Here is a 144,179-nt window from a genome sequence, read left to right as displayed (position 1 = left end):
TCTCGATAAGATGCCAAATGGTGTGGATGCCAAGAACTTGGGTTTTAGATGGGAAGCCAGAATAAAGGGCTTGGGAATATATCCCAGCCAATAGACCTCTGGCCTAGTACAATAACCGCCACTGATTTAGACAAAACCAGGATCATGGGCCATCCTAGCCATGAAGTCATTCAGGCCCATTGTTAGTGTGCAGCACCCTTGGGGAGCTACTAGGCCCCCAAAATACTCCACTGCTGACATCTGCCCTAGCCCTTCCACTTTACCTCCCCATCCCCGGTGCTCTGATCAGTATCGGGAAGGTGGGTCTGGGAGTGATTAATTAAATTTTCCACAATGCTGCTGATTTAGCATCATTCTGGGGCACTGTGGGAAATTCAGATGGTGGCTCCCAACTGGTTGGCACTGATCAGAGCACTGCTGCTGCCCACCACTACATGTAAGCCTTCCAGGGCTTACCCACATAGGAGGGGACACACTAGAGGCCACCTTGCTGAATGCCCCCTCAAACCTGGAGACAGCCTTGATGCATTGCTTGCTCTGCATACCTTTCACTTCCATGCTCCATGCTCCTTATCAGTGGTGTGGTAGAGCCAGGGATGCAGCACCAGCATGTCTTGATTAGCAGGGATGCTGATGCCATTTGCCACTGCCCCCATCTGAATTCCCTCTTCCCTCTGAGTTTAGCTGCAATCACCATAGTAGCTGGGGGTCAGGGAATGGAATTTCCCACCAATAATATATTGTTCCCTGTTGTCATGCAAAATATTTGGGAGGTGGCTTGGTCCTGAATGGGCAATGAAGACCCATTCGCTTTACAAAAGGCCTCCTCCTGGTGGAGATAAAACCTGTTTGTTGATATGGATCAACAGAACTGCCTGCGTTTTTGGACTCTCCCTGGGGGTGTGGCTACAGGGAGTGTCATGATGAGTGCCCGCAGTTCAACATTTACCACTACACCACTGATCCTCATGCATGTACAGGTGTGCTGCACATATATGTAGAAATAGCAGAAAGAGACATGAAAGAAGGATGGAGGGTTTGAAGGTGCCCTTGAAACAAGGGCTTAGCAAAATGCTGCTTGGTAAAATACATATTAGACATAGCATACTTAAGGCTCAGTCATCTTCCTGAACCACAGAGAATTATCAGGATTTGGAATGTGATTTTTATGAGTCCACTGAAACCCTGTTAATGTTCCCTAGTCCATATATAACTACAGATTTCAAGCAGATTTATAGCCAAGTACTCCCCTGATGATGCCTGAAGATACTCCAGGCATGCTATAAATGAAACAACAGGCCCAGAAGTCTTATACTTCCACCTAACTGCCTGTATTGGCAATATATGTCATGCAAATATTCTGCAGAATATGCTCAGGTAGTAAAACGTTAATGTAAAGTTGTAGAAAACTGTAAACTTATAACTGCAATAAACTCATGAAATAGCCTCTGGCAAAGGTCATTTATGCATCTGGATTTAATATTAATGTAATACATTATCTTTTTTATTTTGTTTTGTTTTTAGCTGGCACATTTGGGTGTTTCATAATCTTCCCATAGAGTTTATGAGCTCTTAAGTAACTGTCCTGATTGCTTTCCAGTGCACATGCATATACTGATTCTTGGGATAGTTTATGAGATCTACATTGGTAGGCGGGTTTCTCAGTATATCCTCCAAATAAAATTCTTAAAGGCAGAGAAGCTGAGCTACTGCACATAGTGATACTGGAGATAATATACAGCCTACTTGACTAGTTAGCTACTGATAGCTTTATCCTCCAGGGATTTGTCTAATCCCCTCTTAAAGCTGTCCTAGTTGGTGGCCATCACTACAACTTCTGGTATCATGAGGGTGGTTATTGGTTTAAGACAATAGACATATTTCATGCATAACATCTTCTAGTTCCAGGTGTACTTTTGACTTCCTAAGGTGAACCTCCTTCAGACTAGAGAAAGGAGACATCACTTCCCAAGAGAAACTGCACTGTCATCTCTGAAATGCATGATGTGAAATAGGGATGTGCAGTTAACTTTTTATTTTGTTTCATTCTCCATTTATTTCAGTTTCCATTTGTTACTGCCTCATCCATTTCATTTCTCTTCTGTTGCTGTTTCATTTGTTTGCTCTTTTGTTTGGTTTCTCATCTATTTTGTTGTTGTTGTTTTGTTTCTACATAGATTACAGTGGATACTCAGCCTGACTTCTGATGCCCATAACATTTCCATCCAAATGGTATAAGATTTTTAAGTATTGTACTACTCCCATAAAGTGTCACATCTGCCATGTTTCAGACAAACCAGACTAAAAGTTCCCATTTAAAAGTAATTAAAAAACAGGTGACAGTCTCTAAGTTTCCCATTGCTTCATGCTCAGATGGGACAGTTTTCCTGTCTTGTCACTTTCAGAGCACTCCCAGAGGAACCACCCATCCTGTCACGATTCCCTCAGCCTCCTCTTTCCTTAAGCACTCACAAACACACAAAAGGAGAGGCTTCAGACTCACACCTTTAATTCATTATTCACAGGTTCATTACAGATGCAAATCCTCGAAGACTCTGTGGCTACAAAGGAATGCCTCCAGGAGATTCAAATGGGATCACCAAAAGTTGTCTGCAGTTTGAAAGGGCAGCTATCTGGCTAGGCTAACTTAGGGAGGGAGGTACCGCCCCTCGTGTGATGCTTCCATGCGTAGCCTCTCATGCATCACTAACTGGGTCAACTGTCTGAGCTCCGCCCCGACACTTCCTTCTTAGCTCTGTGCCACTGCCTCGCGTCCCTTAGGTCCCAGTCCTCAAGCCCCCCCCCTCCTGCTCACTGCTTCTCACAGAGAAGGGTGAGGGGGAAGCTTCATGCCTGGCCATCTGCGAGTTGGTAACCTGAGAAGCATGCCTACCCATATCTGATCTGGCTTGTGAAAAAGCCTCCCCCAGTTCTGGCGGCTCCTCCTCTGAATCTGAGCCGCTAATTATCTCCCCGTGCCCAGAGTCAATCCTGACACATCCCCTATGAAGGATGCTGAAGGATTTTGTTCAGTCTGCATTTTTAATTTTAAGTGAACCAACTTGATTCACACTTCCTGTATTCAGTTATCCTCTTGTTTTCCATAAAAGTAAAGCCCCAAACTGATTTGGAGCATATGTTCCTAATGTTCTTAATCTGTTCTTCTTATTCTTATTATTTGGTTGAACTGATTTGTGATTTCAGTCGAGGGTTTACCTTTCCCAATTCCTTGCAGACAGAACTAGCAATGCATCTGAAATATATAGTTGAAACGAGATGGGCACTGTATAGCCTGCACATGCTGAAAAGTCATATAGGAATAATGAATAAGCACCTTCTGCTCAGCAGGCAGGCAAATTCATCATGATTTTGAAAATTGTCCTAGAAATGTCAGCTGCACAGTATGTACCCAGTCTTGCGCTATCCAACAGAGCCAAAGTTAAATGTTTTTAAATGTCTGATTGATTTCAGTGGGAGAGCTAAGGATACACCTGAATATTTACACACACACACACAGAACATGGGATATTTTTCCCCCGTTTCCCTGTCTCACACCTCCAGATAGTAACACTGGCCATAACATTTTATGCTTCTCTAGAAGAGCATGGGTCATTCCTGATGCTGGAACAGAATTCTGGATTCCCTGAGCTGGAGTACATAATACAATCTCTCCCTTGATACATTAATCATGAGAGATGACACCCTCTGAAACATTTGGCTTAGCAGGCACAGAGCCAACAAACACTGAACAGTGATCCTGCCACTGATAAACAGTAAAATTGATCACGCATACCTGGACTTAGGCCTAGTGTGTCACTGAGGTGGTGAAGCTGTGTCTGGCAGGGCTGTACCACTTCAGACTGCAGATGAGGCTCAGGTGATTGCATTTTTAAATTATTAGTTATTTAAAAGTTTTATACCCCACCCTTCTGTCTTAAAAAAAAGATGCAAAATTTGGATAAAAACCCATAAAAGCATGCAAATACAGAACATAATTAGTAACTCCAAGCCAAGAAAAAAAGAGAAAACCATATTACTAAGCAGAAAAATAATAATAGAAAGAAACGAACCATAGCAGAATACAATATTTTTATTTTTATTTATTAGATTTATTAGCCGCCCATCTGGCCAGCTACCCAGCCACTCTAGGTGGCGTACAATACTAATAACAAATTTACATAATCAACTGAACAAAACAACATAACAAAACAACACTGCTCTAAAAAACCCTAACCCACCCCAAATGCCCTCCTGAACAGCCAGGTTTTTAAAACCCAGCAGAAGCTCATCAAAAAGCTTGGCAGAGGTCACTAGGGAGAAAATTCCACAGAGTGGGGGCCACCACAGAAAAGGCCCTCTCCCTAATCCTCACCAGCCTAGCTGTCCTGGCTGATGGGTCAGACAGAAGTTCTACCGAGGCTGATGTGTTTGAGTGGCATCCCTGGTGTTGCTGGAGGCGTGCCTTAAGATGGAGTGGGCTGGAACCATATAGGGTTTTAAAGGTCAATGCCAACACCTTGAATTGGGCCTGAAAAACAACTGGTAAGTGGTAACCAGTGCAACTCCTTCAGCACTGGAGTGATGTGGTCTTACCGATGGCTGCCTTTAGTGAGGTGGGCCGCCGTGTTCTGCACCAGCTACAAGAATTTATTTAGCTCCCATCACTGTCAAAAGATCTCTGGAACAGGTATGTTTTTAACCCATTATCTGAAGAATGTAAGAACATAGGAAGCTGCCTGTTACTCAGATCATTGGTCCATCTTGTCCAGTATTGTCATCACTGACTGGCAGTGGCTATTCAGGGTTTCAGGTAGGAGTTTTTTGTGGCCTACCTGGAGATGCTGAGGATTGAGCCTGAGACCTTCTGCAAGCAAAGCATGTGCTCTACCACTGAGCTACAGCCCCTCCCCTGAAGGAGGCAAGGTAACAAATATCTCTCTCCAGAGAGGGAGTTGTATAGTTTGGGGCCACCACTGAAAAGGCCCTATCCTTTCTGGCCATCAACCTAGCATCAGAAGAGGTGGAACATACAGCAGAACTTCAGGTGATTAAATCAGTGTGGCAAGAACACTCACATGAACCTGCCTTATTGTGAGTGCCGTGCCAAGTACAATTCCTGCCACATTGACAATGATCATGTCATAGAAGCATAGAGTTGGATGAGACCTTCTGGTCCAGCTCCTTGCTCAAAGCAGGATGTCCAAGGCAGGATGCAACCACAGCATCCCTGAGACATGGGCGTCCAGCCTCTGCTGAAATACTTCTAGCGAAGGATAGCCCACCATTCCCTGAGGCAGTGTGTTCCACTGTTGAACAGCTCTTACAGATAGTACATTTCTCTGACTCTTTAGTCAACATCTGTTTCCCTGGAATTTTCACCCACTAGTTCTAGTCTAGCACTCTCAGGGGAAGGGTTTGGCTAAAGCTAAAGCTAAGCAAAAACGTCCCACTTTTCACATCCCCATTCAGAGGCAGTGAAAGGGGAGCATTTGGCTGTCTTTGAGGGGTGAGTGAGAAGGTGAATTTGGAGAAAAGAGGAACTCACCAGCTCTCCTCCTGGCTCCTCAGACAGGCAGTCATTCGCGCAGCATGAGAACCCACAGGGGCTGATCACCCATGGTGAGTTGTCGTGTTGTGTGAACCTGGCACTGTTTCTGCAGGGTGGTTTATTTCTCACAAACAACAAGCCACCCTGAGAACCTGTGGCTTGTTTCAGGGTTGTTGACACCCATGTGAATTGTTGTGTTGTCCAAACCCAGCAGGCTGACTTTGGTGTGGGTCATGGGAATGGCTACAAAGCCAGCCAAACACTGAGGTAGGGACCATGGTTGCAGATGCTGATGTCATTATTTCCCCCCTTAAAATATATATCATCTTTTCCTACAACAAAATCTATCTATCTATCTATCTATCTATCTATCTATCTATCTATCATCATTCATTCATTCATTTATTTATTACAATTCTATAGTACCCCATAGCCAAAGCTCTCTGTTCACAAAAAGTAAAACCGCAAAGTGCAGCATAAAACAATATAAAATACGAAAGCTAAAAACCACAATGTAACAGAACAACCAGAATAAAACCTGGCAGCAATGCAGAAATTCAAAATACAGATTTAAACACCAGAGCTAAAAGATTAGGAAGCTGAAATAATGGGAGAATAAAAAGGCCTTCACCTGACGCTGGAAGGAGTACAATGTAGGTGCCAGGCGACCCTCTCCAGGGAGCTCATTCCACAGCTGGGGTGCCACCCAGATGCTTATTAATAAATGGTACTGATTCCCAAGTAAACATGTTTAAAGTCAGGGCATCAGAAGCAAACTCTTGTTTTATTCCTGTAGTCATGATAGCGCTATGATTTAAGTGAGTTTAAAATGCAGGATTGCACATTCTCAGTGTGTGTGTGGAGGTGTGTGTGTGATTTTTGTTGTTGATTTGCTCTGACATATCAGGAATATAGAAGCAGTTGTAATACATAATATGGTGGGGGGAGACATTTTAGTTTAGAGCTTCACAACTAAAGCTGTTTCAAACCCTGTCTAAACAGGGGCTCCAAAAAGACCATTCGGTCCAGCGTCTAAAATGGCTTAGCTGCATCGCTGACTTCCATAGCTCTCCCACTACTCCAAAAATCTCATTCTGTCTTCATGTATAGTGTCCACATTCTGGTGAATATACCTGTGAATCATCATTTGGGTCAAAGCCTCCAGGTTTGAGGGCAAGATGGACCTAACAAAACAGGAAATGTGTTTCAACCCTAAACAGTATGGCAGTGCAACAACCAGGATGTATTAACTGGTTATGATAAAGACTATATACAAGAATATCTGATAGTATAATTTTATCTGTGCAGGCTAAAAACATATATTAAAACAACAGAGGAAGGTACAATATTATTGTGTTGTAATGTACTACAATACCAGAAGTAACCAAACGCATTTCGACACAAAGTCTTGATTAGTATATAAAAGGTATATCAGAAAGTAAGAAAGCTTATATATAGACATATTTTACTGCATTGTCTTCTGCTGTTTGTATTTGCAAGGATTTGCACTTTCAACAATAGCAGTTTGGATCCTGATTAACATCTTTATCAGATGTGCAATACAGTAAGGCTTGGTATATTACAAACTCTACTCACTAGAATACAGGGTAACAGACCTGGATATATTGAATGTAGAACAGTTAGTGGTAAGTGGTTAGAAATTTGGAGATACATATTTTTCTTTTGTTAAAAACAACAACAAAAAACCTTGGAGAAAAAAAAATCTTTTAAAACTAGGGCACTTTTGTGCTGTATACTATTTCTTACAGAGCACTGTTGATATTGATACACCAAAATTGGATACCTGGTCTGCATATTAAGAATTGTATAGGCAGCATCTGGATTCAGTCCGGTAAGGTAGATTTTTATGCATTAGTGAGAAAAATATGAATTTGTAAATATTATATATTAATGGATTCCTTTAGAAAAACAAAGATCTAATTTTTGTTTTGATTTAAGCCACTGAGGAAGGCTACATAGCCCAAAACACGTTTGGCTTTGTTTTGAGATCAATGACTATTTTCTTCTGTTCACCAATTCCATGAGCATCCAGCAAGGAGTGATATGAATTACTAACCATTCTCATCTTATGGACTAAATGTTGATTTTTTTTCATTCCTATGTATCCTGTGCTGGGCTTTATGAGAACGTGCTACATTGTATTGTACAGACTTTGATTTTTGTGTTGTGTTTTTTAATTAATTGGGGATTGTACCCATAGTTTAAATAACTTATGTGCTCGATATTTTATTATATTACATTGAAGTTGTGGAAATACTGGTGTACCTTTAACTTTTTTGGTTGTTGTATATTGTGTGTCAAAGTACAGTCCCTTTTCTTGGTTTGGTTTTGTAATTGCGAAGAACATGGAATTGTAAAATGTGTCTGTATCTACAAGCTTTCTTACTTTCTGATATACTGTTTACATTGTTGTTGTTCAGTCGTTCAGTCGTGTCCGACTCTTCGTGACCCCATGGACCATAGCACGCCAGGCCTTCCTGTCCTGCGCTCTCTCCCGGAGCGTGCTCAAGTTCATATTCATTGCATCCGTGATGCTATCTAGCCATCTCATCCTCTGCCGTCCCCTTCTCCTTTTGCCTTCAGTCTTTCCCAGCGTCAGGGTCTTTTCCAGGGAGTTTTCTCTTCGCATTAGGTGGCCATAATATTGGAGCTTCAGCTTCATTATCTGTCCTTAGCCTTGTGATACGTTCCATGGGGTTTTCTTGGCAAGAATACTGGAGTGGGTTGCCATTTCCTTCTCCAGTGGACCACATTTTGTCAGAACTCTCTGCCATGACCTGTCCGTCTTGGGTGGCCCTGCATGGCATAGCTTATGGCTTCACTGAGTTACGCAAGCCCCTTCGCCACAACAAGGCAGTGATCCATGAAGGGGACTGTTTACATACTAGACTGTTTTTCATGTACCTCTGATGAAGACAGTGAGGGCAAAGATGAAGATGCCCTCAGTGGGCTCTGTCCTATGGAGATCGTCCTCCTTAAGGTTTGGGGTGGTGGTGTTACCTTAATAACATAGCAGAATGGTGTACTTCCCTTCCTTCCTTCCTTCCTTCCTTCCTTCCTTCCTTCCTTCCTTCCTTCCAACTGTATGAAGCAAGAAAGCTCCTGAGAAGCAGCTTGCTGTTGGCAGCCATTTTGTTTTTTCTGCAGCAGCAGCAGCAACATTTATTAATCAACCAACCATAGTACAAAAAATAGATCAGAAAGAGCTATGTTCAGAGTGCAAGTACAGCTTACTTTGCCAGTATTAGAGATCTGGTGTTAATAGCAATGTTCAAAAACTTAGCAACTGTTAATGTTACCTTGGCATTAGAGACATCCAAACACAAATGCAAGCAGAAATTCATCAAATCGTCCAGGAAATAACACTAAAAGAGGATACAGCAAATGTTCCCTAGCTCCTTTATAGAAACTACAATCAAGCAACACATGGGAAATAGTCTCGATCTCACCAGAGTTGCAGGGGCATAATCTTAGTTTGTTTGGATTCCTAAGAACCAACCTTCCAGTACTGCATGAGGTAAAACATTAAGAGCTTTTCTACATGAGGTATTTATTGTGTGCTCATCATTTCCTACTCACAGTTGTTTATGGGTTCTATAGACAATGTTGTGACCCTCCAATTTTGTTTCTGTTTTTAAAGAGCACTTTTAATGAGGTTTTTTTTAGAGCATGGGAAATGTGGTATTTCTGAAAGCAAAAGAAAATGCTTTTTCCACTTGTGTATCTGTGCTATTCTGTTATATTACAGTGCCGCCTAGAGGCTATGTAGTGGAAAAGTAGGAAAGGAAACACTCTTTGTCTAGTGCTTCAGTTTCTGTGATGAAACTGAAAGTAGATACAAAGGACTGACAACCTTGTGTAGAAAAGCCCTAAACCTTGCCTGGATAAAGGCTCTGCTATATGTTGGGACCACTAAAACCTTTAAATATGGAGCACATTCACTCCAGCAAGGGATCCACAGCCCATATGCCAAAGCTGAACAGACATGCTGGGATGCAGGTATCACACTCTGTCTACATCATGGATCCATTGCTTAATTAGTATTTTGTCACTGGCCATATCCAACATTCGTAACTGAACAGGAGAGGATCCCAGGGAGAGGATTTTCTGAAAGAGAAAGACTTTTCTCAAGAGGAAATGAATGAATCCATAAGAATAAAATAAACAAAAGAGCCAGCAGAATCACTAGAGTGGTGGTACAGAACTTCTTTCAGGCCAAATTCCATTTTGGACGGAGAAGTGCTTGGGCAGGGACATTCCAGATTCCACTGACATGCTGTCTGTGAGGCCTGGGAGACCTTATATATCCACTGAATACATTTCACTGAATACACATGCATTTAGTGGTTAGTATTTAACTATTGTTTTAAACTACTATTTTATGTTTTCAAAAAGCATAATTTTAATATGGTGTTTTAATTTTTTTATTCTTTTTATTCTTATGGAGTGGTATACAAATATTGTAAATAAATACTATATTGCTTTGATTCTACTGCATTAATTTCCAGAAGCGTCATTCCTGATTTACACCAGTGAAAAACAATAAGCATCAGGCCCAGGAATCTCTGTAGTCTCAAGAAGATAAGAAAAGCTGCTAAAGAAGAGAAACGAGGCACATATGATGAATTCAGGAGAGGAATGTCACATATTGTATATAGCACCTGCATAGAAGTTCAGGAATGTGACTTGGGGAAATTATGATTTCCTCCCACGCCTGAACAAGTTTACAGAGTGGTTTCAAAGATCGGAACAATACATTTCAGCTTTGTAATTTTTGGCTTTGATCTCCACTTTAGAGGATGTAACTTCTCTTTTCTTGCCACCTGCATAAAGCAACTTCCAAGGCTATAATTGCAACCAAAAGGAGAACAGAAAGGGGGATCACAAAACATCATGACATGTGAGCATTAGGGAATATTTCATCAGGTCTACTATCACCATACAGAACCATCAGGCAGCTACTGGGTCCCCTGAACCCCATCTGGGCCCACTGTGCTGACACCTGCATGTCCTTGATCCCCCCCCCCCCCCGCCGAGAATTGAATGATGGCAGCCACCATTTGGCTTTTCCTACAATGCACCAGATGCTGCTTTGGTCCTCAAAATGTGTAGCAATGGAGGTCTTGAATGTGGAGGCAGGACCGGGCTGCTTGGAGAATCTGGCTTGGTGAGAGTACACCGCATGTTTCTGGGTGGCAGGGGAAGTCTTGAAAGTGGAGGCAGGACCGGGCTGCTTGGAGAATCTGGCTTGGTGGGAGTACACCGTACATTTCTGGGTGCCAGGGGAAGTCTTGAACGTGGAGGCAGGACCGGGCTGCTTGGAGAATCTGGCTTGGTGGGAGTACACCGTACGTTTCTGGGTGCCAGGGGAAGTCTTGAACGTGGAGGCAGGACCGGGCTGCTTGGAGAATCTGGCTTGGTGGGAGTACACCGTACGTTTCTGGGTGGCAGGGGAAGTCTTGAACGTGGAGGCAGGACCGGGCTGCTTGGAGAATCTGGCTTGGTGAGAGTACACCGCATGTTTCTGGGTGGCAGGGGAAGTCTTGAACGTGGAGGCAGGACCGGGCTGCTTGGAGAATCTGGCTTGGTGAGAGTACACCGTACGTTTCTGGATCTATACTGTAGCACGGGCGCAAAGAACCTCAAACTCAGAGGCCAAACCTGGCCAGCATGGGGGTCCCAATTCACCCCTACAGGCTTCCCTAGATGATTCCACCCACCTTTCCCTGATCACTGATTATTTAGTGCAGGGCTGACAAACCTCTTTCCACCTGTGGGCGGAATTTCATTTTGAAGATGCTCGCGGGGGGGGGGGGCACATTCCAGTGGTGAGCGGGGCTGAAAGCAAAAGGAGTGGGGTCAAAATACAAAAAGAGAGAGAATATATTAGCATAAAGCTCTTATTGCAAGGAACTAATCCTTAGGAGATATATTTCAACCTTTTAAAATGGAGAAAAAAACATGCAAAAGCTAGGAAACCACCAAAGAATCGGTGTTTGGGGAAAAGGTTGTCACCCTTGGAGGCCAGACGGGGACCCCAGATTGTGACCGCCAGTCCTGATGTTCTGCATTTAGTGAGTTAGTGGTTTCCTGGCTTTTCTGCAGTCCACAACTCCCCCCCCCCAATTCTAAAGGGTTGAAATGCCTCCCTTAAGGCTTAGTTCCCGGCAGTAAGAGCTTCAAGCTAAAATATGCTGGTGTTCTCCACGTTTTGGCCCTGCCCCTTTTGTCTTTTGCCCCACCCCCTTTTTCCTTCAAACCCAGATCTCCCAAACCCCAGTCCAACACTCTAACTGCTATACCACGCTCGCTTACATTTGAAAGTGCTGGGTGATGCTCATCCTGTACCATGTATGGGTGGCTGAAAGTCCTTGGAGATGTACAGAAAAGTTTAATGAACACCCTCGGTATTTCAGGAAGTCCTGTCTGGCTGCTGTGAATGATTATGGGCTTCTTCACACAGAGCTTTTATCCTGCTATTGAGATTGATTACGCAAGGAAGTTTGCGGGTCTTCTAGATGATGTTGTCAACCTCCAGGCCATCTCCTGTACTTTTATTTATTTATTTATTAATTAAATTTATTAATCGCCCATCTGACTGGTCACCCAGCCACTCTGGGCGATGTACAACCCACCATAAAACAATTTAAAACAATAAAATTTTACCATAATTTTTTTTTTTTAAATACCCTAACCCACCCCAAATGCCTGCCTGAACAACCACGTTTTTAATGCACGACGGAAGCTCATTAAAGAGGGGGCATGATGGAGTTCCCTAGGGAGGGAGTTCCACAGAGTGGGGGCCACCACAGAGAAGGCCCTCTCCCTCATCCCCACCAGTCTAGCTGTCCTGGCTGATGGGACAGAGAGAAGGCTATCCGAGGCTGATCTTGTTAAGCGGCCTGTCTGGTGTTGCTGGAGGTGCTCCTTAAGATAGGCTGGGCCGGAACCATATAGGGTTTTAAAGGTCAAAACCAACACCTTGAATTTGGCCCGGAAAACAACTGGTAACCAGTGCAACTCCTTCAGCACTGGAGTGATGTGATCTCACCGGCGGCTGCCTTTAATCAGGCGAGCCGCCGCGTTCTGTACCAGCTGCAGTTTCCGGACTGTCTTCAAGGGTAACCCCACGTAGAGCGCATTACAGTAGTCTAAACGAGAGGAGACCAGGGCATGTACTACCGATGGGAACAGATGGTCGGGAAGGAAGGGGCGCAGCCGCCGTATCAGATGGAGTTGATACAGCGCTGTCCAGCTCACAGCTGACACCTGAGCCTCCATGGACAGCTGGGAGTCCAAAATGACCCCCAGGTTGCGGACCTGGTCTTTCAAGGGTAGCCGTACCCCATTCAACACCAGGTCAACATCCCCCAGCCTCCTCTTGTCTCCCATCAAAAGTACCTCGGTCTTGTCAGGGTTCAGCTTCAGCTTATTCCTCCCCATCCAGCCACTCACCGTCTCCAGACATTTGGACAGGGATTCTACGGCCAACCTTGGTGAAGATTTGAATGAGGTAGAGCTGCGTGTCATCCGCATATTGATGACACTGCACCCCAAACCTCCTGATGATAGCCCCCAGTGGCTTCACATAGATGTTAAATAGCATCGGGGAGAGGATGGAACCCTGTGGCACCCCACAAGTAAGTGGCCACGGGTCCGAAACCTCCTCTCCCAGTGCTGCCCTCTGGTACCTGCCAGAGAGGAAGGACCGGAACCACCGCAATACAGTGTCTCCAATGCCCAACCCCTCCAGGCGGTCCAGGAGGATACCGTGGTCAACAGTATCAAAAGCCGCTGAGAGGTCGAGGAGAACAAGGAAGGAGCATTCACCCCTATCCAGAGCCCTCCTCATATCATCCACCAAGGTGACCAAGGCCGTTTCTGTCCCATGCCCAGGCCTGAAGCCCGACTGAAATGGGTCTAGATAATCAGTTTCTTCCAAGTGTGCCTTCAACTGCACCGCCACCACCCGCTCAATCACCTTGCCCAAAAATGGCAGATTTGAGACTGGGCGAAAGTTGTTCAGAACTTGAGGATCCAAGGAGGGCTTCTTTAAGAGCGGTCTTATCACTGCCTCCTTGAGGGCTGATGGCATCACTCCCTCCTCAAGGGAGGCGTTCACCACTGCCTTGATCCCCTCACCCAGTCTCTCTCTGCAGCTCATAATGAGCCAAGATGGGCAAGGATCAAGTAAGCAGGTGGTCGGCCTTACAGATGAAAGCACCTTGTTCACTTCATCAGGAGGAAGAAGCTGGAACCGATCCCACAAAACCGGTTTGCCACAGGCCGCCTCTTGCTCACTAACTGTATCCACAGTGTGCAGAGTAACACACCTAATCTGATCAATTATATCTGCAAAGTGCCTTGCCAAAGCCTCACAGGAGGCCTTAGAATGCTCCAGTGGTTCCGGAGCCACAGGACTGACCAGGCTCCGGACCACTTGGAACAGCCTCCTGGGGCAGCACTCTGCAGACGCGATGGAGGCAGCATAATATTCCTTTTTTGCTGCCTTCACCGCCACGTGATAGGCTGAAGATATAGCTCTAGCCCGTGTCTGATCGTCTTTGGAGCGAGACTTCCGCCACTGGCGCTCTAGCCATCTCACCTCCTGTTTCAGAGCTCGTAACCGCGGATTGAACCATGGTGCAGTCCGAGCCCTGTTCAGGGGGAGAGGGCGTTTCGGAGCCATCCGATCTAATGCCCCAGTAATTGTGGCATTCCAGCCACCCACCAGGGTCTCGACCGAGTGGCCGTTGGCATGCCCCAGAGAATCCCCAAGCGCGTTCAGGAATCCATTTGGATCCATAAGATGCCTGGGGCGGACCATTTTAATGGGTCCTCCACCCCTGCGGAGGGGTTGTGGAACCGAGAAGTCCAACATCACCAGATAGTGATCTGACCATGACAAGGGGGTGGTGGATATACCCCCGACTTCCAGATCACTCCCCGCTTCTCCAGAAACAAACACAAGGTCTAGTGCATGACCGGCTACATGGGTGGGCCCAGTTAGAATACGGTGCAGCTCCCAGGAGGCCATGGTCTCCATGAAGTCCCGAGGTGCTCCTGTGAGGATGGCCTCTGAATGTACGTTGAAGTCCCCCAACACCAGTAAGTTAGGGGACTGTACACGCACATCAGAGACCACCTCAAGCACCTCGGCCAGGGAGTCAGTCGTGCAGCGGGGTGGACGGTACACGAGCAGAATCCCCAGACTGCCCTTCGGGCCCAACCTCCAGTACATGCACTCAACAACCTTGGTCTCCCGGAGAGGGAGTCTGGTGAAGACCAAGGACTCTCGGCAGATAACAGCCACTCCCCCTCCCCGATCCCCAGCCCTCGGCTGCTGTGCATACGAAAATCCGGCTGGACACATGGCTGCAAGGGTTGGAGCAGCAGCCTCGGCCAGCCAGGTCTCCGTAATACATGCCAGGTCTGCACCCTCATCCAGGATCATGTCATGGATGAGGGAGGTTTTCTGGGTAACAGACCTGGCATTGCAGAGCAGCAAACGAAGGCCAGAAGATGGGGTCACGCCTCCCCCAGCCATCCTTTGGCTCTGGACAGGCCCGGAGCAGGGGACAGATACTACACATCTCTCCCTTGTTCCCCTTACCTGGCATGGCCTGCCCCTAGCGCTCCGCCAGTGCCTGCCGCCCAGCCTCGGTATGTTCTGGCCCCCAACACTCCCCCCACTGCCTCCATCAGGTGGACACATGCCCCCTCGCTCCCGCCTATCAGGCAGGCTACCCACCCCTAAAAACACAACAAAATCCCCCCCAACAAAATAAAACAAACAAACAAAACAATTAAAATCCCCTTAAAAATGCCAGGCAGGAGTCCACAGGGAAGGCCTTGTGGCGGTGGTAGCGGCGACGGCGGCAGCAGGCCCAGCGGCGGCAAGCACGCCTCTTCCCCGGCGGCGGCGGTGGTGGTGGCTTCTCCTGCAGGCCCTGGCTCTCCCAGGCCACCTCAGCCAGCCAGCTTATGTAGCCCCTCCAGGGAGGGGCAGGTGGAGCAGCACAGCTGGCTCGGTACCTGGGGGCCTGGTCTTGCAGGGACTGGCGGTCTGCCAGGCAGAAGTCCACAAGGAAGGCCTGGTGGTGGTGGCAGCGGCGGCAGCGGCGGCAGCAGCAGGCCCAGCGGCGGCAGCAGCAGGCCCAGCGGCAGCAAGCACGCCTCTTCCCCGGTGGTGGTGGTTGTGGCTTCTCCTGCAGGCCCTGGCTCTCTGTACTAAATGGCCTTTATTCCATTTTTTAAAAGGTCAGAGATAATGAGCTATCAAATTACAGCTCTTGAGTTCCACTTGAGTTCCCTCCTGAAAAGAGGAAAACTTACAATAAGAGGAGCTAGACCACAGCACCATCTAGCGGTTGTATAATGAAATGTATGGAAGACTCAGATAAGGGGGAAAAGGAGGGGGATAAGTGGGGGGAAGGAAGCATGTGTAAAGGGAGTCCATCGTGATCCTATATTTAAAACAGAAGCAGAAAGTTCCATTTTAAATGCAGGATTTTAGGCTGGTGTAGAGAGGCTCATGGACTTACTTTCTACAAAGGGCATATAAACTGTTTGCACATGGTGCTTAATTAAATTTGCAGAGGGGTTTGCAAGGACAAAGAGAGAACACTCCCCCCCACTCCCCCCCCCACTCTCTGTGTTAATCCAACTCATTCAGTAGAATAGAACCGAGTAGTAAATGAGATGAATGATGCTACTTCGATGTTTTCAATAGTTCACATTTGGATTCTGGTGCCACTTTAACAAATAAGAGAAGGAGCGCTCCACAAAGACTCCTGTAGCATCAGCCAAATGTGGTATCATCTGTCCCATGTAAGTGCCCATTTCACTTAATGCTCACTGCTCAGCTGGTTGTAAATGTAGATTTATTTTTGCTGTTGTAAAAACATTTGAGTTGCAATAAAACGCAGGACGACTCCGACCTTAGACAACCGATAGATTTAACAACAGAACAGAAGCGGCATTCCTAAGGTTACTGGTTGTGCTATTTCCTTAAGGATCAGCAATAGATTGCTGGGGGAATGAAGTGGTGGACACTGATGTTAACTTCAAATACTGCTGTGATGAATTCCCTGGAACAGCTCTGAAGGCAGATTGGTCAGACTGGACCTAGGACACATTTTATCCTTATTTACCCTTATATTTTGCTTTTGGGAAGGGGGACACACACTGAGAGGGACATTTTGAGCAGAAAATGGCTAGTGAAGTTTTAAGCACCCATCCCCCCTGCTCAATCTCCATCCTTTGGCTACTTCTTATTTAAAATATTGGGAGACCATTACTTTAGGGCAGTGCAGGGACCTCCCGATTCGACTTGGAAGCTACTTCGTGGCTTCGGAGGTGGGCCCAATTCAGCTTATGCAGATTCAGGGAGCCCCTGACCTGACTCGGCCCCAAACCTGGAATGGGATTTGGATGTTGAACCCCACTTCGGGTCCCCCCCGATGCCCCCGTGCAAAACCCCTTAGCATGCCACCACCTCCGCCTTCTCCGCCACCATCCTCGCCACCTTCTCTGCCGCCGCCCTTGCCACCGCCAATTCCTGAGGCCTGGATGCGTGTGCTGACTCTTACTGCAGGGAGTCGCCATTTTCAAAATGGCAACTTCCAGGAACTTTCAGGTGGCGGCAGTGGAGGTGGCGAGGACAGCGGCGAGGATGGCGATGGTGATGGTGGTGGCAGCAGCGGCAGCGAGGGAGGCAGAGGCGGAGGCGGTAAGGACCTCAGGTAAGGACCTGACACGGCTGGGCCGGGGGTGCTGAAGCTCCGAAGCACACCAAGTGCTTCAGAGATCCCCCAACCTGCTCCAGGTTGCTTCGTGCCCCCTCTGCTTCGCCTCGGAAGGGGCTCAAAGTGACCCGAAGCAGCCCACTTTGACTCGGGGTTCGGGCCTTGGGCTGAAGTGGTGCATCTACTGTGTAATGATTATTTTGGCTCTAAGGGCATAAGAACATAAGAAGAGCCCTGCTGGATCAGGCCAAGGGCCCATCTAGTCCAGCATTCTGGACACAGTGGCCAACCAGCTGTCGACCAGGAACCCATGAGCAGGGCATGAGCACAACAGCACCCTCCCAACCATGTTCCCCAGCAACTGGTGTACATAGGCTCACTGCCTCTGGTACTGGAGGTAGCACATATCCATCTGGACAAGTAGCCATTGATAGCCTTTTCCTCCAGGAATTTGTCCAACCCCCTTTTTAAGCCATCCAAACTGGTGGCCATCACTACATGTGGTAGCGAATTCCATAGTTTAATGATGTGCTGTGTGAAGAAGTCCTTCCTTTTATCTGAGCTGAATCAGCCACCGATCAGCTTCATGGGATGAGCCCATTGGATTCTACTACTATGAGAGAGGGAGAAAAATGTATCTTTCCAGTATCGAACAGTGTAATTCTACAAACTCAAACAGAGTTAACAGAGCTCTGCTGAATCTTTCCGTTACACGAGCGGTTGCGCACCTAGTTGCACAACAGGTTGCACATACAGGTAGCACAGGCATAATGCACAGCCACTTGCTCAACCATGGTTGCGCAAATGTAGCTTTAGATGGATTCTTCTCTTACACATAGTTCAGAACCTAGTTTCTGCTAACACAACACCATTTGCACTAACGGAATGACACAGTTGGCCCTTAATATCCACGATTTCTCTTATCGCACATAAATTGCTGCTTTGTATGAAGAGGAAGGTTCAATGAGGGCTAATCACTTAAACTGCCCCACCCCTCCCACTACATAAGAACAGCCATGTTGGATCAGACCAAGGGTCCATTTCACCCAATTCACACAGTGGCCAACCAGGTCATGGGATTTCTATTGTTGATTGTTAATATTTTTGGGATGTGTGTATGTATGTGTTTGCTGTCTGTTTATATGTTTGCCTCTAAATGTATTACGTCCTTTGCAGCCAAAGATGGAGAAGCTCTATACAGTCAGTAAAAACAAGACCTGGAGCTGACTGTGGCTCAGATCATGAGCTTCTAGTTGCAGAATTTCGGCTTAAATTGAAGAACGTAGGGAAAACCACTAAACCATTCAGGTATGACCTAAATCATATCCCTTATGAATACACAGTGGAGGTGAGGAATAGATTTCAGGGATTAGACCTGATAGACAGAGTGCCTGAGGAACTATGGACGGAGGTCCGTAACATTGTTCAGGAAGCAGCAACGAAATCCATCCCAAAGAAAAAGAAATGCAAGAAAGCCAAGTGGCTATCTGATGAGGCTTTACAAGTAGCTGAGGAAAGAAGGGAAGCGAAAAGCAAGGGAGAAAGGGGAAGATATATCCAACTGAATGCAGAGTTCCAGAGAATAGCAAGGAGAGACAAGAAGGCCTTCTTAAATGAACAATGCAAAGAAATTGAGGAAAAGAACAGAATGGGAAAGACTAGAGATCTCTTCAAGAAAATCAGACATCTCAAGGGAACGTTTTGTGCAAAGACGGGCATGGTAAAGGACAAAGAAGGCAGGGACCTCACAGAAACAGATGAGATTAAGAAGAGGTGGAAAGAATACACAGAAGAACTATACAGGAAAGATCTGAATGTCCCTGATAGCCATGATAGTGCGGTCACTGAACTTGAGCCGGACATCCTAGAAAGTGAAGTCAAGTGGGCCTTAGGAAGCATTACTAACAACAAAGCTAGCGGAGATGACAGTATTCCAGCTGAGCTATTTAAAATCCTAAAAGATGATGCTGTTAAAGTGCTGCATTCAATATGCCAACAAATTTGGAACACTCAACAATGGCTGCAAGACTGGAAAAGGTCAGTTTACATTCCAATTCCAAAGAAGGGCAACGCCAAAGAGTGTTCAAACTACTGCACAATTGCGCTCGTTTCACATGCCAGCAAGGTGATGCTCAAAATCCTACAAGCTAGGCTTCAGCAGTATGCGAACTGAGAACTACTGGAAGTACAAGCTGGGTTTCGAAGAGGCAAAGGAACGAGAGATCAAATCGCCAACATTCGCTGCATCACGGAGAAAGCAAGAGAATTCCAGAAAAACGTCTATTTCTGCTTCATTGACTATGCTAAAGCCTTTGATTGTGTGGATCACAACAAACTGTGGCAAATTCTTAAAGTGATGGGAGTACCAGACCACCTAACCTGTCTCCTGAGAAACTTGTACGAGGGTCAAGAAGCAACAGTAAGAACCAGACATGGAACAACCGATTGGTTCAAAAGTGGAAAAGGAGTACGACAAGGCTGCATATTGTCACCCTGCTTATTTAACTTATATGCAGAGTACATCATGAGAAATGCCGGGTTGGATGAATCAGAGGTCGGAATTAAGATTGCTGGGAGAATTATCAACAACCTCCGATATGCAGACGATACCACCCTAATGGCAGAAAGCGAAGAGGATCTCAAGAGCCTCTTGTTGAGGGTGAAAGAGGAGAGTGCAAAAGCTGGTTTGAAACTCAACATTAAAAAAACTAAGATCATGGCATCTGACCCCATCACTTCCTGGCATATAGAAGGGGAAGAAATGGAAACAGTGACAGATTTTACTTTCTTGGGCTCCAAGATCACCACAGATGGTGACTGTAGCCATGAAATTAAAAGACGCTTGCTCCTTGGGAGGAAAGCTATGGCCAACCTAGACAGCATAGTAAGAAGCAGAGACATCACCTTGCTGACAAAGGTCCGTCTAATCAAAGCTATGGTTTTCCCAGTAGTAATGTATGGCTGTGAGAGCTGGACTATAAGGAAGGCTGAGCGCCGACGAATTGATGCTTTCGAACTGTGGTGCTGGAGAAGACTCTTACGAGTCCCCTGGACTGCAAGGAGGTCAAATCAGTCCATCCTAAAGGAAATCAAGCCTGAGTGCTCATTGGAAGGACAGATCCTGAAGCTGAAGCTCAAATATTTTGGCCACCAAATGCGAAGAGAAAACTCTCTGGAAAAGACCATGATGCTGGGAAAGACTGAAGGCCAAAGGAGAAGGGGACGGCAGAGGATGAGATGGCTAGATAGCATCACCGATGCAATGAATATGAACTTGAGCACACTCCGGGAGAGAGCGCAGGACAGGAAGGCCTGGTGTGCTATGGTCCATGGGGTCATGAAGAGTCGGACATGACTGAACAACTGAACAACAGCAACAACAAAAATCATCTTTTACTTTTAAGGTTTTAATCTTTGTAAACTGCCCAGAGAGCTTTGACTATTGGGTGGTATAGTAATGTAAGAAATGAAATGAAATCCATGTTTAAGACTACTGCAATGCACTCTATGTGGGGCTACTGCTGAAAAGTGAGCAGAAGCTTCAACTGGTGAAAAATATGACAGCTAGGCTGCTAACTAATGCACTGACAGGGTTCCCCTTATGATTTGGACCCCCTGAGCAACTCCTCAAGGATCTCTTGCCTCCCTAAGAGTCCCACCTTCCTTCTTTTAAACTTCCCCTTCCCCTAAAAACATGGGGTTTTAGGCTGCAGACGTGGGGTGATTGACACCCCAGACTCCTGGGATTTTAACGGCACCAGTTTACTGGTAAATTACAGCAAGCAAATTGCGACTAAAGGTATTTACAGAATAGAGCTGAGTGATCCAAAAGTCATTAAGATAAAATAAATGTTGCAAAACGCAAGTTGCTCTATCCTAGCTGTATTTAGACTTCTCCAGGCTACTTCTTCCTGCTGTTTCTTCAGGCTCTGGTTTTCCTCTCTCTCTGGCCTTCCTTTCTCTGGTCTCTCTCTCACTAGTTCTCTCTCCCTTTTTATCTTCTCCTTCCCCCAAACTGGGGGAAGGTCACACAGCCCTTCCCATAAAATGTGACTGCTCTTTCTCCAAGTGCAGAGGCTCTCCTCTGGGAAGAACAGCTGGGTCTTTTTTAACCCCCTTCCCTCAAACCTGGCCTAAGTGGCAACACTGTACTGCATTGTGGAAATCTGCCTCGATTCCCCCATGGCTGATAATACCACTGCTGTCATGGATTTTATCTTCCACAGTGGAAACACTGCCAGATAAAGTCAATGCATTGAGGCTGGATTGTAATTCAGGACTGTCTGACTTTCCATGTCCTAAATAGGCTGAACTATGAGCTATTTCACCTCAGAGAGGGCCACATTTCTGTAAAGGAGGAATGGGCTCACTTCTGCCTTTTTAATAGGAATTAATCATAAGCCTCGGAGATTTCTGGATGAAGCTATTCTTGAAATTCACTTAGCCAAAAAAGCTTTATTAATGCTTCCCTAGGCACTTTAAGTGATAGAGAGCAGAATGGCAAACAGCTAACACTTGGGATTTATGATAAAGGATGGAACAATTCAGCTAGGCATTTTAGAAAGCGAGATCAGCTAGAAATGTTGGCAGAGGAACAGACATGTAAGGAGAAAGGCAGAATTGATGATTTGGGGTGACTGAAGACATTCGCCTCTCACTTACACTAGTGTATCTCTGGAGCATGTCTGCTGAGTTTGGCAAATGGACTGCAGTTCAGCTCGGAAACTGATCCATAGCAAAATTGTTCCTTTTTTGCAAGGCCAAAGCAAAATACAGTGAATGAGTTCACATGAGAGCACCTTGGGTTCTTGGGTTTCCTTTTCTTCTTATGCACTCAGATTCAATTAGTTACTTCCTCTTTAGTGTTACTTCTGAGGATGCATGAAGCTGATTGGTGGGAGATTTAGGACAGATAAAAGGAAGTATTTCTTCACACAGCACCAAGTTAAACTATGGAATTCACTACCACAATATGTGATGTGGCCACCAATTTGGATGGGGATTAGACAAATTCATGGAGGATAAGGCTATCGATGACTCCTAGTCATGATGGCTATATGCTACCTCCAGGATCAGAGGCAGTATGCTTCTGTAGTTCCTGGAGAACATGGGTGGGAGGATGCTACCACACTCATGTCCTACTTGTGGGTTTCCCACATGCAATTGGTTGGCCGCTGTGTGAACAGAATACTGGATTAGATGACCGTTTGGTCTTATTCAGCAGGTCTCTTCTTATTTTCTGTTCATGAATGCCTTCCTTTAATGATGCAATATTCTTATTATAGGGCCACAGTCATGGCCCTATGTTTAGAGCTAGCTGGCTGAATCATATTCCACCATTATAACTGGATATTGGGTGAGGGGCAGTAGGTTCTATGGCTTACCCCTTCCAACTTTATCATTCTATGTGGATTGTATTGGTTGTCATTTTGGAACTTGTCATGTGAAATGTTAGCTTCCATTGCATGGTAGCTTCATGTGCGTGGACTCCTTGTGTCTATTCCAGGGAACAGACCAACCTGGGTCCACTATGCTACCACTGATAGCCATCCAGCTCCAATGTAGTGGTGAAGCTGTAACTAGCCACAGCATAGAACATCATGCCATATGCATATTCCCTAAATAGTGCCTCTGTTAAGGGCATGGCCTTTAAGCACTGTAATTTCTTGTTTAGAGTTTGAACAAACATGGAAAGACCCCAACACAACATGTTAAACCGAAAAGGTTTTTGTTAAAAACAACATGTTAAACTGAAAGTTAATGCACCATCACTGCAAATGGATTCAATGCACCCTTTTGTCCATTAAAGACTGATATTACAACACTGGAAGAATAAACCCTCACGTCCTAAAATGGAATGGATTGAGGAACTTACAGCGCTTTCCACATCTGGAAAGGTGTTATATAGACGGCACTTATGAATGGATGCTTATATGGATATTTGGTCTGCTTTTGTTGAAGATTATGTATAATTTATGTATGCCAAAGGAAGTGAGGTGGGCGACTACCAGGAAGAGGGCCTTTTATGCTGTGGCACCGCTGCTGTGAAATGAGCAAAGGGCTGGATGCGCCCGATCTCATCTGGTCTTGGAAGCTAAACAGGGTCAGCCCTGGTTAGTACTTGGACGGGAGACCTGGGAATCAGGCTTTCTGCACTGAGCAGGGGGTTGGACTGGATGGTCTTGTAGGTCCCTTCCAACCCTATGATTCTATGAGCTCCCTAGAGAGGTTTGCCTGGTGCCCACGTTGTAGTCCTTTCAGTGCCAAGTGAAGACCTTTTTATTTTCTCAGCATTTTAGCGTTCTAGTCTTTTAGGTCTGCTGTATTAAATCTGCATTTGAAATCTCTGTATTGCTGCTACTTTTTATTCTGGTTGTACTTCTATGTTGTAGTTTTAAGCTTTTATAGTTTATATTGCTTTACATGGTACCTTGAGGTTTTTATTTTTGTGAACTGCCCAGACAGCTTTGGCTATGGGGAGGTATAGAAATGTAATAAATAAATAATGCTTAAACATCCATATTTTCATTCTCTCTCTCTCTCTCTCTCTCTCTCTCTCTCTCACACACACACACACACATTTCATATGCATGCATTGAAACTGATACGTGCAAATTTATGTAGCTACATTTCCCCCTCTTTTTTGTTCTGTTTTGCTGAAATTTCACAATAAAAATTAATTAAAAAACACGCTGTTTATTGTCGTCGTAGTAGTTGCTGCATACAAATCATAGAAATAGTAGAATCATAGGGGTGGAAGGGGCCTACAAGACCATCCAGTCCAACCCCCTGCTCAATGCAGGAAGCCTGATTCCCAGGAGGTCTCCCATCCAAGTACTAACCAGGGCTGACCCTGCTTAGCTTCCGAGACCAGACGAGATCGGGCGCATCCAGATTTACATGTTCCGATGGACTGAACTGTAAGTGACTAACCATCGCAGCCCTGATTTCCCCCTGACTCTGCTTTTTTTGTAAAGCGACATTGAAGGTGGTGAGTGTATGGGAACTGCTAGAAGGCAGATTAAGAGCAACCTTTTACAAAAAAAGGACTATACCCATTTTTTATAAACTGAACAGGCTGAAAACAACCAAGGACAGCTACGGGTCACAACAGTTTATATCTGGCCAGAAGGAACATACTGCAGCCCCTGTCTTTCGAAGGGGGAGCTATTCCTATATCACCTTATCTGAACTGGTTCCATGACCTAGTCTCCATGTTCAATTAGTCCAGAAAGCCAATTGCAGCACAGTTCCCACTACTTATAAAAATAACCTTAATCCCCCTAGTTTGGCAGGAGATCTAAATATTGCAAACTCCCGTTGCTGTGAATTATTGTTTGCTCTGATTATGTGCATTATTCACTTGATTGCGGTAGCGAAGGTCAGTCTGGCATGCCTAACATAATAGCACAATGTTTAAATGTGGAAGCCTTCAGTTTTCTTCTGGACCAAAAATAAATCCATGTTTCAAATAAGGATAGGCTGAATTCCCACGGGGTCAAATTTTGATTGACTCCAGAGTAACATGATCAGGGAGGTCCTAAAATAGAACCAGAACAAGTAGGGCCTACAAGTGTTACACATTATTCCCACCCCACAAGATGAGCGCTGTTGTCCATGGCTCCTGAGACTCTTGTAGTTCAGGGCGCTGAGGTGGGGCTGAGTTTCAGGAGTGAGGAAGGGATAAAGGACACATTATTGTTCCTCCCCCACACACCGAGGGTGTGCTGTATAGCACTAGAGGATATATTATACCCAAATCAGAGTATTTTATAGCTAGATAGCCCGGGGAGGGGGGCACACAGTTCTGCCGAGAAGAAAGGCGTCCCCTTAATCTCAATTGACCTACCCTTCCAGCATAAGCTACTAGGGGTCTGAGTAGGTCAGTTCCCAATCTTTCTCCACCCCAGAGCCTCCCCAAGACATTTTGCTGTCTGTGGTAAAGGACAAGATGGTATCCCCCATTCCATGTACAGAAACTGGCTTAGAGCTGTGCGGAAGTGAACCCTTGAAATTCTCTACCTTACTTGAGGGCAGAGAAATTTGGGAGACAATTTCACCAAATTTCTCCAGGGGAAAGGAGAAATTCTCAAGAGTTTCTCCTAGCTGTGCTACAAGCCATTGGCAAGGCTTGTAGCACAGCTGCTTTCTTTTTTTCCATGAGGATTTGGGGTTCTTTGTGCTGCAACAGCATCAACTGTCTGGTCAGGCTGGCCCCCAATTTCCATCCACCACAATGCAGGTGTGAGGGGGACAGTGTTGTGTCCAGCTCCAGGGATGAGGTGGAGTTGGTGCTCTGCCAAAATCTGTCCTCCAATTTCCTGAAGTTTGACATTCCTCCATGAAAGAGGCTTCCAATGCACTGCTTCATTCAGGATATTTTATAATGTTCTTTTATGGTGTTTTTGAGTTTATCTAGTCACAGCTAGCCTCCCAGATGGCCTGCACATCCTGATCTGGAAAAGCCCCATGGTAGGAATCACCTCTTGGTGCCTTAAACTGGGCTTCAGTGGAAGCGTAGGGAGCTGAGGAGGCTACAGGCTACCGGAGAGATGATTGTTCAATGAAAAATGGGACACTTGTGTTCACGCCTCGGCCACCTCCTAAGTAAGGTAAGCCCAAGAAACCCAAACCCAGCCCATAAGAATTTTTCCAAAATTTCTTCACCATTTAATTTCTTTTCGAAAGCAATTTCTCTTCTATCAAATTGAATGAGAATGGTTGAAAAAATTGTGGGATAAATTTTCAGCACAGCGCTAAACTGATTTGCTTGGCCTGGCAGCTGAATCTTACTTCAACACTGGCAATAGGACAGTGTGTAGCTCTGCTCTCCGGTTTTCTATTTTTGTTCTGTTTTGTTTTCAGCTGACAAACAAACATTCTGTGTCTGAAACTGCTTTCAGCTGTAGATTTAATTGATTGACCCACACAAGCACTGTTTAGTGAGAGCTATAAAGTGTGTACACAGTCCTCTTATGGATCAGTAACGGGTGAAGGGTGCAATCCTATGCAAATTTTTACTGTGTGCTTTTTGGTTTTAATTTTTGTGAACCGATCAGAGAGCTTTGGCTATTGGGTGGTATAGAAATGAAATGAATAAATAAATAAATAAATAAATAAATATTGGACAGCAAAAATCCCTACAATTCCCAGTATGCCCCAGCCAGCATGTAGAGCATTTTTCTGTCTTAACGTGCATAGGATTGCACCCTTATAGTACTTAAGGTTAGCTTTAATTAGGGATGTACTTATAGTGTCAAGTCCATTCCGTCTGTGTTGCATGGATTGTCAGGCACATTTTGTTCCGTTGTCTACCCATCAATGGAATCAGATTTTTTTTGTTTCCATTTTTGTGCAAATGTGCAGGTGTGAAAATACACAAATTCCCCCCAAATGCACATTTTCACACTTTAGCCTAGGGGGGAAATGCATGTTTTTAGCCTTCCTAATTTTTTTTTTGGATATTTGCACAAAATTTGGGAAAGTTAGAAATCCAGTCTGCAAGTCCATGGAATCCACCAGACAGGGGGGAAAGCTAGTCCGATGTGGCATCCACAGGTCGGATTCATGAAAATCCAAACTCATTTGGTTCCATTGTGGATTTCTCCAACAACCCTCGTATCAATTGCTATTATTAGGTCATGATATTACCTCTGGTATAAGAGACAGTGTGCCTCTCTATACCAATTGTTGGGGAACATGATCTGGAGGGTGCTATTGTATTCATGTCCTGCTGTGGGTATTCCATAAGCTTTTGGTTGGATACTGTACACACAGAATGCTAGGCTAGATAGACCTTTAGTCTGACACATCACTTCTCTCCTTGTGATCTTCGTGTTACTGAGTGGTGCAGGAAAGAGCCACATTTCAATAGCTCTCACACGGCTAAAGGGAACATCAACAAAGTTCCTTGTTAGCAGTTGTCTATGCATGGAGCCATATGACACATTTGTAGTGAGATTCAGACTAGCATTCTTCACAGCACTTAATGGCCATTCCAAAAGTTACATAGACAAATATGTTTGGCATGAAATGAGGGGCCTTTGTTCCTTGGCAGTCCGTAATAACCTGGTTTGTGCTGGTTTGGAATGTCTGGACAGCCCTCATCATCTACTGCTGAGGTGTAATTTTCCTCCACCCTATAGGACTTCTTTTTTCTAAGAACAAGTGACGTTACCCCAAAGCCATTCTGACTGGGTGCGTGGCAATTTTACTGAGAACAAACTAAGCTGATTTAAAGGTTTGGCAACCCACGCTCTGAATTAGCCTTGCTTGTCCTGAATGTTATTCCCTGAAATTGATTTCTCTTGTCTTAATTTTTAACAGCTGCGATCTTCATGGTTTTCCAGAGGACTCCCAGACAACTGTGAAGATGCTTGGAAAGGACAAACCCATTCTGAACCGAGATGGTTGGGTTCCACCCATTTTGTCTCGCAAGTAAGTTCCTTTGAAACCAACAAGGTTTATTCAAATTGGGATCGATGAAGTCAAATGTTCAAGGTCACAGAGATAGAGCTGTACTTCCCTTAGTTTGACCCCATACAAAATCATAATCCAGGAAATCACCAAAATAATTATGGAGAAATTCTCAGTCTTGCAAAACATGCATTCCTGCAACAATTTATTTGTCAGATTTTTTAGCATTCCATATACACTGAATTTTGTTCGAGGTAATGACTAGCATGATTTATTTCAACACATTGCATGAGATACAGCAGGTCTTTGAAAATGGCATGATAAAGAAACCAGTAGCACTTAAACACCATGGACAAAATCCACTCAGACTGTCTTTTTCTAACTCCACTGACATGAATAGGAGTGGCATAAAATATATTTTTGCAGAACTCTGAGGCTGAATCTAGACATTATACAGCAGGGGTGCCAACCTTTTTGTGGGCACCTTTGGAATTTTGAGAGTGTCATGGGTGCTCTCACAAAATGTCTGCCATAGATGGGGTTTGCCCATTCTTAAAGTATCTGCCTTAAAGTGTCTGGGTGGCCAGTCACAGAATATCCATTTCCCAGAAGGTTTAAAGAAAAGTAAGTAGCCCAAGAACCTAAGGACAGGGCAGCGATGGGAGCCTGAATTCCAAAACATAAAACCACTCTTTTGAACCCATGGTTTTCTGCTGGAACACCAGTTTCACAGAAAGCAAACTGATGAAACCAGAGACAAGAATTTGGCCAAGAATGCTACATGGGGGCCAGAGGCATTTTGGGAAATAAAGATGGCTTTGGAGGCTGGCACTTTCCTTTACAGCATTTTTTTTTAAATAAAACAATCTAAATAAAAATCAAATAAAAATCAAGGGGGTCATAGAGCATAGTCGGCACCAAGGGCAACATCCAATGGTGACATTCCGCGAACTCAAATAGTGCTGGTGGAGCTCCGCTGAATCTTTCTGTTACACAAGTGGTTGCCCATTACATTTGCACAACTGGTTGTGCAATGTATTCTTTGCAACTGGTTGCTCAAGCATAATGCACAACTACTTGCACAACCATGCTTGTACAAACTGAACTTGAGTTGGATTCTTTTCTTGCACATAGTTTCCACTAGCACAACACCATTTGCACTAACAACATGACACAGTGGTGCTCATAGGGACCACATTGGAGACCTCAGGTATACAGGATTCCCAACCCATATTGATGGCTTAATGCGAATTTGTAGTGGAGAGATTGTAGCAAAGTTGGCCCTAGAGGAGGCATCTTCCCCACCTGCCAATTTTTCCCTTGCACCTCCTCCCCAAGGCAGTTCACCCGCAGACCTGTTTCTGATTTGAGCCCTGCTGGGAGAAACCTGGATGAGAATTGGCAGGGAGAAGGAGCTGCAGGAGGAGTGTGGATGGGGAAGGTTTAAGAACCCTTCTCCAGTCCACCACTTCTCCCTTACAAATCCCCCTGCCTTTACATCTATGTTAGGCAACAAATATAGGTTTGAGAATCCCGACATGGTTGCTGTGTTGTGTCTAGTTCCAGTCTCATCTATTTCCATGGGAGCAGCAGATGTTTCTAACAGAATATGCCTCATGTTCAGATCATGAAGTGCCCATGCGATCTAACTCCCCCACTCCCACAAGTCCATCTATACTCCATACAGTTGTGCTATGAATGCAGAATTTGTGTGTATTCATTGTCAACTGAAGAATGTGTCACGTTTCTTCAACAGGGCAAAACATGGAAAGATAATGCACCGGCTTGCATATCATTCTGAGCAGCATACAACAGCCTTCCCCAACTTGGCGCCCTCCAGACATGTTGGACTACAATTCCCATAATTCCAAGACAGCAGAGTATGCTGGCTAGAATGATGGGAGTTGTAGTCCAACACATCTGGAAGACACCAGGTCGGGGATGGCTAGGCTACAACATGCACAGTGCACCAGGTTTATTGTCTTAGGAAGCAAAAAAGGTGCTGTGTTCAGTAGCCACAATCTCTTGTAACCAGTTGAGTAAATGTAGACATGCTGTTTGGATTTGTGAGCATAGCCTAGTCAGCTGCTCAGCAAAGGCAGCAGCTGTATCCCAGGATTTCACTGGATCAATAGCAGGGGATTTTAACATTCAGCTCAAGATGCCATCCCTATGGTAAATTCTCAGGTGAAACACATGGATCTCCTTGCATTCACAATAATAAAAATCTGGCTTCATACCCTCCAACATTTCACAGATAAAAACAGGGATCTTCTTGTTTCACAAAAAACAGGGGAACAAATGCAGCTGTTTCTTTTACATCACTACTTAAGGCTCTGTTGTATGTGCTGTTTAAATTTATTCAGCATTAGACTGCTTGACAAGCCGTGAGGATGTCTGCTGTTCAGGTTAAAAATCTGCTTTAATACTGCCCATCAGTATGATTTCAAAAAACGTACAACGGTTATCCTAAAACATAATTATTGGCTGAGGAAAATGACCCCCATCAGCATGTACTCCATGGCACCATAATTTTCATGCTGGTGCTTTAGAGACAAGAGACATCTACCCCCACTAAGTTCTGTAACTTTGCAAGACTCTGGGGAGGGACTTGAACCTTCAAGAATGACACATGTAATGACTCCCACTCACAAAATGGAGTAACACTTCCCCAAAGGGCAGAAACGGGAACAAGAAGAGGGACAGAGATTTACCTGGTAGACTAATAGGAACAGCTAGGGAATATTTGGCTTTCTCAAAGAGTCTGGCTCAGGGGTGGTGTCAGGGGGTAGCATTGCTGGCCACTTGCCGAGGCCCATATTTCAGTAGAGGCCCAATGCTGACCAGCAGAACCCCCTGATCCTTCTGTTGTTTCATTCATTCATTCATTCATTCATTCATTCATTCATTCATTTTACAGTCTTTGTATACTGCTCCATATCCAAAGACTTCGGAGCGATGAACAACAGACAGGGTAAATAATAAAAACAACATGTTAAAAAAATGTAATTTTTTCTTTAAAAGGAACCGAGAACTGATAAAACCAAATTGAATAAACCGTGGTTGGTCACTTGAGGAAGGCTTCCTAAATTAACCATGTTTTCAGGAGGTGCCAAAAGCAGCATGATGTTGGCGCTTGCCTGACCTCAAAAGGCAGGGAATTTCATAGGAAGGGGGCCACCACACTAAAGGCTCTTTTCCTGGTGGACTCCAGTTGGGCCATGGGTCCATATGGAACCAGCAAGAGCATGCCTTCTGATGACCTCAGTGACCGGGCAGGTTGGTAAGGGAGAAGGCACACTCTCAAGTATCCTGGTCCCAAGTTGTTTAGGGCTTTGTACACTAGGACTAAAACCTTAAACCTGGCCCAGTAGCAAATAGGCAGCTAGTGCTGTTCCCTCAGCAAAGGAGTTGCATGCTGAAAAAGGGCAGTTCCTGACAACACTGGAGTTGCTGCATTCTGCACTAGCTCCAGCTTCTGGACCAGCCTTAAGGGCAGCCCCACATAGAGGGCATTGCAGTAATCCATTCTTGAGGTTACTAATGCCTGCACCACCATGGTCAAGCTATCTCTGTCCAGGAGAGGCTGTGGCTGGTGACCTAGCCAAAGCTGGTAAAAGGCACTCCAAGCCGCCATGGCCAATTGGGCCTCCAGCAACAATGATGGATATAGGAGTTCCCCCTAGACTATGAATCTGATCTTTCAAGGGGAGTGCAACCCATCCAGAACATGCAATTATCATCCATTGCTATTAGCATCTGGTTTGGCTATTACCGTCTGCCTTCTCCCCCCAGCCCAGAGGGAAAGGGCCACAACTCATTGGTAGAGCACTTCAGTTGCATGCAGGAGGCTCCATGTTTAATTCCTGGTATCTCCAGGTAGGGCTGGAAGAGACACCTGCCTTAAACTCTGCCAGTCACTGAACACAATACTGAGCTAAATGGACCAATGGTCTGGCTCAGAGTAAGGGGGCACCCTATGAGAGCATGAGTTGCATAAAAAGAAACACTAGCAGCTCATAACCCTGCCCCTTCTTTCTGGGTGGCAGCTGGGATTTGGTCAGGAGGTAGAATGGGTGGCAATAGCCATGGGCAGGAAGATGGCCCCCCACCGTGAGCATCTTGTGACTTCTCCAAACTTGGAACTGGTACTGATCTTCCTGTTGAAAGCAGGGCACGTTTTGAGACCCTGGTTTTGCAGCAATGTTCAAAAGAGAAAATAAAGGACAAGATGCATAATGTCTTTTATCAGCTGCTTATGTGCATATTGGACTTCTTAGTCACCAATTTATACAGCACTGGTTATCTTTCAACCCTATCACATGCTCTCTGATCACCTCTTTGTTCTCCTCCAGCACAGAGCATTTTTGCAGTGCCCTCTTGTATATGTAGTGTCTGACATTTCCCTTGAACTCATAATGCAAATGCTTCATCTCCACTGAAGTACCACAGCGATTCAATTACGTTCAGAAATTGAAGGACACACAGTTGTCGCAATGGAGTCAATCCGTTTGCCCACTATCTAGGATTTTCCCTAGCAGTCTTTTGCTAATAACATGATTAAGATGCTTGTGCATATCCTTCAAACACTATGAGGAATGAAATCCATTTGTTTAATGTGTCTTGACTAGACTGAAGGAGTGTGTGTATATGTGTGTGTACACACACACATAAGCATGCATGCATGTGCACAGACACAACACACACACACACATATGGAACATTTTTTTGTTGTGACTGTGCAGTAGAAGGAAAGGGATAAATGCCCTCCCTGGTTTGTCCCAAGTCCACCCCCACACACATACACCATACATACACCCCTCACACACACACAGTTGCTTCCCCCCTGCCCTTCTTAACATGAAATGCTTGTTATGTATCGTACCATTTGGTTCTTAGCAGGCAGTATGCGTGAGGAATTTGATCGTTGTGAATTCTGATAGAAACTGATCTGATCTGCACTTCCAAAAAACTATCAAAATGCATTTTAAAATGTGTCTTTTGAAAGAAAATACATTTAAGACAATGTACCTAAACACATCTTTAAATGCGAAGTTTCACGCAGAATGGTTGTTGTTTTTTGTTCTTAACATGTTTGCAACATTTGTGCAGAAATGGGATAAACCAGCTTCTGAGCGAATTACATGCAAAAGTGTAATGGGCCAGAAAAAGACTGATTCATCTTATTATGCGTGGCGCATGCACAAATGATCTGTCCCTACGTCAGTTTGGTGCTTCGTTTGGTGATATGGCTGGCAGTGTGCCAAAGTGGTCCAGGGCTCCTCAGGACTCCTGGCTGGGCCCCTCAGACTTGCACATTGTCCCCTCCCCAACTTCAGACAAACCACGGACTGCCAATTCAGGGAAATGCCATTTGTGCTTGCCCTGCAAAGGACCAGAAATAATGGTCTCAGTCTGGTTTTCAATCCCAGTTTGCACAGCAGGCACAAATCATTGTTTGCTGGTTTCTATAAAATGGCAGTCTAAGGTTTGCCTCAAACCAGGGAGGAAGGGAAGGTGGGAGCTGCGACACACTATGAGAGGAGAGAAAAGGGGAGAGCATTTGAACCTCTGGGTCCTTAAAGGTTCATTCATATAGCACCAAACTAGTCCTGTATGAAGCCTGTACCACAGTATATACCACAGGGCTCACCGTGGATATAGGGAAACCTGCACATAGGCAGAGTGTGGCTTGCATATTTCTGATGCATTGTGTAAGGACACAGTGGAGCCAAACAGAGCTGTGTGCAGTAGGCCTCTCAAAATTCTCTAGGCTATTTGTGGGCAGAGAAACTGGGGGGACAATTTCACTGAATTTCTCCTAGGGGAGGAAAATTCTCCAACATTTTCTCACAGATAGGGCTCACTATTGGCAGGGGTTGTAGCACAGCTTCTTTCTTTTTTCCTCAGGGGTTTTGGTTTATTGCAATGCGCCTGCAAGAGGCAGCAGCATTAACTATGTTGAGGCTTCCACTTTTCTGAGGCTGAGTTTTGAATTTCTTTTGGTGGTATTTTTGAGCTTACCTATTCACTGTGAAGTGGCTGAGGGTGCAGTGTGTGTTTTTCTCTCTCTATTACACATCTTTCCATTGCTCTGCAGCCTCCCAAGCCACCTGCCATTCCTGAACTGAAAAAGCCTCTGGGAGGAATGTTTTCCTCATGATGGCTTTAATAGAAGTGTGGGAAGCTGAGGAGGCTACAGGCTGCCACAGAGATTATTGTACAATGACAGACAGGACACTCATCCACACTCCTCAGCCACCTCATAAGAAAGGTAAGCACGAGAACCCCAAACTCAAGCCACGACAATTTTTCCGTAGTTTTTTCTCCTTTGAATTTCTTTTCAAAAGCATTTTCTTTATCAAATTGAATGAGAATGGTCCAAAAAATGTGGGAGAAATTTTCAGCACAGCACCAAAACTAACCTTTTCAGAAGAAAATCCTGTGCAGAAATGCCCTTGAATTGCCTGATAATGATTCTGCACACTTCATGAACAACACAGCTTGAGAAAGAGATGATCTCCCTTTGCGATAGCCTGCTAAGCCAATCTGATTTGGAACACAATCTATTCCAAAGTTCTTCAGCTCATAAAATGGAGCTTGCAGGAAGTGTAAAAAGGCCAGGAGCAGGCCTGCATTTACTCACTGAAGCCATTTAGTGGGTCAGAGAAGGTTATCAGAAATTGCAAATGGGAAGCTGAGTCGTACAGCTCTCTGAGAAATTCTCACTGGTTCCTGTTAAAATGTTTGCCCAGGAAATGGAGATGAATTCTGCTCCTTTTGGCTGTAGTGCAAGAGTCAGAGAAACAGATTCTTTGCATAGCTTCTTGGGAGAATGGTATGTGATCCCATAATTTTAAGCAACTTGCTTAGTTATTAGTGTACCCACATAACAGGACTAAAAGCGTACATAAAATGATACATTTTAGAGATTCCTTTTATGTCTGAGACACTAATTCTGGCGTGTCAGGGAATTAATCCTTACATGTGAGAAGATAATTCTCACTAATGCGGAGTGAAAATTTACCTCCCCACCCCCATTCGTGGCTCCAGTCACAAACCACAAAAATGAAGGGCCATTTTGGATACTTTTTATGGCTACAGAATATTTCAAGGGTGGAGGGCACAGAACTCATTGGCACTCTTTTGGGGTTAGTGGCCATGATTTTTATCAGAGCAGCAAACATGGTCTCCTCGTTTTATCTTCCTAACAATCCTGTGAGGTACGTTAGGCTAAGAGATACTGATCTGTCAAAGATCACCCAGTGAGCTTCATGGCCGAGTGGGGAATCAAACCCCAGTCCTAGTCCAACACACTAACCCAGCATTCCCCAACCTGTTGTCCTCCAGATGGTCCATGCTGGCTGGGAATGATGGCGGTGGTAGTTAGGAATGGGCAAACTTACCTGGGTCTGCCTCGCATGCCGCTTGACAAACCCCTGACTGTTTGGCATGGGGCGTAAGCTGCCAGCTGGTCTGCAGGAGCCCGGCAAGCGGTGAGTGGCCGCCCACTCCCTCACCAAGCCACCATTTTGCCAAAAATTTCGGCTCATTCTTTTACGTAAAGGGGCTTTTTATGCAAATGGTGGCCATAAATAAGCCCATTTACGCAACATTACAGTCCTAAATTGTCTATTTAGGCTATTTATGCCTGGAATGTTGCATAAATAGGCTTCCATTTGCGTAAAAGGTCCCTTTATGTAAAGGAACAAGCTGCCATTGTGTGGAAAATGGTGGCTCGGCGAGGGAGCGGGCAGCCGCACACTGCTCACTGGGTGCCCACAGACTGACTGGCGGATCATGCTCTGTGCTGAAAAGGGTTGGCCGGCCAGCGGGGTCCATGGACTCCAGCCTGAGAGGCTGAGCAGATAGATGTCTGTCTGTCGGACTCCACCCCCCGCCCAGATATCCATGGCATCCATAGCTGTAGTCCAACACAGCTGGAAGGCACCAGCTTGGGGAAGGCTGCCCTAACCACTATACCACATTGACTCTTGGGTGAGCTTGAGCCCTCAAACATTTTTATTTATTTTATTTATTACATTTATATCCCGCCTTTTTTCCTCCTCAAGAAACTCAAGATGGCGTACATAATCTCCTTCCTCCTCCATTTTATCCTCACAACAACAACCCTATGAGGTAGGCTGGGCTGAGAGCCTGTGACTGGCCCAAAGTCACCCAGTGAGCTTCATGGCCGAGTGGGCACTAGAACCCAGGTCTCCTGACTCCCCATCCATCACTCTAGCCAGGCAATGTATATAATGGGGAAGAGACCAGAGGATCTCCCTTGTACTAATCTGCTGGGGTCCTCATTTCTGGGGTCCTCATTTCTTCCACCTTCCCATTTGGATCCTAAAAAAATTACAGTGTGCAGGCTCCTAAATTTTGTAGGAAAATAAATAAATCCAATCTTACCTATGGAGAGACTTTCTGTCTAGAGAGCCGTTCATTGTTCGCCAATCGGACATTCACTTAAGGCATGGGTAGGCAACCTGTGCCTTCCAGATCTTCTGCATGACAACTCCTATCAGCCCCAGTCAGCATGGTCAAGGATTACAGTGGTGGTCCAGGGTAAAAGGAATGGGGCCCTAAATACCAGCACGTTTTAGCTAAAAGCTCTTCCTGCTAGTAACTAAGCCTTAGGAGAGGCATTTCAACCTTTTTAGAATGGGCTGGGGGGAACTGCACAAAAGCTGGAAAGCCACCAAATGATTGGTGGTTGAAGGAAAAGGCTTGGGGTCAGGGAAAGAGATGTGGGTCCCACACTGGGACCCTGGGAGGAAGGGATTTGGTCCATGCGGCTGAGTTTCAAAACCTCCACCTTACATTTGTGTATGCATTTCCCCTAAAATACACTATATATATATATATAGAGAGAGAGAGAGAGAGAGAGAGAGTGTGTGTGTGTGTATACCTGTATGTGTACACACACACACACACACGAGAACAGCCTCCCAGAATTCACAGAAGTGTGCAGAACATAAGAATGTAAGAAGAGCCCTGCTGGATCAGACCAAGGGTCCATCTAGTCCAGCATTCTGTTCATACAATGGCCAACCAGCTGTCAACCAGGAAGCCACAAGCAGGACATGAGTGCAACACCACCCTCCCACCCATGTTCCCCAGGAACTGGTGCACATAGGCTCACTGCCTCTGGTACTGGAGGTAGCACATAGCCATCAGGACCAGTAGCCATTGACAGCCTTCTCCTCCAGGAATTTGTCCAACCCCCTTTTAAAGCCATCGAAATTGGTGGACATCCTGTGGTAGCAAATTCCATAGTTTAGCAATGCACTGTGTGGAGAAGTCCTTCCTTTCATCTGTCCTGAATCTCCCACCAATCGTCTTCACAGGATGACCTATGAAGGATGACCTTCATAGCAGAGAGGACAATAATTGCTTTCCAATCCTCATATTAATCTGGGAAATGTGAATTTGGTTTGTTGGCTTAATAATGTAGACCACCGGATGAAATTCTGCAGCAGGACTTTAACTGGACTAGATGGAAAAATGCCTGACCTGGTGGAAAGAAGCTTCCTGCAATGCCTGTCTCTGGGAGAAGGTGAAGTGGTTCATCTTTTCAGAAGAAAACAACCCTCACAGCTGGCCAATCAAGCCACAAAGAGCCTCTCTGCTCCACTCAAGCCTTCTTTGCCATCGCAAATCTGCCAGCAAAAATACACATTCACTAATTATTTCATTCCCCCTGTAGGGAAGCTCAGTGTGTCAGCAGTTCTCTTCCTTTGCTGCATGCAATGGACAAAAGGTGCTCATCAAATTGATAGGCATCTGGATCAATGTTTATGAAAGCTATTTCAGGAAATGTGTGAGGGTAAGGGCGGTGGGTGGGTGGAAACCAAGTCCCTGCAGTGGCTGGCAAATTTAAAGAGTCAGCTCTTCCCACTCCTTCAATCAGGGGGAGGCAACCGGCTCCTGTCCTCCAGATGTTTTAGATGACAACTTCTAGAAAGTGGCCCTGGAGAGCTTCTGTGGAATTGAATCTGTCCCTGGGGCTGAAAGAGGTTCAACATGTCTTGGTTTAGGGGAAAACACATGCATTCTAAATGTGAATTTTATGCAGTCAATAAATAAATAAACAAATAAGAGAATGGGACATAGTGGACCTATGCTTGAATACTGTCAGGGCCCTGAAATAGACTAATCCATCCATTGAGAAGCCTGGTGTTGTCAACTCTTGAGTTGCAGCAGCTCCCAAGAGTCTCAGATAGGAAAGGGTCTTTACCATCACTGGCTACTGGATCCCTTTAGCTGGAGATGCCAGCATTTGAACTTGGGATCTCCTTGGGAATTTTGGGAACTTGGGAACTCCTTGGGATCTCCTTGGGAACTTGGGAATTTGGGGAAGTTTGGAAACTCCTTGGGAGCTCTTTGGGAACTTGGGAATTTTGGGAATAGGAGAACTCCTTGGGATCTCTTTGGGAACTTGGACTCTTCTTGAGAGCTCCTTGGGAACTTGGGAGCTTGGAAATTTTGGGAACTTGGGCACTCTTTAGGATCTCTTTGGGAACCTGGCATCTCCTGCATGCAGGGCAAGTGCTCTAACACTGAGCTACGGTGATGGTCCCTCCCTTGGGGGAACGTAGGTAGATGCCTTATACTAAGTCAGACTAGTTGTCTACCCACTCTAATATTCTCTCTTTTGACTGGCAGCATCTCTCCAGGACCTTTCTCATTGCCTGCTACCTGATCCCTTTAAACTGGAGATGGCAGGGATTGAACCTGAGACCTTCCATCTGCAAGGCATGAGGTATACCACTGATCTATGATCCTAAAGAATTGCTTTTCATGACTCAAGAACATGCCAGACAACCACTGTAAATGTTGGGAGCTACACTGGAATGGGGTGGGATGGAGTATCCTGGAAAAGGGCTTGTCTGGATGGCTGGAACCCTGAACAGAAGCATTACACTCTGCAACATTTTCTTGCAGGTCTCCCTTATAGAGCACTGAAGCCCAGGCCCAGAGTCAATACAAATCCTGCTTAACCTCTCCCTGAAATGACTTCAGAATTTTCAGTGGGTATTTTCCACATATTTTCCAATAAATAATTCTCAAGGGCTAGAAACTTTGCTTTTCAAGCTAAAAGTCACAGGTGTCTGGTTTCATATTCTGTGCTTCCCCACAACGTCTCTTGTGGAAGTGAGGAGACTGATAAAGTTGTGAGTATAAATGTTTTTCTTCTTCTCTGTCTCAATACACTAACATTTCAAATCATAAGAGACTGTTTGTCAAGGCTGTACTGCTATGAAAATGACCCTATGGGTCCAGACTCCAGGACCTCGAATGAATCCAACCTTGACTTTCACACCTCATGGAATGATGCAGGCAGGCAGGAGTGTAACTTTTCTATTTTTAGCCTGTCCAAACATACTGACATCTTTGCGATAACATGTCACTTCAGGAGCAGAGTATTTAATTTAGGATTAACTTCTGATGTACTGTACTGTGAAGCCTTAGTACAATTCAGTTTAACCCCCCCCCCCCCCGCACACACACACATCTGTTAAGGAGGAAAAGACAGAACTGCTGCTCAGTACCTTTTGATTGGTAGTGCTAGAAATACTCCATCTGAAACCACCCAAGGTTGAAGAATGCTCTTTCTACACTAAAACCATTATAGAGATGCTTAATAAAACCAGAGCACCACACAAGAGATTCTGTGGTACAAAGCACAGAGCTGAGTTACATGCTACATTTGCCATGGAGATACCGATCCATGGATCTCCCCATGGTAAGTAATCCGCCTCACTTCTGGAATGTCTAGGAGCACAGGCTACATGGACTGGAGCCATCACAGGATAAGTTTCTCCACCTTTGCCAGAAGCTGGTGAACAACGGGGAAGCTTGCAATGTGCTGGCCCAATCCACATGAGATGCTCTTAGATGTTAGAGTGGCCAGCGACATGCCACAGGTAGGCCATTTCTGTCAGTATATCCTTATGGCAAGCATAACATGTGGCCTTGCTCTGAAACTGATCACACATGCAAAAGTCACAAACAATAACCACAGTCCCTACTTACATGTTTCCAGCTTTCATTTGTACACCCTTAGGCAGCTTGGAGCAAATAAATGAAAGCCACAGTATACAGTTGGAATTTAGCCCCACCGAGCTTCTTCTCTGCTAGCTAGGGATGTATGGATTGTGTAAAATCCATTCTGTCTATGTTTCACAGATTGTCAGTCGACTTTCATTCCGTTGTCTGCCCATTGATGGAATTGGAATTTTTTTTCATGAAAATCCAAACTCATTTGGTTCCATTATGGATTTCTCTGACAGCCCTGCTGCTAGCCTGATCTTCTCCCATGCAGGGAAGATGCGAGCTGTGCTCCTATCCTATTACTGATCTGGTAAAATGGACATCCCCCATTTCCCTCCTTTCGGGAGAGCGGAAGAGCTGTTGAGTTCTGATTCTGTCAGTGGGATAGAACTTTGTCTCTTCCAGGACCTGCGAACAGAGAGGTGAGGAAAGCTATGATGAGTTGCTTGTGCTCCAGTTGCCTCATGAACAATTTTGTGTCCAATGACATTTCTTCAGCGGAGTGCTTTAGGGCAGAATGTTTCATGCTAGCACTAGTGAGCTCAACCAGCAGTTTTACAACAGTTCTGTTGCACTTGGATCCTGTTCATCACACATGCCGTTTTTGGGCAGGAGGAGTTGCTGCTTCATTGTCTGCTCAAGGTTTCTGGAGTGAGCTAAGCTGAAAGACAAACTTAAGTGTTGGATGATTTTAGATTGCACCAGTTTAAATGGGTGGCTTAGATCTTCAGGTAGCCTAGGTTTGGTAACAAACAGGGAATGCAGAAAAGTTTTGGTCTCGTTTCCTCATATTGTCTACACTGATTGGCAGCAGCTCTCCAGGGATCCAGACAGGAGTATTTTCCAGTTCTACATGGGAATGCTGAGAACTGAATCCGGGACCTTTTGCATGCAAATCTGCTGCTCTACTGATGAGTTACAGCCCTTTATCAACCATTAGGAACATACGAAGCTGCATTATACTGAGTGACACCACTGATCTACCTAGACCAGTATTGTCTACACTGCTTGGAAACAACCTTCCAGGGTTTCATACAGGGGTCTTTTCCATCTATACCTGGACATGTCAGGAAGTGAATCTGGGGCCTTCTGCATACAAAGCATCTGCTCTGCTACTGAGCTATGGCCATTCCCACATAAATAATTCTTAGTCAAGCACGGAAGTGTGTCAGTTTCTCTTCTCTTCTCTTCTCTTCTCTTCTCTTCTCTTCTCTTCTCTTCTCTTCTCTTCTCTTCTCTTTTACACAGTGCTCACCATGGAAATGCCACCCAGAAAATGTATACCATCAGCCTCTGTTTATAATCAGCATTGCAGTGTTTTGAGTAGAGGTCTGTTTCCCTTGCTAAGACACTAACTGTTACCTGCATGGTCCATAGCACACCCTGAAAACTGGCATGGCAAAATTTGGTTCCCAAGTAAGATTCTGGAGAGAGAAATTAGCATTTGGGATTGCCAGTACTCCTGATGGTTGGCATGCATAGGTATGATAACAGACCACACCGGTGGTCTACATTTTGCTTTGCGTCTTGTAAATTGCAAGAGCATTTCGACACCGCTTGCTAGCAGGCAAGATAATAAGCAGCTCATGCAAGCAAGGAAGATGTCCATCTCTGTTATATGTGGAGGAAAAAAAAAATTCTGCGCAAAAGCCCTCCAGCATGGAAATAATACATCAGGTACTTCAGTGTAAGAGGTAATGAACTGAGTCAGGAAAATTGAAGTGGAGTACACAGGGCAGCAGCCCATACCCTCAGTGTTTCTGTCTGCTTTGCAAGCAATCATCACAAGTAGCAGAAATAGGTAGAAAAAAAGTAAAGAAAACAAATGGGAACATGGCATTCCATGAACAAATATCTCACTGGAAGCTTTTCACTCTAGAAATTCCGGTTTTGTCATGGGAAATTTCTACAGTGGACTGCTTACTGAGGGCCACTTCACACAGGACACATTCCCTGCATTCAGAGCATGAAAACTGCATAGAAATCCTCAAAACCTGTGGGGATATGGGGCTGGCTCCAGCAGCTGGCATCATTAGGCACTTGCTGAGGCCCACATGCCAATATGGGGCCCACTGCCAACTCCTCAAGCCAGGAGTGTCAAACCTCAGGCCCATGGGGCAAATCCAGTCCGCCTGGGGTCCCAATCTGGCCCTCTGGGGTTCCTCCAATGGCCACGCCTCCTTCGCCACATCACCAGGTGGTTCCTGCTTTCCTCCCTAACCAGTTTGGTGGGATACCGGCTTGATTCTTCTCTCCAGTGCTAAAAAGGTTGAAATGGCGTCTCCTAAGGCTTAGTTCCTGGGAGTGAGAGCTTTCAGCTAAACTATGCTGGCATGGGTGTGTGTGTGTAGGGGGTATTTTTGTCCCTGCCCATTTGCCTTGGTCCCCACTCACTTTTGCTTTCACTCCTGCCCACCACTGGAATGCGGACCCCAGGAACTCCTCTGAAATAGAATTTGGAACTCAGGCTGAAAGAGGTTCAACACCCCTGCTGTAAGCTTGCTGACACTGCCGTTCCTCCTCCTTTCTGTTGCTGCCTATTCACCTGCCATTTCTGAGCAGGCAAACAATAAGTGGAGAGAGGAGAAGGAGGAGTAACCTCCACAAGCCTTGTCCAATCTCTCTAGAGCCTTATGTGGCCAGAGGGAGAGGCAAGGAAACAGGCAGCATCCATAGTGGAATGGAGAAGGCAGAGCTGGTTTTAAGGGTAGGCATGGCTGGGCATTTGCCAAGGGCCCATACCCCAGCAGGGGCCCACTGGAAAGAGCCTCCTGGAGTTGCGCCTCTTCTTCACCATTGCAACTTGCTTGTTCACCTGCCTCTAGTCCAGACAATGGTGCTGTTGAGAAGAAGGAGTGGGCAAGTTCAGAGAGGGGAAGCCCAAGCCTAGGGGGGGCGGGGGGGGGGAGGAATTGGTCCAGTTTGCTTTTTAATGCAAATGTACCTAATTTTACACTTTTTGAACCACTATGCAAACCCAAAGCCAGCTATCCTTCAAAATAGGGATGTACGAAAGTCACTTACCTTTCCAAAGGGTGACATTCACGGTGGGGGGGAGGCGCTCCTCCCTCCCCCCAAAATTCTCTCCGGCTGGCTCCACTCCGTGGCAATTCTGCAGAGCCGCCGGCTGGGGCCGCCCACAGCTGGACATCTGGCCGCTGGGCAGCCTGCAGGGATGCAAATGGCGGCTGCCGTAGCCACCGCCATTTGCGTTCCCTTTTATTTGCCATGATAGGCTATGTAAATACTTACGCAGCCTATCACAGCTTCTGCAGGGATGCAAATGGCGTCCCTGCGTTAGCTGTGATAGGGTACGTAAGTATTTACGTAGCCTATCACAGCTATAGTGAAGAAGTGAATGGCGGCTGCGGCTGTGGCCACCATTCGCAAGTCAGTGCGAACGGCAGCAGGTAGGTGTCCCGTTTTGTGCACCTTTCGCAGGGGGTGGGGTGGGGGGGCTTCGTTCTGCCACGGATTTCGGGGGGCCGAATGCACTTGCATTCAGCCTCACCGAGATCCGTGGCGGAATTCTCTGACATCCCTACTTCAAAATCCACACTTCTCTGAATGTTGCAATGAAGTTCTCCAATTAAAAAGCATACAAAATGCATATATTACTGAAAATAATATTCAAACATATATTTTATTAGGAAAACTGCTATGAAATTATGTCTCTGAGGCAATAATGCATACAAAATGCATGCATTTGGAGAAATGTGCATAAAAACGCCTATGAATTTTCATAGTGAACATTGAAAAAAATCTCACAGTTTGGGACAAGCTAAACTTATGACTGGAGAAGTTCTCAAAGTTCAAGATGAACTGAAGTTAAGACTGGAAAAATGAGAAATGGAGAGAAACCAAAAATGACTGATTCGTCCATAACTACCAAAGCCCATCCCCCTCCATGGAACGGCCACTGTGGGACTGCATCCAGTAAACATTTCCAGTAAAATAAATACATCTGACTAGTATTGTAATAATCTAAAACTAACCCCAGCTGAAATCCATGGATTTGACTCTGAGTAAACATGACCATGGCTAGGACTTTATTAGCCAAGTTAACTTAAAGGAGCTAGAAAACTACCTTTGAGATTGTGTCATATGGTGATTTGTGTCCCATAAACAATTTGCATCTGAGCCCCCCTCCCCCCGGAAATATGAGAATTTTGAGAAACCAAAAGGTATGTACACTATTTTGCTGGCACATAGCAATGACCTGAGCCGATGCCCTTCTCTCATGGATGAAGAACCTACGTCTACCTTTCATCCTTTATGGTAGTTGCAAAACTGTTGAGGTTACTGTTTTGCTCACACCATGTGTATGCAGAGGGAAGACAGAGCTATGCAAGAGTTCCAAATGGAACTTGAACATCTATAACAGGGGTGCAAAAATTCAGGGTCGTGGGCCAAGTCTGGCCTGCCTGAGGTCCCCATCTGGCCCTCTAGGGTATCCCAGAGGACTATACCCCATTTCCCCCATTTCTCCTGGTCCCACCCCTTTCCCCGACCACTGATAATTTGCACTTTCCCAGCATTTGTGAAGTTTTCTTTTTCCTCATTCTAAAAGACTGAGGTACCTCTCCCAAGGCTTAGTTACTGGCTATAAGAGCTTTAAGCTAAAATATGCTGGTATATTTGGTATTTTGGCCACATCTGTTTGCCTTTGGCTTCACCCCCTTCTGGAATGTGCCCCGGCTGATATCTTTTCCAAAATGAAATTCAGCCTTCAGACTGAATGAGGTTCAACACTCCTCACTGACAACAGAAGGCCATGATGGCCGGGGCTGATGGGAGTTGTAGTCAAGCAAGATGGCTTGTGCTACCTCCAGTACCAGAGGCAGTGAGCCTATGTACACCAGTTGCTGGGAAACATGGGCAGGAGGGTGCTGTTGTGCTCATGCCCTACTTGTGGGTTTCTAGTCAACAGCTGATTGGCCACTATGTGAACAGAATGCTGGACTAGATGGACCCTTGGCCTGATCCAGCAGGGCTCTTCTTATGTTCTTAACATTTAGAGGGCCCCAGCTCTCCCCCCCACAGAACTAGAGCTTAAAAAATGACACATTTTGTAATTATGAACATTGAGGACTTGAATGAGAGATTCTTTTCTAAAACTACTTTCAGTACAAGATACAAAATGCTGCAATACCCATGAAATGACAATTAAAATGTTGACATATCTGTGCCTTGATTAGGAATATGGATTGAAAACACACACACACACCCCTTAACCCAAGTCCCATTTCTTTCAGTGGGACTACTCTCAGCATGACTAAGTTTGGATTCAACCCATTAAATCTACAAAGTTTAAGAGAAGGAAGAAAAAAAAATTATACATTTCAAAAGCAACAATTTGGGTGAATTCATGAAATATGGGCAAAATCCAGATATAGTCACGCTTGGAGTAGATCCACTGAAATCAATGGGACTTAAGTTAGCCAAGACTGACTTGCCCCACTGATTTCAGTGGGTCCACTCTACACATCACTAAGCCTGGATTTCACCCTTGCAACACCTTGAATGGCTTATTTTAATATTTCATGGATGGGCATTTGGCAATTGACATGTAGCATTTGCTTGCCCAGGATTAGCAATGGGCAGCAAATCTTATTCATGTTACTTCAGAAGTAAGTCCCATTCAGTTCAATGGTCCTTACTCCCAGGTAAGTGGGTATTGGATTGCATCAGTGAAGAGCAATCAGGTGAGTAGTGCCATAGAATGCAATTATTTTCTTAGAGTACATTTCCTGTTTTGTACCTGTCCACCTCCCTTATTTATGATACTCAAGAGGTGTTCTTTTTCTCTGCCTTTGGCACAAACTTGAATGCCAGATAATTTCTGTTGATAGTGTGCTACATACAGAGGGAAGAACTATAATACCAAAATGCAGCTTTTACCTCTTTCCTATTGAGCGGACAGGGGAGCAGAAATCACCAGGCAGGTTGAAACTAAGAAAAATAGCCAAATCAAATCATTTTCAAGCTCTCTTAAAGGTCAACAACTAGCTTCCAACCCTCACATTTTCTGTGAACTTATTTCAGTCCTTCACCATCTCAAACACATTCAATATATAACCCCGCTGAGGCTATAACAATGGAGAGGAAAATTACAAATGTACTACCAAGGTTTTTTTTTTTTTTTTTTTTTTTGACAATTTTAGTGGAATGGGAAAAGCTTTTGTAAAGATCTTTGGCTTTGTGAAATCTTTGATTGACTCTGCAGTTATATGAACTGATGAGATCTGAAAAGCTTTTAATGATAGGTTCTCAGAAAGCAAACTTTGGCAACCCCAAAACTATAGATATTTTAAACACAATAGCACTGGTCCAGCATGCACATGAGAGATATCTAAGGGTGCAATCCTATGCATGTTTAGACAGAAAAAAAAAGTCATGCTGGCTGGGGAGTGCTGGGAGTTGTAGGACTTTTTTCTGTCTAAACATGCGTAGGTTTGCTCCCTAATGGGCATGTACAGTCACACAGGGATAGTTCACACATAATTTCTCTACAGTTAGTGACTGGAAGTTGAATGTTTGAACCAACTGTGCTGAAAAGTGTTGGGTTGGATCCAGATTGAGTTAATCTTGCTTTTGTCCCATCGAAATCAATGGGATTTAAGTCCCACTGATTTGAACAGGACTATGGTGTGACTCACTTAGTCTGGATCCAACCCATTGTGTTTAAGGTGATACAAAAGTTCTAGCCTGTAGTTTTTGATTTGTGATGGCCCCATCACCCACTCAGTTTGGTCATCCCTCCATGTTCCAGTCATCAAGTGATAAACATGCACGTGTGAACTAGCCTAGAGTTCCACACAAGCAGAAGATCCCCCATTCACCTCTGTGTTTGGGAATGTGCCACATTTCCAAACACAGAATGTGCCAGCTCGAGGTTTTGCCTTGGTGGCAAGACACCTCCAATGGATCCCCTCTCCCTCAGTGAGTCTACTTTCTAGTGGGCTGTCCCACACTGAGTCTACCTTCTAGTGGGCTCTCCCAAACTGGAGGCATTCAAGATGAGGCTGGACAGCCATCTGTCAGGGATGCTCTGACTTGGATTCCTGCATTGAGCAGGGGCTGGACTCGATGGTTGTATAGGCCCCTTCCAACCCTACTATTCTATGATTCTCACCACCATTGTCACCTGCTGCTCTTGCTCTCCTTCATCTTTTTATCATTGCCATCATGCTCACCATGGGTCATGATGGTGGCAAGCTGGTGAGCAAGTAAGCAGTGGCATCTACTGCTCTTCCTTCTCACCACCACCATTGTCTGGACCAAAGGGAGAAGCAGGTGAACTAGCAGGTTGCAATGGTGAAGAGGGGAAGCAAGTCCAGAGGGCTCTTGTCAGTGGGCCCTTGCTGGGTTATGGGCCTTCAGGGGGTGCCCGACCATGCCTTCCCTTCATGCTGGCCCTGCACATACAGTCTCATTGTACATGAGGAGCATCCCCAATGTTAAAGCAAATGAAAGGAAACTCCCTGTGCTGAGCTCAATTCACAAATTGAAACACCCGGAGCTTAGAGATTGCTGTGACCTCCTGTTTGTTAACATTTCTGATAATCCGAATTCAGGAAATCTGGTTTAATGAGGAAGCATAGAATTTGTTTTTGTTTTTTCTTTAATAAAAAGAATATTTTATATTAATGGAAAACACCCTCACTGACGTCAGTAGCCGAGAGATGAGTTGTTTCAGCCTTGTTGTAGGGGATTGATTTATGTTTTGGTAATCTCAAGTAAAGCAATTTAATTTAGCCAGAGTCAATTGAAATAAATCTCTGTGGACATAGCTACACTGTGGATTCAAACTGGTTTAACAGCAGCTCCCTCTCCTCAGAGCAAAAGGATTGCTAGAGACAGTCCTGAACACCCAGCAAACTATAGTTCCCAGAATTCTTTGCATAAACCAAATGTAAGCCTGTAGTGTAGATGCACTTGGTGGAGCGGGGCTGTAGCTCAGTGGGTAGATCCCATGTTTTGCATGCAGAAGGCCCCAGGGTCAATATCTGGCATTCCAGGTAAGGCTGGAAAAACTCCTGCCTGAAACCCTGTAGGCCGCTGCCAGTCAGTGTTGACAATACTGGGCTAGATGGACCCAGGGTCCGACTCTGAAAGCTTCCTATGAAAATATAGGCCTCTTTCTGACATAAAAAAGCATGACACCAGCTATCAAATATCAGGCTGATTTTGTACCATCTGAAAACACCAACTTCTTGATAAACCCACAGATATTTACTGGATATTCCCAGATGGATCTTCACATCCTATCCATTCTTCTTACTCAGATCCAATTAACCATGTTTTTAGTGCCATTAGAAAAGATGGTTTTCCTTTGACTTGTGGGAAAGACTCATTTGAATCCTAATCTTCCCTTCGAAGGGGTTTGTTTCATCCTGAGTGGTGAAATTAGGCTTTTCTGAAGAACAGAGAATCTGGGGATGGAGTTCGCCCAAACGTTTCTGAGGCAGAGATAGAGGTGGGCGAGGAATTCATTTCAGTTTGTTTTTGATAAGAATTCGCCAAACTTCGCAAATTTCTTCATCTTTGGGATGGAAAGAACTTGAGATTTTAAAGAAATCAAATGTGGGAAAAACTAAAACTGACAGATTCATCCGTCCAGGCCCAGGGGCTTTGAATGCTTAGCTCTTAAATGTCTGGGTTTGAATCCCTGTGTATTCAACTACATTAGTTCTGAATTAGGGTTGCCACCTCATTTTTTCTGACTGGCTCCTCTTCTTTAACCGCTGCAGACAGGTACATCATAGGCCTCTCCATGCTGGGAATAACTTTACCTATTGAATCTGGTTGGTGCGGGTGCATGAGCATTTCATTTCAGTTCATTTTTGATAAAAAGAATATCAACAGTTACACGTGTTTTCATATTTGATTTTGTGACTTGTGGTTTGTTTGTTTTTTAAAAACAATAATGTGGGAGGAAGCAAAACTGGCAGATTTGTCTATTCCTAGGCAGAAACTGGCTCACTTATCTTCGCAGTTGGACAGAGCAACTATATCTGTCTCTAAAGCAATGTCATTCTACAAGAATTGCCCTTACATACTTTTTGTTCTACATTGTTATTTAAAGGATTTGCAGAGGTGTAGAAATAGGATAGCCTTTACTAAAGCTTGATTAAATCTGATGCCTTCAGCTTTGTTAGAGGATGCAGCAATAGGCCATTTTCCGAGTGTACTTGTCCTTGTAGTTTAAAACAGGTGGAAGATCTTGTACATATTATAATATATTGTCTTTTGGATAATGTGCTAAGGGCCAAAGTGGGCAACTTGTGGCTTGCCAGATGTTTTGGCCTACAGCTACCATGATCCATCATCATTGGCTATGATGGCTAGGGCTGATGGGAGTTGTAGGCCAAAACATCTGGAGGTCTACAAGTTACCCATCCCTGTGCTAAGGGAACAATATTTGGGTCATATTTTATAGTGTTATTTGGGGAGGTCTGTCCACAAGACTGTAATCTATTTGCTTTCTTGACAAGATAGATGTTGTTGTTGTTCAGTCGTTCAGTTGTGTCCAACTCTTCGTGACCCCATGGACCATAGCACGCCAGGCCTTCCTGTCCTGCGCTCTCTCCCGGAGCGTGCTCAAGTTCATATTCATTGCATCCGTGATGCTATCTAGCCATCTCATCCTCTGCCATCCCCTTCTCCTTTTGTCTTCAGTCTTTCCCAGCATCAGGGTCTTTTCCAGGGAGTTTTCTCTTCGCATTAGGTGGCCAAAATATTGGAGCTTCAGCTTCATTATCTGTCCTTCCACTGAGCACTCAGGGTTGATTTCCTTTAGGATGGACTGATTTGACCTCCTTGCAGTCCAGGGGACTCGTAAGAGTCTTCTCCAGCACCACAGTTCGAAAGCATCAATTCTTCGGCGCTCAGCCTTCCTTATAGTCCAGCTCTCACAGCCATACATTACTACTGGGAAAACCATAGCTTTGATTAGACGGACCTTTGTCGGCAAGGTGATGTCTCTGCTTCTTACTATGCTGTCTAGGTTGGCCATAGCTTTCCTCCCAAGGAGCAAGCGTCTTTTAATTTCATGGCTACAGTCACCGTCTGCGGTGATCTTGGAGCCCAAGAAAGTAAAATCTGTCACTGCTTCCATTTCTTCCCCTTCTATATGCCAGGAAGTGATGGGGCCAGATGCCATGATCTTAGTTTTTTTAATGTTGAGTTTCAAACCAGCTTTTGCACTCTCCTCTTTCACCCTCAACAAGAGGCTCTTGAGATCCTCTTCGCTTTCTGCCATTAGGGTGGTATCGTCTGCATATCGGAGGTTGTTGATAATTCTCCCAGCAATCTTAATTCCGACCTCTGATTCATCCAACCCAGCATTTCTCATGATGTACTCTGCATATAAGTTAAATAAGCAGGGTGACAATATGCAGCCTTGTCGTACTCCTTTCCCAATTTTGAACCAATCGGTTGTTCCATGTCTGGTTCTTACTGTTGCTTCTTGACCCTCGTACAGGTTTCTAAGGAGACAGGTAAGGTGGTCTGGTACTCCCATCACTTTAAGAATTTGCCACAGTTTGTTGTGATCCACACAATCAAAGGCTTTAGCATAGTCAATGAAGCAGAAATAGACGTTTTTCTGGAATTCTCTTGCTTTCTCCATGATGCAGCGAATGTTGGCGATTTGATCTCTAGTTCCTCTGCCTCTTCGAAACCCAGCTTGTACTTCCGGTAGTTCTCGGTTCGCATACTGCTGAAGCCTAGCTTGTAGGATTTTGAGCATCACCTTGCTGGCATGTGAAATGAGCGCAATTGTGCGGTAGTTTGAACACTCTTTGGCGTTGCCCTTCTTTGGAATTGGAATGTAAACTGACCTTTTCCAGTCTTGTGGCCACTGTTGAGTGTTCCAGATTTGTTGGCATATTGAATGCAGCACTTTAACAGCATCATCTTTTAGGATTTTAAATAGCTCGGCTGGAATACTGTCATCTCCGCTAGCTTTGTTGTTACTAATGCTTCCTAAGGCCCACTTGACTTCACTCTCTAGGATGTCCGGCTCAAGTTCAGTGACCGCACTATTATGGCTATCAGGGACATTCAGATCTTTCCTGTATAGTTCTTCTGTGTATTCTTGCCACCTCTTCTTAATCTCATCTGCTTCTGTTAGGTCCCTGCCTTCTTTGTCCTTGATCATGCCCGTCTTTGCACAAAACATTCTCTTGAGATCTCCAATTTTCTTGAAGAGATCTCTAGTCTTTCCCATTCTGTTGTTTTCCTCGATTTCTTTGCATTGTTCATTTAAGAAGGCCTTCTTGCCTCTCCTTGCTATTCTCTGGAACTCTGCATTCAGTTGGGTATATCTTCCCCTTTCTCCCTTGCTTTTCGCTTCCCTTCTTTCCTCAGCTACTTGTAAAGCCTCATCAGACAGCCACTTGGCTTTCTTGCATTTCTTTTTCTTTGGGATGGATTTCGTTGCTGCCTCCTGAACAATGTTACGGACCTCTGTCCATAGTTCCTCAGGCACTCTGTCTATCAGGTCTAATCCCTGAAATCTATTCCTCACCTCTACTGTATATTCATCAGGGATATGATTTAGGTCATACCTGAACGGTTTAGTGGTTTTCCCAACGTTCTTCAATTTAAGCCGAAATTTTGCAAGAAGCAGCTCATGATCTGAGCCACAGTCAGCTCCAGGTCTTGTTTTTACTGACTGTATGGAGCTTCTCCATCTTTGGCTGCAAAGGACATAATCAATCTGATTTCGATATTGACCATCTGGTGACGTCCATGTGTAGAGTCGCCTCTTGTGCTGTTGGAAAAGAGTGTTTGCTATGATCAGCATGTTCTCTTGGCAAAACTCTATTAGCTTTTGTCCTGCTTCATTTTGTACACCAAGGCCATGCCTGCCTGTTATCCCGGTGATTTCTTGACTTCCTACTTTAGCATTCCAATCCCCTATAATGAAGAGGACATCTTTTTTTGGTGTTAGTTCTAGAAGGTGTTGTAGGTCTTCATAGAACCGATCAACCTCAGCTTCTTCGGCCTCAGTGGTTGGGGCATAGACTTGAATTACTGTGATGTTGAATGGTTTGCCTTGGATTCGTACTGAGATCATTCTATCATTTTTAAGATTGTACCCCAGTACTGCTTTTCCCACCCTTTTGTTGACTATGAGTGCTACTCCATTTCTTCTAAGGGATTCTTGCCCACAATAGTAGATATGATGGTCACCTGAATTAAATTCGCCCATGCCTGTCCATTTTAGTTCGCTGATTCCCAAGATGTGGATGTTCAATCTTGCCATCTCATGCTTGACCACCTCCAGCTTACCTTGATTCATTGATCTGACATTCCAGGTTCCTAAACAATATTGTTCTTTACAGCATCGGATTTTCTTTTCACCGCCAGACACATCCACAGCTGAGTGTCCTTTCGGCTTTGGCCCAGCCGCTTCACTCTTTCTGGCGCTACTTGGAAATACCCTCTGCTCTTCCCCAGTAGCATATTGGACACCTTCCGACCTGAGGGGCTCATCTTCCGGCGTCATCTCTTTTAGCCTTGTGATACGTTCCATGGGGTTTTCTTGGCAAGAATACTGGAGTGGGTTGCCATTTCCAGCAAAGACTGCATGTTTCCTATCTACAGTAATGGGTGTCAGTGATAAATTCTAATTCTTACAGGACAATGATGTGCCTTGCCAGGGAGATTCAGAACTTTATGTCCAAGAGTGATTTTATATAATTTTATCTAGGTGTGTAAATTTTTGCTTATTTTAGCGACAGATCCTGAACTGTAAGTTTATTCTATATGATCGGGCTTCCTGTTAACTTTATGTAAATATGGTATCTTTGTATTTATATTTAGTATCTTTTGTTAAATGGTTGTTTTGTTTTGGTCTGATGATTATATGTGAATAAACAGATCTGATCTGATCAAGTCCTAATAGTTCAACACGCACCACCATCATATCCAGGAGTTTCACAAGCTAGAACAATTCTACCATTTCCTGAACCCCTGTAATAAATCTGCACTGTGTTGTAACTGCAAAAGAGCACCTTGTAGTAAGTGTAGTAAGCAGCCACAATTTAGGTAGAAGTAAGTGCTTTCTGGCCACAAATGGTGTAAAATATGCTAATTATGGCTGTGATTTTCCTACAATAGGCTAATGGCAGGTGCCATGATTAGCCTATCACACCTTTTAGAAAGATGGAGAGCTGCCCCATGAGAAATCCAAGAATGTGCAAGTGGGGGTGGCTGGTCTGCTGCACACTCCACAGGTCGGATTCTTGGGAATCTGGCCCCATCGGAGTCTGCAGCAGATTTCTCCAGCATCCTAACTACCTGTACCCTAGTGGTTTTACATTTCAAAAAGAATGGTTGCAAATTCCAAAAGGAAGAGAGAGAAGACCAAAGGGTCTGGGTTCTGTGGGAATAGTTTGAAGAAGGCATGGGTATGGCCCATTGGGTGTCATGGTATCACAAATTTGGCAACACACATGGTTCCAACAGGCTGTGGAATGTCCCAGAGACTCATAGGGCAGTTTCATGGCATCGTTATTATTCCAAATATACATGATTTTGCTTCTGAATATTTTCCATCATACACATTGCACTTCAAGAATGAATGTACTGCAAGACAGGCAACATAAAAGGACGCAGTGTAGGTGAAGCCTCAAAACTACATGTAGAGATTTTTCAGACAACTTTGGCTTACAAAAATGGTCCCTAAAAACTGAGGGAGGGAGGGAGGGAGGGAGAGAGGGAGAGAGGGAGGGATCAGATATTGAGGCCCTCTTCATATGCACACCAATAAATATGGGAACTGCTTCTCTTTGATAATACGTATGTGGCTATTATAAACACATGGGCAGAACTGTTAATGTGGATCAGTCCCACTTAGCAATGTATGGACTTTGTTCTGTCTCTGTTTTGCAGATTGTCAGGTGCCTTTTGTTCATCCAATCATTGAGAGAACTGGATTTTTTAAAGCAGAATTTTGTTCTACTTGCGCGAATTCACATTAGTGCTAATGTACACTTCTGCAAATGTGCTAATTTTCATTAGTTAATGTGAATTATTGCAAACCTCCCCACCAAGTGAAAAACCAGTCTGTGAAATCCATGTGACTTGGAAAAAGACAGTCCAATGCAGAATCCACAGGTCCGATTTATAGAAATCCAAACTCATTTGAATCTATTGCAGATTTCTCCAACATCCGTAGGCCCACCTAACTGGCACCCTGCAGGTATGAAAGTTCCACAGGGTCATCTCTGCCTGTGTGGTTGTACTCTTCACACCCACACATCTTGGTCACATGGGATGTCATGTCACCATAGAGAAACAGTTCCCACCAGGTTTGCTGTGCACCTCAGAATCTCAGGTATTGGTGCTAAGCTCTAAAGGAGGCTTACAAGCTCAGAACGCAGGCTTGTGCTTAGTCATATGCTCTATTTGCATCCATTGTGTTTTTATGGTACTCGCAGTTTAACAGGATTAAAATCATTATATTAACAAAAGAAGTGAGTCAAGTTAAAAGGCCTTCACTTCAAATTTTGTCTAAATGCTTTCCCTTTACCTTTCACTGCTGCCTTGTCAAATTCACAAATACAGAGTTACTCTGCGATACAAAGTTGAGAGCCATAAAAAAAGTACCTGTGATGAAACCAAGAACATATATTAATGGTTCTCTATGGTAGGATATATTACAATACTGTTTGTACTCCATCAATCCTTAAGAACAAAAGTGCTAAACAATTTGAAATAAAATAAAATGAATCACAGAACCTTTAGAATAGTAAGGAAATAGTATAACAACAATTGCAAGGAGTGCAGCCCCACATGGGCCCATTTCCAAATCCCACACATTCCCATGAGATTTAAATCACCTTGGATGAGATTCTCCCAATAATTTCCATCCACACAGGATTCAACCAATGCTTGTACTGCTTCAGCATTCTTCCCTTCTCTATACCCCACTAAAGAACATGTCCCCTCCTTCTTGGGTTGCCCAAACTGAAGTGTAGCTTGTAAAACTCTGCCAATCCCACAGTGCTGGGTGCCTTTAGACATCCTCTCCATTATCACTGACGGAGACGGTGTGTATTTTAATGGTGGGCACTTTCTGGTCCTTTGGGGTGTTGTTTCCTGATGTGCTTGCACAGCAGCATACCCTCAGGAAACCTTTGCTCTTTACTTTGGCCGTGGCACAAGTGGACTTTTCTTTAGTGTTCTTAGCAGACATGCTTTGCATGGCTGAAAAAAGTTTCCACTCACAGACACCGTCTGATTTGGAAATCTTATAGAAGTTCTCACCGGAGCCGACGGGAATGCGGACGACATCTTTCGGGGCTTCTGCAACGTGGTTGCTTGGGTGATTGAGGCTGAAGCTAAGGGAGTATTTGTTGGCTGAGTACTTCCGTGTGAGACACTGGGCTTTTAGAACATTCTGGAATGCCTTTTTAAACTCTTGACTTGAACAAGGGTAGATGATGGGGTTGATGCAGCTGTTTAGATATCCAAGCCAAAATGCAATTTTAAAAATGGTATCAGAAGGCTTGATATCAGGAAACAAAGAACCTGAAATGGAAAATATACAGAATGTTACTTGATCAATAAGAACATGATTTCAGATGATCAAATAAGAAAGGGTGTGTGTGTGTGTGTGTGTGTGTAGGTTTTCAAAATATGCCACCACCTCAAAATTCAGTTACAACCTGGGGGAACAGAAAAACATATTTAAGAACATAATGGGTAAAGTCCAGCTAATGTTATCGACATTTAAGTCCTGTTTATTCCACTGGGAGAGAGTGAAGCATGGGAATCAGTAGAATTTTAAACGACTAATGATGGCTATGTTGTACCCAATGTACTTTGCAAAGATTACTAATGTTTACTAGGAGAGGCATTTCAACCTTTTAGAATTTTTCTTTTTAAAACCCTGCACAAAAGCCAGGAAACCACAAATGACTGGTAGTTGGGGGAAAGGGATGAGGCTTCCTAGGGAATCCTTGAGGGCTGTATTGAGACTAGGGATGTCAGAGAAATCAGCAACAGTCAGAACCAAACGAGTTTGGATTTTCATGAAACCAGTCCACGGATTCCACAGTGGATCTTCTTCTCCCCTGTCGGGCAGATTCTGTGGACTTGCAGACCGATTTTCTAAATTTCCCAAATTTTGCTCAAATTTCGTTGTAGAAAAATAGGCACAGTTTAAAAATGCTAACCCCAAATGCTCATTTCCTTCATAGGCTAAAGCATGAAAATGCACATTTTTGGGGGACATTTATTCATTTTTGAACACATGAAATCGCATAAATGTGCATTTTTGAACATATTTATTTATTTATTTATTTATTGCATTTATACCCCACCTTTTTTCCTCTTGCAAGGAACCCAAGGCAGCTTACATTATCTGCCTCCTCTCCATTTTATCCTCACAACAACAACCCTGTGAGGTAGGCTGGGCTGAGAGTCTGTGACTGGCCCAAAGTCACCCAGTGAGCTTCCATGGCCAAGTGGGGACTAGAACCCGGATATCCCAGCTCCTAGTCCAACACTCTTGCCACTACACCATGCTGGCTCTTGCACATTTGTGCAAATTCAGAAAAAAATCCAATTCTGTTGGTGGATAGATGACAGAATGAAAGGTGCCTGACAATCCATGAAGCACAGATGGAGTGGAATTCACCCAATCCGAACATCCATAATGGACACCTGGGTAGGCCCTTCAGCCTGAGGTTCTGCACTTCTGTACTAGTTATTTCATATCTGTTACTGCAGAAAAATATGTTAATGCTCAGCACTATTATTAAACCTTACGCATACTTTCAGTCCAGTCAAGTAACTTCCTAAAAGTTAAGATTCATGTTGCCATTTATGCCTTTTAAAAGGCCTTGGCTCCTAGCACCTGATTAATAGACCATTCGTTTCCAGCATCCGGCACCAGTCATGGAATTATATTTACTGGTCTTCTCCCAAAGATAGTCATTTGGGAAAACCCCCGCATTGACTCCTTGACCAAATCTAATCAATACTTAATGAATCATTAATCTGAATTCTTTCACAGCAATCTCTCGTGTGGGTTATCCTAGCAGTGTTAATCAGATACTGGCAGCTAATTCTCTTTACATATTTGAAATGGTGCTGTTTTATTTTTATTTGGTTTTAATGGATATGTACCTTATGGATCTTCAAATATAATTTTCAGATTCAGTTTGTCTCTCTTTGCATGTGTATCTGGATTTAAATCTATATATATGCCCATATGCATATGTAGATAGATACATATATAGAATTATAATAGTCATAAGAACATAAGAAAAGCCATGCAGGGTCAGACCAAGGGTCCATCTAGTCCAGCAGTCTGTTCACACAGTGGCCATCCAGCTGTCAACCAGCAACCCACAAGCAGGGCATGAGTGAAACAGCACCCTCCCACCCATGTTCCCCAGCAACTGGTGTACATAGGCTCAATGCTTCTGGTACTGGAGGTAGCCATAGCCATCAAGATTAGTAGCCACTGATAGCCTTTTCTACCAGGAATTTGTCCAACCTCCCTTTAAAGGCATCCAAATCAGTGGCCATCACTATATCTGATGGTAACGAGTTCCATAGCTTAACTGTGTGCTGTGTGAAGTCCAATTCAGACATTCAATAAATCACTTACCCTGACAAATGAAGAGAGTAGGGCTGTGTTGCATCATTCCACCCCCTGATGTCATGTGTGTTTCCTATCCTCCTGCCTCCAGGCAGCTACATAGAATCATAGAACAGTAGGGTTGGAAGGGGCCTACAAGGCCATCGTGTCCAACCCCCTGCTCAATGCAGGAACCCAAGTCAGAGCATCTCTGACAGATGGCTGTCCAGCCTTGTCTTGAATGCCTCCAGGGTGGGAGAGCCCACCGCCTCCCTAGGTAATTGGTTCCATTGTCGTATTGCTCTAACGGTCAGGAAGTTTTTCCTGATGTTCATCCAGAATCTGGCTTCCTGTCACTTGAGCCCATTATTCCGTGTCCTGTACTCTGGGATGATCGAGAAGAGATCCTGACCTTCCTCTGTGTGACAACCTTTCAAGTAATTGAAGAGCGCTATCATATCTCCCCTCAGTCTTCTCTTCTCAAGGCTAAACATGCCCAGTTCTTTCAGTCTCTCTTCATAGGGCTTTGTTTCCACTCCCCTGATCATCTTTGTTGTCATCCTCTGAACCCTCTCCAGTTTGTCTGCATCCTTCTTAAAATGTGGTACCCAGAACTGGATGTAGTACTCCAGATGAGGCCTAACAAGTGCTGAGGGGAACTAGTACTTCCCTGGATTTGGAAGCTATGCTTGTGTTAATGCAGCCCAAACTAGCATTTGCCTTTTTTGCAGCCACATCACATTGTTGGCTCATATTCAGCTTGTGATCTACAACAATTCCAAGTTCCTTCTTGCTTGTAGTGTTGTTGAGCCATGTATCCCCCATCTTGTAACTGTGCTTTTGGCTTCTTTTTCCTAGGTGCAGAACTTGGCATTTATCCCTATTAAATGTCATTCTGTTGTTTTCTGCCCAGCACTCCAGTCTATCAAGATCACTTTGAATTTTGTTTCTGTCTTCCAAAGTATTAGCTATCCTGCCCAGTTTTGTGTCATCTGCAAATTTGATTAGCATTCCCTGCACTTCCTCCTCCAAGTCATTCATAAAAATGTTGAAGAGCACTGGGCCCAAGACTGAGCCCTGAGGTACCTGCTCATTACTTCTCCCCAGTTTGAGAACATCCCATTGATAGGCACTCTTTGAGTCCGATTCTGTAGCCAACTGTGGATCCACCTGATCGTTGTTTCATCTAGCCCACTTTGAGCTAGTTTGCTCATCAGGATATCATGGGGCACGGGTTGTCAGGCAACTTTTGTTTCATTATCTGCCCATTGATAGAACTGGGTTTTTTTAGCCTCCAAATTTGTGCAAATTTCCATGTCCAAAAAATGTGCAAATTCTCACAAAATGCTAAAATCTCCACAAAATGTGAATTTTCGTGCTTTAGCCTATGAGGGAAATGCACATTTTCAGCTATTTTAAAAAATATTTGTGTAGTTTTCTATGACAAAATTTGTGCAAATTCCCAAAGGTTAGAAAGATGGCCTGCAAGTCTGTGGACTCCATGGGCTGGCTTCATAAAAATCCAAACTGATTTGTTTCTGTTGCAGATTTCTCCAGCATCCCTAGATGTTGCACACATTATGTAGATTGTATGCCCCCTCCCTGCAGAGATTTGGACTTTATGTGCAGATAGGGAGGTATGAGAATTTTGGTTTTGCTTGCAAAATGTGTGAGCACACCCTGTTCAAACCCCTGAATGTGATTGCGAGCACCTGTCCTCCAAAAATGTTTGTGAATTGCCTGATTTGTGTTCAATTTGCACAAGTCTCCCAGTTCAATTTTGCACAACTTTTCCCCAGCAGACTGAGAGCTCCATTTGAGTCTATGGAAGAAAGTTGTGCAAATGAGGAAATTTGTGCAAACTTGGGGAAATGTGCACAAATTTCATATTCGATCACTGCTCAATTTGTGCACTTTTCCCTTTCCCACAGAGCAAGCAGCGATCGCAAACCCAAACAGGAACTAGGCATGAGGCAAGTGGCAAGATGATGTTTAGAGAATCCTAGCAATCTTGAACATCACTCGTTCGCCCATCCCTATGTGCAGATGCCTGGGCAGGGGACTATGTAACACATGTGGTATTATAGGGCAGAGCTATATGGCACAGCCCCTCTTGCATATTAAGGGAAGGGATTTATTGCACCCCCAAATATGGCTAGAACCATAGAGTTGGAAGGAGACTTTATCTTATGCAAACCCTTGCTCAATGTAGGATCTACAATGCAGAATGGAACCACAGCATTCTTGACTGATGATCATCCAGCCTTTGCTCAAGTACCTCCAGTGAAGGACAGCCCATCACCTCCTGAGGCAGTCTGTTAACCTGTTGAATGGGTGTATGATTAGGAAGTTTCTCCTAATGTTTGGCCAAAATCTGTTGTTCTGCAATTTCAACCCATTAGTTCTAGTCTGGGAGGAATAGAGAACAACTATGCTCCATCTTCTGTGCGACACCTTTTAGATCCTCCAGTCATCTTCTCCTTTCCATGCTTAACATATATAACTGTTTCAACCATTTCTCAAAGGACTTGGTTTCTAGGCCCATAGGTCACCCTCTTCTAGACACACTCCAGTTTGTCAGTGTTTTCTTACGCTATGGCAACTAGAACTGGACACATATTACACCCATGCACCAATGTACCCATGGACAGCTTAGTGACTGCCAGGTTCCTGCTTCTCCTGACTATAATTTTATTTTTAGATTGTTTTAATTACATTAAAAACAAACAAACTGGGAGGCTGGCATGCTGCAAAGCAAAGTGCTGTTCTCTAGCACCATTTTTATTTCCAAGAATGTCTCTGGGTCACACATGTGGGCCACCAAGCCAATCTTAGAAAAGAAAAATGAGGGTGGTGGGAAGGGACCCTCATCAATTTGCCTTCTGTGAAATGGATCTGGAGCAGAAAATTGTGGCTTCAAAAGAGTGGAGTTGTGTTTTGGAGCTCACCGCCCCCCTTCTGCCTTGTACTTAGGTTCTTGGCCAAGTTACTTTTCTTTTAGTCTCGCCAGTAGGGATGTACAAAAGTTCCGCCACGGATCTCAGGGAGGCTGAATGCCAGCACATTCAGCCCCCCGAAATCGGTGGCGGAACGTCCCACCCCCCCACCCCCGCCCGGGATGAGACTTACCTTGGGCGGATCTTCCTGGTGGCGGCGGCTCCAGCGGCGGTTCAGCGGCGGCCGGTCTTCCGACCGGCTGCCGCCGCCGTCATTTCCAGTAAAAAAAAAAACGTGATAGGCTACGTAAATCTTTACGTAGCCTATAATGGCTGACTTTAAAAAAACAAACGCGTGTACGCAAATGGCAGTGGCCATGGCCGCCGCCATTTGCGTTCCTTATTTTGGCACGTCTTAGTCTACGTAAACATTTACATAGACTAAGACGGCAAAAATAAGGGGAACGCAAATAGCGTAGATGCTACGCTATTTGTGTTCCCCTTATTTTCGCCGTCTTAGTCTACGTAAATGTATACATAGACTAAGACATGCCAAAATAAGGAACGCAAATGGCGGCGTCCGTGGCCGCCGCCATTTGCGTACGCACGTTTTTTTTTTAAAGTCAGCCGTGATAAGCTACATAAACATTTACGTAGCCTATCATGGCTGACTGCAGGGACGCAAACGTCGGTGGCTATGGCCGCCGCCATTTGCATCCCTGTTAGCCAGCGGCCGGATGTCCGGCTGCTGGCGGAGCTGGCCGGTGGCTCCGCAGAATCGCTGCGTTGCACAGCCAGCCGGCCAGGATTCCAGGGGGGGGGAGGAATGGAGCGCCTCCCCCCCCAGCGAGGATTCTGGAGGGAGGGACGGAACGCCTCCCCCCCAACCATAAACATAATTCGCGAAAGTTAAGTACCTTTCGTACATCCCTGCTCACCAGTTTTGCCTTCTGGGAAATGGGTATTTTTTGATTGGCTGCACCCACCATGGCAGCCATTTTGTGAATGGATAACCTCTCTCCAAGCAGCCCTTTTGTGAGAGTGCCCATGGCACTCTCTCAAAATTCCAAATGTGCCCACCAGACCATAAAGTTTGGAGACCCTTGTCAGTACACACGTTCTTCTGGTATTTTGTTTGTTTGTTTATTGAAGAAGCCACATGAAATAGAGTCTGGAGCAGGAGGGGATGGTTTTCCTATTTAAAGAAGGGTGGGATTGCTGGAGACCTTGTTTATTGCACTTCCAGCTCCCTGCTAACCAACTGCAACCCTACGTTTGCTCTTCCCTTAGGTGCATAAGGTGGGGGTGCCTGAAGATGTGCCTCAGCACATGCCTTGGTATTGCACCAATTGTGATGTTAACTGCCCAATTGGCACCATACTTTGACTCGCATGGGAGAGCACAGGAGTCTTTTCATTTCTGCAAGCCAAGCTGGTTGCCACATCACTCCAAATCACCTTCTCTGGCGTGGTTTGAAACTCCAGAACTATTTTGCAAAAGACTCTATATGGGGCTAGGACGGGATGTGTGACAATTTGGTTTTTGCTCACAAAACATGCAACCATGCCCTGTTTGAAGCCCCCAAAGTGATCACAAGTACGTGTCCACTGAAAATGTTTGCAAATTGCCGGACATATGCTCTCATTCAATTTGCGCAACTTTCCCAACTCACTTTTGTGCAAATTTCCTAATTTGTGCAAATTTCCTCTGTAGACTGAATCAGCCCCGCTTTAATCTATGGAGGAAAGTTAAACAAAGTTCACATTCCATCACTGCTTGATTTGCACAATTTTCCTATTAGTGCGAAGTGAGCAGCAATTGCAAATGTGAACAGAAATTAGGCATAAGACAAGGAGTGAGTCAATGTTTGGAGAATCCTAGAGATTTCAAACATCATTCATTCACCCATCCCTAACTAGGGGAGCAATCCTATGGCCGCTAGACAGTGGCTAGACAGCCATAGGATATCTGGTTTTCTGGGAACCGACCTTGGAGCCTGCGCTCCGAGGTCAGTTCCCGGAGAACTGAACTACCCCCACTTCCGTGCTGCCTCCGAGGCAGCGCGGAACAGCCCCATCCCCCGTGCTCACAAGAGGAGCATGGAGTGTCCGAAAAGGGGAGTTCCAGGGTGGGGAGGGCAGAAATGCCTGTACGACACATCTAATGTGTCGTACAGCAGCCTCCTCTTCCGCTCGGCCCTCCCCCGGCTAGGCAGTTGCAATTGGCTGTCTAGCCACAAATGCAGGGCAGGAGAAGCATGGAGGGAATGATCCCCTCCGTGCTTCTCCTGCCCTGCATTGGACAGGCAGTTGCCTCCGAGTTCAGAGGCAGCCACTTATGTGAATAGGATTGCACCCTTAGACTCTATGTTGTAGGTCCTTCTAATGTGTGTTTTCTTCTCCCCACTGTCATATTGCAAATAAAAATAGGAAAAATATTTAAGAGATTTTTAAAGTGGATCTAATTGAATGTATTTATTCTTTTCTTTATTTTATTGGCAATTTTCTTAAAAGATTTGGTCTTCCTTTTTTCTGTTTCTTTTAAACGGTTGATAAGAAGCATTTACCAAGCTACTGATACTCATCTTCACCTTCTGAATCTAAGCTATGAGAAACAGTTCTACATCAGCAGCATCATGTGGAACTTAAACAAGATGAACGTTAGTAAAACTGCTGATTTGACTGGAGAAAGAGAAAATTACTTTGGCCCAGGCCTTAAAACATGTAACTTTTTCATTTATTAAAGAAGCAATTAGGTAGGATTTCAGGTAGAATTTGAGGGGATGAATTCAAAGAGAGTATTTTTCCTCCAAGGGTTCACACAACAAATATAATGTTCAGATGAAGACCTTGTCATGATGGTATAATACAAAAATGGGAAACCATTTTATATACATAGAAGGGTTTTAAAAAAGAAACATAATTCTGTTCATAATAAAATCGTCACAGTTCAGAGGAAAGCTGACAAATGGAGAAACACATCAGACTTCGGTAAATTTGTTTTACAGATGAAAGCTGCTTTCTTTCCTAGTGTTATTTTATTTATTGTTTAAATGTGTATCCTGCCTTGTCGCAGAAATATTTCCTAAACCAAGTAATCAATCACAATAAAAATAAGTAAAGAATTAAACAATCTCAATAACACATACAACAGTATATATGATAACACAATATATAAGAATGACAGTTTGACACCACCTGGTGCTGGCATGTGACCTCCCAGATTCAAATTTGGCCCTCCAGCTGAAAATTTCTCACCAGCTCTGTCCTAAACCAACAAACAAACCTGTAGCCAGCTTTGGAAGTGATTCAGCATATTGGTTTTCTAAACTGCCCAGAGAACATATGTAGATGGGTGTCCATATAAATATGGTAAGTAGGTAAATAAATAAAAGCTAGTAATTCCTCTCTTCACTTGTTTGAAAGGAGTGTCAAGATGAGAGGCGGGGGGGGGGGGGAGAGAAACTTATGGTTTCAAACCAACCAGATCATTTTAATTTCACAGAATATTTATACACTAACTGCCATGCTAGGACACATGTGAAACTGCCTTATACCAGCCTAGCATCACTAAGCGATCTGCTTTTTATTGATGGAGTAATCTGCCAATTCAGTTTCTCTCTGTTTCTCATTTTTCCAACATTACATTCGGTTTGTTCCAAACTTTGAGAATTTTTCCAATCTTAAATTTGGTTTGCTCCAAACATAGATGGTTTTTAAAAAAACAAAAAATAAAAATCTGTATGCTTTTTAATGTATATTTCTCCTAATGCATGCGTTTTTGTATGGAATTTTGCCCAATATGGACATTGTCACAAGCAATTTTCCTAATATAATTGTTAATGTCATTTTCACTAATATGTGCATTTATTGTGTGCACTTTCCCCTAATATGCATGTTTTGTATGCATTAAAAAAACAAAACAAAAGTGGACAACTCCGTTGCAGAATTTGAAGGTTTTTATATTGGTTCAAAAGTGTGAAATTAGGTAAGCTCACATTAAAATGCACACCGAATGAATTTCTCCCCCATCCCTACTGCCTTTTTTTCGGGCTGGGCACCGCTATGGTCCAAAGCCCAAATAACAAGGCAAAGTGGGCTGATTTGGAGGTGCCTCCGTGTGATACGAGGCAGATCAGAACAGCATTGGGGCGCCCCAAAGTGAAGCAGATCATCGACAAGTTGCCTTGTTGGCTGTGGAGATTCGTAGCTATTTTGATGCCTTCTGAGCAGCCCAGACACCCTGGCTCCAAAATGTATCAACGTGAGAAATCAGGGAGGGGAGGAGGGAACGGGGAGGGAGGGAGCTTTGGCAAATGGCAACTCTTTTTTTTTTTTTTTGCCAAATTAGGGCTGAATGTAACCCAGCAGTCTCCAATCAGGGACAGTGGTGGAGGAGGGTGGGGGTGGGGAATACTGAATAAACCTGGAGAAAAATGGCTGTGTTTGCTCATTCTGGTGGTGTTCCTGGAGAGGGCTCTGTCTGAAATTATTTGGCTAGAGGGGTGTGTGTGTGTCAATTGAACTATTATGTGTCTTTAAAAAAAAAACATTTAGTACTTACTTTGAGTTTCCACCCTGGGTCTCCCCCACTCCACCCTTCCTTAATAGGTTTTACCTTTCATTCTTGTTTGTTCATTTTAAAAACCAGAATATTTCACTTTAGTTGCTTAGCTTCCTCCATCCCCCACCTTTTCAATTTTCTCTAAACCATTATTTTGGCCTTACCTTGATTCTGTCTAGAATACACACACACACACATACACACACACTATTTAGGGATCTCTTTTCCCTAATTATCTGTCTGTCTGTCTGTCTATCATCTACCTATCTATCATCTATCATCTACCATCTATCATCTACCTATCTATCTATCATCTACCTATCTATCTGTCTGAGATCTATCATCTTCTTTTCTCTTCTGTTGGGATTACAGTTAGTGTCCCCCTTCCCCCCCGCTTGTAGTTTAGTATTTGCTTTTCTTTTGCTCGTGTATGTGTGTGTGTATGTGTGTGTATGCTTGAGTTGTGTGGACAAGCAAACAGTGTGGGTCAAAGCACTACACAGCCCACATTTCCAAAGAATAGTGGGCAAAGGACTACACACATCAACAGCTTCAACAATTTTAAGTATATAATACTACGCTGTGTGGCAAAGCAAGCAAGCCCAACATGAGGCATCTTTGGGGTGTTGTTGGCAGGGCAGAGGTGGGCGAAGTGCCGCTGGGAGTAGCAGCAGTAGTAGGCGAGCTGGCTCTCCCCCAGTCCAGATAGTGCATCCTGGTGTTACCAGGAAGCAGCATCTGGAGGGAGTTGCAGACTTGCAGTGCCCAGAGGTCACTGTTTGAGGAGGCTGGTGCAGGCAGCAGAACTAGCACTCTTTACAAAGGAGCGCCATCTCCTTCTGAAGTGGAAGAGGGGAGCCTGTTGATGGATGTTATGTCAGAGGCCTCTGATGTCCCCAGTGAGGTGGAGGGTTAAGAGGAAGAGATTCTCCAGGGTGTGGAGGAGGAAGAACAGCAGGCAGAGGCTCCAGCACCTGCCCCTCTTCCATTGTTCACCCTGCTTGTATGGTGACCCGCAAGACACAAGGCAGGCAGTCTCTGTCTCCACAGAAACATCAGGGCAGCATCATGTGGGACCACTTTGAGTTGGGAGCAAATCCCAGCACTGCTGTCTGCCGCTACTGCAAGGCAACTCTGAGCAGGGGGAAACAGCCAGGGCACTACAGCACCAGCAGCCTCCTCCTGTACTTAAGGAGGCAGCATCAATCACTCTTGTTTGGGCCCTCCCCCCACTCCCCATCCCAGCAGGCAGGCAGCAGGGGCAAGCAGAAGACTGGTAGTGCCTCCAGAACTCCTGCAAGCTCTCCATCTCTCACCCCCAAGTAGGGATGTAAGAAAGTCACTTACCTGTTCGCGGATTATGCTGATGCTGGGGGGGAGATGCTCCGTCCCTCCCCCCGGAATTCTGGCCGGGGGGGAGGCGCTCTGTCCCTCCCCCCCAGAATCCTGGCCAGCCGGCTCCGCTCTGCAGGGATTCTGTGGAGCCGCCAGCTGGCTCCGCCAGCAGCCGGACATCCGGCCGCTGGCTAGCAGGGACGCAAATGGCGGCGGCCGTAGCTGCCGCCGTTTGCGTCCCTGTAGTCAGCTGTGAAAGGCTACGTAAATGTTTACGTAGCCTATCATGGCTGAGTAAAAACAAAAAACAAAAAACGCGTGTACGCAAATGGCGGCACCCATGGACGCCGCCATTTGCATTCCTTATTTTGGCACGTCTTAGTCTACGTAAACATTTACGTAGACTACGGTGAAAATAAGGGCAACGCAAATAGTGTGCCCTTATTTTCGCCGTAGTCTACGTAAATCTTTACATAGACTAGACGTGCCAAAATAAGGAATGTAAATGGCGGCACCCATGGGCGCCGCCATTTGCGTACGCGCGTTGGTTTGTTTTTACTCAGCCATGATAGGCTATGTAAATCTTTACGTAGCCTATCACGTTTTTTTGTTTTTGTTTTAAACTTGGAAATGGCGGCGGCAGCAGCAGGTCGGAAGACCGGCTGCCACAGCCGCTGCCGCCGAACAGCCACCGGAGCTGGAGCCGCCGCCGGACACGCCACTAGGGATGTACAAAAGTCACTTACCTTTTCGCAGCTTGGCTTCGTGGTGGGGGGGAGGCGCTTTGCTTTTCCCCCCGAAGTTCAGGCGAGGGGGGGAGGCGTCCCGCCTCGCCCGGCCAAAATTCAGGCCGGGGAGAAGCGCCCCATCTCCCCGGCCGCGAAACAAAAAGTAAAAAAAAAAAAAAAGGCCCCGTGATAGGCTACATGACGATTTACGTAGCCTATCATGGCTAGATTTCCAAAGTCAGCCGTGATAGGCTACGTAAATCGTCACATAGCCTATCACGGGTGACTTTGGAAAAAAGAAAAGAAAAAGCGCGTACGCAAATGGCGGCGCCCATGGGGCGCCGCCATTTGCGTTCCTTATTTTGGCACGTCTAATCTACGTAAAGATTTACTTAGACTACGGTGAAAATAAGGGCAACGCAAATAGCGTGCCCTTATTTTCGCCGTAGTCTACGTAAATCTTTACATAGACTAGACGTGCCAAAATAAGGAATGCAAATGGCGGCGCCCCATGGGCGCCGCCATTTGCGTACGCGCTTTTTTTTTTCCCCCCAAAGTCACCCGTGATAGGCTACGTGACAATTTACGTAGCCTATCACGGCTGACTTTGGAAACCTAGCCGTGATAGGCTACGTAAATCGTTACGTAGCCTATCACGGGTGTTTTTTTTTTTTTTTACTTTAGTTTTTTTTTTTTGCAATGGCGGCGGCAGCAGCTGGTCGGGAGACCGGCCGCCGCCCCCGCCCGCGACGAACCGCCGCCGAACCGCCGCCAGGACCCGCCGCCGAGAGGGACATTCGCCGAAGGTAAGTCCCATCCCGGGAGGGGGGTGGGGGGCCGGCAGAGAATTTCCCAACCAACTTCGGGGGGCCAAATGCATTGGCGCTCGGCCTCCCGAAGATTCGTGGAGAAATTCTCCGCCATCCCTAGCTGCCGCCGCCAGGAAGATCCGCCCCAGGTAAGTCCCGTCCCGGGGAGGTGGCGGGGGGTGGCGTGCCATTCTGCCACCGATTTCGGGGGGCCGAATGCGCTGGCATTCGGCCTCCCTGAGATCCGTGGCGGAACTTTCATACATCCCTAACCCCAAGAGGCTTAGGCAAGCCACTGAGGAGGAGATGGGGTGGGGGGAGACTGGGTCCAGAAAGTGAAGGTTTCCAGTGCCTCACCAGATGACTAACTGCATATATAAATATAAACTGGAAAATGATGTGCACTTTGCTACTAGGGATGGATAGAACACTTACCTTCCATTCCGTTCTGCTTCTGCGGTGGGGGGGAGGCACACCGTCCCTCCCCCCGGAATCCTCGACGGGGGGGGAGGTGATCCATTCCTCCCCCCCCCCCGGAATCCTGCCCCACCGGCTCAGCTCCGGACATCCGGCTGCTGGGCAGCCCTGCAGGGATGCAAGTGGCGGCTGTCATAGCCGCCGCCATTTGCGTCCCTGTATTTAGCCATGATAGGCTACTTAAATATTTACATAGCCTATCATGGCAGGGGGAAAAAACCCCAGCGTATGCAAATGGCGGTAGCCACTGCCATTTGCGTACGCTGGGTTCCCCTCCCCCAGCCTTGATAGGCTACGTAAATACTTACGTAGCCTATCACGGCCTCCGCAGGGACGCAAATGCTGTCCCTGTGTTAGCCGTCATAGGCTACGTAAGTATTTACGTAGCCTATCATGGCTATGAAAAGGAGGAAGCGAATGGTGGCCGCAGGATGGCCGCCATTCGCAAAGCAGCGTGGATGGGAGCAGGTAAGTGCTCCATTTTGCGCGCCTTTTGTGGGTTGGGGTTGGTGGGGACTTCGTCCCACGCGTCTTTTGTGGGTTGGGGGGGTGGGGGCTTCGTTCCGTGACGGATGTTGGGGGGCTGAATGCACCGGCATTCGGCCTCACCGAGATCTGTTGCGGAATTCTCTGACATCCCTATTTGCTACACTCTCAGTTCCTTCAGTTGACTTGCATCATGTCTTTAATTACAAACTGTCTGAAATTTGGCAGGCGTGGTGTGGCTAATTTTTTTTTACTACATTATAAAATAAATATAAAACAATCATTTTCTGTGTTCTTAAAAAAAAGGACATTACTACAAAATCTATGGGTCCACAAGGTAGAGGTTTCCAAAATTTGGCTCAGTGTGCCTGCCTGGCAGGGTTGCTTGCTGTGTCTTGCTGCCTCTGTCAGACAAGACAACTGAGAGCCTGAGGTCATGATTCTGAATAGGAAAGTAAGTACTAGGGGAAAGGGGTGGTTTGCACTTCAAAGAAACCTAAAGCAGAGATTAGGGATAGTGACCTTCTCTGCTTCAAAACCTAACTTCTCTGATTATTATCCCTCCTGAGTTTGGTTTGAGTTTCTGAGAACAGCACATTTTACCTCTGCCTAGCACAAAACTTACTGGGACAAACTGTATGAAATTTGACAGGTAGGATCTCCTCCAGGGGGGGGGGGGGCTGAGAGTTCCCCAAATATCATGCACTTCTGTGCAAGCAGTGAAAGGTTATAGCTATTTGCTTTGAGAGTGTTTTTTTTTTTTAATCAAATGCCACCTGCACCTAGCACAAAACCTACTGGGCCAAATTGTCTGACTTTTGGCAGTTGGACACTCCTCCATGATAGCTGAGAGTTCCCCACATTTCATGTATTTATCATGAAAACTGAAAAAGTTATGGCCATTTGTGTTTTCCCATGCAAGTCAATGGGAAAATGCCAGAAGTGATTCAGATATCTGAATCTCGCTTTAGATCTGGATCTGAGTCAAAGTGGAAGGGGTCTGAATCAATCCAAAGAAAAGCAGGGAGGCTTCAGAAGGTCCGAATTGGCATCCGAAGCAAAGTGGGGGCCTGTGCACAGCCCTACCTTTTATTATCTCACCGCTGTCAACTCCCAAGATAATTAGGCAGAGACTTTTTGCAGCTCCCCTCCTGGGACCCCCTTTAGCTGTAGATGCCAGAGATTGAACCTGTGACCTTGCATATGCAAAGCATACACTCTCCCTCTGAGCTATGTCCACCCCTCCCCCCGCCCCAATTCTTTTCAGAACGCTGTAGTATTGTCATGGTCTCTGCCTGACTGCAGTGAGTGCTTGGGGGCAGCTTATAACTTCTGCTCTGATTGAAGTGCGAGGCTTTCTCTCATCAAAGTAATTAATGTGGAGAGAAAAAGTGGCTTGGAGCCAGACAGACTTCCTATTTCTGCAGCTAGAGCCAGGCACCGAAGAACGATAGTTAGAGGCAAAATAACTTCAGCAAAACACATCCTTTCGGAGTGCTCACGATGCAAGAAATGAGCAAAGCCCTCCTTTCTTAGTAACAGTGGAAATCTAATTTGCATACAATAAGAGAATGACTGGATATGCAAAGCATGAACAATGCCAGGCTGACCTATCAATGCACTTCTTGGTCACATCTTTGAAGAAACGGGAAAGCTCATCTGGATTATTTGTATCTTTTAACAAAGGCCTCACCTTTTGAGTTAAACATGAACCTACCCATACATCATATTCAGCAGGATGTCGGAGAATTTCTCCACAAATCTCCGGGAGGCCGAATGCCAACACATTCAGCCCCCCGAAATTGGTGGAGAAATGGTCTGCCATCCTCCCGCCACCCCCCTGGTATGGGACTTACCTTCGGCGAATGTCCCTGGCGGCGGCGGCTCCCGGCGGCGGTTCGGTGGCGGTGTGGCGGCGGCGGCTGCCGCCATTTCCAAGTAAGAAAACAACAACAACAACAAACGTGACAGGCTACGTAAAGATTTACGTAGCCTATCACGGCTAGATTTTCAAAAAACACCATGATAGGCTACATAAATCTTTACGTAGCCTATCACGGCTGACTTTGAAAAAAAAAAAAAAAGCACAGGACTGACTGCAGGACAGGGACGCAAATGGCGGCAGCTACGGCTGCCGCCATTTGCGTCCTGGCAGGAGAAGAACTTTCGCGGCCGGAGAGGCGGGGTGCTCCCCCCAGGCCAGAATTTCGGCGGTGAGGGATGGGGCGCCTCCCCCCTGGCCAGAATTTCGGCAGGGAGGGACGGGGCGCCTCCCCCCCACCCAGAATTTCGGGGGGAGGGACAGAGCGCCTCCCCCCCACCGCGAAGCAAGCTGCGGGACCAGGTAAGTGACTTTTGTCCATCCCTAGCATCTAGGGCCCTCTTCCAGGTGCCTCCTCTGATGGAGGCTAGGGAGGCAGCAACAAGGGAGAGGGCCTTCTTGGTGGTAGCCTCCCCAGCATGGAATGATCTCCCCGATGAGGCCTGCTTGGCACCAACATTGCTATATTTTTGGTGCCAGGTTAAGACCTTTCCCTTCTCTCAGACATTTGGCAGCATATGATGAGTTCTAATCAGGTCCTGAATTTGTTTTATGGTGGATTAAGGATGTCAGAGAATTCTGCCACGGATCTCGGTGAGGCTGAATGCCAGTGCATTCGGCCCCCCGAAATCTGTGGCGGAACGGCCTGCCACCCCCCTGCAGATCCCCCCCGGGACGAGACTTACCTGGGCCGGATGTTCTAGGTGGCGGCAGCTCCAGCAGCGGCTTCGGCGGTTTCGGCAGCTGGTCTTCCGACAGGCTGCCGCCATTTGCAGTCTGGTCATTTGGTTTTTTTTTTTTTTTTTACAGAGACATGATAGGCTACATAAAGACTTACGTAGCCTATCACATCCCGGTTTAAAAAAAAAAAAGGGCTACGCAAATGGTGGCGGCTACGGCTGCCGCCATTTGTGTTCCTTATTTTTCACCGTCTTAGTCTACGTAAATATTTACGTAGACTATTATGGCGAATCAAAAAGGGACACAAATAGCGCCCACTATGCTATTTGCATTCCCCTTTATTTTCAAATAAAGCCCACTATGCTATTTGCATTCCCATAGCCGCCGCCATTTGCATACGCCTTTTTTTACTCAGCAGCCACCGCGGCTGGAAATCCGGCTGCGGACGGCCCTGGCCTGGCTGGCTGCTCCGCAGAGCCGCTGCGGAGCAGAGCCAGCCATCGAGGATTCTGGGGGGAAGGACCGGATTGCCTCCCCCCCCGTCGAGGATTCCGATGGGAGGGACGGAACGCCTCCCCTCCCACCATGAACAGAATCCGCGAAAAGGTAAGTCACTTTCGTACATCCCTATGGTGGATTGCTTAAGGTTGTTTTAGATATGTGTTGCCTCTTTGTGTACTGTCTGTTTGTTGCGTCTTTCTGTATTTTTTAAAACTTTGTATACTGTATCTTTAATGGTTTTTAATCTTTGTACACCTCCCAGAGAGCTTTGGCTATGGGGGCGGTAGAGAAATGTTTAATAACAACACCACCAACAGCAGCAACAACAACAGCAGCAGCACAAAGGGATACAGAACTGAGCTGCTCCCGAGGGTCTCCCATTTCGAACTCTCCTCAGTCCATGAATTATTACAGCTGAAAGTGAATTCTATGTATGATTATCTAAGGAGGATATCACATTTTAAAACATGTCACAGGGGCTCCCCCTCACATTCCATGTACAGAACCTGATTGGAATGGGAGCTGAATCGAAGTTCAACACTGCGGACCCCTGCTCATCTTCACTCCTCCTGGCCTTTCAGCATCTGCCAACTAAGGCGTCTGCCTCATGGTAGGGCCGGCCCTGTTGCCTCATCGCACTTTGCTCTATTTTAATCAGTGGTCAAGCCTTCTGTTGTTCCCTGCTCCTTCTTTCTTGATGTCTATCACATTTTATGATGGTCCCGGTTTACTTGGAAGTAAGTCCCACCATGAGAATTACTTCTGAGTAAACATGGATAGGACTGAACTGTCAATCTTAGGAACTGCCAATCTTAGGAATCTTATACCAGATGAGATGATTTGTCCGTCTAGTTCAGTATTGTCTACTCTGATTGGCAGTGGCTGTCCAGGGTCTCAAGGAGAAGTCTTTCATATCACCTGCACAGGAGATGCCAGTCATAAAACGTGGGACCTTTTGGATGCAGAAATACAATCCCTACTATTGAGCTACGGCCCCTACCAAATCTCCATGGTTTGCTTGCCACTCTGTTTGATTTTTGTACATACATGTATCATTCAGAGCCCAGAGTAGTGACCAATAAAAAATCTACCCATACTGAACTTCAGATGAGATTTCTTGATGCTAGAATACACATGCAGTGGAGGCTGGTGCCTCCGAATTTGGTGGAGCTGTAAATCCATTCTAGGTTTCAGTCAGAACCAGCCAGAACTCTAAAGGAGCTATCTAAAGTGCTGAACTCTATCCCCAAAATAGGCTCAGCACCTTGAATAACTCCTTTAGAGTTCTGGCTGGTTCTGACTGAAACCCAGAATGGATTCACAGCCCCACCGAAATCAGAGCCACCAGCCTCCACTGCACACATGCATTTGTTATTTATTAAATTTATATACTCCTCAACTGAGAAATGGATTCTGGGTAGTTTACAGTCATAAAACCAGTGGTGTAGTGGAGCCAGGACTCACAGGATTGAAGCATCAGGACATTTGATAAGCAGGGACAGTGATACCATCTGCCATCCTCCTCAGACTACCCTGTTCCCTCTGAGCATAGTTGCAGTCCTCACAGTAGATGGGGGGGGTGGGGATTAGGGATGTTGGAGACATCTACAACAGAACCAAATGAGCTCGGATTTTCATGAATCTGACCTGTGGATTCCGCAGTGTACCGGCTTTCCCCCTGTTGAGTGGATTCCATGGACTTGTGGACCACGTTTCTAACTTTCATGAATTTTACACAAATTTCATCAAAGAAAAATGTGCAAAATTAAAAAAACACACAGCCAAAATTACACATTTTCCCCATAGGCTAAAGCATGAAAATGCACATTTGGGGGGAATTTGTGCATTTTTGCATGTGTGAATCTGCACAAGTGCATATTTGTGCAAATGCAAATCTGCACAAATTTGGAAACAAAAAAACCCCCTGATTCCATTGATGTATGGATGATGGAATGAAAGGTGCCTGACAATCCACAAAACACAGATTGAATGGATTGTACAGAATCTGTACATCTCTAGTGGGGGATATATTGTAAGGATGGCCAAACAAGTGATGTTCAAGATTACTAGGATTCGCCAAACATCATCTTGCCACTCATCCTGTGCCCAATTCCTGCTCACATTTGTGATTGCTGCTCAATCTGTGCACATGGGAAAATTGTGCAAATCGAACAGTGATTGAACATAAAATTTGTGCAACTTTCCCAGTCTGTGCAACTTCCTTCCATAGACTAAAATGGGGATGATTCATTCTGCAGGGGAAATTTGCACAAATTAAGAAATTTGCACAAAATGAGACTGGGAAGTTACACAAATCCAATGCAAGCACATGTCTGGCAATTTGCAAACATAATCAGTAGACACACGCTTATGATTGTGATTGCATTCAGGGCTTCAAACAGGACATGGTTGCATGTTTTGCAAGCGGCAACAAAATTCTCATACATCCCTAATGGATTGTTCCTAGCAACAACATATTCTTGTGAGCTATTCCTTTTGTAATGCAAATCATGTTGGGGTGGTTTGGTCTTGAATGGGTAATTAATACCCATTAGGTTTACAAAAGACCTACAAAAGACAGCTCTCTCCCTCTTTGTCTCTGTCTGTCTCTGTCTCTCTGTCTCTCTGTCTGTCTGTCTGTCTGTCTGTCTGTCTGTCTGTCTCTCTCTCTCTCACACACACGCACACACATACACAGATGGATCAACACAGCTTTCTGGATTTTTGGACTCTCCTTGGGGCTATGTGTATTTTCTTGATGAGTATCTGCACTTCAAAATTTACCACTACACCATTGCATTAGACCCCAAACAGCAATAAACAACAAGCAGTAAAATAAATCTACTAATGAACATTAAAAAAACCCATTAAGATATTAAAGTGTCAGCAATAATCAGAGCTGGGAAAGGAGTACGACAAGGCTGCATATTGTCGCCCTGCTTATTTAATTTATATGCAGAGTACATCATGAGAAATGCCGGGTTGGATGAATCACAGGTCGGAATTAAGATTGCTGGGAGAATTATCAACAACCTCAGATACGCAGACGATACCACCCTAATGGCAGAAAGCGAAGAGGATCTAAAGAGTCTCTTGCTGAGGGTGAAAGAAGAGAGTGCAAAAGCTGGTTTGAAACTCCACATTAAAAAAACTAAGATCATGGCATCTGGCCCCATCACTTCCTGGCATATAGAAGGGGAAGAAATGGAAACAGTGACAGATTTTACTTTCTTGGGCTCCAAGATCACCGCAGATGGTGACTGTAGCCATGAAATTAAAAGACGCTTGCTCCTTGGGAGGAAAGCTATGGCCAACCTAGACAGCATAGTAAGAAGCAGAGACATCACCTTGCCGACAAAGGTCTGTCTAATCAAAGCTATGTTTTTCCCAGTAGTAATGTATGGCTGTGAGAGCTGGACTATAAGGAAGGCTGAGCGCTGAAGAATTGATGCTTTCGAACTGTGGTGCTGGAGAAGACTCTTATGAGTCCCCTGGACTGCAAGGACATCAAATCAATCAATCCTAAAGGAAATCAACCCTGAGTGCTCATTGGAAGGACAGATACTGGAGCTGAATTGGCCACCTAATGCGAAGAGAAAACTCTCTGGAAAAGACCCTGATGCTGGGAAAGATTGAAGGCAAAAGGAGAAGGGGACAGCAGAGGATGAGATGGCTAGATAGCATCACTGATGCAATGAATATGAACTTGAGCACGCTCCTGGAGAGAGAGCAGAGGACAGGAAGGCCTGGCGTGCTATGGTCCATGAGGTCACAAAGAGTCGGACACGACTGAACGACAACAAAATAATCAGAGCACCAGCTCAAAGATGAAATGCTTGCTGGAAGAGGAAGGTCTCAGCCTAGCATCTAAATGTATACAGTGAGGACACAAGCCAGACCTCCCTGGGAGGGGCATTCCACAGATCTGGGGCCATTTCAGAGAATATATTTCCTCGACTGCTACTCATCGTACCACTGTGGGCGGCAGCGCCCAGAGAACAGCCTGGGTTGTCTTACCTTTGTTTGTCCATTGTTCCAACTCCCAGTACTGAAGTATTTTGAAAAAAAAAATGGCTAAATTAACTCAGCACTCTTTCCCCAGAAAGCCAGTAGAATGAAGTCAAGTGGCAAAATGTTTACCGGACTCTAGCGTTTCAGGCTGCAAATGGTTTGGATGTCTTTCCATGAAAAACAACAGACAGTTGCTTGCACACAGAAAGCTAAATTTTCCTGACATGCTATTTTTCTATAGGCAGGGAGGCTTTTCCCTCTCCTCCTACAGGGGGACATCCCAGCATGCTTTCCTCCATCAATCTGTAGTGATCTGACCTTGGGAAAGCTTTACCCTTGATTCCACTAATTGCAATAATCTGGCCCTCATATCTTGATTTTTTGTGAATCCAAAGGGGAAGTGATAAGCTATTCTGTGTGGAGTTGACAAACTGAGAAATTCAGGCAAGCTCTGTGTAGCCTGACTGTGATTTTTTTTTTTAACCTTAAGCTTGAATAGGAAATTCTAGACCATGAGCAAGGGTCTAATGGGATTTCTGAGTGTCTGCAGAATCCAGCTTAATGCAACTTGAAACTTGAAAACATTTCTATGTTCCCTGGAGGTGGGTCACCAGCTGCTCCTGGCTGTCCTTGATACAGCCTAACTACATCAGACGTTTGGTGTTAAAGGATCAGACACCCTCTGAACCCTGTTACCTATTACAATGAGTCAGTGCATGGGTATTCTATCCTCTGGAAGATGTTATCTTTCAAAAGAGCTGGATTTGGCTCTGGAGATCAGTTGCTGATCCCAAGTGTAGCGAAATTCAGTGAAAAGCTATTGATTCTTGAGATGCAAGAATGAATGAAGTTCTCTTAGGGCAGTTGCTTTCTTACTCCCAAAGCTCCAGTTTGGAGGATTACTGTCCATTTAAGGCAGGGGTGGTAACACACAGCTTGCAGGCCATATGTGGCCCTCACCGTCACAGCCTTAGCAATTTTTTAAAAACAAAAAAAATGGCCATGTTAGTCCTAAGGAGCACTAAAATGGGCAAATTTAGCTAATTCTGAAGCTAAATGTGTTCCCTATAGCACCCTGTAGCCACTATGGAGTGGTATACAGGTCAAATTTAGCTTCAAAACAAGCTACATTTGACCTGTTTAGCACTCCATGGCACTAATGCAGCCATGGGAGGGGGTGTATTATTTTTTGGGCACCCGATGGCATGCAGCCCACCAGTGGGGGGCCAGAAGGGGGCAAAAATGGCCCCTTGAGAGCCCCCCAAATTTGCCCACTGAAATCTAGGGCTCCATGGCCATATACCAACGTACTCCAGCATATTTATAAATGGGGGAGTTTTCAAAAGATTGACCCTTTTCGTCAAGTAGCCATTGTAATAACTGTATGTTCTAAATAATTTCTATACGTTGTAGAACGTTGTCCATGTTCTCCTGGTTAATGAGAAAAAAAATGGTTTTGCTGTCAGCACCTCTTTTTGCCATGGAGATACATTCGCTGTGCTGTCTTCAACATGTAATCTTAAGGGAAGGGATATTTTGGCTGCTTTGTTTATGCAGCAGCTGTAGCAGTAGGGATTCGGCAGTAAACAGCCCCTTCTTGGTTTCTTTCCATGGTGTGGTCCACAAAATGGGGGAGGGGGGAGAGATCTGAACTATATCCAAAGATTTTAATATCCCAGTTAATTCTAGGGGGCAGCTATTTGGTCTATAAAAAGATCAGCCAGACCCCCCCCCCCAACTTCTTGCTGAGAATGTACTGCTTCAATACTCAGGATGTTTGACTCTGGGTATTTCCATGCTATACGGCAGGGGTGTTGAACCTCTTTCTGCCTGAGGGCTATTTGCATTGCCCTTATTTTCACCGTAGTCTACGTAAATCTTTACGTAGACTACCCGGGCCCAAATAAGGAACGCAAATGGCGGCGCCCATGGGTGCCACCATTTGTGTACGCGCTTTTTTTTTTTCAAAGTCACCCGTGATAGGCTACGTAACGATTTACGTAGCCTATCACAGCTGACTTTGGAAATCTAGCCATGATAGGCTACGTAAATCGTTACGTAGCCTATCACGTGTGTGTGTGTGTGTGTTTTTACATTTACTTTTTTATTTCGCGGCCGGGGAGATGGGGCGCTTCTCCCCAGCCTGAATTTTGGCCGGGCGAGGTGGGGTGCCTCCCCCCCTGGCCTGAATTTTGGCCGGGCGAGGCGGGGCGCCTCCCCCCCAGCCTGAACTTCGGGGGGAGAACTGAAGTGCCTCCCCCCCACTGAGAAGCAAGCTGTGGGACCAGGTAAGGGACTTTCGTCCATCCCTACCCACAAATAAGGTGGAGAATTTTGAGAGGACATCTGCACTAAAAAAGCTCTAAAACCCCCCCTGAACAAATGCTGGATAATCAACAAATGATTGGAAGTTGGGGAAAAGGGGGTGAGGTCAGGGGGTGAAGAGTGGCCATCTGGGGAACCCCAGAGAGAGAGAGAGAGAGAGAGATCTGGAGATTTAGTCTCTGGACCTGAGTTTAATACACCTCTTATAAACATGCCACAGTACAGGGGCCAATCTGCTAGCATGCAAAATGGGAGATTTAGGGCGCAATCCTATCGGGATAGCCTCCGAACTCAGAGGTGGCCAACTATTCAATGCAGGGAAGGCAGAGCACAGAGGGGATGCTTTCGTCCACACTCTGGCCACCCTGCATTTGCGGCTAGAAAGCCGATTTTGGCTGTCTAGCTGGGGACGTTGGAGCGGGAGCGGGGGAGAGGCTGGACAGCACATAGGAAGCGTGGTATCAATTCTTCTGTGGTCTCCTTCCCTGCCCACCCCTGGGAATGCCTCCTTTTCACTTGATCTGTGCTGTGTTTATGAGTGTGGAGATGGGGAAGAACTGCGCTGCCTACAAGAAGGTGGGGGCTGGACGAGGTTTCTGGGAACCGAGCTAGGAGCCCTGGCTCCTAGCTCGGTTTCCAGAAACTGAGCAATCGTATGGCTGTCTAGACACTGTCTAGCTGCCGTAGGATTGCTCTCCCTGATGTATTATCTCAGTTTTGTTATTCCAGAGTTTCTATCATCACACACTATAAGCAGTAGGTACAAGCTGCTTGCCTCCCTGCCTGTTTCCATAAAAAATAAAATACAAAATCCAATTTTGTATCTCAATTGAGCTAAAATTGGAACCCAAGCCCACCATGTGTTCAGCTTTCTAGCTAAGGCTGAAATCCTATGAACGTATTCTTGGGACTAAGTCCCATTAAATGAAGTGGGGCTTCCTTATGAATAATCATGCATACGATTGCACAGTTAGAGTGCATGTTTAGACAGAAGAAAGTCCTACAACTCCCAGCATTCCCCAGACAGCTATGCTTTCTTCTGTCTAAACATGCATAGGATTGCACCCCTAACCACCTAACCATTTGAGTCCCTAACTTAGCCACTTTGGTACATCCTTGAAACTCCCTGTTTTGAGGATGAAAAAAAGAAATACCTCCCTTTCAAAATTTCAAACAGAGTGTTGTTTCTAAGGAATGTGTTTCTAAGTGTTTCTAAGAAATTAAAGATCTTAATTGGGGTCAAAGTAACTCTCTAGGACCTATAGTCTGAGAGATGGAAAGATGTATTCTATCCTGTGTGACACGGTCTCTCAACAACTTTAGCATTTCATTGTACATTATATTCAGATTTTTGAATTACATCTTGCATGCTGGTATCCTAAAATGAAAAGCTGGATAAAAATATCTTAAATAAATAAAATAAACAGCTACAAATCCCATAATTTCTTTGTTCCCACTGGCTTTTCCTGTGCACGGGTAGGAAGAGCCAATGGAGTGTGGCAGCAGGAGGAAGGGACAAATGCAATAATAATGATAATGATAATGATAATGATAATGATAATAATGATAATACGAGGACGAGTGAGGTCGTAGGTTAAATTTTAAGATTAAATTTCTTAATCACCCATCTGGATGGTCACGCAAATTGACATCTGCTGATAGGATTTAGTCCTTAGAACATATGTGAGCAAATAGGTTAGGCCTCTAGTCTCCAGAGTGTTCAGAGGAACTGACACTAGATCCCAGGAACAGAGAACAGTGTCAAAAAGTTATGTTACTTGTGCGTGACTAATACACATACATGCCATATCGTCATGTCTGGATATATAAATATAAATTAGGCAGCCAGCAGTGTAAGGCAATTAAACAAATGGAACTAAAATAACCTAAATGACACCAATCAGTCATCCAATTCTTCAAAATAGACAAAGGCTTGTGTTTCTGTGTTGGGGGTGGGGGTGGGGATATCAGAAGTGTGTATCAAGCCCAGAGAATTGGTGGTTCTCCTTGGGCACTGTATTTTGCAATGATGTTGGAAGTGACATGCAGACACATTTATGCATCCATCTTGGGGAAGATTACGTGGCACAAACAGAGAATTAGTTCTATGGGAGCGTTAATCCTCCAAGCTTTTGGTATAACGGTTTATGAAAGTTGTGTGTTTTTGTCTTCGTACAAATATGCATCTATCCCTACAAAGTTACATGAAAATGGGACTACATCGGGGCATGGAAATTTATTTATTTATTAATTAAATTTCTTAATCACCCATCTGGATGGTCACACAAATTGACATGTGCATTCATGTCAATTTTTATGAATGCTCATTAACGCAGGTGTGCATTAGCACTAATGTGCACTTGTACAAGTGGAACGCAATCTTTGTATATTCATAAAAGAAATCCGATTCCATCAATGAGTAGATGACAAAATGAAAGATGCCTGACAATACATCGGCTATTGGGCGGTATAGAAATGAAATAAATAAATAAAATAATAAATAAATACATGAAGCACAGATGGAACGGATTTAACAAAATCTGTAAATCCCTACATTGGAGACACTTGTGCGCTTCCGTCCAAAGTCTGCAGTATGCTTGTAGAACTATGTGCGAACTATATGCATTTCTTCAATGCAAAGAAACCCTCCATGATGGTAACCCACGATAACCTATCATGGGAAATAATAGTTTGGCCATTGTGTGAGGACTTTGTACTCACATGCTCCTTCATCCCTTTGCACACTCCAATTTCCTCCCTCTCATCCTGGTTTTCTGGTTATAGTTTTCTGTGATGCCCAAATTGGGAAATAATGTTTCCCACAAACAGTCATTTTTTACAAACCAGGATTGGAAACCCAGCTAAAATTGTGCAGAAAGCCCATTCATAGTGGCCAAGACAATTGAATTGGACCACTGTGTATTCCTTGAAATCAAAGTGAAAGGGTAAGCCTTCCCATATACATAGCTTCATGTACCACTGAAGCGTCATAATACTCTGGATCACAGACTGTAAATTTAAATTCAGTAAATTCAGAGCATTTTCCTGTTACAGGAAGATCCCTTCCTAAAGAGAGTTTTCCATTCTAGTCCCCTTCAGTTTTTTGAGGAAAGCAGTAAAGACCATGGGTGGGATCCAGATGTAGTCATACTTACAGTAGCCCCAGTGGGAGCGGGCATTGAAAGGGTGCATAGAATGACAGGTGGAGGTGAGGACTGTGACAGCAGATGGTTAGAAGGGAGGGTGGGAAGAGGGTGGAAGGTCAAGAGGATTAGATGGGTAAACATGGGTTTAAGAGATTACTAGTTCTAATCACATTCATCCCTGACTTCAATTTACTGCTCTGAAATCATTTTCTTTGGTCGATTCCAGATTTAGTCATACTTAGGGGAGACCCACTGAAATCATGACTTCTAGATGTCCCTTTTAGTCTAATTTAACTAAATCTGGAACCAGCCCATTGTTCCTCAAATAAAAACTCTCCTCTGTTGCTAACCTTGGATAATTGTCATTGAAATCCATGCTTAAAGGATCTGCCTTGAAACACAAGAGTGTTAGCACAGGAAGATGTGACAATACTATAACAAAACCCTCCTCCTTTCACAGGTCAGTGTTAATTCCCTTTAGTAATAAAGTATGTTAAATTATAGCCAACAGCTCAAGGGTGCTACCTCTCCCACTTTAATTCAGTTCAGAAGGATGCTAACACAACACGTGAGATTGAAAGCAATCACCTTCCTCACTTTCCTTCATCATCTCCATTACGATGGAGGTAAATAAGAGGCAACTTGGGAAAAAACCTATTAGGCTACACATAGTTGTGGGTGGGAAAAAACAAAATCCCCCGTAATTCAACTTTGCTGAGACTTCTGGCGAACTTTAAGTGGAATCCTGATACAATGCCAAAATCTGTTAAAAATAGTGATGGCATATCTCCCACTCTTCAGGCACAGCGGGTGGGGAGGGGGTGGGAGAAGAAGATTTAAATGCTAACATCTTGGTGTGAGTGTTCTGGGTTGTCCAGTCAGTGTTGAAATTTCCTGTTTTGAAGAAGCATACTCCCAATGAAAACAAAACATTTTTTAAGGAATATACGAACAGTTTCACCACCCATTTTCTTTTAACACATTCATTTCTTTTATGCTTCCAACTTCCTCCTGAATGATTTCATGGCTCTAATCACACGATTAGAAACAAATATACCAAACTGTAATGTCTGGGGACAGTGGGGATGCTAGTAAAGCAGGGGTGGGGAACAGCACATCTGCAGGCCAAATCCAGACCTCCTGGGGTCCCAGTTTGGTCCTCTGGATTTCCCCAGATGGCCACTCCCCATTTTCCTGGAAATACCCCTTTCCTCTGTTGGCGGTTTCCCACCTTTGCATGCTTTTTTCCTTCCTCATTTTAAATAAATTTATTTATTTATTTATTTATTTATTTATTTATTTATTTATTTCTATACTGCCCAATAGCTGAAGCTCTCTAGGCAGTTCACAAAAACTAAAACCACAGAGTGCAGCATAAAACAATATAAAAAACGAAAGCTTAAAACCACAACATAACCACAGCCAATAAAAGGTTGAAATGCCTCTCTTAAGGCTTAGTTACTGGCAGTAAGCGCTTTAAGCTGCAAAAATTGGTATTCTGAGGCCCATCACTTTTGCCTTTGGTCCTTCCCACCACTGGATTGTGGCCCCTGAGAGCTTCTTCAAAATGGAATTGGTCCATGGGCTGAAAGAGGTTCAACACCCCTGTTTTAGGTGAATGATAACAGGCATAACAACACCCATGGCTGAAAGAGGTCTCCCACCCATGTGGTAAAGTCATATTGCAATGCCAGCCTGAGGCCTTTTTTTCTTGTTCTCTATTTCTTCAGCCCTTTTCAGGCATTCTAAAACTTACTGAGAACAACATGCAAAGAGGGAGGGCAAGAATGGACCTACTAGCTGTGTTCCACTCCATCACTATACTCTTTGCTCTCAGAGCAAACCCTTGAAGCAGGGAGCCTCCTCTATCCATGGAGGATCATTTTGTGATGTTGAACACTGATTTTCCATGTGATGTAGAACCTTGCTTGCCCTGAACAGAACAAGGGCAACAAGAATGGGAACAGATGGGGTGTTGGAGCCCTTTTTCCTGACGTGTTGCTCTCAGTGAGTTTTAGAATGCCTGGGGGAGGTTTTCTCTTTTTCCTTTTTAAACTCACCCTTTGTCAATATCATGTCCCTCATTCTGTGGCTCCACGTTACTCAGAAGAGGACCTAGATTCAGGTGGGTCACAGGTAGGGAGGTATGAGGAATTTGTTGCAGTTCATTTTTTATCAGAATTTACCCGATTAACACCTTCTGAACCAAACACAGACCCAGGTGTAATCTGTGGTCAATTGTCCCTACTTTTCTGAGTTTGCAATGTGATTTGCAGACCAAAGAACTTGCATTCGACAGCATGCGTACATTAGAAAAATGTGCATTTAAAATGTGTACTTTTGAAAAATGAGCACAGTTGCACTTTAATCAATGGGAGAAGAATGTGCACATTTAAAAATGCACACAATTGAGGTGTATATCTGGAAAAATACACACAAAAATACACATGGATTTTTGTCAGAAAAGAAAAAAAACCCAAAGCTCGCAATCTGATACGGATTTGAGTCAGAACAAGCTTCAAGATGGAATTTGGTGAACTTCAGCATGCTTGAATTTTGCTGATTCAAACATCAGCACATCACACATTAGATTCACACACCACCATTCTGAGGTGGTGTGCTCTGTGACTAGGTGCACATTTATACCACCCAGCTTTTGAAGGTAGCCTTCTCATCAACTGACTCTAACACCCCTTCAGCTTCTCCAGTGCCTCAGCCATGCAGGAGCATGACAACAGCCCTTTAAGAACTGCAGTCAGTATCCTGCAGGGTTGGAGCCACTGAGTGACCAGGTTCTGTCAGCTGTCTTAAGGCCTCAGTTGAGGCTGCCAGCCGTCTTAAGGCCTCAGTCCTTTGCTGAGACAACAGCACCTTAGGAGAGGATACTCTAGCCAGCGCTTCCTGCGGTGTGCTATCCATGGTCCTGGGGTAACTCCTTCATTACCTGATGAGACCCAAACAGACAGTGAGCAGTGTGTTATAGTCCACTTCCCTTGGGTTTCACACTTACACAGGACACTCAAACAATAGAGCAGGTGTGTGTGTGTGTGTGTGTTTTAAATACTAAGAAAAATAAATTATCTATCATTTTAAAATAAATAAATAAATAACAATTATCTTCATTCTAACCAAATCCTGGCTCTGGAAAATGTTTCTGGAAAATTCTGAGGCTGAAGATTGGTTCACGCGTGAATGCTTCTCTCTCATTGACTTCTGTGACTCATTGAGCCATCACTGATTGATTGCAACAGGGAGGATGTCTACATTATGCAGTGTCACCTCAAACCCAATTTCAAGGATGATAGCTGACAACAGGCATTGGCAACATGCAGCCCATGGGCCACATGTACTCCTTGTCATATTTTGTGGCCCCCACTATCTCGAAATTGCCACTTGATGTGCTGATGCTGATGTACTGCTGAATTTTGGTGGTACATTGCAGGGGAGTGAAAGAAGCCACACGTTACCTTTAAAACAAGGTGCATGGGGAGTGTGCACTTTGTTTAATTCTAAGTCATTTCCTCCCTACCCTGAGGGCTTCCAGGAACGTGATTTTCCTTTGAAACAAAGCTCTGCACGCCTTATTTTAAAGCAGGGGAAGGCAACCATCTTTGGTCCAGGGGCCAGACTACAACCCTGGAGGGCTAGATGATCTCAAGGGGGAAGGGTTCCACCCTGAAGCCCTGCCCCTCACATGTCATCATCCACCCCACCCACTTTCCCTTTTCTGAGCTGGGGTTCCTGCTTCCTGCACCACTTGTATCCCCATTGGGGCACAAGCAGGGGGGAAGGGACTTGATCAGGGAACTCCCAAGTGGTTAGGGGGAATATCCAGTTTATGTAGTTGCACCGCTCGCCTTCTGATGGGGATTCCTGTCCCCAGGGGGCAGGGCTTAGGGAGGGGCAGGGCTTGGGGTGGGGAGGGAGCAGGGCCTGCAGAGGGTGCTCAAGTCTCCGCGGGCCAGATTGGGCCCTAGCACAAGCCAGATTAAGCTTGTGGGTCAGAGGTTGCCCACTCCTGTTTTAAAGGAAAAATGTAGTTGTTTTTCTCACTGCCAATTTGCCACTGAATTCCAGCAGCAATTTGATGGTGGTGATTGTTGTGGGCTTTGTGTGTGGCACATGGAGGGTTTCATGGGGCAGTAATTGGCCCCTTGGCCCTCCAAACTTGCCCACCCCTGGTTTACACATTCAGCTAAGAATCATCCAGACCTAGTTCTTGCTGAAGTGGTGAACCTGTGTTAACTCCATAGAAGAGCATCAGTTGGCATTTAAGAATGATGGGTGTTGCTCTCAGTAATGGCAACTAGAGAGGATGGACGTTACCAAGGGTATGGCCTTGGTAATGAAATCCAGAAGTTACCCACAGCTAGTATGGACCCTCCAAAACCTGGCAGAGGAAAGTTGGTGGGGATGTGATATGATATGGAGGTTATTAGGAATCCAGAATTCAGTTCCTAGTTTCTTTCTCGGCTTTTTTCTGGTCTGAGTAACTTTTTACAAACAGCACCAGCATTAATCTGAGATTTTTTAATCACCTTAAAAAATCTGCATGAAAATTTGCATTTCAATATGAAAGGTTCATTTCTGTACAAAACCATAACCCCAAGAGAAGCAGATGCAAGCCCCCACTGCAGCAATGTAAGAGTCACAACCACGCTCTGCCTACTGCCGGCGTGCCCCCCCCACTGCCCGAATGCAGCCCATGACCAGTTGCCCCCGAGGGAATGCAGCTCACAACCGAAAGGAAGGTTCCCCTCTCCTGGAGGCAGCAGCAGCAGGCTTCTGAATGCCAGGTGCTGGGGACAAACCAGAAGGCAAGGTCGCCCTCTCCACACTCTGTGAGCACCCAGCAGCATCTGTCTGGCCACCACCGGAATGCTGGATTAGACGGACTTTACCTGGGGTTATCAAGGGTTAGGGTTAAACCAAGAACATCACTCTGCTATAACAGTGGTAGAATACTCTGCGGAGAGGGGGAATGCACTGTAAATTTCCGCTACAGTGCAGCTAGGATGTTTCCAAGTAAATTCTTTCAAAACTTTTAAACATATTTTCTCTCAAAAGTTGCATTTTTAAATGTGCTTTTGTTATGTTTTGTTTTTGAGCCAAGAACTGTGTTGGAACATTTGGGAAGTGTGAAAGCTGGTGAATAATTACATTCCAATTCACACATGAGTCTGATTAGAACATGTCCTAGGTTTAAAACAAAACAAAAAACTGTTCATGTCTTGCATGTTGGTTGGTTGGGGGTGCCTTTTTAAAATTATGTTAAGCTGTAGGGGAAAAAAAAGCTAACACCAGCTACATTTGAGGGGAGTATAGTGCTGGGGGTACAGTGATGGGGAGGTGGGGATGCAGTCTATTCTCCCTGTACTGCTTTCCCAACCTAAATGAGCACTGGAGCTATTTTCAATGGGGGAGGGTTCTACTGGTCCAAGTGCTGCTTTGGGGTGGGATCAGGAAAATAATGAAGGAAGAAAGGAATATATATATATATATTCCTTTCTTCCTTCATTATTAATATCATTCATATATATATATATATATATATATATATCTCCCACCTTTTTTCAACCCAAGGCAGCTTACTTTATCCTTTTCCTCCTCCACCTCCTCCTCTCCATTTTATCCTCACAACAACAACCCCGTGAGGTAGGTTGGGCTGAGATTCTGTGACCGGCCCAAAGTCACCCAGTGAGCTTCACGGCCAAGTGGGGACTAGAAGCCAGGTCTCCTGACTCCCAGCCCAACATTCTAGGCACTATACCACATTGGCTCTCAGATTAACCAGTTTTACCTTTGAAAAAACCCACATGTGCTCTGTAAACTGTAGCAGTTATACACGTTAGCTAATGTTCTCGGCAATGCTAGACTGGAAGGGAGTCCTCAGGCTACTGCTAAGATGCACTTGGAAAGGTTGTTTGTTCCTTGGTGGGCCTCTGTATCTCTCCTGGAACTTTATGCCAGTTCTCCCTTTTTAACCTCATCAGTTTGAATATTTAATGGTCTAGTTATCTTAAAGGTTGTATCATACCATACAAGACATCTTTTCAACTAAGGATTTACTGTATTGTTTTACTGAAGAATGTTTTCTTCAAAGTTATAACCCAAAGCCTATCTGAGGTGAATTTCAACTGAGAGCATTTAACTATCACTGTAGCCCCACTTTGAAACATGGGATGAGGACAGAATACCACAGGAGATCCTGTCACAGATCCCTCAATGTCACACCTAGCCTGGTCTTCAGTTTGTAGGATCCGTGAAGCTGAGCAGAGGCATAGGTGGTCCTGAGTAATAATCAAATGCGGATTCTAATATGGGGGGGGGGACTTCACTTTGTGGTGGTGCAGTGGTAAATTTTGACGTGCAAGCACTCATCATGACAGTCCCATAGCCACGCCCCCAAGGAGAGTCCAGCAATATAGGCAGCTGTGTTGATCAGTATCAACACACCAGTTTTCAACTGCTAGGACCAGGTCTTTTGTAAATCTAATAGGTTTTAATTGCCTACTGAAGACCAAGCTACTCCAAAATACTTTACATACATTGCAAGAAGGAACAATATATTGTTTCTAGGAAAATCCCCCCCCCCCCCAGCTATGGTGAAAATTGCAAACTAAGCTCAGAAGGAACAAGGAAGTCTGAAGACGGGGTGGCAGATGACATCAGCGTCCCTGCTAATAAAAAAAAGTGCTAGCACTACATTCCTATGAGCCCTGGCTCACCACTGCTCATCCACTCATCCCCCCCCACACACACACCAAATGACAGCTTTGACAGAAGAACCTTCAGTGAAGCTGTGTTTTGCATCCCAGCAGCTGAGTTTTGTTAAGAGTCATCAACAAAGCTCCATCAGCTATTGTTCAAACATGAAATTAGTCCAGTAGTGTGTGTGCGTGTGTGCGTGTGTATGAGCTGTGCACAAATGGCTTCTTGAAATTCACCACCTTACTTGTGGGCAGGGAAATTTGGGAGACAATTTCACCAAATTTCTCCAGGATGAGGAGAAATTCTCAACACTTTCTCCCAGGTAGGGCTCCCCATTGTCAGGGCTGGTAGCACAGATTCTTTCTTTCTTTCTTTCTTTCTTTCTTTCTTTCTTTCTTTCTTTCTTTCTCTCTCTCTCTCTCTCTCTCTCTCTCTCTCTCTCTCTCTCTCTCTCTTTCTTTCTTTCTTTCCTAAGGGCTTGGTGTTTTTCATGCTGCAACAGCATCAACTGCCTTGGCAGGCCAGCCCCTGATGTGCATCCACTCCAATGCAAGTGGGGCCCATATTGTGTCTACCTCCAGCGATGAAGTGGAGCTAGTGTCCTGCCAAAATCTGTCCTCCCAATTTCCAGAAAGTTTTCTCCCTCCATGAAAGGGGCTTCCACTGTTCTTCCTCATTCAGGATGTTTTATAATGTAGTTTGGTGGTGTTTTTGAGCTTCCCTAATCACAGCTAGCCTCCCAGGCTGCCTGCACGCCTGATCTGAAAAAGTCCCATGGGAGGAATCACCTCATGGTGCCTTAAACTGGGCTTTAATTGAAGTGTGGGAAGCTGAGGAGGCCACAGGCTGCCAGAGAGATGATTGTACAGTAAAAAACAGGGCGCTTATGAGCACTCCTTGGCCACCTCCTAAGAAAGGTAAGCCCAAGAAACCCAACCCCAACCCATGAGAATTTCTCTGAAATTTATTCACCATTGAAAGCAATTTCTCTTTATTAAATTGAAAGAGAATGGTAAAAAAAATGTGGGATAGCTTTTTTCAGCACAGCACTTTATCTATCTATCTATCTATCTATCTATCTATCTATCTATCTATCTATCTTTTGAACTGTGGTGCTGGAGGAAAATTCTGAGAGTGCCTTGGACTGCAAGAAGATCAAACCAGTCCATACTCCAGGAAATCAAGCCAGACTGCTCACTTCAGGGAATGATATTAAAGGCAAAACTGAAGTACTTTGGCCACATCATGAGAAGACAGGAAACCCTGGAGAAGATGCTGATGCTCGGGAAAGTGGAAGGCAAAAGGAAGAGGGGCCGACCAAGGGCAAGATGGATGGATGATATTCTGGAGGTGACAGACTTGACCTTGGGGGAGCTGGGGGTGGCGATTGCCGACAGGAAGCTCTGGTGTGGGCTGGTCCATGAAGTCACGAAGAGTCAGAAGCAACTGACCGAATAAACAACAAAAAATCTATCTATCTATCTATCTATCTATCTATCTATCTATCTATCTATCTATCTATCTATCTATGAGAGAGTTATTGGAACATCAGTTCTTAATTTACTTCAAGGATTAAACATTGGCTGGGAGCTGCCTTCCTTCCATGAAAGAGGAAGATTTTGATCTCCTCCCCGCACACCCACAATAGCTTAAGGTTTTGCTTGTGTGCATGTGTGGATTTTGCTGCTCTGAGCTGACGGCTGTAACATTTCCATCTGCCTCCTGCTGATTAAGTGCCAATTTGGTGGCAGTGGCATCCCTTGATTCTGCTGCAAATACATTACACAGAAGCTGTGATTATGGCTTATTCAACAATCAGGACTTGTCCCACAGAGAGACGAGTAAAAATGGCAATGTATGCGACGACATGGGAAGCAACAAATGTCGAAGAGCTCCATTTAACAAAGTGAAGTGCCAGCCAGTCAGATATCATTTTGACACCCGGAGAGCTACAGGAACGGCTTCTCCCTTATGAAGCTACGTGTACATAGGGATGTGAAAATCTGTAAAAGTCAAGCTCATCAAGGTTTTCTGATTTCCACCTCAAAGCTCATCCTGACTCATGTCAGTATCAGATTGCCACCCCCACCCCCAATTCACACAAAAATGTGTGCTTATTTCAGTGCACGTTTTCCCAAAGGTACACATCCTTGCGTGCACATTTAAAAAAATACATACTTTTCTCCCACGGATCAAAGGGTGCTTGTGCACATTTTTCAAAAGTACCCACTTTTTCATGCATACTTTTCAGATGTACACATTTTCAAATGCACTTTTCTTTGGTCCACAAATCACATTGCGAGCTTGGAGATGTGTGAACTTTGCATATTTTGCATTTGAGTCCGAGTTGGAGCTCGAGAGGTGTGAAGTGGGCAAATTCTGGTCTAAGGTGAAGTGAAATAAATTTCTCATACATCTCTAGCTGCACATATTGGTCACTGGAGAAAATCCCTGCTCCTTGAACAGGTATGTTTTTCCTAATGGAGCAAGTGACAGCTCAGGGGTGTGCGTGCGTGCATGCGTATGTGCATGCATGCGCACACGTGCGTTGGGGAGAGGGGCTTAACTGGAAAAACAGCACAAGTGGAAAGGAAAGAGTTAATCACTCGTTCCTGTCCTGAAGTCTTTATCCAGATCTCTCTCCCCCCCCCCCCCGCATCCCCTGGTTAGAAAATAAGAACATAAGAAGAGCCGTGCTGGATCAGACCAAGGGTCCATCTAGTCCAGCATTCTGTTCACACAGTGGCCAACCAGCTGTTGACAAGGAACTCACAAGCAGGGCATGAATGCTACAGCACCCTCCCGCCCACATTCCCCAGCAACTGGTCTACATACCTCACTGCCTCTGATTCTGGAGGTAGCACATAATGAATGTGATAATTAATTAATTAATGATAATTAATGAATCATCGGAACATAAGAAGAGCCATGCTGGGTCAGACCAAGGGTCCATCTAGTCCAGCATTCTGTTCACACAGTGGCCAACCAGCTGTTGACAAGGAACTCACAAGCAGGGCATGAATGCTACAGCACCCTCCCGCCCACATTCCCCAGCAACTGGTCTACATACCTCACTGCCTCTGATTCTGGAGGTAGCACATAATGAATGTGATAATTAATTAATTAATGATAATTAATGAATCATCGGAACATAAGAAGAGCCATGCTGGGTCAGACCAAGGGTCCATCTAGTCCAGCATTCTGTTCACACAGTGGCCAACCAGCTGTTGACAAGGAACTCACAAGCAGGTCACGAGTGCAGCAGCACCCTCCCGCCCATGTTCCCCAGCAACTGGTGTACACAGGCATACTGCCTGTACACAGGCATACCTCTCGTACTGGAGGTTCCTATTTACAAAATTTTAAAGAGACCAGACTGCTATTCCCACACCAGTTGTCTCACCTATTTTGGCCCTTCTTCGCTATGTGTTTTAGGTGTCAGATAAAAGCGATTTTGTTTAGCTGCATATTTAAGGAAGTGGCTCTTGGGTCATTTGGCAGTCGATGAATGAGTACTGCTGCCGATTCTTGCTCCAGTCTCTCTTTTCCCAGTGGCTGTGGTAATGGAGTCAGAGCTCACAGGGATGCCGCACCAGCAGTGTTAGCAGCGGCACATATTAGCAGTGGCACTGATGTCATCTGCCCCCCTCCCCCAGACTTCCCTGTTCCCTCTCCCCTTGGCTGCAGTCCTCACAGTAGCTGGTGGTGGGGAATGAATTTTCCCAACTACAGCATATTGTCCCATGTCGTAATGCAAAATACTTTGTGGGAGGCTCGGTCGTGAAGACCCATTAGCTTTATAAAAGCCTTGCACCAGGTGGAGATGAAAACTACTTGAACTGCTTTGGTGATATGAATCAACGTCACCGCCTGCAATTTTTGGACTCCCCTGTGGGTGTGGCTATGGAGACGGTCATGATGAACACCTGCACTTCAACATTTACCACCGCACCGTTGTTGTTGTTGTTGTTATGGTTATTAGCCCTGTCTTCAGAGGAGCTGCATTCCTGCAGGCATTGTTGCTCAGGGTGGCAGGAAGTAAACCCAGAGCATCAGTTTCTCACCTGGAGATATAAGGACAGCCGCCTCTGACAGTGTCTTGTTCTCCTGCATCTCAGGTGTGATCGATTAATGATCCAGTTAGAAATGACAGGAGGGCCTACACCAGAACAGGCTGATGGGGAGGAGTCATGGTCAGAAGAAGCCTCTTCTGAGCAGTGGTGCCACCAGGGCACGGACTTTGGGGCAAACATCTGGGCCCCCAGCAGGAGAGCCCCCAAATGCGGTAGGGCTGGACAACCACATTTTGAAGTATGTAAAGTAATGCACATTGCTATCTAAAGTGGGAGGCCTCCATAAGGCCATTAAATCCCGCATCTAAATTACCTAACTGTGCCACTGCCTCTGGGAGTGAGTAGTTTGGGTTAGGAACATCAGAACCGGCCTTATGCCAGGTCAAACCATTGGTCTGTCTAGCCCAAGAGTGAGCAACATGTGGCCCACAGGCCACACGCAGCCCCAGGGGCAGTTCTGTGGCCCTGACCAGCTTCCCTGCCTCTGTGCACATGGCCTCTGCTACTGCCATACCACTGGATTCCCAGAAAAATATCATTCCTTGTCCTCCCCCACCACCCAGCCTGCCAAGCATCCATTTGGTGGGTTGGGGGAGTGTGATTCTGCTGGGAAACAAGATGCATGCTCCCCATGTGTCCTGTTTCTCAGCAGAAATACTGGTTCTGTAGAGAAACAGGGCATATGAAAATTGTGCGCCCTGTTTCTCTACATAATCACACTCCTCCAGCCTGCCAAACAGCTAATTGGCAGGCTAGGCTAGGTGGGGCACAACTATGCTAGGGAACAAGGTGGGCACCTGGACATCTTGTTTCCCAGCAGAATCACTGGGAATGCAGCCTTGTCACCACTTCCGGTTGTGGCCGTGGCAGGGCAGGGTGGTGGCTCCTAGAGGGTTACATGGGTCCAATGCATCCCCCACCCTCTGAAGTTGCCCACCCCTTGCTGAGCACCTCCTTTAGTGCCAGGAAGTCTCCAATTAACCATAGTTTCTCATTTTATCCAAACTGGGGAAACTATGCGTACCAGTTTGGGAAGGATCCAGGATCATAAAGCACAGTTGAAGTTGATCTCGCCATCATTGAGACCACATCATTCCAGTCCTGAAGGAGTTGCACTGGTTACCATTTTTTTTTTGGGGGGGGGCAATTCAAAGTGTTGGCATTGAATTTTAAAACCCTATATGGTTCCGGCCCAGTCTATCTTAAGGCGCACCTCCAACCACACCAGGGATGCCGTTCAACGAGATCGGCCTTGGTAGGCCTTCTGTCTGTCCCATCAGCCAGGATAGCTAGGCTGGTGAGGACTAGGGAGGGGGTCTTTTCTGTGGTGATCCCCACTCTATGGAATTTCCTCCCTAGTGACCTCCACCATTCCCCCTCTTCGATGAGCTTCTGACAGGCTTTAAAAACCTGGCTGTTCAGGCAGGCATTTGGGGTGGGTTAGGGTTTTTTAGAGCAGTGTTGTTTTGTTATGTTGTTTTGTTCAGTTGATTATGTAAATTTGTTGTTAGTATTGTATGCCGCCTAGAGTGGCCAGGCAGCTGGCCAGATAGGCGGCTAATAAATCTAATAAATGAATAAATAAATAAATTTAAGATCCTGGGTTGTTCTGAAGCTGGTAACCACAGTTCCTGGTGTTGGCAAAATGGGGAACTGTGGTTAATTGGAGACTTCCTGGCTCATAGAGAAGTGCTGCAAAGTGAGGAGCAGTTTATGCAACCTTTGGCTTTTTAAGCTGAGATTAGGGATGTTCGAACCCCCCACTGTCTGGTCTGGGGCAGGTCTGCTGTGGGGAAATTCGGGCTACTTGGGGCCCCAGGGAGTCCTCTGGAACTCTGCAGCGTCTGCCGGAGTTGGCGGAGCGGCTCTCTGGCTTTGTAAAAAATGCGATATGCTAATGGCGGCTTCCATTAGCCTATCGGGGGGGAATTACAGCCGTAAATGGCGTATTTTACACCATTTGTGGTTGTAGAGCAGTTACTTTTACCTAAATTGCAGCTGTTTATGGCTGTATTTAGGTCAAAGTAAGTGCTTTACATCTGCAAATGGTGTACAATACGCCATTTATGGCTGTAACTTTCCTGCGATAAGCTAATGGCAGCCACCATTCACATTTCACATTTTTTAGGAAGCTGGAGACCTGACCCGTGGGAACTCCTCCGGACCCAGAGGTAAGTGTGGCCAGTCCACTGTGGACTCTGGAGGTCAGATTCGTTGGAATCCGGCCTCATTTGAGTCCGCGGTGGATTTCTCCAGCATCCCTAGCTGAGATGTGATTATCAAATTGGTCTGTGTCCCTTCCCCCTCCCTGTCAGGCTATTTGGGAATTAGTGTTTAAGGGTGCAATGAGAATCCCAGGCACCCTTTCCTGGAAGTAAGTCTCTTTGAACACAGTAGGACTTGGTTTTGAGTTTAGAACTGCACTGTCAGGCTATGACAGAATCTACAGTTCATGTCTCATTTTTAACATTCTTTCCAAAGCTAGAAAATAAACTTTAAAATCTTTGTGTTCACCCATTTACTCCTTCACATCTGACTTCCAAAACCTGTGCTGTCAATTCAGAAGCAGTTAATTACAGAGATTTATGTGCTCCTGGGGGTACAAAAAGTGGTGAATTAAGCCTCTTCCCTGTGGATGATTAGTAAGAACATCTCAATGGCTTGCTTGACGCCTGCTCCTGTTTGGCAGGTGACTCATAATGCTGGAGAGAATAGGGGCCATTTCTTTATGAAAAGCCAAAAAATGAAAACTCCCTTCCCTTTCATCTGATTCACTATGTTATGGCAATCAAGCCTCATCTGTGACACAAACTATTCACAGTTCTATGAGCAGATGAACCACGTTTTGCAATTGAAACAAACAATGTAATTTAGATACATTGGCAATTATGAAAGTGAGCAATTTGCCATTTAAAAATAATCAAAGTGCCATATTTCAAGATTGAGGAGGGATGTTTCATCCCCTTTCCCTACCTTTCAGGATGCATTAGTGAAGAGGTCCAGGGGGCTCTGTCAGTGGGCCCCTGCTGGGGTGTGGCCCTTGGCAGGTGCCCAACAATGCCTACCCTTGGTGCACAAAATTCATTATTTTCCTGATCCCACCCCAAAGCGGCACTTGGTGCACAAAACCACAAAAAAACAGTACAACCAGAATCAACCTAGTGGCAATGCAGAGATTTAAAATACAGATCTAGAACACCAAAGCTAAAAGACTAGGATGCTAAAATGCCTGGGAGAATAAAAAGGTCTTCACCTGGCTCCCGAAGGAGTATAATGTAGGTGCCAGGCGGACTGCTCTAGGGAGCTCATTCCACAGCCAGGCTGCCACAGCAGAAAAGGCCCTCCTCCTGGTAACCTCCTATCTCACTTCCTTTTCATTCAATCTTCCGTACAGATCAGGATGGAGTAGAGAGAACAGCTCACATGTGCTTAAAGCTTACATAGTCCGCTGCCCTCATCTGTGGCCGCGAATGGCTACCCCAGTCTGCAGCCGCCATTTCCCTCACTACTCCATTTGCGTCCCTACGTTAGCCATGATAGGTTACGTATATATTTATGTAGCCTATCATGAAAAAAGCAGGGATGCAAATGGCGTAGCGGCTGCCATTTGCGTCCCTGCTCTTTGCTGTGATAGGCTATGTAAATATATATATGTAACCTATCATGGCTAACGCAGGGACGCAAATGGCGGCCACTACGGCAGCTGCCATTTGCAGCCGCAGCCCGGCAGTGCACAGAGGTCTGGCTGCAGGCGGCCCAGGCCGGTGGCTCTGCGGACTCACCATAGAGTGGAGCCAGCCAGGGAGGATTCCGGGGGGAGGGATGGATCGCCTCCCCCCCACCGCAGACTCCCCAGAACGGAACCAGGTAAGGGATTCGTACATCCCTACATATGTATACATGTGGAAAAAAGGTTGGGTGAACTTGCAGAGATCAAAAGGCAGGGCCGGAATGCATGCTCCAACCCTCTGCTGTGCATTCATACCAGGAAAAGCTGCATATGTTTTATTTCTGCCTGTCATAAAGCTGTAAAAAGCACAGAAGACCTACCAGAAAAAAAGGCAACAAACTGTGCCCTGTGCCAGGGGTGGTGAACATCAGGCCTGGGAATCAAATCTCGCCCACCTGGGATCCCAGTCTGGTCATCCATGGTTTCCCAGATGGCCACAAACCCTTTTCCCTGACCATCAAGTGTTTGGTGGTTTCCTGGCTCTTTGTATATCCCCCCCCCCAATTCTTAATGGTTGAAATGCTTCTCCTATAGCTGAGTTACTGGTAGTAGGAGGTTTTGCTACAATATGCTGGTATTTTTAGCCCCACCCCTTTTGCCTTTGGCCACACCCCCTTTGTCTTCAGCCCTGCCCACCACTAGAATGGTGGCCGTTGCTGAAACCTCCTTTCTGAGAGCTTCTCCAAAACTGAATATGGCTCTCAGGCTGAGAGAGGTTCCTCATCCCTGTCCTAGGTGCTAAATATTAGAGCTGTGCACAAATGGCCTCTCAAAATTCTCCAGCCTATTTGTGGGCAGAGAAACTGGGGGGACAATTTCACCAAATTTCTCCTAGGGGAGGAGAAATTGTCCAACAGTTTCTCACAGATAGGGCTCACTGTTAGCAGGGGTTGTAGCACAGCTTCTTTCTTTTTTTCCTCAGGGTTTTTTTGGTTTGCAAGTAGCAACAGCATCAACTGTGTTGAGGCTTCCACTTTTCTGAGGCAGAATTTTTAATTTCTTTGGGTAGTATTTTTGAGCTTACAGTACCTAATCACTACGAGGTGGCTGAGGCTGCCGTGTGTGTTCTCTCTCTCTCTATTACACATCTTTCCAGTGCTCTGCAGCCTCCCAGGCTGATGTCTTCCTCATGAAGGCTTTAACTGAAGTGTTGGAAGCTAAGGAGGCTACAGGCTGCCGCAGAGATTATTATACAATGGCAGACAGGACACTTCTGCACACTCCTCAGCCACCTCGTAAGTAAGGTAAGCACAAAACCCTGAGACCCAACCCATGAGAATTTCCCTGAAATTTCTTCTCCTTTGAATTTCTTTTTGAAAGCCATTTCTTTTCTATCAAATTGAATGAGAACGATCGGAAAAAACGTGGAAGAAATTTTGGGCACAGCACTAGTATTCAACAGTGTCATTCCTACAAAAGGCGTTGCACGAGCAGAAACCTAGTGCCAAACTATGCACAAAGAGAGAATCAACTTAAGTTCCACTTGTGCAGCCCTTTGCAGAACTACTTGAAGCTCTTAGGTTTACAGAGTTGTCTGCTAGGGTTCGCATGACTGCCTGTGTAACGGGGAAAGGCAGCAGAACACCACCAGCACAGCGTCGTCTTCCACTAACGTGGAATAGGTACATTGGATTTAGGCCAGGATTTTGAACTGGCACCTGTCGCTGTCCCTTCAACAGCAGTTGGATCAGATTCTGCAGCAATTAGCAAGTGATGATGTTGAGTTCCAGGCCAGGGAAACCTTCATCTGTTTGTCTCTGTTTATCAGATCTCTGTCAAAGGGCCAAGAGAAGACTAGGCTGTTTTCCCACCCTCTCTCCCCCACCCCACCTTGGTCAGTTGGCAGACTCACTTCCAAATCATTTTTCAAAGTTCTGAAAATAGCTCTGTTGGGGACATCAAAGTTGTGTAAAACAAATCCACAAAAACCCAGTCAGATCAAGCTGGGCTGAATATCACCCCCCCACACACACACACACACACTTTTGTGGGACCATTCAATGTCTGCAAAACTGGGAGGGGTGATATTCAGTGACTTTTGGGGATGACCGATTTTAAGAATGTTAATCTTACCTTAAAAACAAGGTGGCTGACAGGTCTCTCTCTCTCTCTCTCTCGCCTGCCTTTCTTTCTTTCTTTCTTTCTTTCTTTCTTTCTTTCTTTCTTTCTTTCTTCTTTCTTGTGTTCCCTGTAGAGCCAGCCAGGATCCCCTCTTCCAAAAATGCCCCTGGGAATAAGATGAGGCTGGACAGCCATCTGTCAGGGATGCTTCGACTTGGATTCCTGCACTGGGCAGGGGATTGGACTTGGTGGTCTTATAGGCCCCTTCCAACCCTGGTATTCTATGATTCTATGTGATAATTTAGCATCATTCCCATGTGTCATTCTCTCCCAGAACTCTTGCTGGAGCACCCTAGCTGCTGCTTGAACTGACAGCAAGGATTTTTTTTTTTTTTGGTGTTAAAAAAAGAGAAAAAAAAGAAAGGAAGGATGGCTGGAAGGGAGGGTCAGTCAACCCTCAGCTGTCTAAGGTTTAAGGCAGGGATAGGTAGCACACAGGCTGTGGGCCTCATGTGCCCCCTGGTCTTTTTTGCAGCCCTCACACTACACTACTGGATGTGCTGCTGAAATTTGGTGGCATGGTGGAGGAAGAGCCATAATTTCCAGCCTCTCCTGGAGGCACTGGGGAGTAGGATTTTGCTTTAAAATGAGGTGTGTGCTCCCTGAGCATCTTGTTTTTCTTCTTTTTATTCGTTTCTGCTGCTGCCGTGCTGTTGAATGTTGGTAGAACATTTGGCAGCATGGCAGCAACTCTGGGTTGAGGGGGGATTGGGCCCAAGACCTGCAGAAGTTGCCCACACCTGAGTTAAGGCAAGATGGAAATTTTTAAAGTTTGCCTCCCCTGAAAGCCAATCCAATCTTTACAGCTGCACCAAAAAACTTAAAAAACGGCAGCACTACATTTTACCATATATACAGCTATGATGAACATGACACCCATGTCAGTTTGGATGCTTTACACTGCTTGGAGGGGAAGGACCTTTCTTATATACATACATACATATAAAGGATTAGTTTTGGACATCTGGATGCCCTGGACCTCAATTTATGCTTCCCAGCTCTTGATCTCTTGGTTAGTGTGGGATTGTAGTTTAAAGAGAGATCACAGTTCAGTGGTAGAATTCATGCTTTGCATGGAGAAGAGCCCAGGTTCAACCCCTGACATCTCCGATAAAAAGGATCAGGTAGGTAGTGACATTAAAGCTCTCTGCCTGATACCCTGGAGCCCTACTTAGAATAGACAATACTGAGCTAGTTGGATCAATGCCCTGACCCGGTATAAGGCAGACTCCTGTCCATGTCTTCTTTATTCTGTATTCAACCGCTTCTCTCATCCCATCTGGGATGAGAGAACCAGTGATTTTTGAGCTTACCTAAATGCTCCAAAAATCCATTTGAAGCTCATTTCAGCTACCTCCCATTTTCATTTTCAACCCGTTCATCAGCTTGTTCGAATGGGAAAAGTGCAGATTTCCAAAGGGAAAAGTGAGCATTTCTGTGCGTATTTTTAAAAATTGCACACTTCCCCCCATTAACTGAAGTGACTATATATATACACACATACATACACACACACACACACACACACACACACAGTATACATACATACATACATACATACATACATATTTACTGTATGTTCCAAAGACCACATTAAAAAAAATTTTTTTGAAGGCGAATAGAAATCTGGAAATTTGTGAACATGTCTTGAAAAAAAGTGCTCTTGCTCCTGTTCATATTCAGGATTGCAAAAGTGATATATTTACATGATTTGAGAACAGAAACAAATTTTTTATACATCCCTATGTTCGTCCTTTTTCCTTTCAGCTGCCAATATCTCCAGTAACCCATGATACTTCCATAGTGCCCTGAACCTTTCCCAAACTCATAGTGCCTCCAACTTTCCTCCTCTTTCCACCACCCCTTCCTGATTCCAGTCCCTTCCTGTTCAGTATCTCCTGAATGCTGCCACTGGGAACATAGCTCAAGGATTTGTTGCATTTGTTATACTTTTTGACTGAAGTGCTGCCTTTGATTCCATGTCACAGAAAACACAGTGATATGCTCCGCTGGTTGAACCCGGAGTTTTGTTTATTGCTTCCTATATGAATGCTTTGTATAATACTTCAGCCAAAGTCAATATTAGCAGAGATGGGTCCTCATAGAACCCCTTCTGATTGCAAAACATGTTCCGAGACATGGGTATATTCTTGTCCCATCTTTATTAAAAAATATGCAAATGAAACCTGCAACAAAACGTTGCAGTGTGGAGTGTTCCTGTTTAGCATTCCAGCCAGCAAGCCAGCCATGCCCTTTTCCCAGAATCACCTCTGCCAAATAGTCAGGATTGTGTGCTTACCGAGCCTGTTCATTCCTCATTAAGCTTTTTGTTCTACCCACCAGCACACTTAGGGTCTCCTCCAAAGATGTTTTGTACTTCTGCAAAACCTTGGTGTTTCCAACCCTGGTGATCTCTCCTTGGCGTGTGTGAATGGTGCCATTTTGCCTGCCTAAGAATCCACACTCATAGAATGAGTTCACTATTAGTATACTGGATATTAATGAATATTAATAAAGTAACAGTCAGGGCAGGGGGAAACAGGCTCGCTTTTAACACTCAGAATTGCCCAGTGACCTCTCCTTCTCTGATTTTAGATTGGTTGCATTTTCTCTGTTTAAGAGAAAAACAGAATAATCTGTTAAAAGACCCCAAGCAATTTATCTGTTTGCTCTTGTAATAAACTGTTAAATAACAACTCTTTGGAAGCCCACATGACAGTGTTTGCTAGCCAAAGAAGAACATTTATGGTGCAGAAACTGAAACAGTCACCTGTCAAAAGAATGAGAGTTCATACCAAATCTTGTTTAATGAAAAACAAAACCCCAGTATCTTTGGGGGCTTTCTGAAATTATTTAAGATTGTGAGGCTAAAATGAAGTCCTTTTCCAAGCTATGTCCATCTCCAATTTAAAAAAAAGCAAGACTAATTCAAGCCATGGGGTTGTTGATTACAGCTGGCAACCTCACAAGTACACATTGGACACATGTCCCAAAGTCCAGTGGTCAGAGCAGACCCACCCGGGCACACATATTTTCTAGCCATCCTATCCATTAATCATCAACCATGTCTAGCGCTGACCCACTCATTCCTGTATCTGTATGGAATTTGAGAAACAGGTAACATAGGGACATAGGAAGTTGCCTTATTCTGAATCAAACCATTGGACCATCTACCTCAGTACTGTTTACACTGACTGGCAGAGACTCTTCAGGGTCACAGGCAGGATTTTTTCCAGCCTTACTAGGAGATGCCAGGGATTGATCCTGAGACTTTGTGCATGCAAAGTATGTGGTCTGCCACTAACCAACAGCCTCTCCTGACAACATATCTGCAGTAATAGAAATGGAGGTCATATGTCTCCTATGGTTTTCTACATGCAGTTGTCACTTATACTAAGTTAAGAGATGACCTCTATATGAACCACATGTACGGAATTAATTCTGTGCAAAATTAACCAGCTTCGTTGCCTCACCTCACACTGTGTACCGGAAGAGTGCTACATGAATCACAAATACTGAACATGTGAAAATCTGATCTGGCAAGACCATAACAGACCGTACTGTCAGTTTCATTTTCTCTGTTTCTAATTTCCTTTTTTTTAAATAGATTTTTATTATGAGTTTTAACAAAAACAAACAAACAAAAAACATAACAAAACCAAAAAATTTAAATATAACAACATATTCTAAAATCCTGTTTCAAATATTACAATATTTGAGTGAGGAAAAAAGTGAAAAAAAATAGAGTACATATAAACTTCAGTAAAAGCAGACCAGATATCCAAATATAAGTCCATTTGAAAGTTACACCTATATACCACTCTTTCAAATGTTACTATCATTGTTAAGTCTTCAATCCACTGCATTATAAACGGTGAGCTTTTATCCTTCCAGTATCATAATATCAGTGTTTTAGCAACCAAAAGGGTGTGAAAGATCCATTTATGCTGACCATGTGTTACATTCCAAAAGGCAGATAAGTAATTTAAGAGAATATGTACATCAGTAAATATTAAAGAGCTTTCCAATACAAAATTTATCTGTATAATAACTTCCCCCCAAAAGGAGGCAGCTATTGGGCTTTTCCAAAACATGTGAATGAAAGAAGTGTTAACTGCATTACACCTCCAACAATTAGCTGAGTTTGACAAACCTTTGTTAAAGAAATGTTGTGGCATCTAATAGACTCAAAACAAAGTTTGTTTTTTTGCTGAATAAGGCGTAACTGAAGATCCATAGGGATATCTGATACAGACGCCAAAATGGTGGTCCATTGATTAGACAAAATAGGACATTACAATTCCCTGTTCCATTCCTGCTGTATACTCTGTGTATCATATTTATTCATTGATAATAAGTATTTATAAACATGAATAATGGGTCGATATAGACATTTTGGGTGTCAGTGAACTGAAATGGACTGGAATGGGCCACTTCACATCAAATGACCACCAGATCTACTACTGTGGACAAGAGGACCACAGAAGAAATGGAGTAGCCTTCATAATTAATAATAAAGTAGCTAAAGCAGTGCTTGGATACAATCCAAAAAATGACAGAAATGATCTCAATTCGAATTCAGGATAAGCCATTTAACATCACAGTGATCCAAATATACGCCCCAACCACAGATGCTGAAGAAGCAGAAGTAGATCAGTTCTATGAGGATCTGCAGCACCTACTGGATAGTATGCCAAAAAAAGATGTTATTTTCATTACAGGAGACTGGAATGCTAAGGTGGGTAGTCAAACGACACCTGGAATTACAGGCAAGCATGGTCTGGGAGAACAAAATGAAGCGGGACATAGGCTGATAGAATTTTGCCAAGACAACTCACTGTGCATAACAAACGCTTTCTTCCAACAACCTAAGACATGACCTTATACATGGACTTCACCAGACAGTCGACACCAAAATCAGATTGACTACATCCTTTGTAGCCAAAGGTGGCGGACACCTATGCAGTTGGTAAAAACAAGACCTGGAGCTGATTGTAGTTCAGATCACGAACTTCTTATTGCACAATTTAGAATCAGACTAAAGAGAATAGGGAAGACCCACAGATCAGTTAGATATGAGCTCACAACTATTCCTAATGAATATGCAGTGGAGGTGAAGAATAGATTTAAGGGACTAGATTTAGTAGACAGGGTCCCAGAAGAACTATGGACAGAAGTTCGCAACATTGTTCAGGAGGTAGCAACAAAAAACATCCCAAAGAAAAAGAAAACCAAGAAGGCAAGATGGCTGTCTGCTGAGACACTGGAGGCGCCCAAGAAAGAAGGAAAGCAAAAGGCAACAGTGATAGGGGGAGATATGCCCAATTAAATGCAAAATTCCAGAGGTAGCCAGAAGAGATAGGGACTTATTTTTAAACAAGCAATGCGTGGAAGTGGAAGAAGATCATAGAATAGGAAGGACAAGAGACCTCTTCCAGAAAATTAGAAACATCGGAGGTAAATTCCAGGAAAAAATGGGTATGATCAAAAACAAAGATGGCAAGGACCTAACAGAAGCAGAAGAGATCAAGAAAAGGTGGCAAAAATATATGGAAGATCTGTATAGGAGGGATAATAATATCGGGGATAGATTTGATGGTGTGGTCAGTGAGCTAGAGCCAGACATCCTGAAGAGTGAGGTTGAATGGGCCTTAAGAAGCATTGCTAATAACAAGGCAGCAGGATATGATGGTATGCCAGCTGAACTGTTTGCAAGATGATGCTGTCAAGGTGATGCATGCCATATGCCAGCAAATCTGGAAAACACAAGAATGCCCACCAGGTTGGAAAAGATCAACTTATATCCCCATACCAAAAAAGGGAAGCACCAAAGAATGTTCAAACTATCGAACAGTGGCACTGATTTCACATGCCAGTAAGGTAATGCTCAAGATCTTGCAAGGTAGACTCCAGCAATTCATGGGACGAGAATTGCCAGATGTACAAGCTGGGTTTCGAAAAGGCAGAGGAACTAGAGACCAAATGGCCAATATCCGCTGAATAATGGAGAAAGCCAGGGAGTTTCAGAAAAACATCTATTTCTGTTTTATTGACTATTCTAAAGCCTTTGACTGTGTGGATCATCACAAATTGTGGCAAGTTCTTGGTGGTATGGGAATACCAAGTCATCTTGTCTGCCTCCTGAGTAATCTGTATAATGACCAAGTAGCAACGGTAAGAACAGACCACGGAACAACAGACTGGTTTAAGATTGGGAAAGGAGTACGGCAGGGTTGTATACTCTCACCCTACCTATTCAACCTGTATGCAGAACACATCATGCGACGTGCTGGGCTTGATGAAGCCAAGGCTGGAGTTAGAATCGCTGGAAGAAACATTAACAATCTCCGATATGCAGATGATACCACTTTGATGGCTGAAAGCGAGGAGGAGCTGAGGAACCTCATGACGAAGGTGAAAGAAGAAAGTGCAAAAGCTGGGTTGCAGTTCAACCTCAAAAAGACCAAGATTATGGCAACCAGCTTGATGGATAACTGGCAAATAGAGGGAGAAAACATGGAGGCAGTGACAGACTTTGTCTTTCTAGGCGCAAAGATTACTGCAGACGCTGACTGCAGCCAGGAAATCAGAAGACGTTTACTTCTTGGGAGGAGAGCAATGACACATCTTGAAAAAATAGTTAAGAGCAGAGACATCACACTGACAACAAAAGTCCTCATAGTTAAAGCAATGGTATTCCCCATAGTAACCTATGGCTGCGAGAGCTGGACCATAAGGAAGGCTGAGCGAAGGAAGATAGATGCTTTTGAACTGTGGTGCTGGAGGAAAATTCTGAGAGTGCCTTGGACTGCAAGAAGATCAAACCAGTCCATACTCCAGGAAATAAAGCCAGACTGCTCACTTGAGGGAATGATATGAAAGGCAAAACTGAAGTACTTTGGCCACATCATGAGAAGACAGGATACCCTGGAGAAGACGCTGATGCTCGGGAAAGTGGAAGGCAAAAGGAAGAGGGGCCGACCAAGGGCAAGGTGGATGGATGATATTCTGGAGGTGATGTACTCGACCTTGGGGGAGCTGGGGGTGGTGACGGCTGACAGGAAGCTCTGGTGTGGGCTGGTCCATGATGTCATGAAGAGTCGGAAGTGACTGACTGAATAAACAACAACATATTTGGTCAACTTCAATGAATGTTTCCAATAGCAAAGGGGACTCTGAGGCAGTAAAGGCAGGAGGAGCGAATCTAGATACTAACAAAAGTTTCAATTCCAAATACTGCCATTCCGCTGTAGCAGGCAAATCAAATTTATCTCACAAAAACTCATCATCAACACCTAATAATTGATCCAGGGTAAAAATCATTTTATTCATTTTATTTTATCATTTTATCATTATTTATTTTATTTATCATTTTATTTTAATTCCCCTTCATGGATCACTGCCTTGTTGTGGCGAAGGGGCGTGCGTAACTCAGTGAAGCCATAAGCTATGCCATGCAGGGCCACCCAAGATGGACAGGTCATGACAGAGAGTTCTGACAAAATGTGGTCCACTGGAGAAGGAAATGGCAACCCACTCCAGTATTCTTGCCAAGAAAACCCCATGGAACGTATCACAAGGCTAAAAGATATGACACCGGAAGATGAGCCTCAGGTCAGAAGGTGTCCAATATACTACTCGGGAAGAGCAGAGGGAATTTCCAAGTAACGCCAGAAAGAGTGAAGCGGCTGGGCCAAAGCTGAAAGGACACTCAGCTGTGGATGTGTCTGGTGGTGAAAAGAAAGTCCAAAGCTATAAAGAACAATATTGTTTAGGAACCTGGAATGTCAGATCAATGAATCAAGGTAAGCTGGAGGTGGTCAAACATGAGATGGCAAGATTGAGCATTGACATCTTGGGAATCAACGAACTAAAATGGACAAGCATGGGCGAATTTAAGTCAGGTGACCATTATGTCTACTACTGTGGGCAAGAATCCCTGAGAAGAAATGGAGTAGCACTCATAGTCAACAAAAGGGTGGGAAAAGCAGTACTGGGGTACAATCTCAAAAACGATAGAATGATCTCAGTATGAATCCAAGGCAAACCATTCAACATCTCAGTCTATGCCCCAACCACTGAGGCTGAAGAAGCTGAGATTGATTGGTTCTATGAAGACCTACAACACCTTCTAGAACTAACACCAAAAAAAGATGTCCTTTTCATCATAGGGGATTGGAATGCTAAAGTAGGAAGTCAAGAAATTACTGGGATAACAGGCAAGCATGGCCTTGGTGTACAAAATGAAGCAGGACAAGGGCTAATAGAGTTTTGCCAAGAGAACATGCCGATCATAGCAAACACTCTTTTCCAACAGCACAAGAGGCGACTCTACACATGGACATCACCAGATGGTCAATATCAAAATCAGGTTGATTATGCACTTTGCAGCCAAAGATGGAGAAGCTCTATACAGTCAGTAAAAACAAGACCTGGAGCTGACTGTGGCTCAGATCATGAGCTTCTTATTGTAAAATTTCAGCTTAAATTGAGGAACGTAGGGAAAACCACTAAACCATTCAGGTATGACCTAAATCATATCCCTTATGAAAATACAATGGAGGTGAAGAATAGATTGAAGGGATTAGACCTGATAGACAGAGCACCTGAGGAAATATGGACAGAGGTCCGTAACATTGTTCAGGAGGCAGCAATTAAATCCATCCCAAAGAAAAAGAAATGCAAGAAAGCCAAGTGGCTGTCTGATGAGGCTTTACAAGTAGCTGAGGAAAGAAGGGAAGTAAAAAGCAAGGGAGAAAGGGGAAGATATATCCAACTGAATGCAGAGTTCCAGAGAATAGCAAGGAGAGACAAGGAGGCCTTCTTAAATGAACAATGCAAAGAAATCAAGGAAAACAATAGAATGGGAAAGACTAGAGATCTCTTCAAGAAAATTGGAGATCTCAAGGGAACATGTTGTGCAAAGATGGGCATGATAAAGGACAAGGAAGGCAGGGACCTCACAGAAGCAGATGAGATTAAGAAGAGGTGGAAAGAATACACAGAAGAACTATACAGGAAAGATCTGAATGTCCCTGATAGCCATGATAGTGCGGTCACTGAACTTGAGCCAGACATCCTCGAGAGTGAAGTCAAGTGGGCCTTAGGAAGCATTACTAACAACAAAGCTAGCGGAGATGACAGTATTCCAGTTGAGCTATTTAAGATCCTAAAAGATGATGCTGTTAAAGTGCTGCACTCAATATGCCAACAAATTTGGAACACTCAACACTCAACTGAAAAGGTCAGTTTACATTCCAATTCCAAAGAAGGGAAATGCCAAAGAGTGTTCAAACTACTGTACAATTGTGCTCATTTCACATGCCAGCAAGGTGATGCTCAAAATCCTACAAGCTAGGCTTCAGCAGCATGTGAACCGAGAACTACTGGAAGTACAAGCGGGGTTTTGAAGAGGCAGAGGAACTAGAGATCAAATCGCCAACATTTGCTGGATCATGGAGAAAGCAAGAGAATTCCAGAAAAACGTCTATTTCTGCTTCATTGACTACGCTAAAGCCTTTGATTGTGTGGATCACAACAAACTCTGGCAAATTCTGAAAGAGATGGGAGTACCACACCACCTTACCTGTCTCCTGAGAAACCTGTACAAGGGTCAAGAAGCAACAGTAAGAACCGGACATGGAACAACCGATTGGTTCAAAATTGGGAAAGGAGTACGACAAGGCTGCATATTGTCGCCCTGCTTATTTAATTTATATGCAGAGTACATCATGAGAAACGCCGGGTTGGATGAATCACAGGTTGGAATTAAGATTGCTGGGAGAATTATCAACAACCTCAGATACGCAGACGATATCCCCCTAATGGCAGAAAGCGAAGAGGATCTAAAGAGCCTCTTGTTGAGGGTGAAAGTGGAGAGTGCAAAAGCTGGTTTGAAACTCAACATTAACAAAATGAAGATCATGGCATCTGGCCCCATCACTTCCTGGCATATAGAAGGGGAAGAAATGGAAGCAGTGACAGATGTTATTTCCTTGGGCTCCAAGATCACCGCAGACAGTGACTGTAGCCATGAAATTAAAAGACGCTTGCTCCTTGGGAGGAAAGCTATGGCAAACCTAGACAGCATAGTAAGAAGCAGAGACATCACCTTGCCGACAAAGGTCCGTCTAATCAAAGCTATGGTTTTCCCAGTAGCAATGTATGGGTGTGAGAGCTGGACTATAAGGAAGGCTGAGCGCCGAAGAATTGATGCTTTCGAATTGTGGTGCTAGAGAAGACTCTTACGAGTCCCCTGGACTGCAAGGAGGTCAGATCAGTCAATCCTAAAGGAAATCAACCCTGACTGCTCATTGGAAGGACAGATACTGAAGTGGAAGCTCAAATATTTTGGCCACCAAATGCGAAGAGAAAACTCTCTGGAAAAGACCCTGATGCTGGGAAAGATTGAAGGCAAAAAGAGAAGGGGACGTCAGGGATGAGATGTCTAGATAGCATCACCGATGCAATGAATATGGACTTGAGCACACTCTGGGAGAAAGCGGAGGACAGGAAGGCCTGGCGTGCTATGGTCCGTGGGGTCACGAAGAGTCGGACACGACTGAACGACTGAACAACAACAACAAAAATCATTTTAGCTGTCCAGGTCCACCACAGAAACATTTTCCTTCCAATTCTTAAATCTGGATTTCCCCATAAAGTTAATTTAGCATGGGAAGATGGGTCAAACTGTAATTGGCGTGATATTATATTTCACACATCTCTAACTGCCAAGATTGTTGGGGGAGTTCTATCTGCCTTAATATGCCAAGAACCTAATGCTATCCATTTGGAGCGAGGCTCCAGACAAGAAGATTCCAACACTGACCAAAGTGAAATATCAAATCTGAGTGGAAAAGACCAAAATTTAGTACAGGTCAGCAAATAAGCCTGATGGTATGTAGCAAGATCCAAAAACCAAACCCACCTTCATTAAATCAAAGTTGCATCCTTTTCAAAGATATTCTTGGTTGAAAGGACCCCACCCCCCAAAAATTGTGAAACAAAGCATTAAGTTTTTGGGGTCACGAAGAGTCAGACATGACTGAATGACTGAACAACAAAAATAAGTATGGGGATTCTACACATAACACAAATAATTTGAGGTATAGTATTCATCTTAAGTGTATTAACCTTACCCCATAAACTCAACTTTAAAGATACCCAACAATTTATATCTCATGAAATACCATTAATCAACTTATTAAATTTAACCTAATCATTTGAGATATATCTCTAGAGATAATCATTCCCAAATAAGTAATAGATTCTGGGCACTGTTGAAATTCTCAGTTGGCCAATACACTAGAGTATATCCTATCTCCAATCGGCATTATTTCCGACTTTGAACAATTAATTGAATAGCCAGACAATTCACCAAAAGTATTAATCATTTTCACCAAAGCCAGAACCGATGCCTGAAGTTTTGAAATAAACAACAAAAGATCATCAGCATAAAGCCTAATTTTAAATTCTAAGCCAAAATGGACAAATCCATGAATACTACTATTTTGTCTAACAGCACATGCCAGGAGTTCCAAGCATAAGTTGAATATCAATGGGGAAAGTGGACAACCTTGTATAGTGCCCTGCCCAAGTAAAAAACAAGACAAAAATAAATTTTAGTCATTACTCTCGCTCTTTGAGCTGAGTATAAAATTTGAACCCATTTCAAAAATTCTATAGAAAAGCCAAAATTAGTCAATGTAGTAAAAATGAATTTTCCAATGAATTTTGTCAAAGGCTTTTTCTGCATCCAAGGAAATGATGGCTGCCTGGTCAGTTTAAAGCAACTAGATCAACAACTAATCTGAGACTATCAGCCCCCTGTCTGTTTTTAATATATCCGACCTGGTCTGGTCTAACCAATGTGGCCATAACTTGTTGCAATCTACCTCTGTTTCTAATTTTGCAAATTTTAAATGTAGTTCATCTTGAACTTTGAGAATTTCTCATCTTAAGTTCAGTTCATCCTAACTTTTAATATTTTTTTAAAGTTCACATGAAAATTCATCTGCAAGTTGCAAATGGTGCAAATTTCTCCTAATGCATGCAGTTTTGCATGATTTTTGACTAATATACACATTTTTGGAAACATTTTTCCCAATATAAATCATTTTTCAATGCATGTTTTTGAGTGGAGAACTTAGTTGCAGAATTTGGAGAAGTGCAAATTTTGAAGGATAACAAAGTTTCAGTTCACATAGTGTGAACTAGGGATATCAGAGAATTTCGCCACGAATCTCAGGAAGGCTGAATGCCAGCGCATTCGGGCCCCCGAAATCGGTGGTGAAACGGTCTGCCCCCCCCGCCCCCCCCCGGGACGGGACTTACCTTGGGCGAATCTTCCCACCGGCGGCGGCTCCGGCACCGGTTCGGTGGTGGTTCAGCGGCGGCGGTGGCCGGTCTTCTGACTGGCTGCCGCCGCCACCATTTCCAGTAAAACAACAACAACAACAAAAAAGTGATAGGCTATGTAAAGATTTACGTAGCCTATCATGGCTAGATTTTTAAAAAATACCGTGATAGGCTACGTAAATGTTTACGTAGCCTATCACGGCTGAGTAAAACAAACAAACACCACGCATACGCAAACAGAGTGCCTCGAATCACATTTTGTTAAAAGGTAAATGACTTTCGTACATCCCTAGTGTGAACTGTGAACTGGTTCAAAAGTGTGAAATTAGGCAAATTCTCATTAAAATGCTAACTGAACTAATTTCTTTCCCATCATTAGACCATACAAGATGAATGAAAACTGGCCAAGTCTCACTTCTTTCTCCCTGTTTCCTGAGGTTCCTCTTAGGTCCTCTTAAAGTACAATGATATGCCAGTAACATACGACCTGTAAACAAATCATGAAGGGATTAAGAGACACCCACAGTTAAAAGTAACCCAGTCAAAATTTAGTTATTGCTCAGAAAGCAATATAGTGGCATATATAGTGCTCTGTAGAGCATAGATCTAAGAAAACATAACTCCTGTCTCAACACGTCTGAAATGAAACTTGATGTGTGACCTAGGGTACAAACCTATGGCCGCTAGACAGTATCTAGACTGCCATAGGATTTTTCAGTTTATTGGTGCTCCGACCTCGGATCCCAGTAATCCATCTCCCCACCCTCTCCCTTGCTGCCTTGTAGGAGGCATGTCTTGTCCCTAGCTCTGTGCTTGGAAGAGCAGCATGGAGTGGCCAAAAAGGGGGCGTTCCTTGAGGCGGGGAGGGGAGGTGACCATGGAAGTGCCATTATGATGCTTCCTATGCATGATCTGGCCTCCCCCCTGCTCTGAGGCACCCCGGTTAGACAGCTGAAATCGCCCATCTAGCCACAAATCCAGGGCAGCCAGAACACAGAGGGGAAGATCCCCTCCGCACTCCGCCCACAGTGCTTTGGTTAGTCAGCCGCTTCTGAGCTTGGAGGCGGCTGACTATCCCCATAGGATTGTGCCCCTAGTGAATTAAGAATGGTGACCTAGGAATTGAGAATTGTGAGCAAGGAAAAAAAAGTTATTGCTCAGAAAGGAAGTCTCTAGCTGTTAAATTTAACAAAAAAATCTACATATATATTCCACAGCAACTAACATGCCTAGACGTCAAACGCTTACTGGTAACAGTAACCAGCAGGCAAGCCATGAGTCTAAGTGTGTCTCATGCTGCCATGCTAGTTCTACCACTCCAGTCCCTATAGAAGAAGCTTTGTGCCCCTGCCTGGATGCTGACATGCCTGCCTCACCAAGCCTGCATATGCAGGCAACCCATCAGCCTTCGGACAACAGCGGAGCTCTAGTTGGCCTTGCCTTGGTCAGTATCTCAAACCAGCCCAGGCAGAGGAGGCAGACTGTGCCTGTCATCATGCGTCCTGCAACCAATATCGACAGCTTTGATATCGACAGCTATGTCAAGGTTTGTGAACACTACGACACCTTGCTTTTCAAGCTAGTCCCCCATTCGTCTGGGCTTTGCCATGACATCAACAAGAGCCAGGGACAGACTATGGACCAAGTTGCAGTGGCCGCCCTGGAGTTTACACCAAGAACATTGTATTTAAGGAAGTTTTGTAAAGATGAACAATGTAACGCTTTGAATGTTTCAAAAACACAGAAAGGGAGCAATGCTATGGCCACTAGACAGAGGCTAGATGGACAGAGAATTGGTCAGTTTCTGGGAACCGACCTCAAAGCCCGCGCTCTGAGGTCGTTTCCTGGAGAACCGCCTCCCCACCCCCTCCCCTGCAGCCTTGTAGGTGGCATGGATCCGCTGTCGTGAGAGCAGTGAGGAGCGGGTGGGGGGGCGTTCCCAGGGGCAGGGGGGGAATTCATATGTGCCAGTATGACACTTCCTATGTGTCAGCTGGCCTCCCCACCCCATGCTCTGATGTCCCATGGATCGACAGCAGAAATGGGCTGTCTAGCCACGAATGCAGGGTGGCCAGAGCATGGAGGAGAGGATCCCCTCTGCGCTCCTCCTGCCATGCATTGGATAGGTGGTCACCTCCATGTTCGGAAGCGGCTGACTATCCCCATAGGATTGCTCCCTCTGTTAAGTTAAACCTTTAATTAGATTTTATTTTTCTCCCTGAACTGTTTTTGCAGGTAACCAACTGGTTTTTAAATTACAATTCCTTTCAGGGCTTTCTGAAATTAGGTTGTGAGGCTAAAATGAATGCCACCTGCAGTCGAAAGTGCATTTCTGAGCTTGTAATGCAATTCATGGAACAGGAACAAAGAAGATGTACATCTGAAAATGCCTGTTTGAAAAATGCACACAAGCCTGCTTTAATCAATGGGAGAAAAATGCATACATTTGAAAAATGTACACAATTTGGGAAAATGCACACAAAATGTTCTTGTGTGAAAAGAAAAGGAAAGTTCACAGTCTGATATGGACACAAATCAGAATGAGGTGGAATTCAGAGAACTTGCGTGATGTATGCCAACTCCTGCCAAACCCACAACCACTTGGTGCAGAAAGGCAAAGGTGGGGAAAAAAAAAAACCTTAAGGGGGAAGTCCAAAACAGCCCAATGAGGATGGAGCATGGGCACAGTGGGCACAGAATGCGGACTATGGGGGAAGGGGGAGAAAACTAAGGTAAAGGGGGGATGGAATGGAATGGAGTGGCTGTAATGAAGCACTCCATGCTGCAACATTTTGTTACAGGTCCCATTTGTCCTGTATACTAGGACAATGAACCCCATTCATACAAGTCCTGTATACTAATTGCAAACTCATTCTCCAAGCGTGGATCCCTATTTTGGTAAACTGGTACCTTGGGAGAATCCTGAGATTTTTAGAAATGAAGGGGGGGGGGACAGACAAATGCCTAAGTTTGGGGGAGGAAAGGTTCCTCCTGTGCAAGCACTGAGTCATTGCTGACTCCTAGACGGTCGCCGTAGGGATGTCAGAGAATTTCGCCACGAATCTTGGGGAGGCTGAATGCCAGCGCATTCGGCCCCCCGAAATCGGTGGTGAAACGGTCTGCTACCCCCCCCGCCACCCCCGGGATGGGACTTACCTTGTGCGAATGTCCCTGGCGGCGGTGGCTCCGGTGGCGGTTCGGCGGTGGTTCGGCAGCGGCAGCGGCTGATCTTCTGACTGGCTGCCGCCGCCGCCGCCATTTCCAGTAAAAAACAACAACAACAACAAAAAGTGATAGGCTACGTAAACATTTACGTAGCCTATCACGGCTAGATTTTAAAAAAATACCGTGATAGGCTACGTAAGTGTTTACGTAGCCTATCATGGCTGAGAAAAAAAAAACCCGCGCGTAGATGCTACGCTATTTGTGTTCCCCTTATTTTCGCCGTAGTCTGCGTAAATGTTTACATAGACTAGACGTGCCAAAATAAGGAATGCAAATGGCGGCGCCCATGGGCGCCGCCATTTGTGTACGTGTGGGTTTTTTTTTTTACTCAGCCGTGATAGGCTATGTAAACATTTATGTAGCCTATCACGGCTGATTGCAGGGATGCAAACGGCGGCGGGTACGACCGCCGCCATTTGCGTTCCCGGCCAGCCAGGATTCATGGCGGGAGGGACGGGGCACCTCCCCTCCGCCAGAATTTTGGGGGGGAGGGACGGGGCACCTCCCCCCAGCCAGAATTTCAGGCGGAGGGATGGAGCACCTCCCCCCCACCGCAAATCAAATTTCGAGCAAGGTAAGGGACTTTCGTACATCCCTAGGTCGCCGCTTTCACTGGTGTTTTCATGGCAGACTGTAGTGGGGTGGTTTGCCATTGCCTTCCCCAGTCATGACTACCTTTCCCCCAGCAAGCTGGGTACTCATTCTACCGACCTCGGAAGAATGGAAGGCTGAGTCGACCTGAGCCGGCTACCTGGGACCCGGCTTCCGCTGGGATCGAACTCAGGTTGTGGGGAGAGTTTTGGTTGCAATACTGCTGCCTACCACTCTGCGCCACACAAGGCTCTCAAGTTTGGGGGAGAGCAACCCCCAAAGCATTGCAATGAGGACTGAGCATGCTCAGTGGCTACAAAATGCTGAATCTATATTGCAGGGTGGGATGGGGGTTGGGGGAATGGAAAACTAGGGCAGGGGAATGGAATTTAGTATCCTGGAAAAGGAGATGGTTGCCTGGCCAGTTGGCTGGAGCCCTGAACAGGAGCAGTCCAACTGATGGCCACCACATTGGATTTCATAGAGTCGTAGAATAGTAGGGGTTGGAAGGGGCCTACAAGACCATCGAGTCCAGCCCCACCCATTTCTTTAAAAGGGGATTAAACAAATTCATGGGGGATGAGGATATCAATGGCTACTAGTCCTGATGGCTGTATACTACCTCCAGTATCAAAGGCAGAACGCCTATGTACACCAGTTGCTGGGGAACATGGGTGGGAGGTTGCTATTGCACTCATGTCCTACTTGTGGGTTTGCCACAGTCAGCTCATTGGCCACTATGTGAACAGAATGCTGGACTAGATGGACCTTTGGTCTGATCCAGCATGGCTCTTCTTACACTCTTAAAGCTGTTGCAGGACCAACTTGTACAGCAAAAAGTCATGTTATGCATGGGCTATCATTTGCAACATCAGGAAGTGTTTCATCACTCACCCTGTACTACATCATTTCTGATTCAAGATGCCCAACATGTACCGACAGTACCTTGCCCTTTCTTCCTGAACCTAGCCACAGTGAATCACAGGGTCTTACTGGTGTACTGACTACATTTCTTTCCCCAAACCCACTTGTAGCTCACCACTTGCTAAAAATGACTTGACCTCATGCTGTTTAAAATAAGCTAGCAGAACCAGAACAATGTACATATTTTAAAATGAACAACTGCACAATCTTATGACTGAATCCAGCTTGCTCTTTTTCATTACACCCACATCATTTCATGGATTAGTTGCAACAATAGATTGCCAGCATCTTAAAGCAGAGAGACCAAAACTTTGTTATGGTTGAGCTTTCAAACTATCAAACATTTTCAAAGTACTGGTTCACATATGCATGCTGGTCATGCAGTGGCTGTCGCATTGAGTGGTGACTTGCACATCAGAATCAAACCTCACAGGCTGAATGTTCAGTTCACTTCCCCACACTTCAGCTCCAATGCTTTTAAGTGGAATGACTTCACTTACATAGCTGGAAGTAATCAAATCTTGCATCACTGAATAATAAACACAGAGACATGAACCATGAACCACCATAGATACATGTTGTTTTGCTCCCTCTTTTTGTTTTATTGTGTTGTAACTGCATTTATACATATAAATGCATCAGCCCTACGGAGCAATAAATTGTAATGGTAGCCATATAATATCGACCATCAGTCATCACTGTCATTTGACAGAATCAACAGTATTTGTAGCCCCCTTCATGAGCTATTTGCACAGAAGGTCTTGATGTGATTAATGGGAAGTGGGGATGCCCCCAATATTGCACCCATCACTGGTCCCATGCCCCTGATATCCACATGGGACATCTATAAAGAGGTACCTACTGAAACGCAGTGCCAATCACATGGAACACCTGTGTGATCTACTCACATGTAGGTACAGATGTCTATGCTCAATGTATCATGCATGGTCATCAAGGGGGAGGAGCCAGAAATGTATGTGAAGTCTGGTGTTTGGCCAGTGGTATAGCCCCATCCATGACATTCATTAATTGTGTGGAACTCCATCACACATATAACATGTAAAGACTCAGTGATTGTGACACAGACATATGTATGTATGTACAGTATGTATAAACAAACAATGGGCATGATCCAGTCAAAGCTAAGTACTTTAAAATAGGGATGTACAAGCCTTTCATTCCTGTTTGCAAATCATGCTAATCTGTCCTGTTTGCAACCCCGAATGCAAGCAGGAGTGTAATTCTCAGGAATTTTTCACAATTTCCCAAACTTGCATGCACAACTAAAAGTACGCATATGCCCATGTTCACACTTCTGAAAATGTGCATTTGTGCAAGTGTACCTTTAAAAAAAAATGCATTACCCCCCTAATTATTTTCATGCTTTAGGCTAAGGGGCAAAAGTGTGCATCTGAGGTGCATGCTTGGAAAAGCATGCAGTTTTTTTGTTCTCAAAAATGCACTTTTTTTGTTTTTGAAAAACAGAAAAGAAAGACGTTTGCGTTCAGGAATGAGAATGAGATGTGCATTGATATGGAAATCAGAGAACCAAATATCGCTCATTCTCCAACCTCTACTTTAAAATCTCTACTTGATCCATTAGAAAAAGCACACAAAAGAAGCTGTAAGGTAATGTCTTTATTAGGACTAACTAAATGTTTACAAAGGTGTGGCAAAAGACACCATTGGCTGAAAGTATACTTGGTTGTCCTAGCATTATGAACCAGTGGCAATTTAACAGCCCGTGAGAAATGAGCAGAGATGAACTATATCACCTAGGGCCTATTTTGGTCTTGGAACCAGTTCCAGTGTTATTTCTGCCCCCCTTCCCTGGCAGCTGCCCCCCCCCCCCCGCCTTGCTCATCTCATCATTGGGATGGCAGTTCTCCTTCCTTCCTGTCCCTGCCCTTTACAGTCTACCTATAGGACAATGAACAAGAACATCCTGGTCTGTATTTTTATGGCATGGTGAAAGTTGGCATGAAGGAACTGGAAAAGTTTATCCCGCAAGCGAGAATTCAGTCAAATGACCGATGCATCTATTAAGAGCACATAGACATAATGATCCATGCCGAATGCGTGACTTTCTCCCAAGTTCAAGTGTAGCAAATATGGTTGCAAGGATTGTTTTTTCCCAGCAAAGTCTGCATCAGAGCTATTTGTAAAATCCCTATGGGGTGCAAGGATTCAGAGGACAGGAGCTGTATTCAATGCCTTCAAAAAAGAAAAAAGAAAAAGAAAGAAAGGAAAAGGAAAAGAAAAGCTGTCAACCTCTTTAAAAGTTCTGGAATTGCATCCCTGAACTGCTTAAAGTCTTTGTTGTAGGGAAGGTGGTCAGAATTTGTTCCCAAACAACACATCTTGATGATTGTGGTGCAGCTCCTGTTTTTTTCTCTTTCTTTTGCAAATGGACATCATAATAAATGTTCATGGAAACCCGTGGAAGAATTATTTAGATCCAGTTGCAGCCAAGCACGTAGGCTGAAGTGGAGAATTCCAGAGCATTTCTAGGGGCATGAAAAAAACCCACCCTACATACCAACATCTATTGGTCATGGCTTCTTCCCATGGAATCTTGGGAATTTTAGTTCTTTTAGCAGAGCATTCCTAAGTAAGGTGGGGGAAACAAAATGGCAAATTGGCCACCATTTCCAAAGCCCTGTGAGCTAATGACAATATGGCATCCAGGAGGGGAAGTAGTTTTCTGATTTTTGCACAGTATTTTTCTCCATTCTAAAAGGTTGAAATGCCTCTCCTAAGACTTAGTTATCAGCCATAAGAGCCTTGAGCTACAAAATGCTGGCATTTGGGGGGGGGGGTGTTTGGCCCACCCCTTTTGCCTTCAGCCTTCCCCATTCTTGAAATGTGACCAAAATGGGATTCAGCCCTTGGGCTGAAAGAGGTTCAACACCCCTGATCTTCACCCACTGAACTTTACATGGAAGTAGCTGGAGTTCCTGTGGTGGACGTGCAACCCTCTCCATCAGTGGAGGGGTACCTCTGTATTGTAAGTCACTATGCTTTATTTATTCAAAAGGTTTACAGGCTCCCTTTCAGGACATTTGCTTTGTCCTGAAAGAGAACAATGCAATTAAAATGACAACCCCACATGGTGTTAAAGACTTTACAATTTCAAAACAACAACAGCAGAAGAAAAATACGCAGCAACACAGCTCATATAAATAACGTTTTCAGCAGCATGTCCAATGAAGGCACATCAATTAAAAGCCACTTGAAATAGATAGGTTTTAAAATCCTTTTTGAATGTAAAGGCTGAATGGGCTAACTGTACATCCTTTGGAGGGAATTCCACAGAATTGGGGCTACTACCAAAAAGGCCCTATTCCTAGTGCCCAACAATCTAAGTAATCGCAAAGATGGACAAGGAGCAGGGCCTCTCAGTGCCATCTCAGGCCATCTCAGGGGATGGGCCTGTTCATAAAGGCATAGATGGTCCTTCAAATAACCTGCCCCCAAATCAGGTCATGACAGAATTTTCAGCATCTTCAGCACTTTTCAAATTCCACAACCTTTCTGACAAGGCCAGGACAGCTGTTCAGCTTCAAAATTGCCTTGCATTGTAGTTAGGTATTCCCTCCATTAATGGCTTCTTAAACCGCATAAGAACATCAGAAAAGCCATGCTGGATCACACCAAGGGTTCATCTAGTCTGGCACTCTATTCACACAGTGGCCAACCAGCTACCCACAGGAAAACCCACAAGCAGGACAAGAGTGCATCAGAACCATCCTGCCCATGTTCCTCAGCAACTAGTGTACATAGGCTCACTGCCTTTGATACTGGAGATAACATAAATCCACCAGGACTAGTAGCCATTATTTGCCTTATCTTGCATGAATCTGTCCCCTTTATAGCCATTCAAATTGGTGTCCCACTACATTTCGTGGAAGTGAGTTCCAGTTTAGCTATGAGCTATGTGAAGAAGTACTTCATTTTAACTGTCCTGAATCTCCTACCAGTCAGCTTCATGGGATGACCCCGGGTTCTAGTATTTTGAGAGAGAGAGAGAGAGAGAGAGAGAGAGAGAGAGAGAGAGAAATGTCTCCCTATCCACATTCTCCACACCATGCATAATTTTGTACACCTCTATCATGTCTCCCTTTACTTGCCTTTTTACCCAGCTAAACAATCCCAGCTACTGTAACCTTTCTCCCATAGGGCAGATGCTCCAGCCCCTGATCATTTTAGCTGCACTTTTCTGCACTTTTTCCAACTCTACAATATACTTTTTTAGGTGCGGTAACCTGAACTGCACACAGTATTCTAAGTGTGGCCACACCATAGATTTACATAAGGGCAGTATGAAATTTGCAGTTTTATTCTCCATTCCTTTCCATTCCTTTCCTAATTATGCCTAACATGAAATTTGCCTTTTTTTCACAGCAGCTGCACACTGGGTTGACATTTGTCACCAAGCTGTCCACCACAACCTTTCATGAAGATGATATGTCCTGTTTTTTGTATCAGCATAAAGTGTCTAATTCAGGTGTACCAAACCTCTTTCACCCAAGGGCTGAATTCCATTTTGGAGAAGTTTGGGGGGGCAGAACTGCAGTGGTGGGTGGGATCAAAGACAAAAGGGGTGGGGCCAAAAATACCAGTGTACTTTAGCTTGACACTCTCACTGCCGGTAATTGTCAAGAATGGATTATCCTTCCCCTTCACAATGAAGACCACTATAGACACAGCTTCAGGCTAATATGACTCTATTTTGCTAGAGACTTGCCTCTGTACAAATGCAGATTCAAGGAAATCCTCAGGCTGCCCCAAGCCCTAACAACTAATCAACAATGTCTAAGCAGAGGAGACAAACCAGGGGATAGAGAAGTTGCCGGCAGGTTGGGTATGAACCCCACGGCCCTGCTAGCTTCGCAGTGATGCCCGTCCCTTAGGGTGGCTTCCAAGAGTGGCTATCCTGTTGGAGCATCTGAGTCCTGCCCCTAACTTTTCCCACTTAGCTTTGCAATGCACCCTAGCATCTCTCAAGTCACGCTCCTCTTCCACCTTGTCCTTGGAAACTAATGTTCTAACGGTGGAGGGAGGGGGCAGGGACTCAGCCTGGGCCATCTGTTTGTCAAAGCCATTGGAGGAAACCCTCCCAGTGTCCCTCCTCCATGCCTTGATCTAGTAGTTCTAACTCTGACTCAGAATCAGAGCTGTCAGACGTCTGAAAAAGCTGGGACTTATCCCTGACAGTAATTAAGCCTTGGGAGAGACATTTCAACATTGTGGAATGAGGGGAAAACCATGCAAAATCTGGGAAACCATCAAATGATCACCGGTCAGGGGAAGAGGGTGGGGTGAAAGGAAGGGCATGTGGCCATCTGGGAAACCCTGGAAGGCCAGTTTAGGAACCCAGGTGGGCCACATTTGGTCTGCAGGCCTGAGATTCAACACCCCTGGTCTAATTACGTCTCCTCTTTTTTTTCACCAAGGTGCCAGGAAGCAACCAGTTATGAAATTTGCCCATCATTGCTATCCTGGTGGTTGGAAATTGCAGGGAAGCAGATTTTGGCTAACTTCTTAACAGTGAGATCTGTTTGACAGTGGAATAGACTGCCTTGGTGGGCTCTCCTTTGCTGAAGGTATTTAAGCAGAGGGTGGATGACCATCTGTCAGGGATGCTGTAACTGCATCCTGCATTGCAAAGCCTGCATTGAGCAGAGGGTTGGACTAGATGATCTTCAAGATCCCTTCCAACTCCATGATTCTATGAAAGCATAACATACAGAAGGTCCCAGTTTCAATCCCTTGAATCCAAAGATTCTCTTGTAGTAAGGTGTGAAAGACTACTGCCTGAGAGCCTAGAGCAGGGTTGGGCAGACAGTAGATCTCCAGATGTTTCTCCAGGATGTCCAGATCCTAATGATATAGGGCAGGATATAAATGTTTCAAACAAACAAACAAACAAACAAACAAACACATGTTTTGGACTCCCAGAATTCCTGATCATTGGCTATGCTGGCAAGGGCTTCTGGGAGTTGAAGTCCATAACATCTGGAGATCTACCTTCTACCCAACCCTGGCTTAGGAAGCCACTTCCAGTCAGAGTAGGCCAGACTTCCCCAATTTGGTTCCCTCCAGATGTTTTGGACTGCATCTCAGATCAGCCCTAGCTAGCTAGAAAGAGCCAGTGTGGTGTAGTGGCAAGAGTGTTGGACTAGGAGCTGGGAGATCTGGGTTCTAGTCCCCACTCAGCCATGGAAGTTCACTGGGAAGTTCACAGCCCAACCCACCTCACAGGGTTGTTGTTGTGAGGATAAAATGGAGAGGAGGAGGATAATGTAAGCTGCCTTGGGCTCCTTGCAAGAGGAAAAACGGCGTGGTATAAATGCAGTAAATAAAAATAAATAGAAAGGCCAATGATCATGGATGTTGGGAGTTGTAGTCCCAAACACCTGGATGGTGCCAGGTTGGGAAAGGGTGAAGCAGACAATAATAGTCTAGATAGAACAGTTGTCTGGCTCAGTATGAGGCAGCTTCAAATGTTCATAAATCTTGGATCTCGCCAGTTGAGGGCACATTCCTCCGAAGAAATGGTCACCGTATCAACATGATTTGTAAAACTCACCTCACAGTGGCTTTACTATGTCAAAACTGAATGAAAGAATCTGGCCTTAGTCTTACAAAAGGCCCCAGTGACTTGTTTGGGTCCTAGGTTGCTATGCAAACAGCAGCTATCAACACATTTCCACATTGCAGCACATGCTGGACTCCTTTCCAAATTCCATTTGACTCACTTTACAAGAAGGTTGCTAGTATGAGCAGGCTGGGAGAGATCTGACAATGGACATGATTCGGCCAAAGTTAAACAGGCTGAAATCCGATTTTAAAGTGCTTAACTCTCCTGTCCATCTTCAGGGGAGTCAAAAGTACTTAACTTCAACTGGATCATGCCCAACGTGAATGCATCTTCAGAGGCTGGCGGTCTTTGGTTCATAGTAACAGACAACCCAGCCTCCTTATCGTGTTCAGGCTATGGTCTCACACACTACATTCCCTCTCTGTGAAATGGGGACAATAGCTTGGAAAAGAGATGGTTGCTGGTTTTAAGTTTCATTACTTCTTTATGCTGTGCATTATTTGGCACATACTTGTTGGCTGCTTAACCCAGTCCTGTTTATACTGGGTGCTTCTGCATTAAATGCAGTAAGAATTATTATAGCACTGTTAACAAGAGCCATGCTGGATCAGACCAAAGGCCTATCTGTGGGCAACCATATGCTTATGAGCAGCACACGACCAGGCAGGAATGCAATAGCACCCTTCCTGTCATGTTCCTCTGCCTCTGATGCTGGAGATGATATATAGCCATAGTAGCCGTATATGCTAGGAGAGGCAAAAATAAGCACAACGGCACCAGCAGCAGAAAAGCTGCCTGAGCATTCAGCCACTACTCATGTTGCCCTCATAAAAAGCAGCAGCAGGACCTCATTACAAGTAAGGAAGGCGCCAGCTATGTTTCCTGGGGCAGCAGATTCCAGAATCTGGGTTCCAATATTGGAAACGCACTCTCTTGTGTACTTGAGACCCAATGTACTTGAGAGTGAGTTGGGACACTAAGTAAGGTCTCATCTAAGGATCTCATCATGTGAGTAGATTGGTATGAGAGGAGGTGTTCCTCTGGTGTCCCAACCTGCAAAGGGGATTAAAATGGGCTCCCTTGTAGGACGATGGCCTTGTAGGGCCCTTCCCCTACTATAATGTCCTATGACTCTATGAGATCTCTAATGGTCAATAGCAGGGTCAGGTCCAGGTTTTTGAGGGCCCCCTGGGCAAGACACCCTCAATGGAGCCGCTCGCTCAGTGAGTCTACTTTCTCACCACCATCGTCACCAGGTGCTATTGGTCCTCATCCTCTTTCTCATTATTGCTACTACTTGCTTGGTTTTATTTATTTATCAAATTTATTAATCGCCCATCTGGCTGGTCACCGAGCCACTCTGGGCGATGTACAATAATAAAAAACAGTTTAAAACTATAAAATTCTACATTAAAAAATCATATTTCTAAAAATACCCTAACCCACCCCAAATGCCTGCGTGAACAATCACATTTTTAATGCATGGCAGAAGCTCATTAAAGAGGGGGCATTGCGGAGTTCCCTAGGGAGGGAGTTCCACAGAGTGGGGGCCACCACAGAGAAGGCCCTTTCCCTCATCCCCACCAGTCTAGCTGTCCTGGCTGATGGGACAGACAGAAGGCTATCCGAGGCTGATCTTGTTAAGTGGCCTGTCTGGTGTTGCTGGAGATGCTCCTTGAGATAGGCTGGGCCGGAACCACATAGGGTTCTAAAGGTCAAAACCAACACCTGGTAACCTGTGCAACTCCTTCAGCACTGGAGTGATGGGATCACGCCAGCAGCTGCCTTTAATCAGGTGAGCCGCCGCGTTCTGTACCAACTGCAGCTTCCAAACCATCTTCAAGGGTAACCCCATGTAGAGCGCATTACAGTCTAAATGAGAGGAGACCGGGGCAGGTACTACCGATGGGAGCAGATGGTCGGGAAGGAAGGGGTGCAGCTGCCGTATCAGATGGAGTTGAAACAGCGCTGTCTAGCTCACAGCTGACAACACCTGAGCCTCCATGGACAGCTGGGAGTCTAAAATGACCCCCAGGCTGCGGACCTGGTCTTTCAAGGGTAGCCGTACCCCATTCAACACCATTTGAATGGTTCACCGGCTGAGAGCCAGTGAGCAGGTAGGCAGTGGCATCTGCTACTCCTTCTCACCACCACTGTTGTCTGGGTCAGAGCGAGAGGCAGGTGAACAAGCAGGTTGCAAGTGTGAATAGGAGGAGCAAGTTCAGGGAGCAATTGTCAGTCGGCCCCTGCTGGGGTGTGGCACTTTACCAGGAGCCCAACCATGCCTGCTCTTGACGCTGGCACTGGTTAGTAGGGTTATTCCAAAGTAAGTGATATTGCTGTTGAATTTCTTCCGTTTGGGAATGTCTCTGCATTTTATTTAATGAGAAGTGTATAAGCTCACGTTAAGGAGCACAGTGCCGTGAGCCTGTTGGTTGGATTGGCATGTATCAGCAGTGGTTTCTAATGAGGTAGAGTTTACTGTGTTTGCATCACTATTGAGTACAATGTTCTTCATTATGAGAGGGACAAACAGACCATGAAAGACTAACGATGTGTTTCTAAAATAACACAGGGAAGCTGTGCAAAGATACGGACACAAACTGTGGGCAACTGTCCTTATAAGGGATCAAAGATGTGAGGTCAGTTTCAAAATGAGGAAGATTTCTTAAACCCTAGCCCAAGGACTCTATGGCAACAGTTTTCATGCACACTCCACTTTAGCAGATGATGGAAGGGGGATGTTATGTCTCTCTCTCATCCTTTTTGGGTATGTTTGTGACTTCTTGGCAACCAGCATTCCAGCATTATGACACCCAGGGCATAAAGAGCTAGTCTTTCTGGGACTTTACCTTCTGCGGAGCATAGCAAACCTTGTCCTCAAGCCATTTGTCAGAATGCACTGACTGCTGTAAAGGGAGACTGAAATGTGATAATGGGTCCCAGATTCAATAGCTAAATGGGTTCTCTTTGGAAGCTTCCTAGAACGTTTAAAGGGGGGGGAAATGATGATTGAAAGGCGAAAGCTAGCTTTCTTTCAGAAAAAAGAGTCTCTTTAACAACTGACAGCACAATCCTATACCTGTCTACTCAGAAGTAAGTCCCACTGAATTCAAGGGGCCTTCTCCCAGGAAAGTGGATATGGGATTGCAGCCTGATTTACAGAAATCACTGGACAGCCATCTCTTGCAAAAGCCAAATTGAGATGAATGGGAGCTGTTGCATTCACCATGCTCTTGCGCACCTCTGATCCTTTTCAATGGCGTTTGTGCAAGAAAACATCACACCCCAGTTGTGGAACAAACTTCCCAGAGAAGCTCGCCTGGCACCTACGTCATGCTCTTTTCAGCGTCAAGTGAAGACTTTCTTATTTTCCCAGGCATTTTAGTCTTTCAGTTTCTGTTGTCTTAAATCTGTTACTGCATTTTAAATCCTTGCACTAGTGCTTTTATTTTGGTTTTTATTTTTATCGTATACTGTAGTTCTGAACTTTTAAACTTTTTATATTGCATTTTATCATGTGGTATTTTATGGTTTTAATTGCTGCGAACCATCCAGAGAGCTTTGGCTATTGGGCAGTATAGAAAGGTAATAAATAAATAAATACCCCCCACCCCCGGGATTGTGCCCATTAATTTGAAAATTTTCAATAATGCAGTGTTTTGGTAATAAATGCATTAAAAGTAGGCACCTCTGAAATTAATAAATAAATATCATCGAATTAGACTTAGGAGTAAATGCTCTAAACATGTTTACTATAGGGAGTAAGCCCTACTGAACATAGTTACTTCTGAGTAAAGATGCACTGGATGTTTGAACTGTATATGTTGACAATGTAGATGAGTAAAAAAGGCAATCTGTTATCCGTGTTAGTAAGTAGAGCTGTGTACAAATGGTCTCATGAAATTCTCCATCCTATTTGTGGGCAGAGAAACTGGGGAGACAATTTCACTGAGTTTCTCCAGCAGGAGGAGAAATTCTTGAACAGTTTCTCACAGTTTCTCACCATTGATACGGTTGTAGCACAGCTTCTTCCTGCTTCCTAGGGATTTTCTTCTTTTGCACTGCCAATTGTGTTTGCCGCCTAGCCCCCATTTTGCATCCTCCACAGTGCAGGTGTGAGGGGAGCCGTGTTGTGTCCAGCTCCAGGGAAAAGGTGGTGCTTGTGCTGCGCCAAAATCTGTCCTCCAATTTCCTGAAAGTTTTCTCCCCCCTTTCATTGTGCTGTCTCACTCTCAAGGCATTTTATAAGGTATTTATGTGGTGCTTCTGAGCTTACCTAATCACTGTGAGGTGGCTGAGGGTGATGTCCCCCCTCCACACACTATTACACATCTCCCCATTTCTATGCAGCCTCCCAGGCTGCCTGCACTTCCTGATCTGTAAAAGCCCTATGGGAGGAATTACTACATGATGTCTTCCTCTGAGCTTTAGTAGAAGAATGGGAAGCTGAGGAGGCTACGACCTGCTAGAGAGATGATTGTACAACGAAAGACAGTACACTTACACGTGCTCCTCAGCCACTTCATAAGTAAAGTGAGCACAAGAACCCTGAATCCAACCTATGAGAATTTCTCCAAAAGTTTCTTCTCCTTTGAATTTCTTTCCACAAGCAATTTCTTTTCTATCAAATTGAATGAGAACGGTCCAAAAAATATCAGGGACGTTTTTGGCACAGCACTATTAATATGCTTCTCAGGCTAGCAGATTGATTGGTATAACTTTCTTTCATTAACTTCTATTTTTATTTTCCTCATATGGTAAAAAAGATTACTTTACAAAAATGAACTGTAACTCATAATTGTCAGTAATATACAAGCCTGGCCAGTTCACAACCAAGATCCTGTATTACAGAAAGTCACTGCAGAAGTCTGTGGGTTTGAATCCTATGCTACTTGATAAAATATATGCATGAAGGGAGCTTTTATGATTAGCCTAATTGCACTTTGTATGCAAAACAAAAACAAAAAAAAGATAATATTCGTATTTGGAATTAATATGCTTTTATATACTTTTTTTTAAGGTGTTTAAGTACAATGTAGAAGCAATTATGAGCAGCCATAGAAGTCCTTGGGGCTGCCAACAATGGAATATTAATTAAAAGCAATACATAACTTGGAAAAAGCTTAGGTATACTCTCATTTGAAAAAGATGAACTATAATTACTCACAAAATAATTGCACCAGAGTTAAATCATATCCTTATTATCACATTCAGTATGGTGGAATTGATCAAGATAAGTTAACTAAATAAGATGAAGCATAGGAATTATTATGGTATGGAACTCTTACCAAAGCCCTCTAAAAATGTCACCGTTTGCTATTGGAAATGTAACACGACAATAAAAGAACTTGCATTCCAAAACATTCTGTTCATACTGAATTTAACCTTTCCTTTCCCCATCCCATCCAAACCTTACTTATAAAACTGTAGCACCCCCCCCCCCAAATTAAGCATCCTTCCACCCTCCCAGTATCTCAATTCCAGGATGCAAGATCACATACGACACAATTAACAAAATTAACAAACCAGTCAGTACAATGCTATGGATGAGAGAAGATTAACCTCTTATTTTAAATTAATTGAGTCTGGCTGCTCTTGAGTAGCCTTGTTAAACTAGTCTTGGTGTCTGCATTGCCCTGAATAATATTCTAGCTTTCCAAAGCTGTTTAATTTTGTCCTCCTCCCTCTACCCTAACTTGGTTCGCTTGGACACACCTAAGGATTTCGCTTCCTGGCAGTTCTAATGCTTTAATGAGTTTAAACTAGAACTAATCTAATATCCGGGATTTGTAAATGATTCTTCATTCAAAATATTCCCTAAATAGGAGAAAGAACTGTACATAGTTCTTGACCAACAACTAGTTTTATGGAAATCTGTATTTGATACGGTTAGGTTTTAATTAACATACTAAAACTCCTTATTTTTAAAAGAGGGAAGGGGAGGGAGACAGATACTCCATTGTTTTTGCTTACCCCGAAACTCAAAAAATTGTAATTATACTAATCGGAATGTTTTGATATGACTTATTCAACACACCTATTATGTCCCAGCAATCTAAACCAAGCACAGTTAGGACTGTATATCTCAAATCCATCTGTGTATTTTGTTTGATTGTTTATTTGCTGCACTTATATAGCTGCTTCCATCTATATCAGGCTGATGGTCTTCAGAAACAATACTAGCTTCATCAATACTTCTTATTAAAGCTACGCATGAGATATTTGAAAACAACTACTTCTCAAAGTGTCAAAATTCAAAGAGACACCTTGTTGAGGATTTGCTTTAAATAATCACCGAGAATATGACATTTCCAACTTGTACAGCTAATCCAAAGGATGCCGTTGTGGTGCATCTGTTCTTACACCCTACCGTACTCTGAAAAAGTAACGTTAAGTTTCCATTGCAACAGACATTCGTCCCAGTTTTAAAATCTGCACGCTCTGTTATACTGAATGATTATCTGAAGCAGACCCTACTGCGTGGCTGAGTTGAAAAGACAGAGCAGAAGAAAAATCCCTCATCATATCTGAAAGCCCTGGTTGTACACATAGCTCTAACCCTAATCCATAGATCCATGAGAACAACAGCAATTCCTGTGCCAGTGGAGGGGATGAACTCAGGGCATTTCTACACTAGCCTAAAATCCTGCATTTAAAACGGGGCTTTCTGCTTCCGTTTTAAATGCAGGATCGCCACTGACTCCCTTTACATTCGCTTCCCCCCGCCCACTTCTCCCCATATCTGACTCTTCCATTATCTTTCATTGATCTCTCACCTCTTCTTGCCGCTTTAAGTCTTTTCATGGAGGAAACTGAAGCCGGACACAATGGGGTAATTTGATAGCTCGTTATCTGCAATCTATTTAAAAGCAGAACAGAGGGCATGTGGTGCGGGAGGGTCACGGCAGGGCCATGGCGTCATGTAAAGAGCCTGCAAACTTTTGTGAAGGAGCAATCTCAGTCCCAGGATAAAAGCTTAGTGTGATGAAACCCTCAGAGGAGCCATCTTCTCTCGCCCCACTATTGCAAGCCTTGCCAATAATAATCTGTTTAGGAAAGCACAAGGTTTGCGAGTGCTGCTGCTTTCGCTGATCTCTGGATCGTGGCCTTCATATAAAAGTCAGGCATGAGGACTGGTAGACACATGCATGTTTATGACTTGCAGCCTCAAGTGTAGGGATGAATGAATTACTTACCTGCCATTCCAGCTGGGGGGGGGTCTGTGGGGCAGGGAGGCGATCCTTCCCTCCCCCCGGAATTGTCGCCAGCCAGCTCTGCTCTGCGGCAGTTCCGCAGAGCTGCCGGCCAGCTCCGAAGCCCCAGCGATACGGCTACCATTGCCATATTGCTGGTTGGACTAACGTACTGAGGACGCATGGCGTCCGGCGCAGCGGACGCCATTTGCATCCCTGCTCTTTGACATGATAGGCTATGTAAATCTTTACGTAGCCTATCGCACGAAGGAACAGGGATGCAAATACGCCATTTGCGTCCCTGCTTTTTCACACAATAGGTTACGTAAAAATTTACGTAGCCTATCACGTCCAAGAGCAGGGTTGAAAATGGTGTCTGCTACGCCGGACACCATTTGTGTCCACAGTACATCAGTCCAGCCAGTGATACAGCAATGGTGGCTGTAACGCTGGGGCTTTGGAGCTGGCGGCAGGCAGGATCCGGCCAGTGAGGACTTCACGGGGAAGCGGAGGAAGAGATCTGATCCTCCGTGGACTTCGGGGGGCCAGATTCAACAGAATCTGGCCTCATTGGGGTCTGTGGAGGATTTCTCTGACATCCCTAATGAAGTGAATCTGCTTTCACAGGTCCAAAGCCACAGGTGTAATGTCACCTCACCTTACCTGCAGTCATACATTTTCTTGATGGTACCCATTCCTACATTTGGCTGTATGCATCAAGTATGGAGCAATCAAGTCAATACATACACGCATTTGTGAACCAGCTTACAGCCTAGTCATGTACTTGTGATCTACATTTCTGGAATACATAGATGGAAGGGCTATACATTTATTTATAGCAGTTGAGTCTTTTGAGTGAGGGCAAGCAGGGCACCCCAAGGCCAAAACTTCCAGCAAATGTTGAAAAACTGCCATCGTATACCCATTTTCCTGGGAGTAATTCCCATTGGACTCAACAGGGCTTAAACTGGTTCCAGACAAAGCTTTTGTTGTCCAATCTTCCTGCCTCATTCACATAATTTTATGGGGGGGGGGGGTCCAGATGTCATCATCTTCCATTTGTTACCCTCCCATGTTTTCCCACCACTTCTTCCATCTTTTTTCCTTTGCCACAGAATATCCATTAAGGGGAGTGGGGAAATGGAACAGCTGCACAATGTCTTTTGACCGGTAGTGCTAGGAACTGTCTGTCTAGAATAGGGATGCATGGATTTTGTTAAATCTATTCCATCTGTGTTTCACAGATTGTTAGGTATTTTTCATGCCATCATCTGCTCATTGATGGAATTAGATTTTCTTTACTAGAATTTTGTTCTACTTGGGCTAATGCACATTAGCATTGATTCACACTTGCGCACTTGTCGACTTGTGCAGATACACTAATGCACATAGTTAATGCGTTAGCACTAATGTGAATTAGTGGAAATCCCCCACCCCCCAAGTGAAAAACTGGTCTGGAAGTCCACAGAGTCCACATGACTTTGAAAAAGTTGGTCTGCTGTGGAATCCACAGATGGGATTCATAGAAATCCGAACTCATTTGAATCCATTGCAGATTTCTCTAACCACACTAGTCTCAAGCACCCTTACATTTGAGTAGACATGGCTAGGATTGCATTGCCAATTGGCCGATTACTCCTAAACCTGTTGATATCGATGGAAGACTTCCTTTGAAATGATCAAGGAAGTTCACTCCTCCATCGGCACCAAAAATAGGTTGAAAGTTAGATTTGTGTAACTTCTGCACATAGAACAGTTAACTTGTGAAAACCACTGAGACTATAGCCTCTGCTCCAACCGGTTATGCCAAGTTGGTTTTGGTGAAGTACACAGATCTACTCCAGAGTAAATGCTTTGCAGCCTAGTTCTATGCACGTTTACTCAAAGTGTTTCATGCGGCTTACTCCCATGTAAATGTGTGTACCAGGGGAGAAGATCCTCAGGCCTAGGGGCCAAATCCCTCCTTGGTCCCTCCCCTTCCCCTGGCTCCACCTCCTTTCTCCCAGCCACCAATTGTTTGGTGGTTCCTGGCTTTTCTGCAGTTTTTCCCCATTCTAAAAGGTTAGAATTCCCCTCCTAGGGCTTAGTTGCTGGCAGTAAGAGCTTTAAGCTAAACTGTGCTGGCATTTTGATATCTTGGCCTTGCCATTTTTGTTTTGGGCCTGCCCCTTTTACCTTGTATCCCACACACCACTGGAATGTGGCCCCAAGTGGGGTGGAATCTTCCCCTTCCCTTGCCTTCCCTCCCCAAGGCCAGTTGCCCAAAGCCTAATTTTCCTCCAGCCAGCTGCAATACGTCAGCCAAGGTGGATGAGAGAAGAGCCTGAGATAATCGGCTGATATATCATGTCTTATTTATTTTATGGTTTTCATTCTGTGAACTGTCCATAGAGTTACTGGATGGTATAGAGATGATGATGATGATGATATTAATAGGTGGGGATAGTTTATTTTATTTTTATTTTATTTATTACATTTGTATCCCACCTTTCTTCCATCATAGAACTCAAGGTAGCTACACGTGGTTCCCAGGCAGTCTCTCCTCCAAGCACTGGCCAGACCCAAACCTGCTTAGCTTCAGCAAGGTGGCTACCTTGTGTGCCTTCAGACTATGCCCTGGGAGAGTTCAGATTCCCTCTGCTGCATCCCCCCACTTATACCAATCTATACGTGAATAGGGCAGATGTGTGATGAAACAAATGTCCCTGCTGCTGCGATGACTGGTTTGATCCTCAATTAGTTCCCTAACTGTTCCATAATGCAGTAAACAACACACCAGCTGAGGATCTCATCCAGGATTTCAGATACATCTGCAAGCACCAAGTCTGCACAACCCCACCCTCTCCATGACTAATGCATTTGCTTTACTTACCAATGGGCATGATTAGAAAGAAAGGAAGCCAACACAGTATGAAGCACCCCACAACGATTCCCAAGCTCTTAGCTGCTTTCTTTTCCCTGGAGAACTTCAGGAGCCGCACTGAAAAATTGGATTTGTGCTTGGTGCTGGGTGTCGATCCAGTGGTTTCTGGGGTGTTTTTGCGGTGGATGCGGAGGGTCACTTCTTCTGAATGGGACTTCTCAGTCTTCAGCCCACGAGACAGCCCCTTGCTTTCCCTTTTGGCCACCACATACACCCGGCAGTACATCACTAGTATGATGATCAAAGGGAGGTAGAAGGAGCCAAAGGCAGAGAACAACACATAACCAGGGTCAGTGTTGATCTGACAGATTTTTTCATCTTCTGGAGCTGGTTGTTTCCAGCCAAAGAGGGGTCCTATGGATATCACAAGAGAAAGTGCCCAGACACACAGCAGAGTGAGGAGACCTCTCTTTTCTGTCACTATGGCTGGATATCTTAGTGGGTAGCTCACCCCAATGTATCGGTCTATAGAGATGACACAAAGGCTCATGATGGAAGCAGTGCAGCATAGGACATCAACAGCTGCCCAGATGTTGCAGAAGATCCTCCCAAAAACCCAGTAACCCAAAATCTCGAAAGTAGCAGAAAAGGGGAGAACTGTCGAAGTCAGGAGAAGGTCAGCCACAGCCAAGTTGATAATGTAGTAATGTGTTACACTTTGCAGGTGTTTGTGGCAGGCAACTGAAAGGATCACGAGAATGTTGCCCAGGACCCCAAAAACAATCAGCCCACCCAAGATAACCCCCAATAATATTGCCTTTGGAATATCTACTTGCCCGACAGTCTGGGTGCAGTTTAAGCAGTCAGAGGCAGAGATGTTCTCGGAGTTCAAGCCCATTATTGAAACTGGTTAATGTTCATCTGATGTGTTTTGGATTCACTCTGCCCTTTCTTTGAAAGAGGCGAGAGCAAATATTTGGTAGTGTTGCAAGAAACTTTATTTCCACATTGCTGAACAAAACTAACTTGAAACATGAATCTTGCTTTATAAATGCAGAACCAGGAAGGAAACCTTAGACTGGGAAACATATTTGAAAATCCACATTTCTTTCTTGGCATCTGCTCTGATTAGATATATATGTGTTTTTTTTTTGTCTAATAAACAATGCTGGTGCAATTTTAAAGACACCCTTCAGGATGCTCTCTTTGATGTTCTCCATACCTTCTGGACATTTGAAGATATTCTATTAAGTAGTGAGCCAAAGATCTCTTCCTTAGTTTCTGTTGAGTTTTTAGAGAATCAGCCATCAAGCCACAGCATGCTTTCTGCTACTATGCAAGGAAAAATGTTTGGGTTTGTAAAACAGTCATCAACATCCAAAATATATTTATTTACATTCCTCTCATCAGAAAGAGGGAGCACAAAGGACAGTTCATTGTTCTTTGCTCCCTGTTCATTTGTGTCCTTTTCATACTTGACTTTTCAAACAGCTTCACAGTTGGAACAGTAGAAGCCTACAAGCGTGTTACTTGGGTTTACTCTGTTTCATTCCTCTTATCAACATCCATAACATGTTTTATGATCTTGAGATGTAAAGAAAAGTTCTTGAAGCCATCAGGAGCTCAGCATCATGCCAACTTGCCCCAAGATATGAGCTCATTAACAAATGTCGGGCATAAGCCTGAAAAGGGACTTGAGAAAAGTACCTTTGTCACTGTTCTTTTTGCTGGACAGATGAACTCCCTCCTAAAGAAGAGAAACACATTTCAGAAACATGGTTACTTGCTGCCACAGCACCCTGACTAGTTTTCTGAAACCAAGGAATCAACTGATTTTTTCTGATCACCTGTAGGACTAACTGCTGTTTACTGGTTTAGTGTTTGCTCAATAGAAGCTGTTTCCCAACCCCACAGAAACCTACCTTGCTTGCTGCTTTCTGGCTGACAATGAATCTGAACCTCAGGCAAAAATGAATCAGAATGGCTTGCCAATCACTACCCTGCAGTATCAACATAGAAGGGACAATGTTATGTATTTCAGAATGTGTGTGTGTGTGTGTGTGTGTTCCTATTCCATCTATTGAAGACAGTCGGCAATAAACCAAGAACAAATCTATGGACATCTTCACAGCCTTTCACAGATGCTTTCGACTCCAGTTCCCACCATCCATGACCTTGCTGGCTGGGACTGATGGGAATTGTTCTCCTAAACATCAAGTGGGCACCACACTGGGGAAGGCTGCACTAGCAGCTCAGTGTGGCTTGCAACACAAGACTGGCAATGGAAATCACCTCCCTTCCCACTTTTTATTCCACATTAACAATGATCCCATGTTCACGTAAATAAACAGTGTGTGTGAGAAGGATTCATTGGTGACTTAAGGCTCACATATGATGCCTAGTACATAGGGATTTTGTGCAGTTCACTTTAGAGCCCATGTTTTGCATTTGTCCAGGCAAGAGGACTTGATTTGTGCCAGAACTCATCCCATTTTCAGGGCTTAAGGATAGCTCTGGGCCAAATCAAGAATGCCTTCAGCACCTGTTGTACTGTGTGACCACAACCAGACTTTGCACATTATAGAAGGAACCACAGCTTATCTGTAAACCACATGCAGAAAGTCCCGTGTTCAGTTCTGGGCATTTCCCATTAAAAGGAGCAGGTAGCAAGACCACTCCCTGTCTGAGAACCTGGAGAGAAGCTGAGAGTCAAAGGAGACAAAGGAGATGGACAGATCATCTGACCTGATCTAAGGCAGCTTTCCATCTTCCTATGATTAGAGAGTTGGGCATTCAAAGACTGCATGAAGGGCTTCTGGGAGTGCTTAAAACCCACTGCTGTTCTTTCAAGAAATCAAAGCTTATAGCAAAAGGCATTTCAGAAGCTTGGAACAAGAGTTTTTTGTTGTTGTTTTTCATTCTGTCTTCCCATCCTTGTAAAGCATGGTTGCAGATCCCCTTTCAGGCCAAAGGCCAAGTTCTATTTCTGACAAGTTCTTGGGGGGCACATTCCAGTGGTGGGCAGGGCCAAAGGCAAAAGGTGTGGGGCCCAAATACCAAAAATGCCAGGATATTTTAGCTTAAAGCCTCTACTGCCAGTAACTAAACCTTAGGAGGGGCATTTCAACCATTTGGAATAGAGGGGAAAACTGCACAAAAGCTGGGAAACCACCCAACAGCTGGTGGCCAAGGGAACAGGGGTGGAGCCTCCTGAGGAACCTCAGAGGGCTGGATTTGGCCCCTGGGCTTTAGGGTCTGCATCCCTGTTGTTGAGACTCTCCAAAGCTGAGCCTGTGCATTAACCAACAATGGGAGATGTATACACTCCAGGTATGGAAACTGTACATGCATCTGCCCAAGGAAGATGGGCTGATATACCCATGGACTCAATGTTGGATGTCCCAAAACAGGATGAATACTTCATTCTTTCTTCCCTCACTTGTTGAGAGCATCCAAAGTCACTTTGAGCCAGATCGCTCAACCATCTGTCTAGCCCCATGTTGTCTTTTTCATTTGGCCGCATCTCTCCAGAGTCTCAGGCAAAAGTTGTTCCTATCCTTGCTTCTTGAGATCTTTATAGTACAGCGATGGGGAACCTATGGACCTACAGATGCTGTTGGATTCCAGCTCCCATCAGCCCAAGCCAGAATGGCCATCAATCAGGGATGATGGGAGCAGTAGTCCAACAACATCTTGGAAGGCCACTGGTTCCCTACCCCTGCTTTATTAGGTGGAGATATCAGGGATTGAACTGAGGCTGATGTATATGAAATGGATATGTTTCTGAGCTATGGCCCTCCCATAGCCAAACAAGTTTGTTCTCAGCCCTAGAGCCTAGTAAGGGGGGGGGGAGTAAAGAGAGACATAGAAACCTGCCTTATACAGATCAACCCTTTGGTCAGTCTAGTCCAGTATTGTCTACACTGACTGGCAGTGGCTCACCAGGGTTTTAGACAGGAGTCTTTCCATAGCTGGAGATCCCAGGGGTTGAACCTGGGACCTTTTACATGCAAAGCCTGTGCTCTACCACTGAGCTATGACTTTCTCAAAAGGCTGCTACCATCTGCAGAGAAAATACATCACAGAGGAGTGGGAACTAATTCCTGTCAGATATATAATGATGGAAAAGCAGAAATCAGCTATCAAATTGACAATGATCAGATAGTAATGCCTCCTGTAACTAGCAATGGTCTATTTTTCCAATTCATGATACTTGTCTGTCTCTTTAGAGGTGACATTTCAAACCTCGCCGATTGTTTATTTAGGGTTCATTTGAGACCAGGAGTTTCTCTCCCACAACATGGGTCAAATGAACATAGCAAAGCTTGTGAGATTGTGTCATTGCTAATTACTGCTGGTTGTGAAGGGTCAATGTACTTATCTTGTATACAATTGAGCTTTACGTAGAAATGATTCAGAGTTACTGGATTTGCATTTTGCATTTCCTGGCCACTTGGTCCCACTGTTTACATTTCCCCCCTATATGTGTATGTGTACCAGCCAACTGAGGACAACAGTTCACACATCTGATAAAGTGGGCTCTAGACATGATAAATCTGTTAGTCTTTAGTCTTTAAGGTACCACAATACTCTTAGTTATTTCCTCCTTCTGCACAGAATATAGTTTGCAACACAGGGAAACCTTGCTGAAATTTCCCCAATATAATGGATCAACAGTTTTAGTTTTTAAAATTATTGGAGTTAAACACCACCTAGCCTTTCTATCTGTTCTTTAGATATATACACTTTTTTTTTCTTTTTTTTAAGAAAGGAATAAAATTGCAAGTTCTGAGATGGTCAAGTCACGGGGTAAAAATAGGCGAGGGGAAAGTGCCGATAGAAACACATTTTCAATTGGATATGAGAGATATTTCATAACAAGAGGGACATTGGAGCATTAAGTTTTCTTCTACCCCCTTCCACGCCCCCCACCACCCAAAAAGAGGGGATAGAAGCCAGAATAATTTCTAGGAAAGGGAGGGTTTTAAAAAGCACGTAAAGAAACAAAAATATGAGACCACATTTCTAACCATTTTCTGGTAAGTGTTCCTCTTCTCCTGATGTCTATTGAGGACTAAGGAATTCAAATGAGATACTCACAAATGCAAGAAGAAGATAACCCCCCAATGGACTAATGAACCCTATCAACATTACCCAGCAGTATAGAGAAGAAGGAAAGATGGTTGAGGAGAAGGGGGGGAAAAAAGGAAAGGAAAGAGGTAGGATAAAGCTAGAAGACAGAAATAGAGAGCACAGGTCCCTAGATAATAAGACCCACTTCTGAGCAGCTGCCCCTATTTCTCCTTTCACTTACCTACTTCAGGCTGGAAGGCTGCAGACCTCCTGTTGAAGAGTGCATGAGAGAGGACGAATCACAGGAAGTCATCTGTATAGCACAGTGGGACACTGCTTGCAAAGCAGAACCCCCCCCCCCAAAAAAAACCCCAACAACCCCCAAATCATCAGCCAATCTAATCTCGTCCTTTTTGTAGTATTGTGATGACTCACAGTTACACTAATTCCCTCTGTCCCAATGGCTGAGAGGGGCTGGGTGCCAGTTTCATGACACCATCGCTTTCCCAGTTGAATAATACTCTGGTTTTACACTGTCAAGGAGGAGCTGCAACTTTCCTGCACTGTGTGAGCTGATGCAGCTGGCACTAGGCTCTCTTTCGATTTTACCGTAATCTCCCGCCTGTTACCGTATTGCAGCACAAGAGAGGGCACATCTGACAGTTGTCAACATTTCTTTCTGCTGACTCCTCTCCCTCCCTCCCTCCCTCTCTTTCTCCTGGTTTCTTTTTGAAAGGTGATCACCCAGGAACGTCTGTTAGCTGCTATTAGCAAATGCCACTTGTCCAATTTGGCTGTTGAGAAATCTCTGGGAAATGAAGTGGCAAAATAATATCATAGCAAGGTTCTTAGGGAATAGTTAGTTATTCGTGCATTTTACTAAATTTGTATCATGCATTACTACATTTTAGTTTGACAATTTGATGTGCCCAGTAGGGTTTTATGTCTGTTGCACTTTGTGATTTGGTGTAAACCTTTTAGATATTTTTTTGTTTGATCATTTTTCATCTGTTCTGTTTTATGTGTGATGCATTAATTGCAATGTCCTGAGGGTGATGTGAAATACATGCAGCTGATGCAAATACACACACATATGCATTCACACCAGATATTTGGCAATACAAATAAATAAAGGGTGCAATCCTATGCATGTTTAGACAGAAAAAAGTCCTACAATTCCTGGAATTCCCCAGCCAGCTGTGCTAGCTGGGAAGTGCTGGGAGTTATAGGACTTTTTTTTTTTGTCTAAACATGCACAGGATTGTGTCCCATTTTCGTTTAAGAGTGTGTAAGGGGGTAAATGGTCAAGGGAGGACAAAAAATTGTTACAAGTTGATATTATAATATGTATGCATGTGTGCGTGTGTCTGTGTCTGTGTGCGCATATGGGTGTGTGTGTGTGTGTGTGTGTGTGTGTATATATATATATATATATATATATATGGAGAAGACTGACTGAATTGTTTGTTTTTTTCATGGCCAAATGCATATTTGAACAGAATGAGAACTGAGTTATGTGACCTCCTCCAGTGCATCCACTGACCTGATGTGATTATGTATTTATTTGTTTACTTACGTAAGAATGTATTTATTTAAGGCAGCATACAGTTAAGATCATAAACCATCTAAAATCAACATTTAAAAACAGTCTCTAAAATTAGCTGTGTCGCATGTGCAAACCAGGGCCATCACTTAGGAGGGAGCGGGTGGGTGCACCACCCTGCCACCTGGATCGTCGACACACCCACCAAAGAATTTGATTTATTTACTGATGAGAACAAGCTTTAAATGTTTTAACATTTCCATTTAAAGAATGAGAACTTCTTCTTTTTCTTCTTCTTCTTCTCCTCCTCCTCCTCCTCCTGAAAATGGCTGGTTTAAAACAGATGTGCACGCGCGTGCGCACACACACACACACACACACGGCGACAACTGGTGTTCCCCCAAAGTGGGAGTGCTTTGAATGTCATTCATCTGTTGACTGTAATGCCTACCTAAGATTCTCTTTTTCACAATTTTTTCACGTAATATAATTACATTTCTAAGCAGTTCCATCAATGACTAACTTAAGTCCCATTGATTTCAGTGGGTTTACTCTGAGCATGGCTAAATCTGCATCCAGTTCATTGTATTTAGGATTGCAGCCATAGACCCAAAAAGAAATATGGACACTTGGGCTTGGTGAGAGATTGAGAGAGCAATTCTATGGTGCATGAACAAGCATCCCAGGGACCATATGATTCATTTCATTTCATTTCATTTATTATATTTCTATATCACCTCATAGCCGAACCTCTCTGGATGGTTCACAAAAATTAAAAACCATTAAAATACATTATATAAAATATAAAAACCATTCACATAATGACATAAAACAACATATATCTAAAACAATTTAAAACAATCAGCCAGAGACAATCAAGAGGCTCATTATAAGCTGCCAAATGACTGAGAGAAGAGGTCAATTTTAACCTGGTGCTGAAAAGATGACAATGTTGGTTCCAGGTGGGCCTCGTCAGCAAGATTATTCCATACATGGGAAGCCACCACCAAAAAGGCCCTGTCCCTTGTTGCTGCCCTCCAAGCCTCCCTCGAGGAGGCTCCTAGAGGACAGCCTTAGATACAGAGTGTAGTGTACAGGTCGGTTCATGTTGGGAGAGTCGTTCTGTCAGGTACTGTGGTGCTGAGCTGTGCAGGGATTTATAGGTCAAAACCAGCACTTTGAATTGGGCTTGAAAGCATATAGGCAGCCAGCAGGCCAGAAACGGTCTTATATGTTCAGACCTTCTGGTCCCCGTTATCAGTCTGGCTGCTGCATTTTGCACAAGCTGTAGCTAGCTTCTGGACCATCTTCAAAGGCAGCCCCACGTAGAGTGCATTGCAGTAATCTAACTTGGAGGTTACCAGAGTATAGACAACTGAAGCCAGGCTATCCCTGCCCAGATAGGGTCTTCTTCTCCTCCTCCTCCTCCTCCTCCTCCTGCTTCTCCATAGGACACCGTATTGTGGTGGTTCCAGTCCTTCCTCTCCGGCAGGTACCAGAGGGTAGCACTGGGAGAGGAGGTTTTGGACCCATGGCCACTCACTTGTGGGGTGCCACAGGGTTCCATCCTCTCCCCGATGCTATTTAATATCTATGTGAAGCCGCTGGGGGCTATCATCAGGAGGTTTGGGGTGCGGTGTCATCAATATGCGGATGACACGCAGCTCTACCTCTCGTTTAAATCTTCACCAAGGTTGGCCGTAGAATCCCTGTCCAAATGTCTGGAGACAGTGAGTGGCTGGATGGGGAGGAATAAGCTGAAGCTGAACCCTGACAAGACCGAGGTACTTTTGGTGGGAGACAAGAGGAGGCTGGGGGATGTTGACCTGGTGTTGAATGGGGTACGGCTACCCTTGAAAGACCAGGTCCGCAGCCTGGGGGTCATTTTGGACTCCCAGCTGTCCATGGAGGCTCAGGTGTCAGCTGTGAGCCGGACAGCTCTGTATCAACTCCATCTGACACGGTGGCTGCGCCCCTTCCTTCCCGACCATCTGTTCCCATCGGTAGTACATGCCCTGGTCTCCTCTTGTTTAGACTACTGTAATGCACTCTACGTGGGGTTACCCTTGAAGACGGTTCAGAAGCTGCAGCTGGTATAGAATGCGGCGGCTCGCCTGATTAAAGGCAGCCGCCGGCGAGATCACATCACTCCAGTGCTGAAGGAGTTGCACTGGCTACCAGTTGTTTTCCGGGCCAAATTCAAGGTGTTGGTTTTGACCTTTAAAACCCTATATGGTTTCGGCCCAGCCTATCTCAAGGAGCACCTCCAGCAGCACCAGACAGACCGCTTAACAAGATCAGCCTCGGATGGCCTTCTCTCTGTCCCATCAGCCAGGACAGCTAGACTGGTGAGGACGAGGGAGAGGGCCTTTTCTGTGGTGGCCCCCACTCTGTGGAACTCCCTCCCTAGGGAACTCCGTCATGCCCCCTCTTTAATGAGCTTCCGTCGTGCATTAAAAACATGGTTAAAGGCAGGCATTTGGGGTGGGTTAGGGTATTTTAGAACATGTTTTTATTGTAGAATTTTATTGTTTTAAACTGTTTTATTGTACGCTGTACATTGCCCAGAGTGGCTGGGTGACCAGCCCGATGGGTGATTAATAAATTTAATAATAAATAAATAAATAAAAATAATAAATAGGGGCATAGCTGGGCCACCAACCAAAGTTGGTAGAAGGCACTTCATGCCACTGAGGCTACTTGGGCCTCAAGTGACAAAGATGGCTCCAGGAGAACCCCCAAGCAATGAACCTACTTCTTCAGGGGGAGTGCAACCCCATCCAGAATAGGTTGAGCACCCTCCATCCAGTCAGGAGAACCACCCTCTAACAGCATCTCAGTCTTGTTTGGATTGAGCTTCAGTTTATTAGCCCTCATCCAATCCATTGTTGCAGCCAGGCACCAATTTAGCACATCCACAGCCTCACCTGAAGAAGATGAAAAGGAGAAATAGACCTGTGTGTCATCAGCATACTGATGACAGCACACTCCAAAACTCTGGATGGCAGCACTTCATCACTTCATGTAGATGTTGAATAACATGGGGGACAAAACCAACCCCTGCAGAACCCCATACTAGAGAGTCCATGGGGCCGAACAATATCCCCCAAGTACCACCTTCTGGAGCTGACCATCCAAGCAGGAGCGGAACCACTGCAATGCAGTGCCTCCCACTTTCAGCTCAGACAATTGTCCCAGAAGGATACCTTGGTCAATGATACTGAAAGCCACCAAGAGATCAATAAGAATCAACAAAGTCACACTCCCCCTGTCACTCCCAACATAGGTCATCATACAGGGCGACCAAGGCTGTTTCCATGCCAAAACCCGGCCTGAACCCCGACTGAAATGGATCTAGATAATCAGTCTCATCCAAGAGTGTTTGGAGCTGGTTGGCAAGAACCTTTCCTCAAGAACCTTTCCCAGGAAAGGAACATTTGCCACTGGCCTAAAATTATTAAGATTTTCCGGGTCCAGGGAGGGATTCTTTAGGAGTGGTCTCATCACCGCCTCTTTGAGGCGGCCCAGGACCACTCCCTCTTGCAAGGAGGCATTTATCACCTGCCTGCCTGGCCCAGCCAGCTGTTCCTTCCCTGCTAGTTTTTATAAGCCAAAAGGGGCAAGTATCCATTATGGAAATGGTTGCACGAACCAGTCCAAGCACCTTGCCAACATCCTCAAGCTGTACCAATTGAAACTCATCCAAGAAAACAGGACAAGGCTGTGCTCTGGACACCTCACCAGATTCATCCACTGTAAGACTGGAGTCTAAGTCCCAGTGGATACAAGAGATTTTAGTGCCTAACAAAGGAATTATAGAGGGTCTCAGATGGGTCTACAGTCCCCTTAGGGCCAGCATGTAATAGGCCACAAACAACCTTGAAAAGCTCCGCTGGCCAGCATATGGAAGACTGAATGGAGGCAGTGAAATGTTGTTTCTTTGCTGCCCTCACTGCCCCTGAGTATACCATACCATAGGCACACACCAGGGTTTGATTGCACCCACTAGAAGTTCTTTTCTAGCTCTACTCAGGAGAGGGTGCTCAGGAGCAATAATCTCAACTGCCCAGGTCATTCCACAGATCAACCCGAGTTTCGACATGAGAGTCAGCCATATCAGCCAGAAAGCTCCCCAGAGCCCCCTGGAAACCACCTGGATCCATTAGCCTCTGGGGATGGACCATCTTAATAGGTTGCCCAACCTTGCAGAGGGGAAAAGCTGCCATAAGTCTAAACTTCATCAGGCAATGATCTGACCATGACAAAGGGACAGAAGCAAAGTCCCCCACCTTCATATCACCATCTCCCTGTCCAGTTAAGAAATGGTTCAGAAAACCCCTTCCAGCATCAGAGACACTGTTCCAACCTAGGAAAGGGGGGATCAGAGATTCCCCTACCCCCCACACCCCTGTGAAGCCAACACAGAGAGAATCATTCTCTGGCTGCCTCTCTGAGATTGGAAAAACCAATTTTGGAGAGAGGGAAAAGTGGGAGTTCTGCTGGGCCAGAGGAGGAGACCTGAGAAGCCAGGATATAATTTATCCGGAGCTTCCTCCAGCCTCCTTCCCCCACCCTCACTAGGTGGGCTGAAAACCCATCCAGTGAAAATAAAGGAAATCGGAGTATAGGGAGGCAAAGATCGCCTCCGTCACTCCCCCAGTCCTGCTGGCTTCAACACTGCAGGGCACAGGAATTTCGGAAGCGTCTGAGATTGGAGGCTTCCGAGCAGTGAGGGGGCAGTTCATAGGACTGTGCCCTCAGAGAAGTTTCTGCTGAGTGTGCATAACTCACTTATTTCCTATTTCTTTCTTTGGAGCCACACCTGGAAATAAGGCAGCACCACCAACAAGGGAGCTTGTGTTGTGCAAGACTCTGCAAGACTCTGTGCGCCAGTGTGAGGGCTTGGGAATCTCAAATGGCGGTGGCATGGAGAAAGCAAACCTATGCAGAATGGATCAGCCATTACACAGATGTTTTGTTGCATGGGACCAGCTGGTGCACACAGCAGTTAACATGCTGGAGGTGCTCACGTGACTCATTGTTAATATCTGATTTTGTTAGGAGGGTAGAAAATGCCAAATGTTAAGGTCTGGATATGCAGCAATGCATATCCCCATCCCCTTTCTTGCTCAAACCCAGCCAAGCACACTTCCAGTATCACAGCTTGGCTGAAGAGAAGCAAGCCTCAGGACCAGAGCTGCCCTATACTAGATGTGACTATTTGTCCCTTAGCTCAACACTCTCTATGCAGGCTGGCTGCATCTCTCTGCGTTCTCAAACCTAAGAAGAATTGTTCTGGGAGGGAAGGGGCCATAGCTTGGTGGTAGAGCACCAAGTCCCAGGTTCAATCCCCAGCATCTCCAGGTAGGGCTGGAAAACCTCACCCTGAAACCCTGGAGAGTTGCTGCCAGTCAGTGTTGACAAGACTGGGCTAGGTGGTTTGACTCAGCATAAGGCTATGTTCCTTGGATCAGACCAAAGGCGTCCTAGTCCAGCATTCTGCTCACACAGTAGCCAACCAGATGCCTATGGATAGCCCACAAACAGGACATAATCACAAAAGCACCCTCCCACCCATGTTCCCCAGAAACTGGTATTCAGAGGCATGTTACCAGTGCCACTGATACTGGAGGTAATGAACAGCCATCATGGCTAGTTGCTATCGATAGCAGTATCCTCCATTAATTTCTCCAGTCCCCTTTTTGAGCCATCCAAATTGGTGATGGAAAAAT

The 144,179-nt window shown here is 44.9% G+C and overlaps 1 protein-coding gene across 1 annotated transcript; it reads right to left on the bottom strand.

Moving 5' to 3' along the window:
- Positions 1 to 51,221: 51,221 nt before the first annotated feature.
- ADRA1A (adrenoceptor alpha 1A) lies at positions 51,222 to 137,483 on the bottom strand. Its single transcript, XM_084808181.1, has 3 exons — positions 137,146 to 137,483; positions 131,841 to 133,578; positions 51,222 to 55,338 (listed from the first exon to the last, which is right to left on the bottom strand). Exons 2-3 carry the CDS (start codon positions 132,727 to 132,729, stop codon positions 54,824 to 54,826), a joined length of 1,404 nt encoding a protein of 467 aa, XP_084664307.1. The 5' UTR covers positions 132,730 to 133,578; positions 137,146 to 137,483; the 3' UTR covers positions 51,222 to 54,823.
- Between the last annotated feature and the right edge of the window lie 6,696 nt (positions 137,484 to 144,179).

The sequence above is a fragment of the Heloderma suspectum genome, chromosome 6 (assembly GCF_057233095.1).
Source record: "Heloderma suspectum isolate Gila_16-S chromosome 6, 16-S_ref, whole genome shotgun sequence".
Lineage (NCBI taxonomy): Eukaryota > Metazoa > Chordata > Lepidosauria > Squamata > Helodermatidae > Heloderma > Heloderma suspectum.
The sequence above is the reverse complement of the archived record's forward strand: the minus strand, read 5'-3'. Positions and strand labels throughout refer to the sequence as shown.

Excerpts from the sequence above, each read along its gene's own strand:
- ADRA1A (XM_084808181.1), bottom strand. The coding sequence starts at position 132,729 with ATGGGCTTGAACTCCGAGAACATCTCTGCCTCTGACTGCTTAAACTGC. Across the intron at positions 55,339-131,840 it reads CTTTCTAATCATGCCCATTG|GTTCTTTGTTTCCTGATATC; the intron begins GTAAGTAAAGCA and ends TTTCCATTTCAG.